The sequence below is a fragment of the Dermacentor andersoni genome, chromosome 11 (assembly GCF_023375885.2).
Source record: "Dermacentor andersoni chromosome 11, qqDerAnde1_hic_scaffold, whole genome shotgun sequence".
NCBI lineage: Eukaryota > Metazoa > Arthropoda > Arachnida > Ixodida > Ixodidae > Dermacentor > Dermacentor andersoni.
The window spans coordinates 70,102,604-70,246,782 of record NC_092824.1 but is presented as its reverse complement, the minus strand read 5'-3'; the positions used below and the strand labels follow the sequence as shown (position 1 = coordinate 70,246,782).

Genomic DNA, 144,179 nt, shown 5'->3' with positions numbered 1-144,179 from the left:
GAACCTGCGCATGCGCGGACTTCGCGACGCCGCCGCTAGATGACGTAGCGTGGGCAGTTGGAAGGGCGAGGGACGCTGCCGCATTACAGATTTCGGCGTTGGCTTACGGTGTCGTTACATTGTTCAAATGCTAATGCCATAACGTCGGCATTCATCGTGAGATGGGTTCTGCTAGAATGTTTCCATGTCAACTTGGGTAACTAGGTGCGTGCCACTGGTTATATAACGTTCTACATGAAAAACTTGCCTTTAAATTTATCCGGCGCTCAGCGGAACCGGACTCGTGCCACGCGCGGGTACTTACGGAGGCGTCACTAGATGGCGCAGCGGGTGATGAGGAAAGCGCGAGAAAGAAGCGCGGCTGCATACACGTTACGGCATTGGTGATACAGGGTATCACTAACTTGCTTCAGTGCTAAGCGCCTAAACGTCGACATTCATAATGATATGGACTCCGCCAGAGTTTTTTTTTCTTGTGCTGTACTTACTCCTTGAAAGATCTCCGTTACCATACGTTAATTGTAATAAAAGAAAGAGGACGCAAAGTCAAGGCCGCGTTCGCTCGCGGAACCCGGCGCGAGATAGAAGAAGAACATCCTGCCAGCTACGACGAGTCTTCGCAGCCTTGCACTGTTCCCAAAACTCCGCCATGGCTTCGAATGCCCCCAGTGGCAAAGGCCGCAGGAGTGCACGTAAATCGACGCGGAAGAAGAGCCGAGCGGCCAAGGCGAAGCAATCCTCAGCTTCTGCTGCTGCTCCGATGGCCGAGGCAGCTCCCACCCCCGTACATGCGTAAGCTGCACAAATTGGTGCACGGCACTTTTACATTAACTCGTTAGCGTTAAGTGCTCCGGGAAGCAGAAAACCAGCTGTCGACGTCGGCGTCCGGCGCCGGCATCGCCGTGAGCGAAAATTCCCCTATACATGTCGGTATACGTATATGCCACGCCTTGCTAGATAGCATGCGTTACATGCTGGTTATATTCCCACACCAGTCTAATACTAAAGGTGCTCATACCTTCTTACATTTTTGACGAAGTTATTCCTCAGAATTTTGAGAACGACAACCCACAAACAAGTGTCACGAAACGAAGCACCGACAGTGCATGCGTTTTACAGCTAATATGTTTAGAGCTAGTTCCCCCAAGATCGTGTCCGTATGTAGAAACAAAACTACCCATACGTGGGCCGAGCCCGAAGATAGTGCATTGCCGTGCCGACCGGCGACAAAGGCGAAGCAAGCGTTAAGCACTCCCCATACGTGGGCCGATTCCGAATAAAGTACAATGCCGGGCCCATCCGCGGCGGAGGTACAATTCGCCATAAAGGGACCCACATACAACTTCGTTAATCATCCTTCATGGGTGACTTGGGTCTTGATGACTTGGTTCTTGGTTCATCCTTCAAGTGTACCGTTAAATCATACCGTCAAGTGTATGTTAAATCTCGCATTGAAATATTAAAAGCATCAAACAATAAAAGAAACCTCAGAATGATGTAATTTTCTCGCGCGGCTGTGCTCTACCTCCGGGATCGGCCCACGCAAGAGGCCGCGTTTCTACCCGAAAGTTCGCCTTTGTGCATAGCATTCGTGGCCAGCGTTTACCAGCAAACATTACGATTACTTAAGCTTCAGTTTCCGGTAAGAATGAGAAGCAGTCAGGGATCTTCGAATACTATCGCGTTCCACTCTTAAAGGGCTTGTCCATGCGTCCGCGTGGCGATATGGATTCAATATCGGGCTTCCCTGCTGTGCTAGGGGTCCTGTGTTCCAGTATATTATTGAACATGATGAGTCTGCAAAGTCACTAAGCCGTTGTTTAATGCGAGGAGGTCGAAGTTTAGGTAAATCCGTGTACTAATCATCATTCCCAAGCTGGCTGAACCACCCTGCTTGCAGGTCCCGTAGACACTAGCGCCATAGTTCCCTTGTACGAAACTGATAGCACCTACCACGAAGTGCGTATGCGTAGTAAACCCCACGGAAGCTCAATAGCAGGCACACGTGGTAGCAGGAAGGGCAATGGTGTATGGAACGGCGACGATATTATAAAAGGCGCATGGCCACCGATGTGCACGCCACCGGATCCCAGCGGATACAAAAACACTCAAGCTGTTCTTCTTTGTCGCTCTTTCTAAGGTCTCCCATGAGCGACGCGGCGACATCGTCCCGATGTACCCCTACCCTCGCGCCAGACCCCAACGCCGATATCCTCTTACAAATGCTGTCGAGTATGGCAACGACCCCTGTGACGTGCTCGCCGATAGTGGTCAGTTCGCCCGTGTCACCTGCAGCCCATGAAGAGCGGCCCGCTCCTTTCTACGGAAAGTCCACCGAAAGCCGTTAAGTTCCGTTTCTTTCTATACGCATAAGGCGTTTTTCTTAGAGAAAAAAAATAATAGTATTATAGCCTGTTGGTATCTATCCACGCGAGCTGCGACGAACGAACACCGTAGGTTTTATCATTGTATCTTGTACCGTGTTCTTTCTTTCTCTTCATTTTTTATTCTTTGACTGCTTGGATGACATTAACAGGGGCACACGGCACAGTTATACACATGCAATGAGGCCCTTACTCGATGGATGGATGGATGAATGGATGTTATGAGCGTCCCCTTTGGAACGGGGTGGTGGGTTGCGCCACCAAGCTCTTGCTACTATGTCACGTCGGTGGCGGGCGCCCCCTGTAGGTGCCGCCGTAATGGTTGGACGTTGAATGGCCTCCGAGATAGCAGCCACGCGATCTCAGAGGCCGCGTGCGTTCTCTAACGTACACGGCCGCTTGAGCACCAAACATGGCCACGGTACGCCCTGCTGTTTGAATCGCCTGTCACAACCTTATTTTGTTTTTTTACTCGCATTATCTCCCTAAGAAGCCAGTAGGACTGAATAGGCAATCACATCGCTCGTATAAAAGGCGCTGACACCGTGCCTTGAAAACAAGTAAGGTGGACATACAAACGTCGAGCTGTTTGAGTTTACCGGAATTACGAATTATCCGATTTCTGCCTTGTCGCGAGTTCACTGCATCACATGTTCCTTCTGTCAATCGCATTAAACCAGTCAGCGTCTTTAAAGGGGTCCGAACCACCCCTCGGCGTTCGTGGAAAAAGAGTCCGAGGATAGCATACGCTGCTGTGACCACGTTTTCCGGTCGTACGTTTGCGTCGTGTTTGAGAGTCGTACCTTTCCCTCAAACGCTCTCTTTTAAACAGAAGCACGCTCCTCATTTTCTTCTGGACACCTTACTTCGTAATAAGGCGGATTCCCATACGCGGCTGCTGTTGATCAATAGCTGACGTCAGTCGACAAGGGTGTTTGGGTCGGTGTGCTTCTGCCTACAGTAACTGTGCATATTTATTGACGAAGTTCAATAAAGAAGAGGCTGAAGTAAGCGAAACTGCTGTTTCCGAGTTTAGATAACAATTACGTACTTCCGGATGAAGCCGACTGTCGTCAGCTCACGCACGCTCGGCCGCGGCTGCTGGTGCAGGAGTTAAACATTGGCCATCCTCCTTATCGGTGTCGGCGGATCTCACTAATTTTGAATAATTTCGAACGCTCAACTAGACTCGAACCACGCGAAACTTAAGGTTGGACCACACGCTCGCTTGCCAGCGGTCGCTCGCTCTCGGCCTATCCTGGTTAGACGCCTTGGCTGATAGCGTTTCAAGAAATTCGTAAGTTGGATGTTGCTAGTATCCGTCGGTCCAGCAGGTGAAAGGGAAAGCCGGTCAGCACCACGTAGCAAGGTCAGACTATGTCGCATGTGAGCACGAGCGTGCACCCAAATCCTGACGAGCACAAATCAAACGCTGTGCGTACGCACTACACTGGCATCTATTCTCGCGGACAACTTTTCTTGGCTACGAAGCGAAGGCTACGGAATCTAAGCGCGCCTCTTTCGCCGCTGCAGTATTGTTCTCGTTTTCTTGCGTGTAAATAGAAAACAATACTTTTCTTTGTCTTTTTTACAGCACCTAATTTGAAATGATAAGTAACATTCACCAGTCAGCATTGGTAATTTATTGTATTCTTATGTAGCGCTTTCGAGTTTTCGTAAACCCGAGACTGTCGCACGTTTTGCACATTCATCAAGCGCAAAATGCCGCCCGTGTCTCCTGGTGAGCGTTTGTCGCTTGCTGTCCCGCTAATCAACTCCCCTGAGAGGCTACTGGTCAACCTTACCAACAAAAGACTGTTCAAGAACACAAAAAAAGTTTGTCCAGCGTCAGCAAGAAACCAAGTGAAACCAAGTTGCGCATCCAAGACCTAATCGACGCCATACGGCTGCTACGGAGCTCCGAGGTAGGCTGCGATGCTCGCTGTTCAGAACTTGGTATGCGAATAATCATTGATTCATGCCGAGTTAATTGTATCTGCCTTGACTAAAGTCAAGAGGTTGGAGAAACCGAAACTGGTACCGAGAGCGCCCGGACCACACGGCGTACGAATACAGTCGTGTGCAGAAGCTCCGCCCCCGTACCTTTCGCTACATAGCCAGGATAATTTGCTGGGGTGTTCTACGTAGCGTAGATTCCGCGGCCGCCGCAGGGTGCCGCAACGAGTTCATTGGCTAGCTAAGTGCACATCGGCTCGCTGAGGACAAACGCGTTTGGCTTACGTTTGGCGCATCGTAGGCGCCAAAATCGGAAGAAGTTACGTCTACGTTGACATCGAAAAGCAAATTTGAACTACACGTCACGGTGACGTCTGGAAGGCCGAGCGTTGTGGGCACGCCCCCGCTCCGCTGTAGATTTCGCAGTGCGAGGCATTCATGAAGGGAACGGCAGCACAGCGAATATGGCGTCTGCCATAACTTCGCTTCTGCTGAACGCACTGAAGTACTTTTTGCGGCAATGTATTTCTGAAATAGCCCATTTTAACTTCAAATGCGTTTCTCCTCTTCGATAAAAAGTGGTTAAGGTCCATATTAACGTATCTGTGCTCTAAAATAGAGTGCGCCATTCAGGAAGCTAAGTAACGATGTCATTCGTTGCAATCATAACGAACGCTCCCCTGAATTTTGCTGTTTATTCGTATAAACAGGAAACTTCTTGACGAAGTCCCGCGGTACCGGAACCACCAGAGCCTTGGCACCGAAACAGCGGGCCGAGGAGGAGGCAGACGCACTCAGAAAACTCAACGAATTCGTGAGCAATCCTTTCTTCAAAAGTTAACGCTAATTACAAATTATTATATATTTATTCTCCGATACCATTCTTCCCCACATGAAAATAGGCCGGTATTCAAACACTTCGAAGTAAAGGTGCAAAACCGATCTGGCCAGACGAAGTCCGTCTCAAAAGCGGATACACAGATCTCGGGCGAAAATGCTGAGACTAGATGCCACCTCTTTTGAAATATCCCACCGAACTACCACAGCCGATCCCAGTTAAGACACGCTGCTCTCCATACGGGAGTTTGCCAATGAGGCAAGCATCCATCGTCGTATGTGATCCCTTTCCCTGAACCCCACACCCTCTAAGCCGATGAGCCACCCCCTATTTAATAAAGCTGCTTAATTCATTGTAAGAGTTGAGGAGGACTTTGAGATGAAAACTTGGAGGCTTATTTACGTTATTTACAGTAGGACGACCGAGAAATTAAGTCATAGAAGTCATCACGGGCCGGCAGCAACTCGGACGCTGCGGCCCGTGGCAAGAAGCTCGAAAGAGATCAATGAAGGAATGCTTTAGGAATGCTCCCTGTCTCTGGCTTTTAAGCCCTTCGGTGTCTCAAAGACACGTCACGTTCGGCCAATCGGCGAGCCCGCTCAGGTGTCGTCATTTTCGGCCGATGGTAGGCGCCCGGGCGATTGTGTCACACCCGGCGGAGGGTGTCGCTCCTTGGTACCCAATTGTCCGAGTGCTTACTTCTCTCTGCGGTCTTGCCACCCCGGTCTGCAACTACGTCACCAAGGCGGAGAGGGTCGCTCCTTGGGCCCCAATTGTCCGAGGGTTTTCTCCCTGCGGTATTGCCTTGCTGACTTGCAAGCGCCGTCACAAATTGGCGGAAGGGGGCGATGCTGCCAGGGTTTCACGGTGCATTACACCCGTCTTGCCTCCTGGACCCACGTTACCTGAACAGTGCCAGGCTCTCGCTTCACTTTCGGGAAGAGTCAAGCAGTGAATAGCTCCACCTGCGGCACACGAGGTGGGGGACGGCAACTCGTTAGCACGTGCCGCGCTTCGGGAATGTGGTATACGTACTTCTGCGCTCCTTAATTAGCTGTGGCGCGATTCGATGTGGTCTGCTGAACTCGAAGGAGGCTCAGGAAAAGGTCCCGTATCTAACATCATTCAAGTGTCTTTCATCTTCAAAGCGGCTCTCTAAAGCTAACGCTGCAAATTTCTGGCAAAAAGTGTATATACATCGGAATGCCCCACACGGCGCAGTCTTCAGCGTAATCCTAGAGTGCCGACCCCGTGGTTTGCTTCTTCAAACATTTTTTGCAGGCCCACACCTCACCTCCGCCCAATGAGAACTCGCCGTCGCCGTACGAGGAAAGACGCCGGTGGCGCAGCTGGTGTGCGGGAGTCGCCGTCGTGCTGCTAGGCGTCGCCGTCCTCGCCGTCGCCGTCGCCTTGGTGCTGCTCCTGCCGTCGCGCGCGGCGACCAGCAGCGCCGGTGCCGCCTTGTGCGTCACGAGAGGATGCGTGAACCACGCTGAGTACCTGGGCCTGCACCGCAAAGGGAGCGCCATCGGACCCTGCGAGGACTTTGGCAAGTTCGTCTGTTCCCGGTGGATCGAAGAGGACATCCACATAGCGCCGTCGGTGACCATCTATAGCATTGCAAAGTGGCTGTACAATCTGGCGCGCTCGCGATGGTACGAGGACAGCGGCAACAGAGTCGCAGCGAGGGTGACGCGTCTCGTAGACGCCTGCATGCTTCTGGAATCCCAGACCGGCAACCACAACGACGACGGCGTCGAGCAGCTTTACCACTTCATCACCGAAAAACTCTTCCCGTGGCTGCTGCCCGGCACCAACAGCAGCGACGACGGCGATCGGATACGAGAAGACGGCCACCAGATAAGAGACGACGGCGACTACGCCTTCACGCTGGCCACCATCGTCAACATGTCCGTGGTCTGGTACGTGCCGCTCTGGTTTACAGTCGACCTCGTGACATCCTCGCCAGCATATGGCACCTCGCCGGCGCACCGGTCCGTGAGCATCAGCTCGACGAACGTGGTCGGCATCGCGCAGCGAATGCAGCTGGAGGTCCAAGCGTACAAGCTCTACGATGCGTACGTGTCACTCTTGCTGGAGGTCGTCTTCCGCGGAAAGGAGTTTTCGCCGGACTTCCGTTCCTTCCTACGCGACAGAAGCGCCGAAGTCCAGCGGGACGTCTTCGGAAACCTGTCGTCGCGCTTCGTCGCCAGCCGCGTCGAGCCTCGTTTCATCCAAATGCGCCACCTGCCGGCGCTGGTGCCGCAGCTCGACGCCCGCGACTGGGTCGACGCGATGCAGTCCGCGTTCGGGGCGAACCCGCCGCTCACCGAGGAGGACACGCTGTTCGCGACCGACTCCGGACTCCTGCACGCCGTGAACGTCCTCTTCGCTTCGTACACGGCCCGGGAATTGACGTTTCACACGGCGTGGTGGTTCTTCCAGGTCATGTCGGCTGTGACCAGCGACACGATGCACGCGTTCGTCATGGGGAACAAGGTGGGCGACGAAGTCTACCCGGTGATGTGCGGAAACCACATCGCCATGGCGTACAACGTGCTGCTCGCCGGCCTCGACCACGGCACCGGCACAGCCTCCGCGAACACGAGGTCGCCGGTGACGCGGCTCTTGAGCAACGTCCACCAGACGGCAGTCGGGAAGGTTCGGGCCTGGACGAGCGCGTTGGGTTCCGAGGCGATAGGCACTGTCAGCTCGCGCCTAGGCAGCACCACCACTTTAGTGTGGCCCGAAGGGAAGCAGAACGAGAGCGACGGCGCCTGGTGGGGGGAGGCACTGTACGGTCCCGACTACGACAACGCGACGCGCGGCTTCTTCGGGCACTGGACCGAGATTCGACGGCGATTGCGGGCGTCTCTGAACACCGCTGCCTACCAATCCAGCCTCCGCGTGTTCCGATTACAGTCGGCGAACCTGGCGACGTACGACGCCGTCTCGAACGCGATTTCCGTCGGCGTCCAAGCAGCCACAAGGCCCTTCTATGTGGCTGACGGCACCAGTGCCATCAATTACGGGGGCCTGGGTTTTCTCTACGCCTTGCAGGTAAGGCGACCACGGAACTGCCGTAAGAAATCTATAAAGGAAGCTGCATCCATAATTATGGGTACATGAATACAAGTCTCGTATACTGGTGTTAATAGAATGTTTATTACAACCATGTTTGTATACATGATGAAAAAATTTGGCTCGTGAATCGGCTTAAAATGGTGTGTTTGCAACGATACACGTTGCAGGTTGCGATACACGTTCCTTACAAGAGCAAAATCAGCTCGTAGACATGGCGATATATGCAGACTAGTGATGTCGCTCATTTCAGACTAGTCATGTCCCTAAATTCGCTACTGCGCTACAATTCAACATAAATTGGATCAAGGATGTAACATAACCCCGGATAATGCAAAACCATTCCGCCATTTAGGTATATCATAGAGGGCTACTTACAGATTTGGAATAAAAAACTGATTGAACCAGTTTCACCTTATACCGACCCTGTACGACGTTCTCTCACCAAGAGCGAAATCTGGCTTCGTAGCAAAAAAAAGCGTGGGTACTGTTGTCCTTTCTATGTAACCATGCAAACTGATATATATATATATATATATATATATATCGAGAGGGAGAGAGAGAGAGAGAGAGGGGGGAGGGAGGGGCGAGGGAGGGAGGGATAGAAGTGCCTAAAAAGTCCATATCACTGTGGGTATGCTAACCGCTTAAGCCATTCTGTACTGATGGAAGGGTACTCCTGGCCCTCGTCGAATTTGCTTTCGTTCCGAAAGGTCACCGATGTTCGACAGGCACTTTGAAGAAAAATATGCACTGAAACAGTATTACAGAGGGAGGTATATAAATTGCAATTGTAGGTCACCCGAGATGAAGTCAACTAGTCGTTTTGGTGGATAGGAACGAGCATTTAAACAGTACCTAAAAGTTCTCATGAGAAAACCTCTGTCAAACGAAATCTGGTCCGTCGTATGTGCTTTAAACAACTTTCATTTTTAAAGTTTACGTTCGTTGCATTTAAAAACGTAAACAAGCCAAATACGGAAATTTTAATATACGTGGCCTCAACGAAAGCCAGAAAACCGGACGCTGAAATGTAATTTATCAGCTAAGAAAGAAAAATGTACACTCAGCCTTCGTAGCAGACTGAGAGTGCATAATGGCACAAACCGTGAGACATGTACAAATGAGGAAACAGTATTTGCTGACTGACCTACATCTTTTACGTGGCTGTGTGACTATTTCAAATGCTTAGAATAACGAATCCCATATTTTCCTATTCAATTCGGCGTTGGAATCAGTCAATGCTCGTAAATACAAATATATTTAGTAGTTCTCCAATGTTTCCGCATCGTGCACAATCGAAGATAAAATTGAGCATTGGAGCAAAAGTACGATAAATTTCAACCCCGTGGTCAGGCACAAGGCTTGATAAGCTACGCGTGGACTAGGCCATTTCGCTAAGTGAGCCAGACTTTACCGGCAAAAACAAGCTTACACGATCACTGCAGCTGACCTCTGTGTCTTCGGGCTCCATAACACACAGTTGCCCGAAGACGCCGATATTGGAAGAAGTTCATCTTCAACATGACGTCATGGCAACAAGTGAACGTAATTGTCTAGCGAATCTATACATCTGTATGTTGGACAGCGGTGTGATTCGACATCGCAGTCAGAATTGTCACAGACTACAGAAGTCATCGCTGCCTCCATAGCGTTGTAGTTAAAAAGCTCCGCATAGCTCCCCGCGCTCTAGAAGTACAGTGAGCGTAGGAGGTGTGAATAGAATACTGCGGCCCCCGTGACGCTACACGAGCATCCTCATTCAGTGCGTTTACAGGAACTGTCGGAACCGAGTTCATGTCAACGCGGTCACATCGAGATCGACAAGCCCAGTGTCTGACTCGAACCGCTCGCAGTGAGTTCTTGTTAACGTAGCCATACTTTATATCATTTTGCTCTTCCCGTGCCTGCAGGTGGCGCGAACTATCAATACGCTCACGCTCCTCCTCGACGGCGACCGTACACCGTCGGCTTGGGTTCCTCCAACCAACGCGACCGACGCCAGCGGGGCTCCAGGGCAGCCACTGTGGAAGTTGGGCCGGTGCGCTTCCCCCGACGCGTCTGCCCACGTGACGTCACTCTACCCCGTGCTTCCGGCGCTGGAAATCGCGCACGACGCCTACAGGCGGTTCCGCAACGTCGCGGAGGACGTGCCCCTCCGCGGACTGGAGGGCTACAGCGCGGAGCAGGTCTTCTTCCTAACGGCCTGCCACGTGACCTGCCGGACGAACAGCTCGGGGCAGCACATGTCGCCGGAGTGCACCGACGCCATGAGCAACTTCGCGCCGTTCGCCGATGCCTTCGGCTGTCCCGCCGGTTCGGCGATGAACCCGCGCGAGAGGTGCCGCTATTTCTGATGTGCCCGCGCAATCTCTAAGCCGCTCGAGGGGCGCTCGAAAAAAACTTCACTTCGCTTCTTCTCCCATTCTTGCTTTTTGTTAACGTCGTGCTGTGTAGTTCCCGCTTCAGCTGTATTGCTCGTTTGTCATTTTCCTTTTCCTTTTTTTTTAAATCGGGACTCAGCGAAGCAGCTGCCACGTCACCTTACAAACTGCCCACGTATTGAAGATAGTAATTTAACAAGTGACAAGTCTACGGCGTTGCTACATTTGCGTCATGACACAAGGTTGTTGTAAAGTTCCACGGCGTGATCTTCTTTACAGCAAAAGTATCGCAAGCTCAGGTGTGCATACCCCGCATGCGTACCACGCAGTTGTGCACGGGTACGAATTGTGGTCAGTTGCAATCATCGTAAAATAATTAATCATCGTAATGATAATCATTGTTATCATTATCATCATACTTATCTGAGCGCGGCTCTCAGAATAAGCACGTTTCGCCATAAGTCATCGTGTTTTGTCATGGTTTTAGACTGCACAACTTCGGGGTCAGTCTACGAGAGAGTTTAGAAACGGCTGAGTTTGGAAAGATACACCCGCACTGCTGCCGGTCCTCGGGAAATTTCCCTAGATTTAGCTATATTAGGCCTTGTTTAGTGAAAAATGTTAGGATGTGAAGAGAACAGAGACATGAGAAACCCGTGCTACCATGTCGCGATGACTCGTACGAGGAACTGCTGACGCGACGCTGTGTTTGGATTTCAGTCAGCGCAAATCACCTTCGCAATTTGCATGCGAAGTATGACTTGTGGCCGCACCGCGGTGCGGTGACCGCCTCCCGTCATGTACAGAAGGTGTCAATGTTCTAGGTTCGCTAATGGAGCAAAGCTATGCTGTTGACTTACGCGTCCCTCGAAACCGGCAAAACAAACGTACGCTGCAATACCGAACAAAGCAGCACGTGCGAATCTGGCCATAAGCAGACACATCGCCACAGTGGTCACGTGTCAGTGTGAGCTTCTGTGAGAGTGAAAACAAGAAAGTAGCACGTGGTTCGCAGTAAGTGTCTTGTAAGCGCATAAGCATGGCTGTGCCACGTCACAACGCCATGACATGCGACACAAATTTATTGGGCATACTTTACATTGGCGTCGTGAAACGGCACACGGTTTCGACACCGCTACATTCCGTAAGGGTCCATCCGGTGCCCGCTTTCTTAAAGCTCGAACGAGGTTCCGAGTCAATCTTGGCATTGCGCTGTTGTCCAAATTTGTTTTGCATGTCGAGCAAAGTATAAACGAGCTGACGTCGTCTTCTGTGAACGCAGCTTCAAGCGCGAGGCTGTGTTATTGCGCGAAGAACTCTGGTGTCATCACGACACACACGGCACCATTAGGTCTATTCGATTACGCCAAGTTTCTCTGCACCTATGCAGGGTGTGCTGCACCTAGGCCCTCGATTCTCCGAGGTACAGCAGTGCACCCTGCACCCTTGTCCTATATTGCATTGGTTGTGAGGTAAGGCACCGCCGAGGTGTAGTGCACCTCTGGACATTGCAGAGAGTTGGTGCAGCGAGATGCCCCAGAACCGGCACCGCCTGCGGCTTTTAGTTTGTCTATTTGCATACCAAAAGAAATATCTTTGGAAAAAACATATTGACAATCAGAACTCCCCCCCCCCCCCCCCACTACTGTATCTTACAAAAATCTACGAAACTTCTTTATCCGATTAAGGGGAAACCTAATGTCGCAAGTTGGCAGCACTGTAATACAGAAAACTGGCGTTAACTCGTCAACGAAGACTACGTCATCAAAAGAAAAGCACACAATAAATTGATTTAAAGAAGCCTTTCCCCAAATTATTGCATTGCAAGGAATCAATAACATTTTACCAATACTTTTCCGGCTCAAGGCATCTTGTTTCGATCCACAATCTATCGGCGCCCTCACTGGACAACATTGTGGCTTGACTACAGGAAAGGCAGACGCACAGCAAATCATAATTTATCAAATCATATTATAATCACACGAGTATTCAGCCTAACTAACCTGATTTTATGAATTCCCATAAACTATGATGTGATCAACTGTGGTCGAAAAAAATGAATGCACAGCCTGGATGCATTGTTGCCGTGATGAGAACAAGTGTTCTTGTCTTCATCACGGCATCACGCTTGCTACAGGATGGAGATTCTCTTGTCTTGCCCCCTCTTTATCAAATCGACTTTCAATCTTCCTTGTTTGGGCAAAGCAGTATTCAACTGCAAATCCACCCAACGACGAAGCTGATACCCACAGATAACAACCGCTCCCAGCCCGCAATGTCCCATGAGCCCATGTGTATTGCAGTTGCACATTTGGCGCACTAGCGCGCACCCGCTCTTTCAAGCATTGTGGTTCTGTTACACTGGCAATCGCGCACCAGCACACGAGGTAAAGCAGCGCCACAGAAACTTGTTTGCCAAGGTTTCCACGCACAACTGTAAAAGCATTTTCTGTTTATCGAAGTGTAAGTTCAAGAGAACTGTTTCTTAACCTATAGTATCAGCATCATCAGCATCGCAGCATAGCATAGCAGTATCAAAAGTCATAAAAATTTGAGTCAGAATAAGTAACCCGAAGAACCTGTCTGGCCAAATCGCCGAACTCTCGTCAAGCTAAACATTTACGTTGGTCGGTATATTGTACTAAAATCACAAGAGTGGCGCTTCACGAACAGAAGCGCGCATTCGACAGCACGACAAAAAAATAATTGTTTTTGAAGTTGTTAGTGCGTGCAAAGAAAGGATTGAGGTATTAAGGCTGTGACATCTTCTAGTTATGAAATCAGCGACAGACGTGCGTTAGGTGATCATCAGTGGATAGTCCAATAGATAAGTTAACAATGAAGTGCGGCAATTTCATGGAATCCAAACGCCGCCTAGTGCATATAAGTACACAGTCAAGAAATTCAGGGTACAGATTCATGGTATAGATACAGATTCCTTCGTACAGACTCAATCACGCCGCTTCATGGACTCCCAACGCATGAACACCACATGACATGTAATATCAAGTGAACTACGAAAAATATCATTTAAATTACCTTTTCCATTACAGGTACCTGTACATTGCCATTCTTTAGTGCAAGTAATGTTTGGATCCTCAGAGAACCCATATAAAAATTGATGTCTTCGCTAACTAAAAATAAATACATAGAACAACGTAGATTGCCAACACGTCCGAATTTACCCTTTCTGGCGGAGAAACAACTAGGAGAGCGGGCATTGAAGAGAGGACAAGACGAAAGAAATGTTATGCCTGCTTTTTCCCCATTTTCCGCGCACTTTATTTTTCTTTTCTCTATTTCCTCTTAATTTTATTTTTTTTCGTAACGAACGCTATCTACCTGTACACACCTCGCATATTCCCAACGTTCCGCGAGCCTTAGGTCGCAGCACACGTGAGCATGCGACAGGACACAATGAAAAATCGTCACTGGCACGCTTCCACAGCTGTTCGACAATATTTTCGCTATTTCGCTACGCCAACATGGGTCCCTGGTGATGCGGCGCTAGATATATGGCACTGGGTGTGTACCACTATTCAATGAACCTCATTGGCGCTGACTTGAAGTACTAGGCATGTGCCCCTCGGTCTGTACTGGCCTGCAGTGAATCTATTAGTGCGCAGTCAGAGAATACAGTTAAGCTAGTCGATGCTTGTTCCAGTCATCGGGCCTCATTAACTAGCGCAAGAAAGACATCGCACAATTATCTTCCGCTGTCTTTCCTGCTCTAGTTAATGATGGTCTAGAGTGTATTTAATGCGATCGGCAATCTTAGCATCCTTCAGGCACTGTCAGGGGGCTGACTGTCTACCTATATATCAGTCTGTGTTTCTAACCGTTCTCCTGCCAACTTGGGTCACTGGAAGGCAGCAATCCAGGATACAATGGTTAGCGCATTGGGCTGTTGTGCTTAGGGAACAGGCTTCAAAACTAACCATCAGACCAACTTGTGTTACTGGGTATGAGGCATTGGGCATGTGCTGCTCTTTAGTAAACTTCTGTGATGCTAACTTGGATAAATGTACATGCGTCAAAACACATGCGCCACTCTTCAATTTAAAAAAAAAAGATCCTTTCAATTTCTGCAGTGTTCTGCAGTTCCTGCAGTGTTCGTCAGCGACCCGTAAACATCTCCATATAAGGCTGAAAAGAAATATTTAACCAGTACGCTTTCATATCAATTTTGCTCTGATTGTGTTCCCTGCGACGGCTATATAAGTGTGTGGTTAGATATAAGTGTGTGGTTAGGTTATATAAGTGTGTTCCGATTAGAGCAGTTGTAAGTGGCGCTCTGTCCCGTCTCCTTTCTTGTTTATGTGTGTGTTCGCGCCTAGTACCCAAAATGAATGTGCCTTTTGCATATCGCTAACAGCCATGCGCGCACACTGGTTTCCCGCCACCATTCGTAAGAACAGACATGTGGGCGAGCGCGCAGAAAATGCGCGGAAAGTTTGCGGTCCGCGTGCGCTCTGCTAAACGTTTGGCTTTGCTGTCGCGTTCTGATGCACGCATGGCGTGTTCCCTGCAAGAAATGGCCCTGCGAATGCAAGCTTGGCTCCCTGCAACGGGACATATATACAGAATACCTTGGAAGACTACTGCTCTGGCACCACGAACGAGTCTTTGAGTAGTCAGCGTATACTACAAAACGAGAGCGGTGACGATGAGGGGCCCAGACAGTGGGAGCTACAACTTTTGAGTCCTAATTCCTTCCGGATTCGATCAGAGTAAACTTCACGAGTATTCTCTCTCTCTTGTGTACTGGTGTAGCTATCTCGAGCGGTCATCCAGCACTGCCTAGAGCAAGCGGCTAGACGGTCGGATCGGTTTGTTTCAACCCCAGTTGCCCAGCACTTCGGCCTTACATCAAGAAACGTGGCTTCTGCCACCTACGCGGGTTTACGCCAGTGACAACTCGCTGCGACGGTGCTGCAGTTATTCAGTGTTAAAGGCAGAACTAGCCAGTTGGGCGTTGTACACGTTCTCTTTCGAATATACTGAGCGACTGCGGCATCAAAGTTACTTCACTTGAGTGTTACAATCAGCGTGAAAAACACGCGAACGGACGGCATGGCCACGCAACGGCCAAGTTTACGGGCGAAATCAGAGTTGAACGCCGTATTCTGCACTATCAAATGGATTCTTTCTCGACAAGAGGTCAGTATTATGTGCTAGCATTAGGCGTCATACGGATATGTTGATCTTGCGCAGTGGAGTGGTCACTCAATTTCCTTACAGTGAGTACTTGGTCAATGCGACTTGGCCGGCAACGAGCTAGCTGATGCGGAAGCAAGAACCGCCGTTTCTAAAGCCGTCGACGTAAAGATTTTATACTGCCGAAGTGGTGTAAACTTTTTTTGACGGCGCTCATGCGAGATAACGCAGCAGGTTACTGGTCTTAGCCGGGCCATCGGTGCTGGTGCCTGCGGTAAATGGACTCTGGCAGGACTTTTTTCGCCTCCCGGCTGAAGTCCAGCGATGCCAAGCAAGCACAATTAACCCGATTCACTTGGGCGTCGCCTTCGCTCTACGCTATGATCATCTAATGGTCGTGCGGACAGCCAGAACTGTGACAGCTGCCAAGTATCTGGGACTCAACAACATCTGTTTTGCGACTGCCCTCTCTACGCGTCACAGCGGAAGACCCTGGCTTCTGCGCTAGGAGGCATTGGCATGCAAACATGGTCTGAAAGTACTATTTTCCGTCAGCACTGGTGACCGCACAGTAGCAACAGTGTGAGTGAGGTGCCTTGAAATTCGCTTCACCAGCAGGGTCTACGGAGAAGCGAGAGTTATGAGCTACGGTAGCTTAGTATTGCGATAGCGATCATATGGACATTCCAGGCGCATTTCTGCCGTCGCCGTGTTCTGTATGAAGTCCAAGGATAACATCGTCTCCGCGTGCCGTACACTGCATGAGCGAGTGAAACTCCGCGAGAGCGATCCGAAGATGACGGCTCAATCTCGCGCGTGCAAAAGGAAAGCGGGCAGAAAAAGCGGAGAAAGCGCGCCGTTTTCAGTTGCGCGCAAGGCATCTGGATGGATGGAGGTTCTACTCCCACGGCTACTGCGCATGGCGCGGCCCCGCAGGCCCTCTTGGGAGCGATCTGCGATGAGGACAGAGTGCATACACCGAATGCTCATAGCCTCGTGTGCGCTGTGTTTTCGTGGCTTATGTTGAATTCCAATGGTAGATCGCGAGCGCTCGGCCGGATCACGAACGGAGCGCGTCGCTCCGACTGAGATCGCTCTCATCTGCTCACACCATATCTGCGAAGGGAATGCGTGCGCTCCCGCGGGGGCACTTAGTACAGGAAAATCAAGTGAGAGGGCGCTAGAATAGAGAGTAACGAGCGCTTGGAAGCGCAACCCACCACCCCATTTCACTGTCCGTGTCAGAAGAATCATCACTCGACTTGGAAATTGTACTGTCTGAGTCGGAGCTGTCTAGGAGCGCGAACAAAATCACACGGCGCGAAGCGGCGTCCACGTTTCCTATGTCGTCCATAGCTGCCCGCGACCGGAAACAGGCGACCGTGACAGGAAGCAGAGGCGGGTGAAGGAAATACGTCACGAGGACTTCCGGTCAAATCTGCCGATTTCGGCGGAGCAAATATTTTTGCTCCACGGAGCAATCCGGGATCAGCGGCTGCTCCCAATCTGCCATTGGAACACACAGCTCACGCTCCCATTCTGCCATTGGAATAGGATTGCTCCATACAGAGCAGAAAAACTTGATCTGGATCTGCCATTGGAATTCAACATTAGTTCGCGCTCAAGTGAGAGGCAGCACAAAGGTCACTTCGCTCGCTGCTCCTGCCACGCTTCCTCACTCCAGCGTTTTGACAGCGAGCGCGCGCGGTGATCCAGTGAAATGTGTTCACGTTTGCTTGCGCGCATAATGCCCAACACGCACATTTCCCACATGCAGAGAGCTTTGGGTCGCAGCACACGTGTGCGTATGACCGAACCACATCGTTTTGCGCACGCTTCCGGAACTGTTCGAAAATACTTTCGCTATTTCGCTATGCCAACAAGGGTGATCGGGGATGCGCAACTGGATACGTGGCACTGGGTGTGTACCGTTCTTAAATCCACCTCTTCGACGCTGACTTGGAGCGCTGGGTATGTGGCCCTCGGTCTGTACTGCTCTTTAGTGACTCTATTATTGCGCAATCAGAGAATCCAGTTGAGCTAGTCGATGCTTGTTCCAAAAGTCAGGCCTCAATAAGTAGCGCAAGAAAGACATCGGATGACAGTTGTCGTCCGCTGTCTTTCTTGTTGATGTTAATGATGGTCTCAGGTATATTTAATGCGATTAGCAGTGTAGTAGTACTTCGCGCACTGTCCGGAGGCTGACTGTCTGTCTATATATCTTTGTTTCTAACCGTTCTCCCGCCAACTTGGATCGCTGGAAGGGAGCAATCCAGGATCTAATAGTTAGCGCTTCCGACTGTTCTGCTGAAGGAACAAGTTTCAAAACCAACTGCCAGACCAACTTGCGTTACTGGGTATGACGCACTGGGCGCGTGCCGCTCTTCAGTGAACTTCTTTGACGCCAGCTTGTATAAATGTACGTGTGTCACAACACATTTGCCACTCTTCAATCACGAAAAAAAAATCTTCAGTTTCTCCGGTGTTCAGCGGACTCGAACTTGCGCCCTGCGCGGACTTCGCGGCGGCGCCGCTAGATGACGTAGCGGGTGCAGTTGGAAAGGGACGCGGCCGCATTACAGGTTTTGGCGTTGGCATATGGTGTCGTTACATTGTTTATATGCTAATCCCATTAACGGCGGCATTCATCGTGGGATGGGCTCTGCTAGAATGTTTTGACGTCCACTTGGGTAACTAGGTATGTGTCATTGCGTATACGCCGCTCTACATGACAAAAACTTGCCTTTAAATTTATCCGACGCTCAGCGGAACCGGACCAGTGCCACGCGCGGGTCATTACGGATGCGTATCTAGTGGCGCAGCGACTGACGAGGAAAGCGCGAGACAGAACCCCAGCTGCATACTAGTCTCGGCATTGGCGATACAGTGTATCACTTTCTTGTTTCAGTGCTAAGCGCCTTAACGTCGACATTCATAATGACATGGGCTCCGCCGAAGTTTCTTTTTTTTTTTCTTGTGTTGTACTTATTCCTTGAAAGATCTCCGTTGCCATACCTGAATGGTAATAAAAGAAAGAGGACGCAAAGACATCGCCGCGTTCGCTCGAGGAACACGGCGCGAGATAGAAGAAGAAGAAGAAGGTCCCGTGAGCTTCGACGCGTCTTCGCAGCCTTACACTGTTCCCAAATCTCCGCCATGGCTTCGAACGCCCACGGTAGCAAAGGTCCCGTGAATTCCCGTACATCGACGCGGAAGAAGAGATCAGCGGCCAAGGCGAAGCAATCGCCAGCTTCTGCTGCTGCTCCGATGGCCGAGGCAGCTCTCACCCCCGCACATCGGTAAGCTGCGCAAATTGGTGTACGGCACTCCTTCTTTAACTCGTTAGCGTTAAGGGCTCCGTGTCGCAGAAAACCCGCTGTCGTCGTCGGCGTCCGGCACCGGCATCCCCGTGAGCGAAAATTCCCGTATGCATTTCGGTATACATATACGCCACGCCTTGCTATATAACATGCGTTATATGCGGCTTATATTGCCACACCAGTCTAACCCTAAAGGTGTTCACACCTTTTCTTGCATTTCTGACAAAGCTATTCCTCAGAATTTTCAGAACGACAACCCACAAGAAAGTGTCACGAAGCGAAGCACCGACAGCGCACGCCTTTTACAGCTAATATTTTAGGAGCTAGTTCCCCCATGATCGTGTCCGTATGTAGATGCAAAACTCCCCATACGTGGGCCGATCCTAAAGATAGTGCAATGCCGAGCTGATCGACCAGCGGCGGTGGTATAGCAGGCGTTTAGCTATCGCCATACGTGGGCCAATCACGAATATAGTGTAATACCGGGCCGACCCGCGGCAAAGGTGAAGCAGGCGTTAAGCACTCCCCATACGTGGGCCGATACTGAAGACAGTACAATGCCGTGGCGACCCGCGGCGGAGGTACAGTTCGCCATTAAGGGGGCCACATATACCTTCCCTGGTCATCCTTCTTGGGTGACTTCTGTCTTGGTGACTTTGTTCATGGATCATCCTTCAAGTGTACCAAGCTTTTCTGTTATATCTTCTCACATTGAAATATTAAATGTGCCAAATAATAAAAGAAACCTCAGAATGATGTAATTTTCTTGCGAGGCTGCGCTCTACCTCCGGGACCAGCCCACGCAAGAGGCCGCGTTTCTACCAGAAAGCTCGCCTTCCTGCATAGCGTTCGCCACCAGCGTTTCCCCGTAAACATTACAATTACATAAGCTGCAGTTGCCGGTAAGAATGAGAAGCCGTAAGGGATCTTTGAATGCTATCGCGTTCCGCTCTTAAAGGGGAAGCTTAAGCGTCCTCCAAACACATTTCCTGCGAGATGTGAAAGTCGTGTAAAAATCTACGCACTAACCATGACTCCTATGAGGTCTGAACAATTGCATCAGCGGCTAGGGGCCCTATAACGTAAAACTATTTCAATATGTTTTCATTCCAATCTCCTGACGTCAAACTTGCGTAACCGCCGACGCAAGCATCGGGCGGTCACACGCAGGGTTGTCTGAACAAACCAATCAAACGCTCCCATCGCTCATAGGATGTGACTTTTGTTTGCTTGAAAAACGTATAACATTGCCTACACTAAGCGGCTTGTCTTATCTAATTGGCTCACAAGAGGCGAGGATCACGCTCAAGTGGAGAGGGATTCGATGGGGCCGAGCCACTGCACAGAAAATCGATAACCGCGTGAGGAGGGTGGTGCCGGCATCTCGATTGGTTCGCTTTCCGTTACTTACCTTGCGGTGGCTCGTCGACAATCGCGGTATGCAACGGAAGCTTAAGAATGACGCTAAAACGGATTCTCAGCAAAGAAGGGTTGACAGAACGAGGTCCTAAACGTACCGAAAGTGCTCGAAAACGTTACACGACCACGCAAAAAGCTTTATTACACGTAAATAAACCCATGCTTTCCGACAGGGGCGAGTAGCCAGTGCCTGAGTGATCGGCGGCAGCCATCTTTTATTCCTTTCGGAACGGGGCAGCCTGCGGCTATACAGAAGAAAATTCAGTTTTGTTCGGCATATTAATGCATCTTTAACGCGTACACGTCACTTTGACGCGGTGAGTTTTTGCAGTTTTGTGACGTCGCGTGAGAGGCAGGTGAAGTGGGCGCAGCCCGAAATCTTTTTGACCAATAGCCGAGCGCTAATGGCGAGGAGGCGTCGAATCAGAAATAACTATTTTTCTTTTGTCCTGTCAAATCATGCATAATCCGTGTGTACACGTTATATCAGATGGGGAGCTTTCGCGGTTTTCGTGACGTCGCGTGAAAGACAGGTGAAGCGGTGGTGGTCCAAAAAAGTTTTTCGCCAATCGCGGAGGGCTGATTGCAGAATTGGAATAGAAAAGTGTGGAATAGTTTTACGTTATAGCGCCCTAGGTTTCCCCATAATAATCCTAGTACGAAACTCTGCGGCCGACGGGAAGATCGATGCAGTGGTGTAATTCATATTCAAGAGCAACGGAAGATATGAAAAAGCACGAGCAGGAAGCCTTTCTTTATCTCTATTCCTTGTTACTCTGCAGTACAAGAGGAAGCTAGATTTGGTTAACTTGTCATCCCATTTGTATACACACCTTGCAATTTGTAAATTCACCTTGCAAGTGCACCTCGCAAGGTGCATTTGTATGCCAGTAATACCATACCATACCATTATACCAATACCATACCAGTATACCATTTGCACCTAGCAAGGTGCATTTGTATACGCACCTTGCGCTACGATCAACGCTTTCATTTATGCCCCTGGCTTCGCCTACACAAAGCCGCGAAGGATGACAGTGTAAACATAGATGACAACAACCCATGCTCTGGTTAGAGAATACCGACCATAGCGAAGATCAAATTCAGCGACTTCTCGTTTCTTATCATTAGTGCGAAATTATTATCGTCATGCAGGGCATTACCACGGCGACATTTTTAGGTCTCTGACAATCTTGCCTCACGATAAGCGATCGGTGGTGTCAGAGGGAAATTGAAGCGCAATTTCGCTTGCATGCCTTGCTTGTTCTGTGGCTTGCTGTCAAGAGTGGAAATCTTCAGCGCGGTGTTGCTTATAGCTCAACACTTCTGGGACCAAGCAGAGCGCCGCGCCACACACACTAGAATACTTTGGCATAGCGTCACCGTTCTACCACTACGGACACCATATACAGTTACATGCAGTAATTACTAGAGACAACAATGAGACTTCGATCGTTCAGCCAGCATGGGAATTATGGTTAGTAAATGGGTTAATCTTATCTTCGTGCTTGCTGCTTCATACATTTTTGTGGGTTCGTTACCGCGCTTGATCTGATTTCATAGGTCTAAATTTCAAAGCAATCTATACTTTTCTTAAGAACACAGAGAGCAATAAGGCCCTGCCAACAAGCATAATCGCTGCCAATTGCTGTGGTTCCGTACGTCCATGCGTCCGCGTGCAACAATCGATTCAATATCGGACTTCTGCAGTGTACTGTGCTAGAGGTCCTGTGTTCCCCTACATTATTGAAAATGATGAGTTTGCAAAGTCACTAAGCCGTTTGTTTAATGCTAGAACGACAAAGTTTAGGTAAATCCGTGTACTAATCATCATTCCCAAGCTGGCTGAACCGCCCTGTTTGCAGGTCCCGTAGACACAAGCGGCACAATTCCTTTGAACGAAACTGATAGCACCTACCACGAAATGCGTATGCGCAGTAAACCCCACGGAAGCTCAACAGGAGCGGTACGCGTTAGCAGAAACTGCAATGGTGTATGGAACAGTGATGATATTCTAAAATACGCATGTCATCCGATGTGGATGCCGCCGGATCTCAGTGGATGCAAAAACGCTCAAACTGTTCTTTGTCGCTCTTTCTAAGGTCTCACATCAGCGACGCGGCGACATCGTCCCGATGTACTCTAACCCCCGCTCCAGGCCGCGACGCCGATACCCCCTTGCAAATGCCGTCGAGTATGGCCACGACCACTGTGACGTGCACGCCGCAAGTGGTCAGTTCGCCCGTGTCACCTGCAGCCCGTGAAGAGCGGCCCGCTCCTCTCTACGGAAGGTCCATCGCAAGCCGTTAAGTGTCGTTTCTGTCTATAAGCAAAAGCGTTTGTCTTCTTAGTGAAAAAAAGAAGTATAGTAATTTAGCCCGCTGGTATCTATCCACGCTTAACACTACAGCAAAGCGTCGGATAGCGCCATGGCAAGCAGCGACTTCTCGTGAAAGTCCATGTGTTTCGCGTGAACGCGATTGGAGCGTTATTGCGTAGCTTGGGCGTCCCCGCCAAAAAAGATTGAGAAAAGCTCACCGTAATAAGAGGACCATTTTCTCGAAAATTTAGGATTACTATCTGTGTTCAATTCGGACTCAGCGTCGTAGGATGGCGCCGGCCATGGATATATATATATATATATGGATATATATATATATATATATATATATATATATATATATATATATATATATATATATATATATATAAGCGGTCTTCTAATCTCTCATATCCGCTCTTTGAGAAGAGACGGTATTTTTCCCTTTGACACTCCTAGTGCAAACGCATAAGACAATGTTTTCTTGATCACGTCGCTGGCCATGCCGTGAGGCCAACAGATACCTGGAACACAGTCATCGAATTAATGGTCCTGCACGCATCACAATATGCCACATGCTCGGCTGCACACGACTTGCGTATTCCAGCACGCGTCCACGGCCGGAAGTACGCCTGCGCTGCGACTATGGGCAATGATGAAAATGACGCTTTAATGAGCCCAATTAGATGAAAATGACGCTTTACGAAACACCGGTACGCCGAATCAGCTGCGACAACGACATCTTTCGACGTGGTGTTTGACCGCGTCGTCTGTGTCTGTGTGCCTGTCATCTATTCTCTTTTGTTCAACCACGGCACAATGCACGCGTGTTACACAAGCATAGACACAGGCAACACATGTTCAGGAAATTATGTTGCCACCGGAGCCTTTGCAGAAGTGACTCAGTAAAATATGTCGCTCGTGGCAACAAAGTTCTGCACGCTTCCGCTCAGCACAACGTCGCGAGATGGCGCCACGGGTCCTGGTGTTCACATTACCGCCTCCGATATTCCGTAAACAGTAATTCGTATACGCCTAGGCTGGAACTCCATTACCGGTTGTTCACTACGTACTTAACATTTTATTTAGTTCAGGACAGGCCTTGCAATTTCTAAAGGCGCTTGTAACGCTACAGCGTTAAGGAGCTCGTGTCGCAGAAAAGCCTGTGTCGTCGGCGTCGGTGGCGTTGACCGTGAGCGATAAATCCCGGGAGGCACTTTATAAATCAAAAACAACTTGCAAGATGAGCTGCGTGGGAATTGAACCAGGGTCTCTGGTGTGTGAAACGGGGACACTACCACTCAGCCACGAGTTCGATGGTTCAAAGCGGTACAAAAGCGCCTCTAGTGAATGCGGTGTTGCCTTAGAAACGTGCCGTAGAAAGTTGAAAGTTTTCAGAAAACGAAACTATGAAGTTCACAAATCTGTAAATCTACAGTGCAAAAACACGCTATCACTATCCAGTAAACTGCACCTAATGGTACGTCTAAAGCGGGTAAAATTAATATAGTATACAGGGCTCTCAAATAAACCACTAATGTGTGAGTAAACTTTCGTAAAACTCTTGTAAACATTGAACACGTGATATACAAGTTCATAAAGGATATCAATTGACATATAAAAATTCCCCGCTTTAGATGCTTTAAAGGATGCATCTTACAGTAAGGCTCTTGCTTGGTTCATGCTTGAAGTAGTAAAGGCAAGGCACAGAAGACCAGGACTCAAGAAGAACACAAACGACAGGACCGGCACCGGTCCTGTCGTTGCCTTGCCTTTACTACTTCAAGCATTTTACAGGCTTGCGATATATTTTCATGGTGCAGAGGAACGAGTTTGTAAATTTCGTTCTTCTATTTTTTCCGAACTTAGCAAATTTTGAATATTCCTTTTAAAACATTTAGGCCGTAAATCGGGATTACACTTCAAGCAGTCACTATAATTGAACCTTCTCTCTCAAAAGCAACAAATTTCATTAAAATTGGGCAAGTGGTTATCTGAGAGAAGCGCTTCTGCGTTTTACATGTATTTGAATAGGCGACATCGGAGTTGGGGCCAAAGTGAACCGTCCACTTAAGTCTTGAAGTCCTATCTTGCCCTGTGTTTTCTTAAGCTCTTTTTCTTTTTCCTTCAACAGCTAGGCTATCTTTAGCCAAGCTGTTGTAGAAAAAAAGGGCAGAGAAACATACGGTGCAACAAACGGTTACAAGACCTTAGGGCCGATTTACGCTCGAGCCGCCCATCGCCGCAAGCCGCACCGCACGCGTGCGGTCGCGCGAAAGATTGCACGTATCAAACACTTGTGCAGAAATTTCGGTTTACAATGTGTAAGGTATACACTGTGCACACAGTGTAAATGGTAATTTGTCAACAAGTGCTGGATACGTGCAATTTTTCGCGCGACCGCAAGCGTGCGGTGCGGCTTGCGGCGATGTGCGGCTCGAGCGTAAATCGGCCCTTAAGTGTTCCGTCTTCAGAGCTGCGACGAACGAACACCGCAGGTTTTATAATTGTATCTTGTACCGTGTTTTTCATCTGTTCATATTTTTTTTATTTGGCACCTTGATAACTTTAACTGGGTCACACGGTAGGGTTATACACATCCAGTGAGGCCCTTGCTCGATAACGTCTGTGGCGCCCCCATGAAGTGAAGCCGTAATGGCTGCACTTTCACCGAGCTCTCTTTTCAACAGAAGCATGCTTCTCATTTCCTTCTGGACACTTTATTTCGTAATACAGCGGACTCCCATACGCGGCTGCTGTTGGTCAATAGCTGACGTCAGTCAACAAGGGTGTCGGGGTCGGTGGGCTGCTGCCTACTGTAACTGTGCATATCTATTGACGAAGTTCAATGAAAAAAAGACTGAAGTAAGCGAAACTGCGCTTTCAAGTTTCTGGTAACAATTACGTACTTCGGGAGGAAGCCGACTATGGGGCTCTTGCATTGCCCAGGGGGCGCTGCGAAAATGGTGCTAAAAAGCGCCCTCTGTCCTCAACTGGGTAGTATCAAGCTCGGTCGTCTGCTTCGGAAAGCACGTTTCCAATATGGACCCGCCACTTTCGGTTTTGTTGTACCGCGGCTTGCAGCGAATATCGGGCGCTGAAGATTTTTTTTCAGGGGTGGCACGCTGCGTAAAGGTCCGGTATTCGGGCAAGCGCGGGCGGTTTTCCGGTTTAGCGGGGGCGTCAACGTGAGCGGCCAGATCGGCGGCGCCAGCTGGTGGCGCAAAGCTCAACCACACAAACACAGAGCTAATTACTGTATTCTGCTTAGCTGCTGGCGTAAATTTTCGACAGTGGCGTAATCGTGTTCACATTTACGCCGCTGCCAAAAATTTGCACGAGTGGCGAAGAAGGATATGGTGAGTTACTGCAGTTTTAGCTATGCGTTTGTCTGGTTGAGCTCTACAACACCAGGCGGCTTCACCGCTCACGTTTACGCCCCGACCATCCGGTAATCCGCCCAAACCGCTCCCGTTTACCGGAATAGCGTACAAGCTAAAAGTCTCTAATAACTTATGCAACGCCGAATACGTGCACGCCGTTCAAGAAATAAGCGGCAAAGTTTAAGCACGGTGTCAATCGCAAGTGAAGTGAGTCGCGTACGAAGTTGAACTTCAGGTAAGGTTTGCACGTTGCTTAATTCAGGCGCACAAACGCGAGGAAATCCTTGCTATAAATGAATTCACAGCAGCGATAAGCCGGCATCATGTGTATGGAACTGCTCGTTAGAAGGCGGAGCGTTGTGGGAACGCCCCGCTCCGCCGTAGACTTCGCAGTGCGAGGAATGCATGAAGGGAACGGCAGCACAGCGAATAGGGTGTTTGCATATCGCTTCGCTTCTGCTGAACGCACTCGAGTACTTCTTGCGGCAAAGTATTTCTCAAATGGCCTATTTTAACTTTAAATGCGTTTCTCCTCTTCGATAAAAAGTGGTTCGGGTCCATATTAACGTATCTGTGCTCTAAAATAGAGTGCGCCATTCAGGAAGCTAAGTAACGATGTCATTCGTTGCAATCATAACGAACGCTCCCCTGAATTTTGCTGTTTATTCGTATAAACAGGAAACTTCTTGACGAAGTCCCGCGGTACCGGAACCACCAGAGCCTTGGCACCGAAACACCGAGCCGAGGAGGAGGCAGACGCACTCAGAAAACTCAACGAATTCGTGAGCAATCTTTTCTTGAAAAGTTGACGCTTATTACAAATTGTTAAATATTTATTTTCCGATAGCATTCTTTCCCACGTGAAAATAGGCCGGAATTCCAACACTTCGAAGTTAAGGTACAAGACCGGCTTCGCCAGACGCAGTCAGTCTCAAAAGCGGATACATATATCTAAGGCAAAAATGCCCGAGACCAGGTACCACCTCTTTGGAAGATGTCCGACCGAACTACGACAGTCAATCCCAGTTAAGACACGCTGCTGTCTATGCGGGAGTTTTCCTATGAGGCAAGTATCCATTATCGTATGGGGTCCCTTTCACTCAATCCCGCGCCCTTTAGGCCGGAGAGCCATCCCGCATTTAATAAGGATGCTTAATTCATTCAAGTGACCCTGATCGTCACGGCAACTGTCTAAAACTAAAGCTGCAAATTTCAGGCAAAAAGTGTATATACATCGGAGTGCCCCCGATGGCGCAGTCGTCAGCGTGATCCTCGAATGCCGACCACGTGGTTTGCTTCACCAAATCTTTTCTGCAGGCCCACGCCGCACCTCCGTCCACTGCGCATTCGCCGCCGCCGCGCGACAAAAGACGCCGGTGGCGCGGCAGGTGTGCGGGATTCGCCGTCGTTCTGCTGGGCGTCGCCGTCCTCGCCGTCGCCTTGGCGCTGCTCCTGCCGTCGCGCGCGGTGACCAGCAGCGCAGATGCCGGCGTGTGCGTCACTAAAGGGTGCGTGGACCACGCGGAGAACCTGGGCCTGCACCGCAAAGGGAGCGCCGTCGGACCCTGCGAGGACTTTGGCAACTTCGTCTGCTCCCACTGGTTCGAAAAGCACATCTACATAGCACCGTCGGTGACCATCTATCACATGGGCGATTGGTTGTACAATCTGGCGCGCACCCGATGGTACGACACCACCGGCAACAGAGTCGCGGCGAGGGTGACGCGTCTCGTAGACGCGTGCATGCATCGGGATTCCCAGACCGGCAACCACCATGACGACGGCATCGAGCAGCTTTTCCACTTCATGACCGAAAAACTCTTCCCGTGGCTGCTGCTCGACACCAACAGCAGCGGCGACGGTGACCGGATACGAAACGACAGCCACCGGATACGAGACGACGGCGACTACGCCTTCACGCTGGCCACCATCGTCAACATGTCCGTGGTTTGGTACCTGCCGCTCTGGTTTACCGTCGACCTTGTTGCATCCTCGCCGGGACATGGCGCCTCGCCAGCGCAGCGATCCGTGAGCATCAGCTCGACGAACGTGGTCGACATCGCGCAGCGAGTACACCGAGAGGTCGAAGTGTACAAGCTCTACGATGCGTACGTGTCACTTTTGCTGGACGTCGTCTTTCGCGGAGGGGAGTTCGCGCCGGAATTCCGTTCCTTCGTACGCGACAGAAGCGCCGAAGTCCAGCACGACGTCTTGGGAAATCTGTCGTCGCGCTTCGTCGCCAGCCGCGTAGAGCCTCGTTTCCTCCAAATGCGCCACCTGCCGGCGCTGGTGCCGAAGCTCGACGCTCGCGACTGGGTCGACGCGATGCAGTCCGCGTTCGGGGCGACCCCGCCGCTCACCGAGGGGGACACGCTGTTCGTGACCGACTCCGGGCTCCTGGACGCCGTGAACGTCCTCTTCGCTTCGTACACGGCCCGGGAATTGACGTTTCACACGGCGTGGTGGTTCGTCCAAGTCCTCTCCGCCGTGACCAGCGACACGATGCACGCGTTCGTCATGGGAAACAAGGTGGGCGACGAAGTCTACCCGGTGATGTGCGGAAGCCACATCGCCACGGCGTACAGCGTGCTGCTCGCCGGCCTCGACCGCGGCAGCGGCACAGCCTCCACGAACCAGAGGTCGCTGGTGACGCGGCTCTTGAGCAACGTCCACCAGACGGCAGTCGGGAAGGTTCGAACCTGGACGAGCGCGTTGGGTTCCGAGGCGATAGTAGCTGTCAGCTTGCGCCTAGGCAGCACCACCACTGTAGTGTGGCCCAAAGGGAAGAAGAACGAGAGCGACGGCGCCTGGTGGGGTGAGAGACTGTACGGTCCCGACTACGACAACGCGACGCGCGGCTTCTTCGGGCACTGGGCCGAGATTCGACGGCGATTGCGGGCGTCTCTGAACAGCGATGCCTACCAATCCAGCCTCCGCGTGTTCCGATTACAGTCGTCCAACGTGGCCACGTACGACGCCGTCTCGAACGCGATTTCTGTCGGCGTCCAAGCAGTGACTGGGCCCTTCTATGTGGCTGACGGAACGAGTGCAATCAACTACGGTGGCTTGGGTTTTCTCTACGCCTTGCAGGTAAGGCGATGACAGAAATACCTTAAAAATCTATAAAGGAAGCTGCATTCGTAATTATGCGTATCTGAATACACGTCACGTATGCTCGTGCTAACAGAATGTTTATTACAATTATGTTTGTATACATCATGAAAAAATTAGGCTCCTGAATCGGCTTAAAATGCCGCGTTTGTACACGGCACATGTCACAGGTTAGATCGCTAGGTATGCTTACAATAGCAGAATCGGCTCGTAGACAGCGCGATATATTTCACCCTTTTTTTAGCTTTACAGAGTTGCATTTATACAGCGTTCGAGTAGCTATCAGATTGTGTGTTTTGTTAGCTTTTGTTTTCGTCTATCTATCATTTTTTGCATCCTCGTGGCGCTCTGTCTTTTTCCAGAAATTTCTTGCCGTTTTCCATTGTCTAGCAATCTGGTTATGACGATTATGATTTATCGGCGTTCTCTTTGAGACGGGGTAGTCACAAATATTCACCACCTGTACCCGATGAAAGCTTTCTTTGGCAGCACAGCCAAAGTTACGTGCACGAGCGCGCACGTTTGGAGCTTCTGCTCTTGTTTTACTAAGCCAAGTAGTGCCGACTTCTTGCTGGCGTTTGTTATGGTGGCTAGAAGGGGAGGTGGGAGCATCGCCCGCCGCTGAGTGTAGCAACAGATCGTCCTGGCAGCGGCGGCGCTGTCGTCGCTTTTTAGGCGGCCCACGGGCGCTCAGGAGGCTAGAGTAGGTAGTAATGAAGGACCCTTACGGGAACAGCAGAAAAGCATCGCCGTCGATAGCAGAAAAAGGAGGAAAGCAAGAAAAATAGCGCGCCATGCAATAGGCTACATAAACATGCAGGGCGGCAGAAGAAAGCAAAAGTGGGCAGAGATTGAGGAGCAGTTACATAGAGAACAAATAGGGGTGTATGCGGTGACAGAAACGCACCTTAGAGACTCAGAAGAGCCGCCAGTGATTGAGAATAATGTTTGGGGAGGGTGCAGCAGAAATAATTCTAAGTCGGAAAGAAAGTGAGGGGGAGTTGGAATGCTCATCCATCAGGGAGCCAAATGGAAAATAGTTAATTCAAAATGTCAAGAGCATCTTTGGTTATCAGGTACAATGAGTGGGAAAAAAACTTGGCTGGGCTTTAGGTATTTGTGGACCGGGAATAATTGCACAAGGAAGAATAAAGAGTTAGGGGAGTGCATAAGCGCTGATAATAGGGGTTTGCTGAAATTATCCTATTAGGTGACATGAATGCCCATATACAGGATTTAGATGGCTATACCGACAACGAGGAAAACGGGAAGTCCCTTTTGAGCAACATAGCCTCGTTATCGTGAATACAGGGCCTAAGTGTGAATGGCAGACCACGTGGGAAGTGGGAAACCGGCAGTCAACCATTGATCACTGTCTGATGACAGGAGTAATTATGGATAAGTTGAGAAAAATGGTCATTGATGAGGAAGGGTATACAGCACAGGGAGTGACCATAAACCCATCATTTTGAAAACGGGATATGTAGTTCGGAAAGAGAGCAAGGAGTGCAAAATAGCCAGTCCAAATTTGAACGCTAAACAAATAACAAATATAGTCACTAGAGTCGAGGAAGAACTTGGGAAATGGCCAAACAAAGAGTGGGAATATAGTAAGCTTCTAAGTGCAATAACGACAGAAATACGGAAAGAGAAGCAACATGTTCGTTAGAAATGAACAAAGAAACCGAAAAGCTGGTGAACAGGGAGATACGAGAAGCGATCGCAGAACGACAGAAAGCATCTCGAGAGCACAGGCAGGCAAAGAAGGCGCAGTTGCCGCAGGATGAAGTAACCAGTAAATGGGAAATATACCGGGAGAAAAAGTACATGGTTCAAATACTTGTGCAAGCAAAATTAAAAGGTGAAAGTGAACGTTGGGTGTCAGAAATACGTGAGAAAAAGGAGCCCGCACCTAGAATATTTTGGAGCCACATGAAATTATTAGGCAGGAAATCAACAACAATACAACAACATATCCTAGACGAAGATGAAAACAGACTGGAAGTCATTCTGTACTGATGCAAGTATACTCAGTCGAATTTGCTTTCGTTCCGTAAGGTCACCGAGGTTCGAGAGGCACTCTTGAAGAAATATCTGCAGTGAAACAGTATTACAGGGGCACGTACATACATTGTAATTGTCGGTCACCCGAGATGAAGTGAACAAGTCTTTTTGGTAGACAGGAAAAAGCAGGTAAACAGTACTTCAAAGACCGCCGGAGAAAACCTCTGTCAAACAACATCGGCTCTGTCGCGTGTTCGTTGAACAACTTTCTTCTTTTTAATTCGCGTTGGTTACGTTTAAAAAGGTAAATAAGCAGAATACGGAAAGTTTAATATACGTGACCTCAACGAAAGCCAGAAAACCGGACGCTGAAATGTCATTTCTCAGCAAAGAAAGAAAAATGAAGACTCCGTAGCAGACTGAGAGTGTATAATTGCACAAACCGTGCGAAATGTACTGAATATGATCATAGCAATATCGCTTAGAAATTCATGTAATCACAAATAAGAAAACGCTAAATGCTGACAGACTTAAAATTTTTACATGGCTGTGCGACTATTCCAAATGTTTTGAATAACTAATCCCATATTTTCCTATTCAATTCGGCGTTGGAATCAGTCAATGCTCGTAAATAAAAATATTTTTTTAGTAGTTCTCCAATGTTTCCGCATCGTGCACAATCGAAGATAAAATTGAGCATTAGAGCAAAAGTACGATAAATTCCAAACAGTGGCCAGGCAAGAAGCGGAATAAGCAACGCAGTGGACTAGGCCATCTCGTTAAGTGAGCCAGACTTTACCGGCTAAAACAAGATAACACAATCACTGCAGCTGACCTCTGTGTCTCCACGCTCCATAACATATAGTTGCCCGAAGACGTCGATATTGGAAGAAGTTCGCCTTCAACACGACGTCATGGCAACAAGTGAACGTAATTGTCTAGCGAATCTATACAACTGTATGTTGAACAGCGGTGTGATTTGACACCGCACTCAGAGTTGTCGCAGACTACAGACGTCATCGCTGCCTCCATACCGTTGTTAAAAAGCTCCGCATAATTCCCCGCGCTTTAGAAGTACAGTGAGCGCCGGGGTTGTGAATAGAATAGCGTGGCCCCCGTGACCCCACACAAGCATTCGCATTCAGTGCGTTTACAGGAACTGTCGGAACCGAGTTCATGTCAACGCGGTCACATCGAGATCGACAAGCCCAGTGTCTGACTCGAACCGCTCGCATCGAGTTCTTGTTAACGGAGCCACAATTTATATCATTCTGCTGGACCACTTATCCTCCCGTGCATGCAGGTGGCGCGAACCATCAATACGCTCACGCTCCTTCTCGACGGCGACCGTACACCGTCGGCTTGGGTTCCTCCAACAAACGCGACCAACGCCAGCGGGGCTCCAGGGCAGCCACTGTGGAAGCTGGGCCGGTGCCCTTCCTCTGACGCGTCCGACCACGTGACGTCGCTCTACCCCGTGCTTCCGGCGCTGGAAATCGCGCATGACGCCTACAGGCGGTTCCGCAACGTCGCGCAGGACGTGCCCCTCCGGGGACTGCAGGCCTACAGCGCCGAGCAGGTCTTCTTCCTGACGGCCTGTCACGTGACCTGCTGGGCAAACAGCTCGGGGCATCGCATGTCGCCGGAGTGCACCGACGCCATGCGCAACTTCTCGCCGTTCGCAGATGCCTTCGGCTGTCCGGCCGGTTCCCCCATGAACCCGCACGAGAGGTGCCGGTTTTTTTGAACTGCCCGCGCGATCTCTAATACGATCGAGGGGCGCTCGAAAAAAAAACTTCACGACGCTTTCTTTTTCTCTCATTCTTGCTTTTTGCTAACGCCGTGCTTTGTAGTTCCCGCTTCAGCTTTTTTGCTCGTTTATCATTTCTTTCTGTATTTTTTTCTTATATCGGGACTCGGCGAACCAGCTGCCAAGACATCTTACAAACTGTCCGCGTATTGAAGATATCATTTTAACAAACCATACAGTGAAAGGTCTACGGCATTGCTGTATTCAGGACACAAGGCTGCTGTAAGGGTCCTCGGTGTTTTTACAGCGAAAGTACCTCTAGCCCCGGTATGCATAACCCGCGTGCGTACCACGCATTTTTGCAAGGGTGCGAATTGTGGTCAGTTACAATCATCGTAAAAATAACCATCGTAATGATAATCATTGTTATCATTACCATCATGGTTATCTGAGCGCGGCTCTCAGAATACGTAGAGTTCGTCATCAGCCATCGTGTTTTGTCAAGTTTTTAGACTGCACAACTTCGGGATCAGCCGCCAAGAGAGTTTAGAAACCGCTGAATTTGGAATGACGACCCGCACTGCTGCCTGTCCTCGGGAAATTTTTCTAGATTTAGCGATGTGAGGCCTTGTTTAGAGAAAAATGTTTCTAAATCGAGGGAAAACTTGTCCTAGGATGTGAAGGGAAGAGACATGAGAAACCAGTGCTACCACGCCGTGATGACCCATACGAGAAACTGCTGAAGCGACACTGTGTTTTGACTTCAGTCAGCGCAAATCACCTTCGCATTGGCATGCGAAGTACGACTTGTGGCCGTACCGCGGTGCAGAGGGCGCCTCCTGCCATGTAAACAACAAGGTGTCAATGTTCTAGGTATGGAGCAAAGCTATGCTGTTGACTTATGCGTCCCTTGAATGAAACATAACCGGCAAAACAAACGCACGCTGCAATACCAAACAAAGCAGCACGTGCGAATCCCGCCATAAGCAGAGACAACGCCGAGACCGAGAAGGCGGCTGGGGCCTCGTGGAGCCGCTCATGCACGCAAATTCACCCGGAATCGTCAATGGGCAGAGCAACTTTCTACAGAGTCGCACTTTATAAGCACAGTGGTCACGTGTCCGTGCGCGTTTCGGTCTGAATGAAAGCAAGGAAATGTCACGTGTATCTCCGTGGTTCGCATCAAATGTAAGCGCGTAAGCATGGCTGTGCTACGTCACTGCGCCGCGGCATGCAAGACAAATTTTTTGGACATTCTTTAAACAGGCGTCGCGAAGTGGCACACTGCTTTGACACTGTGAGGGTTGTCCTGTGCCAGCTTTCTTAAAAGATATTGGCATTTCGCTGCTGTCCAAATTTGCTTTGAATGTCGACCAAAGTATAAACGTGCTGACGTCTTCTTCTGTGAACACAGCTTCAAGCACGAGGCTGTGTTATCGCACGAACAACTCTGTCTCAGCACAACTTGGACTACACCATTAGGTCTATTCTATTCGACCAAGTTTCTCTGCACCCATGCAGGGTGCGCTGCACCTAGGCCCTCGATTCTCCGAGGTACAGCAGTGCATCTTGCACCCTTGGCTACATTGCATTCGGTGTAAGGTAAGGCGCCGTCGAGGTGTAGTGCACCACTGGACCTTGCAGAGTGTTGGTGCAGCCCGGTGCCCCAGAACCGCCACCGTCTGCGTCTTTTAGTTTTATTCTATTCACATAAAATAGATAGATAGATAGAATAAACTTTAATGTCCAACGGATTAGGTGATCTACCCACCCCCCGACACGCAGGGCAGGGGGCGAGTGCCGCCGCCTCAGATGCAGGCTGGGAGGTCTTGGGTCCCAGCAGCCTCTTCAGCCAGTTGGACGAGCCGGAGCTGGAGCTCAGAGTCCGAGCTGCGCAGCAGGGTCTCCCAGGCGTCTCTACTATCTATTTTGTGTGTTCCCCCGGGAGAGTACGGACATTCCCATATTATATATATATATATATAACCTATATTGACAATCTGAATAACTATTTTACAAAAATCTAGGAAACTGCTTTATCCAATTTAGGGGAAACCTACTTTCGGAAGTTGGTAGCATTGTAATACAGAAAACTGGCGTAAACTCGTCAAAGAAGACTGCTTCATCAAAAGAAAAGCACACAATAAATTCATTTCAAGAAGCCGTTCAACAAATTATTGCATTGCAAGGAATTAATAACATTTTACGAATACTTTTCCGGCTCGAAGCATGTTGTTTCGATCGACAGTCTATCGGGGCGCCCTCTCTCGACAACATTGTGGCTTGATTACAGGAAAGGCAGTCGCACATCAAAACATAATTTATCAAATCATATTATCGAACAATTATTCAGCATAACTAACCTGATTTTAGGAATTTCAACCAACTATGAGGTGATCAACAGCGGTCAAAAAGGTGAATGCACAGCTTCGATGCATTGCTTCCATGATGAAGACAAGTGTTCTTGTTAGAACGCTAGCTCCAGGATGAAGATTCTCTTGTTTTGCCCTGCTTTATCAGATCAACTTTCCATCTTTCTTGCTTCGGTAAATCAGTAGTCAACTGCAAATCCACCCAACGACGAAGCTGATTCCCACAGATAACAACCACTCCCAGACCGGAATGTCCCATGAACCAATGATTATTGTAGTTGCACATTTGGCGCAAAAATGTGTGCTCGCTCTTTCAAACTTTATGGTTCTGTTACACTGGAAATCACACGCCAGCACACGAGGTACAGCAGTGCCACAGAAGCTAGTTTGCCAAGGTTTCCACGCACAATTGTAAAAACATTTTCTGCTTATTGAAGTGTATTATTGAAACACTTCAGGAGAACTGTTTATTAACCTATACTATCAGCATTATCAGCATAGCAGCATAGCATAGCAGTATCAAAAGTCATGAAAATTTGAGTCAGAATAAATAGTCTGAAGAACCTGTCTGGCCAAATCGTCGAGCTTTTCTCAAGCTAAACGTGAAAACCATGTCATAAGAGACCTAAGAATTCGTATGCACAAGAAAAGCGGTTCTTTATAGGTTGTAAACATGATAGGAAAGCTCGGCTCTTGCATTTTAGATTGAGCAAAGGGCCCATAAACCGGCTTAATGTTATTCAGTGAACAAGTGTAGCACCCAGATTAAGAAAGAACGATATATATCTTCAAATATGTATGGCCTCACACTCACATGTGCAGGTCATAAATACCAGGTTCTGTAGCCGAGTGCCATCCATGCGGTATAACCGAGCTCAGATTGGTCCACCTTGACTGACCAAATAGGGCACCACTGTAGGTTAAATGAGGCGTACAACTCCTGCGGGACCCGCCGTGGTTGCTCAGTGGTTATGGTGTTAGACTGCTGAGCACGAGGTCGCGGGATCGGACCCCGACCACGGCGGCCGCATTTCGATGGGGGCGAAATGCGAAAACACCCGTGTACTTAGAATTAGGCGCACGTTAAAGAACCCCAGGTGGTCGAAATTTTCGGAGTCCTCCACTACGGCGTGCATAATCAGAAAGTGGTTTTGTCACGTACAACCCCATAAATTAATTTTTAATTTAACTCCTGCGGGGACGGTAGAGTATCCGTCTCCAGTGCAAGAGGACCGTGATTCAAATCCCGGTGCCGCGCTATTCTCCACCGGAAAATACAAAAAAAAACCGTGTGTTGAGAAAATTGCACAAACAGGCCTGGAGTGCGGCCTGATCCCGGTGACCAGAACCGGTAACGCACTCTCTCACCAGAGCAGGATTGGCCACCCTGGTGCAGTACTTGGCCACAACCTCCTATATGAATACAACAATCGAACCCCGGCCCTCAGTCCCTAGCAGCCGCGAAGCAACTGACCACGGCGGCGGTCAGATCTGTGACGCTGCAGAGGGTGCTAAGAATACCTGGCTCCGGACAGGCCGCCATTGGAATCTGAACCTGGCAACGTTTAACGTTAGAACGCTATCTAGTGAGGCGAGTCTAGCAGTGTTATTGGAGGAATTAGAGGGTAGTAAATGGGATATAATAGGGCTCAGTGAGGTTAGGAGGACAAAGAAGCATATACAGTGCTAAAAAGCGGGCATGTACTGTGTTACCGGGGCTTAGCGGAGAGACGAGAACTAGGAGTCGGATTCCTGATTAATAAGGAAATAGCTGGTAACATACAGGAATTCTATAGCATTAACGAGAGGGTGGCATGTCTTGTTGTGAAACTTAATAAGAGGTACAAAATGAAGGTTGTACAGGTCTACGCTCCTACATCTAGTCATGATGACCAGGAAGTCGAAAGCTTTTATGAAGACGTAGAATCGGCGATGAGTAAAGTCAAAACAAAATACACTATACTGATGGGCGACTTCAATGCCAGGGTAGGCAAGAAGCAGGCTGGAGACAAGTCAGTGGGGGAATATGGCATAGGCTCTAGGAATAGCAGAGGAGAATTATTAGTAGAGTTTGCAGAACAGAATAATATGCGGATAATGAATACCTTTTTCCGCAAGCGGGTTAGCCGAAAGTGGACGTGGAGGAGCCCGAATGGTGAGACTAGAAATGAAATCGACTTCATACTCTGCGCGAACCCTGGCATCATTCAAGATGTAGACGTGCTCGGCAAGGTACGCTGCAGTGACCACAGGATGGTAAGAACTCGAATTAGCCTAGACTTGAGGAGGGAACGAAAGAAACTGGTACACAAGAAGCCAATCAATGAGTTAGCGGTAAGAGGGAAACTAGAGGAATTCCGGATCAAACTACAGAACAGGTATTCGGCTTTAACTCAGGAAGAGGACCTTAGTGTTGAAGCAATGAACGACAACCTCATGGGCATCATTAAGGAGTGCGCAATAGAAGTTGGTGGTAACGCCGTTAGACAGGAAACCAGTAAGCTATCGCAGGAGACGAAAGATCTGATCAAGAAACGCCAATGTATGAAAGCCTCTAATCCTACAGCTAGAATAGAACTGGCAGAACTTTCTAAGTTAATCAACAAGCGTAAGACAGCGGACATCAGGAACTATTATATGGATAGAATTGAACAGGCTCTCAGGAACGGAGGAAGCCTAAAAACAGTGAAGAAGAAACTTGGAATAGGCAAGAATCAGATGTGTGCGTTAAAAGACAAAGCCGGCAATATCGTTACTAATGTGGATGAGATAGTTCAAGTGGCTGAGGAGTTCTATAGAGATTTATACAGTACCAGTGGCACCCACGACGATAGTGGAAGAGAGAATAGCCTAGAGGAATTCGAAATCCCACAGGTAACGCCAGAAGAAGTAAAGAAAGCCTTAGGAGCTATGCAAAGGGGGAAGGCAGCTGGGGAGGATCAGGTAACAGCAGATTTGTTGAAGGATGGTGGTCAGATTGTTCTAGAGAAACTGGCCACCCTGTATACGCAATGCCTCATAACCTCGAGCGTACCGGAATCTTGGAAGAACGCTAACATAATCCTAATCCATAAGAAAGGGGACGCCAAAGACTTGAAAAATTATAGACCGATCAGCTTACTGTCCGTTGCCTACAAAGTATTTGCTAAGGTAATCGCAAATAGAATCAGGAACACCTTAGACTTCTGTCAACCAAAGTACCAGGCAGGATTCCGTAAAGGCTACTCAACAATAGGCCATATTCACACTATCAATCAAGTGATAGAGAAATGTGCAGAATATAACCAACCCTTATATATAGCTTTCATTGATTACGAGAAAGCGTTTGATTCAGTCGAAACCTCAGCAGTCATGGAGGCATTACGGAATCAGGGTGTAGATGAGCCATATGTAAAAATACTGGAAGATATCTATAGCGGCTCCACAGCCACCGTAGTCCTCCACAAAGAAAGCAACAAAATCCCTATAAAGAAAGGCGTCAGACAGGGAGATACGATATCTCCAATGCTATTCACAGCATGTTTACAGGAGGTATTCAGAGGCCTGGAGTGGGAAGAATTGGGGATAAAAGTTGATGGAGAATACCTTAGCAACTTGCGATTCGCTGATGATATTGCCTTGCTTAGTAACTCAGGAGACCAATTGCAATGCATGCTCACTGACCTGGAGAGGCAAAGCAGAAGGGTGGGTCTGAAAATTAATCTGCAGAAAACTAAAGTACTGTTTAACAGTCTCGGAAGAGAACAGCAGTTTACGATAGGTAGCGAAACACTGGAAGTGGTAAGGGAATACATCTGCTTAGGGCAGGTAGTGACCACGGATCCGGATCATGAGACTGAAATAACCAGAAGAATAAGAATGGGTTGGGGTGCGTTTGGCAGGCATTCTCAAATCATGAACAGTAGGTTGCCACTATCCCTCAAAAGGAAAGTGTACAACAGCTGTGTGTTACCAGTACTCACATATGGGGCAGAAACCTGGAGGCTTACGAAAAGGGTTCTGCTGAAATTGAGGACGACGCAACGAGCTATGGAAAGAAGAATGATGGGTGTAACGCTAAGGGATAAGAAAAGAGCAGATTGGGTGAGGCAACAAACGCGGGTAAACGACATCTTAGTTGAAATCAAGAAAAAGAAATGGGCATGGGCCGGACATGTAATGAGGAGGGAAGATAACCGATGGTCACTAAGAGCTACGGACTGGATTCCAAGGGAAGGGAAGCGTAGCAGGGGGCGGCAGAAAGTTAGGTGGGCAGATGACATTAAGACGTTTGCAGGGACAACATGGCCACAATTAGTACATGACCGGGGTAGTTGGAGAAGTATGGGAGAGGCCTTTGCCCTGCAGTGGGCGCAACTAGGCTGATGATGATGATGATGATGATGATGATGATGATTATGATGATGATGATGATGATGATGATGATGATATCTATCACTTATGTTCATCATACACTCTTCTCATACTCTGCCAGTTTTGGTACATACCAAGGTAACGAAACGACCATGAGAGCACAAAGACGTAGGCGGCTGTTTCATGACTTACATGACACATGTCAGGATATTCATGTGATGACCTATCAATTATGTTCGTTATACACTCTTGTCATGCTACGCCTATTTTGATAGCTACCAAGTTAGCGAAACGACCATGAGAGCATCAAGACGTAGGCGGCTGTTTGAGGGCCTACATGACACGCATGTCATTACACTGACGTCATGACATATCACTTTTGTTCGTCATACATACTTGTCACACTATGCCAATTTTGGTACCTACGAAGTTAACGAAACGGCCATGACTGCACCAAAACGTAGGCGGCTAGGTAGACGCTGTCAAAAGTATCTTTTAATATTTCCCTCCCCTTTTCCCTTTCCCCAGTGTAGGGTAGCCAACCGGGCTCAGTCCCGGTTGAGCTCCCTGCTTTTCATTTATTATTTGCTCTCTCTCTCTCCATCTCTCAGTCAAAGCGGCAAATGTTCGCCAAGGAACGCTTCGCATTTAAATCTAGCCTGACTTGCGCCAAGCGATGGCACACAACATTACATTGCTTCTGTATAGCTACGTGGCATTCGCGAACGTTTAAATTATGGCTCAATTTACGTGGGACATCCTGTATAAGGCTCCAAGGCGAAAGATTCTGCATGGTTACTACTGCCGCAGGACTCACATCGAATAATATGTACATTTTTTCTTTATTTTTCCTCAGGTCTGAATACAGCCACGGGGTATAATCGCTTTTCAAACTGGTTTTGTACTGTCTGCTAGAATTTTACGCATGCAAAACGCCTTCCTTTTTAATTTGAAGTGCCACGGTTAGACGCCAAAAGCTTAATCTCCATAAACGAGGAAGAATTAACAATCTCCTCTAGTTTGCTACTGTAAAAACTGCATTGCATTGCCCAAAAGACGAGACAAAAATAGACCTGCATGTGGTACACTGCCATGTTGCTACTGCTGCATCCAGGATATTTCCGCGATCTCGACGAATTCACAAACACATCAAGGTAGCTTTTCGCCGTCTGTGGCAACGCAGAGGTATAAGATCAATTTAGTCTCAAATTTTTCAAAAGCGGACGATAAGAAAATGACTAAACCGATTTCTTACAGTTGCACGTGCACCGTTCGCGATATCCAGTATGCATATGTTGAGTAATCGGTTCTCGCTTCCCGGCTAAAGTTTTCTGCGCCCGAGAGACGCGGCGAAGAGCACCACGCACAGTGCACAGTGACGATGCCTCCACGGGCGCGGTGAAGAAGAAAGGCACACGTATGGTGACGATGACAACATACGCATGAGGAACAACTGCGTAACAAACGGCCACTATATATTCTCAACCTCGCCTTCGTGCAGCTCGGTCGGAGGGACTGGGCTCGCCGCATGGAGCCCGTCTCCCTGAAGGTGGCGCTGTTCGCCCACAACTCGGCGGCCGGAGCGGAAGCCGCGGCCGGCGACCGTCGGCTGGAGGGCCTCGAGTTCCTCTCGCAGGAACAGCTGTTCTTCGCGGCCGCGTGCTTCACCCGCTGTGCCGGCAGCGGCCGCTTGCCAGAGCGTAGGGGGGAACCGCAGTGCGACTCCGCCTTCAGACACGTCGACGAGTTCGCCGCCGCGTTCGGCTGCCCCACAGGGTCGCCGCGCAATCCTCACATTCTTCTGGCGCATTGCACTTCCAACCGCGTCGATCACTGCAATAAGGCATGAATCGATACGCGCAATGTGTAGCTCCCATTCTTTGTGCTTCCTACTCTCTAGGAATTTAACCACATTACCCCAAGTGTTGTAGCCATCACCGATAAAGAACTTTGTTTTCACATGATGTTAGCCAACATTGGGTAACCAGGTGGAACTGGATGATCGGGATACGGTCCCGTGGGTAATAATGAATATACGTTTTGCATATTGCTAACAGCGATGCGCGCGCACTGGTTTCCCACCACCATTGGTAAGAATAGACATGCGGGCGAGCGCGTAGAGCATACCTAATAAAGATTGTGGTCCCCGCCCGCTCTGCTAGAAGTCCGACTTTGCTGTCGTGTTCTGACGCACGCATAGCGTGTTCCCTGCAAGAAATGGCCCTGCAAGTGCAAGCTTGGCTGCCTGCAACGGGACATATAGATAGAATACCTTGGCAGGTTCCTGCTCTGGCACCACGAACGCGTCCTTGATTCAGTACTCAACGTATATTACAAAACAAGAGCGCTGACGATGAGGGGCCTAGACTGTGGCAGCTACAACTTTTGATTCAATTCCTTCCTGATTCAATCAAAGCAAACCACGAAAAAGAGGGAAGCGAATGAATAAGAGCCATTTTTGCGAATTTTTAATACAGAATCGACGACCAAAAATTTAAAAAAAATTCGAAACCAACAGTCACTAGAACTTTTTCATTTGAATGCAAGAAACCTCGTCAGATTTGGTGTAGTGGTTGCCGAGAAAAACGAATTATTCTGCATGTATTTTGATAGGAGCACCCGAGCTAAAGCTTCCTCAAAGCAGGAGGTCGAGCTGAAACATGACCCCCCCCCCCCCCGGAACGAAATTTCTGGCTACGCCACTGGTATGACGCACTGGGCATGTGCCGCTCTTCAGTGAACTTCTTTGACGCTAACTTCTATATATGTACATGTGTCACAACAGATTTGCCACTCTTCAATTACGAAAACAATCATTTTCTACTTCTCCGGTATTCAGTGGATTCGAACCTGCACCATGCGCAGACTTCGCGGCGGCGCCGCTAGATGGCGTAGCCTGTGCAGTTGGAATAAAGCCCCTTGAACTTCGTAAAGTACTGCCACGCTTTGAAGAATGCCGCCTCCTCCTCCAGCGCTCTGGCCGAAGCCGACGCCGCGTCGCTATTGGCCTAATGGCATCACGTGGCCCCTTGCGCCGGCTTCGTTTGTTTACAGTCGCGCTTCAGTGCCATCTTTGCTCGAGAAGCGGCGCTTGTTGGCGGCATTGCTTCCGTTCGTATTCTGTGTTGTTTTGATCTTGCGAACGCCTTGAAGGATGTTTTGTGGCAAGTGCGATGTCGCTTCACGTAATTTTCTGTTACCATGACCTGCTGCGCGTTCGGATGCCAATATAGATTTAGCAAAGGCAAGAATATGTTCGCGATACCGTCCGGTAAGCGCAACGGGTTAAGAAGAAAGACATGGCTTCACCAAATCGGGAGGGAGAACTTCCGACCAACTTCCTCCGCGCGACTATGTGATGTAAGTTGTGGCTCTCTCAGAATATTGTATGTGCCAGGCTTGCGTATTGTGCTGCGGGCAATAACGTAGTAGATATTGCACAGTTCACTGTGCATTTTGTCATTTGTACGCACGCTTTAACGTGATTTTTACGCAACGTCTGCTTTGCTTATATGCGCACTACGTGGTCGTGTTAGTCACATTTGGTGCGCTTAATCGTTTTGAACGCCAACCGGCGTGAGTTCGCGGGCACGCGAGGTTGCGTGCGATAACGTGATTACGAAATTTTTAAGATTCAGCGCAGTCCTTTTGATAAAATTTCAGTCTCGATCATGAAAGCGCCTCAGGAGAGCAACTCTCTGCCTTTTTTGGTTACTTACTAGCCTTCTTTAGATAGACTAGCTTTGTTTGCCACATTTGTTCGTGTTCCTCGTTGGCGGTCGCCCGGTGGATTTGCGATACAGAGGCACCGATGAAAAGCGTGCGTGCTCTCCCGAAACCGTGCTACGCGGTGCGTTCGTCGTCGAGCGACCGCATCATAGGTAATTGAGACGTATGTGCTAATTCGCGTGAGCTTTAAAGTGTGCGAAGCTTAAGGTGCGGCGGTGGAGCACTCGCAAAGAAAACGTGCGGTCGCCCGCCCGTTCGCTGGCTGGATTAGTCGTCGTTCGTGCTTAGTCGTTTGCTCGTTCGTTCGCGCGCTCGCTTATCGTTTGCTCGCTCGTTTAGTTCGCGCGCTCATATAGTCGTTCGCTTGCTCGTCTATGCCACTATTAGTTTCTACAGTCACTATGCCTAATTGAGACGCGCTTGCTGTAGGACTCTTAGGCTGGTGCGTTTATTTACGCAATGAGACAATAAATGGTGCACATGGACTTGTGACTGCAAAGGCAAATCTGTAATGCATCTGTGCTGAAAAAAAACTGTTAACTTGCAACTCGAATGCCGTTTCATATCATTTTAACCTATGGATAAAACATCATTTCACTTGTCGCAATTTCGGCCGCGTCATGGCGGGGGGGTTTCTTGCGCGATCGTGACTTCACTAATAAAGTCATGTCTCGCAAATGTTACTTCGAAGGGAGTGCAACCGTCCTCAATGCATGCACCTCAGTGCAACTCGGTTCGCGACACGTACATCACTTAGTAAACGGACTAACCAACGCACGATGAAGTGTTATTCGTGATAAGTCATTAACCTGAAGAAATTACTGAAGGCCACAGTGGTCTTGTTTGAGATTTAGCCAAGCATTGTTGTCGCGCTCCCGCTTCGCGCACGAATGCTAAAAGCTCATTTTATTTTCTTGTGTACGCACAGTCCCGACTCGATGATCGGCACGCGGTATTTCTGTCGGCGTTGAGAGACGAGAAACATAATAGCACCAGCGCCCACCTCTGAGGCTTTGCGCGCGCTTAGATTGGCAAGCACGCACGTTGGCGGCACTGTAGCTTGTCATACACTTTCGAACCTCCAGAGCTGTGATCTCCGTCAGCCTTTGTACGTCATAGCTGATACGCGCCGCGAATTCACATGGTAAGGGCGGCGCGGATTCTTTAGGCTGAGGGCTTGCTGGAAGCCAAGAGGTTGTCATTCGATGGTAAACGTGTTATTTACAACCATTCGCAACAAGATCTTGCGACACGCCCTTGACAAATGCTGCGTACCTAATTGTGGGGCACGCGATACATTCGCAGTCGTCAACGCACAGCGTTAACACTCCTTTAGGTACTTTTTTAAGAAATAGTTATAAAAAAATTAAACAAAAGCTGCCGTTACCGAATTTGTATAAGCATCCGACTAGATATTCTATGCTGTACACGAAGTTACGCGGAGCTGGAAAGCCAACGTGAACGCCTAAAGAGCACTGCTTTGCTATGCGTGCATTCACTTTGCGAAAGGTCGTCTGCTGCGCTCGAGCATCGTAGGCGGCGCCATGGTCGAGGAGGGACCGTGAAAGAGAGGAGAAACGAGGAGGAGTGAAGGCGGAGGAGGAGAGTGGCACTACTTTACGAAGTTTCAGGGGCTTTAAGTTGGAAGCGCGAGTGACGCGGCCGCATTACAGATTTCGTTGGCATAGGGTGTCGTTACAATAGTTAAATGCTAATCCCATTAACGTCGGCATTCATCGTGACATGGGTTCTGCTAGAATGTTCTGACGTCAACTTGGGTAACTAGGTATGTGCCAGTTGTTATATGTCGCTCTACATGATAAAAATTGCCTTTAAGTTTATCCGACGCTCAGTGGAACCGGATCCGTGCCACGCGCGGGTCCTTACGGAGGCGTCGCTAGATGGCGCAGCCGGTGACGAGGAAAGCGCGAGAGAGAACCCCGGCTGCATACACGTTTCGGCATTGGTGATACGGTTTATCTATCACTCTCTTGCTTCAGCGCTAAGCGCTTTGAGATCGATATTCATAATGAGGTGGACTCCGCCGGAGTTCTTTTTTTATTGTGCTGTACTTACTCCTTGAAAGATCTCCGTTGCCATACGTGAACTGTAATAAAAGAAAGAGGACGCAAAGTCAAGGCCGCGTTCGCTCGCGGAACCCGGCGCGAGATAGAAGAAGACGAACGTCCCGTCAGCTTCGACGCATCTTCGCAGCCTTCCGCTGTTCCCAATTCTCCGCCATGGCTTCGAACGCCCCCAGTGGCAAAGGCCCCGTGATTGCACGTACATCGACGTGGATAAAGAGCCCAGCGCCCAACGCGAAGCAATCGCCAGCTTCTACTGCTGCATCGACGGCCGAGGGAGCTCCCACCCCCATACATGGGTAAGCTGCGCAAATTGGTGTACGGCACTCCTGCTTTAAATCGATAGCGTTAAGGGCCCCGTGTCGCGGAAAACCCGCTGTCGGCGTCGGCGTCCGGCGCCGGCATCCCCATGAGCGAAAATTCCCGTATACATTTCGGCATACTTATATGCCACACCTTGCTATATAACATGCGTTATATGCGGGTTATATTGCCACACCAGTCTAATACTAACGGTGCTCATACCTTGTCTTACATTTTTGACAACGTTGTTCCTCAGAATTTTCAGAACGACATCCCACAAACTGGGCAAAACACGGGGAATGCGGGAGGTGTAAATTCAAGACGATGAGAAAAACGAGTACAAGGTGAAAGCAGGAGCCAACGTTTCGACAAGTGGACTTGTCGAAACGGCCTTGAAGAAAAGTCCACTTGTCGAAACGTTGGCTCCTGCTTTCACCTTGTTCTCGTTTTGCCCATAGCCCACAAACAAGTGTCACGAAGCGATGCACCGACAGCGCATGCCTTGTACAGCTAATATGTTAAGGGCTAGTTCACAAAAGATCGTGTCCGTATGTAGATACAAAACTTCCCATACGTGGGCCGATACCGAAGATACTGAAATGCCGTGCCCACCCTCGACAAAGGTGAAGCAAGCGCTAAGCACTCCCCATACGTGGGCCGATCCCGAAGATAGTACAACGCCGGGCCTATCAGCGGCATAGGTACACTCCGCCATTAAGGGGCCCACATACACCTTCGCTAGTCATCCTTCTTGGGTTACTTGGGTCTTGATGACTTGGTTCTTGGTTCAATTTTCAAGTGTACAGAGATTTTATGTTAAATCATGTCGCATTGAAATATTAAATGTGTCAAATAATAAAAGAAACCTCAGAATGATGTAATTTTCTTGCGCGGCTGCGCTCTACCTCCGGGATCGGCCCACGCAAGAGGCCGCGTTTCTACCAGAACGCTCGCCTTCATGCATAGCATTCGCCGCCAGCGTTTCCCAGTAAACATTACGATTACATAAGCTGCAGTTTCCGGTAAGAATGAGAAGCAGTCAGGGATCTTTGAATGCTATCACGTTCCACTCTTAAAGGGAAGCTGAAGCGTCCGCCAAACATATTTCCTGCGAGATGTGAAAGTCGTATAAAAATCTACATACTAGCCATGATTCCTATCAAGTCTGAACAATTGCATCAGCGGCTAATTTTCCCCTTAGTAATCCTAGTACGAAGCTCGGCGGCCGACGGGTAGTTTTGATGCAGTGGTGTAATTCATATGGAAGAGCAGCGCAAAATATGAAAAAGCACGAGCAGGCAGCCTTTCTTTATTTCTTTAGCTCTATTCCTTGTTACTCTGCCGTACAAGATGAAGCCAGATTTGGTTAACTTGTCATTCCATTTGTATACGCACCTTGCAATGAACAGAGGGCGCTACGATAAACGCTTTCATTTATGCCCGCGGCTTCGCCGACACAAAGCCGAGAAGGATGTCGATGGAAACAAATGACAACAACCCATGCTATCGTTAGAGAATAACGACGATAGCCAAGGTCAAATTCAGCGATTTCTCGTTTTTTATCAAGGCAACATCTTTACCGTTATGCGGAGCATGCGCATTTCGACATTTTTAGGTCTCTGCAATTTTGCCTCACGATAAGCGATCGGTGGTGTCAGAGGGAACTTGAAGCGCAATTTCGTTTGCACACTCGTATCTTTTGGTGCATGCTGTCAAGAGTGGAAATCTTCAGCGCAATGGTGCTTACAGCTCAACAGCTCTGGAATCAAGCACAGCGCCACGCCACACACACTAGAATACTTTAGCATAGCGTGGCCGCTCTACCCTTACGGATACCATATACAGTTACATACAGTAATTACTAGAGGGAACTATGGGGTTGCGATCGTTCAGCCACCATGGGAATGATGGTTAGTACATGGGTTAATCTGATCTTCATGCTTGTTGCTTCAGACATTCTTGAGGGTTCGTTTACTGCACTTGGTCTGCTTTCATCGGTCTGAATTTCAAAGCAACCTATACTTTTTTTTAGACACAAAAGGCAATAAGGCCCTGCGAACAGGCATAATCGCTGCTAAGTGCGGCGGTTCCGCTTGTCCACGCGTCCGCGTGGCGCAATGGATTCAATATCGGGCTTCCGTGCCGTGCTAGAGGTTCCGTGTCCCCGGTATTTTATTGAAAACGATGAGTTTGCAAATGTACGAAACCGTTTGTTTAAATCAAGGAGGTCGCAGTTTAGACAAATCCATGCACTAATCGTCATTGCCAAGCTGGCTGAACCGCCCTGCTTGCGGGTCCCGTAGACATTAGCGCCACATTTACTTGTAGTAATTGTATGGAACTCTACGACCGATAGCACCTACCCCTAAGTGAGCATGCGTACTAAACCCTACGCTAGTTCAACAGGAGCCATACGCACTAGCAGAAACTACAACGGTGTGTATAACGGTGTCGATATTCAAAAGCACGTATGGCCTCCGATGTGGATGCCGCCGGATCTCAGCGGATACAAAAACGCTCAAACTGTTCTTCTTCGTCGCTCTTTCTAAGGTCTCACATCAGCGACACGGCGACATCGTCCCGATGTACCCTAAGCCCCGCTCCAGACCCCGACGCCGATATCCTCTTACAAATGCTATCGAGCATGACAGCGTCCCCTGCGACGTCCACGCCGCAAGTGGTCATTTCGCTCGCGTCACCTGCAGCCCATGAAGAGCGGCCCGCTCCTTTCTACGGAAAGTCCATCGCAAGCCGTTAAGTGTCGTTTCTGTCTATAAGCAAAAGCGTTTGTTTCTTTAGTGAAAAAAAAATAAGTATAGTAATTTAGCCTGTTGGTGTCTATCCACGCTTAACACAACAACAGCATGTCGGATAGCGGCATCGCAAGCAGCGACTTCTCGCGAGGCTCCATGTGTTTAGCATGAACGCGTTCGGAACGTTATTGCGTTGCTTGGGCGTCCTCTCCAAAAAAAGATTTTAAATAAAGGTCACCGTAGTAAGGGGACCAGTTTCTCTAAATTGTAGGATTATTACCTGTGTTAAATTCGGACTCAACGCCTTAAGATGGAGCCGGCAATGGGCCTCGTCTATGGCATCTCGCAAACGGTAACAGATTGCGGACACACACACATACTAATATATATATATATATATATATATATATATATATATATATATATATCCTCTTCGAAGATATCATATCTCATCTTTGCGAAGCGACCGTATTCCCAGGCTTCAGACACACACATTTTCTTTTTTTCACTTTGACCTCCTAGTACAAACGCATTAGAAGATATTTTCTCGATGATGACGTCGCTTCCCATACCGTGAGGCCAACAGATCTCTGGAACACAGTCATCGCATTAATGCTCCTGCACGCATCACAATATGCCGCATGCTCCGCTGCACAGAACTTGCGTCTTCCAGCATGCGTCCATGGCCGGAAGTGCGTCTGCGCTGCGACTCTGGACAATGAGGCATTCGTGCAGACGTATACCAGGGACGCTATAACGCAAAATTATTCCAATATGTTTTTATTCCAATCTCCTGACGTCAAATTTGCGTAACCATCGACGTATGCATCGGGCGGTGACCCGCACGGTTGTCTGAAGAGACCAGTCAAACGCTCTCCTCATTTATAGGAGGTCACTTTTGTTTGCTTTAAAAACGAATAACGCTGCCTACACTGAGCAGCTGGTCTTATCTAATTGGCTGATAAGAGGCGAGGAGTGGAGAGGGATTCGATGGGGCCGAGCCAGTGTATTGAACATTGATAACCGGGTGAAGAAGGTGGGGCCGGCGTCTGCGATTGGTCCGTCTTCCCTTACTTAGCTTGCGGTGGCTGGTAGAAAATCACGGCGGCATGCAACAGAAGGTTAAGAATCCCGCTAAAAAGGGCCCTCAGCGAAGAAAAGTTGCCTGAGGGAGGTCGTAAACGTGCCGAAAGTGCTGGAAAACGTTACACGGCCACGCAAAAAGATTTAATGTACGCAAATAAACCCATGGTCTCCGACAGGTGCGAGTAGATAGTGCCTGAGGGATCGGCGGCAGCCATCTTTTATTCCTATCGAAACGCGGCAGCCTGCGAAACTGAAGTTTCGCAGGCTGCCTATATATATATATATATATATATATATATATATATATATATATATATATATATATATCTTTTAGAAGGCAGCCTGCGAAACTGAGCTGCGAAACTGAAGTTTGTCTAAGCATAGAGTTTCCTACAAAAATTACTTGAGGGAACTCTGGCGCTGCAGTCGTTGTCCTACCATGGGAATGATGGGAAGTACATGGATTCGTCTGATCCTTGTGCCTGTGGATTCAGACGTTTTTGTGGCTTTGTGTATTACGCTATATAAATCTTATTGTATATTTCAGCGCAATCTATATTCTTCGATGTGCAGAAGACGCCGGGAACGCGTACGCTTGTTATTAATTGCAACGATTGAGTTTGTCCAGGTAGCCAAATCGAAACACGCCAAGCGTCTGAAGGCACTGGCATGCCCGCGATAAATTCATGAGGGCGTTTCATTCGCTTGTCGATACATGCGTCCGTGGCTTCATGGTTTCAATATCAGGCTTCTGTGCTTGAGTCCCTGTGTTCGAATTCTGCCGTCGGGCAATTTTAATGATGTTTATTTATTTATTTATTTATTGCGCAATATACTGTTGAAAAGGCCGGCCGGAAAGACGAGTTTACAAAGTCACAAAGCCGTTTGAAGCCAAAAGGACTAAGTTTAGGCAAATCCAAGTACTTCCCATAATTCCCATGCTAAGACAACCGCTTTCATTGCAGCTCCCGTAGACACTATCGCCAGAGTTCCCTCTAGTAATTTTTGTAGGAAACTGTATGTGTCTAAGAACATAGAGTTTCTCACTATAACACCTAGAGGGTAATCTGGCGCCACCGTCTATGAAAGTTTCTTAAGGGGGCACCGTGCCGTCATGGGAATGACAGTATATGTGTCTGCGAGGCTCGTGTTGGCTGGTGTTGCAAGAGGCTTCGTCTAAAACGTAGATATGGCTACGCAAATAACGCGTTCTCAAAGTAAAATCTTCATAAAATGTTTCCATTCACGCATATTACATCCTTACTCACCCACGATGCATGACCAAGCGAAGAAAGGCAAGAACAGACGACCAACTGTTTCAAAGCGAGCGCGAACCTTGTCGTCTGTCCTCCAACTTTAGCGGCCCGCTGATACTTCTTACGTAACATGTAGTCGTACACACAACAACAAGTTCTCATAGTTAAACAAAACATGTTTTCGCGTTATAATACAGCTAAAACAGCTTTTCACGTGCTGTTTTAGTAGAAAATGAATCATTGTGACAGACGGAACGCTACTTGCCAAGAGCGTCTTCAAGGTGTCCTGTCTCTACGAGAACGATGCCAATCCGAATCCACAACATACCGGCATTCTCATGCATACCACAGAGCAGCAGCGCGAGATTTCCCTCTAGGTAATGTAGTGAGAAACTCTATGTCTAAGAACGTTGCGGTGGAGATCACACCAATGCCTTTGATCAAACGCGCGCGGAGTGAATCTTGGAGGCTACCTTCTACGTAGCGTAGATACCGCGGCCGCCGCGGGGTGCCGCAACGAATCCACTGGCTAAGTGCACTGCGGCTCGCTGAAGACAAACGAGTTCGGCTTACGTTTAGTGCATCGTAAGGACGCCTCGCCATACTCACTGACGGGTTGCAGAATCAAGCATCTTTCCTTTCTTTAGATCACTATCATCGCCAAAATAGGGAGTAGTGGCGTCTACGTTGACATCGAGAAGCAAACGAACTGCACGCCTCGGTGGCAATTAGAAGGCGGAGAGTTGTGGGAACGCCCCGCTTCGCCGTAGGCTTCGCAGTGCGTGACATTCGTGAAAGGAACGTCAGCACAGCGAATAGGGTGTTTGACAATAAGTTCGCTTCTGCTGAACGCACTGAAGTACTTCTTCCGGCAAAGAATTTCTGAAAAAGCCTATATTAACTTCAAGTGCGTTTCTCCTCTTCGATAAAAAGTGGTTAAGCGCCATATTAACGTATCTGTTCTCTAAAATAGAGTGCGCCATTCAGGGAGCAAAGTTACGATGTCATTCGTTGCAATCACAATGAACACCCCCCTGAATTTTGCTGTTTATTCGAATAAACAGGAAACTTCTTGGCGAAGTCCCGCGGTACCGGAACCACCAGAGCCACGGCGCCGAAACAGCGGACCGAGGAGGACACAGACGCACTCAGAAAACTCAACGAATTCGTGAGCAATCTTCAAAAATTGACGCTTATTACAAATTGTTATATATTTATTCTTCGATAGCATTCTTTCCAGCATGAAGATAGGCGGGAAGTTAGACACTTCGAAGTTAAGGTACAAAACCGCTTTGGCCAGACGAAGTCAGTCTCCAAAGCGGATACAGAGATCTCGGGCAAAAATGGCCGAGACCAGGTACCACCTCTTTTGAAGATGTCCCACCGAACTACGACAGTCAATCCCAGTTAAGACACGCTGCTGTCTATGCGGGAGTTTTCCTATGAGGCAAGCATCCATCGTCGTATGGTGTTTCCTTTCCCTGAACCCCAGGTCGTTTAGGCCGAAGAGCCATCCCGTATTGAATAAAGATGCCTGATTCATTCAAGTGACTCATGTCAAAGCCACTCACCAAAACTAAAGCTGTAAATTTCAGGTCGAAAGTGTATATAGGTCGGAATGCTCCCGACGGCGCAGTATTCAGCGTGATCCTTGAATGCCTACCCCGTGGTTTGCTTCATCAAATCTTTTCTGCAGGCTCACGCCGCACCTCCGTCCTATGCGCATTCGCCGTCGCCGTACGACGAAAGACGCCGGTGGCGTGGCAGGTGTGCGGGACTCGCCGTCGTTCTGCTGGGCGTCGCCGTCCTCACCGTCGCCTTAGCGCTGCTCCTGCCGTCGCGCGCGGCGATCGGCAGCGCCAATGCCGGAGTGTGCGTCACGACAGGGTGCGTGGACCACGCGGAGAACCTGGGCCTTTACCGCAAAGGGAGCGCCATCGGACCCTGCGATGACTTCGGCAAGTTCGTCTGTTCCCACTGGGTCGTAAACGGTATCAAGGTAGTGCCGTCGGTGACCATCTATCGCATGGGCAAGTGGCTGTACGATCTGGCGCGCTCCCGATGGTACGAGGCCACCGGCAACAGAGTCGCGGCGAGGGTGACGCGTCTCGTAGACGCCTGCATGCATCGGGAATCCCAGACCGGCAACCACCACGACGACGGCGTCCAACAGCTCTTCGCCTTCATGACCGAAAAACTCTTCCCGTGGATGCTGCACGACACCAACAGCAGCGGCGACAGCGATCGGATACGAAACGACGGCCACCGGATACGAGACGAGGGCGACTACGCCTTCACGCTTGCGACCATCGTCAATATGTCCGTGGTCTGGTATGTGCCGCTCTGGTTTACCGTCGACCTAGTGAGGCCCTCGCTGGGACACGGCGCCTCGCCGCCGCACCGTTCCGTGAGCATCAGCTCGACGGACGTGGTCGACATCGCGCAGCGAGTACACCTAGAGGTCGAAGCGTACAAGCTCTACGATGCGTACGTGTCACTCTTGCTGGACGTCGTCTTCCGCGGAGGCGAGTTCGCGCCAGACTTCCGTTCCTTCCTACGCAACAGAAGCGCCGAAGTCCAGCGCGACGTCTTGGGAAATCTGTCGTCGAGCTTCGTCGCCAGCCGCGTCGAGCCCCGCTTCCTCCAAATGCGCCACCTGCCGGCGCTGGTGCCGAAGCTCGACGCTCGCGACTGGGTCGACGCGATGCAGTCCGCGTTCGGGGCGAACCCGCTGCTCACCGAGGATGACACGCTGTTCTTGACCGACTCCGGGCTCCTGGACGCCGTGAACGTCCTCTTCGCTTCGTACACGGCCCGGGAATTGACGTTTCACACGGCGTGGTGGTTCGTCCAGGTCATCTCCGCCGTGACCAGCGACACGATGCGCACGTTCTTCATGGGGAACAAGGTGGGCGAGGAAGCCTACCCTTTAGTCTGCGGAGCCCACACCGCCATGGCGTACAGCGTGCTGCTCGCCGGCGTCGACCACGGCACCGGCACAGCCTCCGCGAACCCGAGGTTGCCGGTGACGCAGCTCTTGAGCAACGTCCACGAGACGGCAGTCGGGAAGGTTCGGACCTGGACGAGCGCGTTGGGTTCCCAGGCGATCGGCGCTGTCAGCTCGCGCCTAGGCAGCACCACAACCGTGGTGTGGCCCAAAGCGAAGCAGAACGAGAGCGAGGGCGCCTGGTGGGGGGAGGCACTGTACGGTCCCGACTACGACAACGCGACGCGGGGCTTCTTCGGGCACTGGGCCGAGATTCGACGGCGATTGCGGGCGTCTCTGAACACCGATGCCTACCAATCCAGCCTCCGCGTGTTCCGATTACAGTCGTCCAACGTGGCTACGTACGACGCCGTCTCGAACGCGATTTCCGTCGGCGTCCAAGCAGTCACTGGGCCCTTCTATGCGGCGGACGGGACGAGTGCCATGAATTACGGTGGCCTGGGCTTTCTCTATGCCTTGCAGGTAGGGCGATGACGGAACTGCCTTAAGAAATCTATGAAAGAAGCTGCATTCGTAATTATGCGTAAATGAGTACACGTCACATATACTAGTGCTAATAGTATGTTTATGACCACCACGTTTGCATACATGATCAAAAAAGTTCGCTCCTGAATCGGCTTAAAATGCCGCGCTTGCACACGATACACGTCGCAGGTTCCGATACACGTTCCGTACAAAAGCAGAATCATCGTAGACAGGGCGATATATTTCGCCCATTTTTAACTTTTCCGAGCTGCATTTAAGTAACATACCAGTACCTATGAGAATTCATGTTTTGTTAGCTTTCCGTTTCTGTGCATCTCTTATATTTAACATCCTCGTGGCGCTATATGTAATTTTTCTTCTGTTTTTAGAAATTTCTCGCTGTTTACCATTGTCTAGCTATCCGCTGATAATGATGATGATGATGGTGATTTATCGGCATCCTTTTTGAAACGGCGCGGTGACAAGTATTCACCTATAGCCTACTTGAATGGGACACTAGGGTGCTTCGATGTCTGCGCCGCCTCCCGCCGTTACGGAGAAGCATGGGATCAAGGCACCTTAGGGGCACCAGCTGTTAGCGCCATCTGTGGGTAACATTTTCGGGCCAGTCGGGTCGCTCAATTGGGAATGTCTTTAAAAATTTCCTACGGCGCAACAATCCTGATATAACATCAATGACGTAACCTGGGCCGGGATAACTCAAACCTAATCCACTGCCTAGGACCCGCACATATGGACGGTGCCCCAGCCATTTCGATCTATCATGGAAGACTGATAGCAGATTCGAAGTAAAGAAACAGATTGGAATAGTTTTACGTTATACCGACACTGTACGACATTCCCTCACCAAGCGCGAACTTTACAGCAGAAAACTCCTGCTGTAAAACATCTGTGTAACCACGGAAACTGATATACCGGGTGTATCAGGGTACTTTTTCAACATATATTTAAATTTTACCTGTGGCAGATAGCACAATTCTAATTCATGAGCTGGTCTACTCGAAGAGGCGGACATTACTTCAAGAAATTGCAATGCATAATACACAAATTAACAAAAATTCAATAATTAACGTTCTAACTAATTATCTTATTATGGCCCATATCGCTATTTGCAAATTCCAGCCGTGGAGTTCGCAAGGCGGATCCACTTGAAACGAATTCTCAGGATGACACCAGCATCGAGATATTAATTCCCGAACTGCATTGGCGTTCCAGTTACTTTCATAACAAAACGTCGTTTCATGCATCAAGCACAAAAGTAACTCGAACGCCAACGGTAGCCGTAAAAGTACAGTGAGCGTAGGAATTGTGCATAGAATAATAGCATAGCGCCTGTGACGCCACGGTAATAGCTATCACAGTGTCTGACTCGTCTGACGTCGAGATCGGCCATCCCGGTGTCTGACTCGACCCGCTCGCATCGAGTTCATGTTAACGGAGCCAGATTTTATATAATTCTGCTGGGCCACTTCCCGTACCTGCAGGTGGTGCGAACCATCAATACACTGACGCTCCTGCTCGACGGAGACCGTACGCCGTCGGCTTGGGTTCCTCCAACCAACGATACCGACGCCAGCGGGGCTCCAGGGCAGCCACTGTGGAAGCTTGGCACGTGCCCTTCCTCTGACGCGTCCGACCACGTGACGTCGCTCTACCCCGTACTTCCGGCACTGGAAATCGCGCACGACGCCTACAGGCGGTTCCGAAACGTCGCGCAGGACGTGCCCCTCCGGGGACTGGAGGCGTACAGCGCCGAACAGGTCTTCTTCCTGACGGCCTGTCACGTGACTTGCTGGACGAACAGCTCGGGGCACCGCATGTCGCCGGAGTGCACCGACGCCATGAGCAACTTCGCGCCGTTCGGCGATGCCTTCGGCTGTCCGGCCGGTTCGCCCATGAACCCGCGCGAGAGGTGCCGGTTTTTTTGAAGTGCCCGCGCGATCTCTTATACGATCGAAGCGAAGTCGAAAAATACTTCACATCGCTTTCTTTTTCTTTCATTCTTGCTTTTTGTTAACGTCCTGCTATGTTGTTCCCGCTTCAGCTTTTTTGCTCGTTTATCGTTTTTTTATATATCGGGACTCGGCGAAGCAGCTGCCACGACACAAACTATCCGCGTATTGAAGATAGTATTTTAACAAACCATACAGTGAAAACTCTACGCCATTGCTGTAGTCCCGACACAAGGCTGCTGTAAGGGTCCTCGGCAGATGTTTTTTACAGCGAAAGTACCTCTAGCACGCATAACCCTCGTGCGTATACCATGCAGTTGTGCAAGGGTGCGAATTGTCATCGGTAGCAATCATCGTAATGATAATCATTGTTATAGTTTTCATCACAGTTAATTTAGCGAGGTTCTCAGAATAAGTACGGTTCGTCATCAGTCATCGTGTTTTGTCGTGTTTTTAGACTGCACATCTTCGGGATCAGCCTGCGACAGAGGTTAGAAACAGCTGATTTTGGAAAGATACTACCGCACTGCTGCCGGTCCTTGGGAAATTTCCCTAGATCTGGCGATGTGAGGCCTTGTTTACGAAGATGTTTCCTAATCGAGGGAACACTTGTTCTAGGACGTGGAGGACACATAGACGTGCGAAAGCAGAGCTGCGATGCCGCGATGACCCATACGAGGAACTGCTGACGTCACGCTGTGTTTTAATTTCAGTCAGCGCAAATCACCTTCGCATTGGCACGCGAAGTATGACTTGTGGCCGCACCGCGGTGCAGTGAGCGCCTCCCGCCATGTAAACAAGGAGGTTCGCTAATGAAGCAACGATATGTACTGTTGACTTGTGCGTCTCTTTAAAATATTTGCCTGTAACCGGCAAAACAAACGTATGCTGCTATACCAAACGAAGCAGCACGTGCGAATCTCGCCATAAGCAGACACAACTCTAAGCCCGACAAAGCGGTCGAGGCTTTGCGCACAGCCGCCTATTCATGCACCCGGTACCGTTCATGGGCTGCAGAGCAACTTGCTACAGAGTCACATTGTATAAGCACAGTGGTCACGTGTCTACGTCAGTTTCAGCCTGGATAAAGGAACAATAGGACGTGTAGAAGGATGTTCGAATAGGACGTGTACCTCCGTGGTTCGCTCCAAATTACTTGTAAGCGCGTAAGCATGGTTGTACTACGTCACCGCATGCAAGACAAGTTTGTTCGGCATACTTTAGATTGGCGTCATGAAGTGGCAAACTTTTGATACTGCTACATTCCGTAAGGGTCATCCCGTGCCAGCTTTCTTAGAATTCGAATGAGGTTCCGAGTCAATCTTGGCATTTCGCTCTTGTCCAAACTTGATGATGATGATGCCTTTGATTAGTTTGGCGCATACCCACTCACTGGGATTGGCCATGAGCCGGGCAGACTTCGCTTATGAGTTAATGAATTCAAAAATCTATAATTTTGTCGCATAAATTGAAGCGAGGAAAGTTCAAAATGGTTGAGTAGACTGTCATTCAGTCAAGAGAAAAAAAATTATGTATAATATAAATGTGGCAGTAAAGGAGGAATGAAAATAATAAGGTCATCAATGAAATCAGTTTGATTCAATAATGAATTTTTCTAAGGCGATGCACACGTTCCTGTGTGAATGCCCAAGCACAGACGCTCCGAAAGAGCAGTAACGGAGTGCTCAATGGCAGGCCGAGCTGTCGCACTGCAATTTCTAATGTCATTTTTCTCAGAGAGGAGAAACGCCGGCAATCCAGAAAGTAGTGTTCGATCGTCTCTAATGAGTTGCAAAAATGGCACAAAGGGGATAATGCCAGTCCAGATCAGTGCACGTAAACATTTAGAGATGGGACTCGACAACGCAGTCCCGTTAATGTCCTTTCAGTTTGTCTTGTTTTGCAAAATTTTCTGCTCCAAGGGAAGTGTAAGTGGTGTAGTTCCGAGGATGATTTAAGATTTGAATTTGATGTTAAAAGGATGTGTCTTCTAAACCTGACAGATGTGATAAAACCCATCGTTGGAAGAATGATAAGCACCGGGCCGCTGATAGAAGCCTTGGCCAAGCTGTCTGCCACTTCATTCATAAATATGCCTTTCTGGCCAGGTACCCATATTAATCGTAAAATCCGCAAATGACTTGGAGCCAGTGAGTACAAAGTTTTTAATATATGCGACTCGCCGGGAGCAGTAAGTGAGGTGCACAGTGACAAAGAATCTGTGAATATTACCGGGGTTGTTCTGGAAGATTGTAGCTTAAGTAAAGCTAGGACAACAACTAGGCATTCCGCTAGGTATATTGGAGTGAAGTCGGGAAGCCGAATAGAAAAAGACCAATCCAATGATGATGAAAGAACTCCGACCTTTTCCTTACTCTGCGAAGCGTCTGTTCCTATAATTGCGTTAGTGTGGAGCTGATCAAAGTGACCCTGGAGTAAGACGTTAAAAGTTGACGTTAAAAGTAAGACGTTAAACGTAAGACGTTAAACGTAAGACGTTAAACGTAAGACGTTAAAAGTAAGACGTTAAAAGCTGCTCTGCATTATTTGGGTATAAGTCATAAGTAATAACCAATTATTTGAGATGCTGTTTACCCTGATTACATCATTTATATTTACATATAACGGATTCAATAATGATTGTGATATAATCACTTGTGGCGTGTGAAACCGAGGCCATTTGACTCGAAAATATTGGACTGGTTGCTTGATGACGATGAACTAGGACCTTCTTCTAGGGGATTCATAGAGATTTATGAATCTTTGAACTGTGAGTATTTGAAATCTCATTTCAAGCGAAGGTAATAGTGATTCCTTGTAGAGCACAGCGCTGGCTACAAACTTTGGTAGCCCCAGACATACGCGAAGCGCTTCCCGTTCCAGCAAAACTAGTGGACGTAGCTTGTAAGCAGGGGCGCCGGAGAATAACACACAGCCGAACTCTAGTATAGGTCGGATATATATGCGGTAATTCATTATGAGTGTGTGTGTGCGCATGCCCCATCAATTATTGCTTATCCTTCTTAATATCCCAATTGCACGAGAAGCTTTTGAAGTTATGATGACAGCCAATTATGATTTCCATCACAAATAATTCCAAGGCACTTGACTTTTTCTATTTGTGGGATAGTGGAATGGCGGTATGAAAGGGATATTATGACTGGCTCATATAGAGGGAAGACAAGAATGGCATTTACATTAAGGGACAAGCGAATACTATCCAGCCGTGCTTCTAGCTCGCATAAGTAGTCCCGTAAGCACTCTTATAGTGACTGAACGTCATTTGCTCAAGCAAAAAACGCTATGTCATCAGTGTAAACGTAAGTGCGTACATTCTGATGATAAGGAATGGAGCTGAGCGAAGATAAAACTGCGCCTTGAGGAACGCCGCCCGTCTGTCTGAATTTTCCCGATGAAATTCCACTTTGTGCGCAGCAAAACTCACTGCCCTGCAAGAACTGCAATCTACGTCACGAAGTATTCAGGTTATCCAATATCCTACATCCTCTTCATTAATATGGGGCATTCCACAGTATCGTATGCTTTAGAAATGTCTAATGTAACAACAGCTGCACACTGTTTTTGGTAGCGCGCCAACTGGATTGGCTCTCTGTTTTGCATGTCGACCACATTATAAACGTGCTGACGTCTTCTTCTGTGAACATAGCTTCAAGCATGAGGCTGTGTTATTGCACGTTGAACTCTGGTGTCAGCACAACTCACACTGCAACATTAGGTCTGTTCGATTCAACCACGTTTCTCTGCACCTATGCAGCGTGCGCTGCACCTAGGCCCTCGATGTACCAAGGTACAGCGATGCACCCTGCACCCTTGTCCTTCAAAGCATAGGATGTAAGCTATGGCGCCGCCGACATGTAGTATACCACTGGACCTTGCAGCGTTGGTGCAGCCCGGTGCCTCAGAACCGGCACCACCTGCATATTTAGGCTTTAGTCTGTTTGGATGACAAAAAAAAAACTTTATAAAATACATATTCACAACCTGATTTAGGAGAAACCTAGTTTGGGAAGTTCGCAACACTGTAATGGAGAAAACTGGCGTTAGCTGGTCAACGAAGACTCCGTAATCAAAAGAAAAGCACACAAAAATTGATTTCAAGAAGCTCATTGATTTTGTGAATTTGCGCAAAGTATGATGTGATCAACATAGGTCAAAAAGGTGAATGCGCAGCCTCGATGCATTGCTGCCACGATGAAGACAACTGTTCTTTTTAGAACGCTAGCTCCAGGATGACGATTCTCTTGTTTTGCCTCTATTTATCAGATCAACTTTCAATCTTGCTTGCTTGGGTAAAGCAGTAGTCAACTGCAAATCCTCCCATCGACGAAGCTGATTCCCACACATAACCACTCCAGGCCCAAAATCTCGCATGAGCCAATGAATATTGTAGTTGCACATTTGGCGCACAAATGTGTACTCGCTCTTTCAAACTTTGTGCTTCTGCTACACTGGCGATCATACACCAGCACACGAGTCACAGCTGCGATACAGAAACTTATTTGCCAAGGTTTCCACGTACAACTGTGAAAGCATTTGTCTGTTTATCGAAGTGTGGCTTCAGGAGAACTGTTTCTTAACTTGTAGTATCGACATCATCAGCATCGAAGCATAGCATAGCAGTATCAAAAGTCATGAAAATTTGAGTCAGGATAAGTAATCTGAAGAACTTGTCAAGCTAACCGTGAAAACCATGTCATAAGAGACCTAAAAATGCATAGGCACAAGAAGAAAAGCTGTTTTTTGCATAGGTTGAAAACGTGATAGGAAAGCTCGGCTTTTCCATTTCAGATTGGGCAAAGGGCCCCTACACAGGCTAAATATTATTCAGTGAAGAAGTGTAGAACCTATATACACAGTCGTAATAACAGGTTGCGATTATTGCTGCATTGCACTTTGCACGGAACCCGTAACATAAGCAACGACTCACGCTCTATTCAGGAGCAGCAACGTTTCCCTTGACAGCACAAGGCGGAGTGGGTGACCTTTCAGGTGAGGCGAGATTCCTGTGATGCCCCAGCATTTAGTGAGCAGGACTGACTGTTTGGCTAGTTCAGCTGGCATGATAATTTGAAAATAGCGCAAAATTCGGAAGAACAAAATAAAGAAGTATGTAGTTTTCCAAGCCAAAACAAAGGCATGATTGTGAGGCACGCCGTAGTGGTGCACTCCGGTTAATTTTGGCCACCTATTTTTTCTTTCTTTTTAATGTCCACCTAATGCACGGTACACGGGCGTTTTTTTTATTTTTATTTTTATTTGTATTTATTTATTTTTTTTTGCATTTAGCTCTCATTGAAATGCGGCCGTTACGGCCGGGCTTCGATCTCGCGTCCTCAGGCTCAGCGGCCGCAACGCAAAAGCCACACCACCACCAGCACTGAGGGTCTGCAGTCTCCAGGGCAAAACTGACTACTTGCAACTGCTCTTTCTCCGCGTAGACTTTGTGGGAGGCCGCGCAAAAATGGCAGCCGCCGTTCCCATGGTTTACGTAGACCGATCAGTCATGGTGCAGCGGGATCTCGGTAGCGGCGCCGACACTGTGGCCGCTCGGGTGAGCGTGTTTTCTCGTGCTACGTGCACGTGAGTCTTCTTTCCTCACTGGCTCAGGAGGCAATATGAACGAATGAATGAATGAATGAATGAATGAATGAATGAATTAAAAACTTTATTTTCACGAAGAGGTATCCCGGCGACGGTGGAACCCTCAGTCCAGGACCGCTGTGGCCTTTGCCATCTTGATAGCTCTGTCGGTGAGCTTGAGCTGTTCGTCTGGCTTCGAGCAGGACAGCGCAGCCTCCCGCAGCGGTGTTGGTGTTTTGTGCACTGGCGCTACCTTTGGTTTTTGGCAACCCCTTGTAATGTGATAAAGCGTTGCGTGTTCACACGCATAGCGGGCATTTATTCTCATATGTTGCCCGATAGATTTTGCCGAGTAGACTCAGATTGGGGTACATATTAGTCTGCAGCTGTCTCCAAGCAACCGACTGCTCTCTACTAAGGTCTTTGTGGGGAGTGGGGTAGATCCTCCTTAGGGCTTTTGGGTTTCCTAAAACTGCTCCACAGCGTCTGGTGACTGCGTCCGATTACCCGTCGTGGTGTGCGCCCCCTGGTTGGCGCATGCTCGGGCGTTGGCATCGGCACGCTGGTTCCCTGTCACAGTTTCATGGCCTGGTGTACGCGTAACGAAGCATCTCGAAAAGGTGATTTTTCTCGTCTTCAGTATGCGGATGGCCGCAGTGGATATGCGTCCATTGCTGTACCTTCTGCGCGCTTCTTGCGAGTCCGTAAGTATTGCTGTAGTGGCCTCTTCGCCCTGGTGGGTGAAGGCGAATGCGATTTCCGCTTCGTCGGCCTCGAAGATGATGTTGCCTTTGATCGAAGCACAATTTATTTCTCTAAGCTGGCGATCAATAGCGCTGGCTACCGCCCCGGAGTGTTCTTTGTATGTGGTCGCGTCGACGTCGAACACGTCTTCTCTCCCGGCGAAATTTCTTTTGTGTGCTTCTGATCTTGCCTCTCTTCTGTCCTTGTATATCTTAAGGTGCATGTTTCTCGGTGTCGGGCTGATATCAATGAGTTCTCAAATCTCGTCAAGTATGGTTTCCGCGCTGCTAATTTCTCTCCAAGCATCCCTCATACCCAGTATCTTCAGCGTGTTCTTGTCCGTTGGGGTCAGCATGAGTCATTTTCTGCGCGAGAAGGTGAGCTTCGATGTGTTCTTGCACTATGTACTATGTATATACATACATAACGACATAATATGTCATGATATACAGTACGATACAGAACAGAGGTGTGCTCACTGACACGGACTGAATTGCCATGCTATGTAAGCCAGTGACGGTGGCGCTTTTGTGCGTGCTTTTGTTGTGTGAAGCCCGAACACTGGTAATTTTAACTGCATGACCAAAGCAACAATGTTCTTTCTTTTTTTTTCGCCAAACAAACGTCGACATAGCTTGTTGTAGGTCAACAGATCTTCGCTAACATGACCTAGACACTGACTGCGTAGAGTTCTGTTTATCGTTATATTAAAAATGTGTAAATTGAACTGTGCAGATATATCTGCACAGTTTAATTTATATCTCAAGGTGTCAACAAGCTATGGTCCCAAGGAAGACTAGGCAAGGTTATACGTTACGATAGGCAACATGATGCCTGTACAGTGTAATCTAAGTACGTACAAAGAAAACGAATATAAGTAATTGTTGAATATAAGCTCTCGACAGTATGAGCATGCAATGAGTACCACATTTGCTCACATAATGCTCGACTTTCTTTTTCCACGGAAAATCGATCCGGAGTGAGGGGGTGGTGTAATTACACGGCGAAAATTTTCCGAGCAAGGGTTCTAGGTGCCAAAGAGAAAACGAAATAAAGTTGCTGTAAACTACAGTTCTCACACCAGCTATTGCAATCTCAAACAAAATGTTACTACATACAAAGCAACATTTACCTTTGTAATAAGAGCTCAGGTTCTACTCTGGCGGGAACTGCAAGGACCCTCCATTTGCGAATAGTATGGCTTAACCGGGAGCCAATAAACGAATAAATAGCATGTTTCTGGGCAGACCCACTGTAAGCGGGTTCCATCCCCCTTAGTTCCTAAGTAGGTGCTACGGGAACCAGCAAGCTTTCCAGCACACCAGGCACCTCAGTGATATCGCATTCAGAGGCACAGCTGTGCGCAGGCACACACACGCACACACACACAGAGTGAAAACAAAACAGACCCAACGGTTTGTTATGTCTTCCCAACAAGACGCGCTGGATTCCAGGACGTCCGATGAACGGGCAGGAGCAGCGGAAGAGACTACGGATTTCCGCCGTTTACTACACTATTCAAAGTCAGTGTCAACACTGTAGACACTGACATTTTTATTTATTTATTTATTTATTTATTTAGAAACAGTGCCATCTTGCATCGGCCTTCAGCTTGAAACCAGACATGTAGCTTCCATGTCACCCTATGGCGAAGCGAGACTACAGGCAAACAATGCAGGGGTTGCTGTCAACTTGCTACACAGAAACTTCACGAATTCGCAGAAACCTCCCCACTTGCAATTTAGATTTGATTAAACTGTGATTGCAGGCGTCGATTGTGTGCTCAGCTGCCATACACTATCATCATCACCGGCCAAAACAGGCAGACGACAGTCGGTGCCGCAATTTTCAAGAATGGAACGATTGACTCAGGAAAGAAAAAGAAATTATGTCTTGATGAAAAATATGTGGAGTGCAAGCGCTACGCGAGAGCGGGAATTCTGCGACTAAATACGACATAAGTTTACGACGAATATCGAATATAAGGAAGGCATTTTCGTATTGGATGCGACTTCGTTGTAACAAGGTATGACTGTACAAAGATCACAATGTTTTTTTTTTTGTTTTTTTTTGTCAATACAACCCAAACATAACTGTAGATCACTTCTAAATTCAACGACTACTGAAATGAGAAATTCGCCATGGATCTCCATAAACGAAAAAGACAAATAAATACTGCTTCGCACATATTCAGCAAACAATCTTAGATGTCACATGCAAACGTGCATGCTCATTTAATAAATATATGCGATTGTGGATAGAGTCCATTTAAATTTTACATACTAGCTAAAGAATAATATCCCCGTGAGCCAGTGGGCCTCGGTACAACATATATACCGACTCCAGAGAAGCACAAGAATTACAGCGTACTAAACGCCCCATAAACTTGCGTCAGGTTTCACTTCTATGTCACACAACAGTCTAAAGTGCCACAGGAAATCACCACAGAAATAAATTATGCAACGCCGTCCTTTACGTGATAAATTATGTAAAACCTTCTTAATTACAATTAACTTGCACTTTCACTTGCACTTACAACGCCCTCGTTTTTTTTTTTTTTTTTTTTTTCAGCGCATGCTTTCTTCGTTCGAGACGTCTTTTTTTGTCGTAGTTTAAGCAGTTCGTTTCCGACCCGCGGCCATCACTTTGGGAGATGTTATAGCGACACGCTCAGCCTGGCTCAGGTTCAGCACGACATGATAGTCATCGTGCTCTTCTTTGTTCCAGACCACGACAGTCTTTCCACGCTGTTCACATTTGTGCACCAAACTCGGGTCTATTGACAAATGACCCTCACTTTCCCCCCACACCACTCTCCCCTTCACTACCGGTGTCAATAAAGCACACAGCATTGTCGAGTGCTGTAGGTGGGGAAGCCGCGTCAGCAGTAACCGCGCTTCCATCTGTGGTCGATGGTTCCGGGCCGTCTGCAGTCGAGATGACCGAACTGCACCTCGAGTCGTCACTTTTCTCGTTAAGAAAGGCAGGCCCAGGCAATACGTCACCATCGCACAAACTTCGGCTCGCTTCATTTGAAACATTGTCCATGCCACAGACAGAAACGCCGCCTTCTGCATTCGCATCATTTTTCGTCGTGCGCATCTTCTCCAAGTAGCTCAGTTTTCGAAGCTGCGATGTAGCCATCTTGGCACATTTTTTTTTATGTTGTCTTCTTAGCCATGGCTCCCGTCACCTTGACCCTTTTTTCGGAGAGGCCGATGACTCCGTGACGGGTAACACGCGTTTCACGAAAGAATGCGATGGTGTTTGCCCGTCGCTGGTCACAGCCACTTTCCCACCGGTTCACCGATTCTTTGGTAGTCTTCAGGCGTTTCTGCGGCGCTATGGGTTGCAGTTGTGCTGGCGTTCGCTTCTTGGTCTCGTCAGCCTTCTTCGACTGTCGCACGGGGAACTTGGAGATTTCCTGACACCCACGTTCAAAGCTGTGCCGAAACTTTGTCGTTTCTCATGAGCCTGCCGTGGTGTCCTATATATACGAAGTGTCGTGCTCTGCGGGCACGAACGCGCCTGTGTTATGTACGTACCGCAAGGCAAAATGTTTGATCTTTGGCGAGGGAACGATAGTGAGGAAAGACGCACGGGCGTAGAGGCGTGTACGATGCGAACGACAGTGGTAGGGCCGACTATTCGCCCGTTTCTTTCCAGCGTCTTCGACATGATAACTGGCGGGCGACCGTGCCACGCCAAGCTAAGCACGCCCCATTTGTCCCGACGAGCTACTTGGAATTGGCAGCGGAGCAAATGAGCGTCACATAGTTGCACTAGGCGTCAGCAGCAACCACGATATAAGCGAAGTTCGGTAGGGCTCGCAGAGAAAGCATCGCTTGAAAAAAACTTAATTGTGTTTTGATAGCTCCAGAAAGACTTATTGCAGCTTACGGCCGTCAAGATGACTTGCGCTGACGTCATCCTCGCCGCCATGTCGGAGGAAAGCGCGTATACAGCCGCAAGCGCGAACCCCGACGCAGTCCTATATCGCAACTTGATAAGAGCCCGTCCAGGATGCGTGTATAACCGGCTGCAAACACTGATGCTGTGTTTCCGACAGCGCATGCATAAAGGAATATCACACAGCTTACCAGGCGCGTTGCTTCCAGGCTGAAAAGTCACGCTGCCCTTCCGGACGGGTCCATGGAAAGATACCAACGCCGCGACCGGTCAGCAGAAGACTGTCCACGCGGGCTATAACAACGGCTTACGAACTACCGAGTGCATTAAAAGCCAGGCTAACTCTCAACAGAAGGTTTGATGTGGTTCATGAGACATAGACGTCGCACCATGAACTGCGTCGGGAACGGCACGACTTGGGTTACTTTTTCAACACTGCGTCGCCGTTGCAACACCGGTATCGACTGGAAAGCGTGGCCGCTCGAAAAAGCACAATGCGAGCCTACAGAATGAAACCATCGAGAAAAAGAACGTTGCAGGACCTCGCGAACAGCGTCACAACCAGACGGCTGTGTGCGGTCTGTGTTCAGCGCACTGGCGGACCGCAAAGCCACGTTTCACGCGTTTATTTCGCGCTAGCGGGAGCCTAGGTAACGGCTTTTCGTTCGCTGGTCATCGATGGTTGATAACAGAAGACGATGCTGAGTAACATGAATAGCCGAGCGAGAAACCTTATCAGGTGAACGCTGTATGATGCCTCGCGGAGCGCGTGCCGTTCTTGGCTCACCACGACAACAGGCAGTTTTAGTTGGACGTCTGCAACAGTTCTCCGTACGCAGGAAACCCGCGGAGGGGACAGCGCGCATGCGCAGTACGGAGGAGTGCGCACGGTCTCTTGCGTGCGCCCGCAGCTTTCCTAAAGCTGCGTAGCGTTCGCTGTGGGCTCCGTGAGCTCTGCGGGACGTTCTCGCGTGTTCTCGCGCGTCCACGAGAGCGCATTTGTCTACCTTTTCGATATTTTCGATAACGGCTCTTGCCGAAGATGTGACTCCGGCTTGTGGTTTGGCTTCGTGGCGGCTGATATTGGCTACACAGTTTCAGAAGATAGCATATGGCGGTGCTGATTAGCACACTACCGGCTCCTGCACGTAGAAGTCAGCAATTCCCTTCTCAACCTTTGCGTACCGCCAACTAAAGCCGTTTCATGCGCGCGTGCTTCGCTAAGTACACACGACCTTGCGCGCTGCGTACATGGGTGGTTGCGGACAGCCGACTAAAACTGCCTAATGTCTGACAGAGTTCCATCAGCGATGTTTCTAACAGGCGGTCACCCCTCGTAACCAGAAATGGAAGCGCCGGACGCTGCCAGCAAACCACAGTGCCGGCTCACAAGCGTCCGGCTGTTGTAACGACATGTTTCATTTTCCATTATTTCCTTATAATTCGCGGTGCCCAGTGCTCGATCCCGGCGATAACGGCGACGTGGCTTTGCCTGAGGCAATGACGACGGACGCAAAATAGAGAAGTTGTATAGATGCCACACAATACGGTCATCGATGAACCGTCATCGGCATGCACTTCTGTAAATTTGCTCATGCGGGTCGTGCGAGCGTTGACAAGCGTGTTAATTCATCGCTTTCCTTTTTTTTTTTATAAGGCCAACTTGTTAGTCCAGCATCCTCCTCGTCCAATTCGTGCTTCTTTGCCGACATTTCTCCTCAGCTGGCAGCTCTCGTGGCACCACGAACCAACTAAGCCAGCTCCATGTAACGCTCTGTCATTGCCACGAGACGTGGCCTGCGGACATCAGCACTTTATCGTGAAACGACTACGTTTACAATAATTGGAGACATTCGAACTGCACCCGGCCCGCGCATAAGTCCACAGTCCAATGGAATTTTGAGCTGAATGCCCGCCACGAGTTTTAGCCACCGGTGTAGCTCAGCTGCTATACGGTGTTATTAGATATTATTTCCCAACGTGTGGGACAAAATACATAGGCGTTCCAGTTACGTTAGCGCTTTGATGCATAAAAACGCGTCTTGTTAAAAAATGGGACACCAGTGAATTTTTACGGCGAGTTTGATGGCGCATATCTCCCAACTAGTATCATGCTGGAAATTAGTTCCCAGCAGATACGCCTTACAAACTAACCCGCTACAATTCGTAAATTGCAACACGTACTGCAAAGTAATTAAGAAACTGATTAGCTTTAGCTCGTCGAATATGTTTCGATTTCTCGTGCATGCACCGCCCGCCTCTCTGAACAGTCAACCTCAAGGACTAGAATTACGTCACCTGCGACAGGCGATATTTGAAAATTCCGCAGGTCTTGCGAGTGATCACCCCGTATGTTAGGACAAGAAAGGATTGTCTAAACAAACATGACGCGAGGTCTATCCTGAGTGAGAAGCACCAGAAAAATTTTTAATGTATTTTTCATCGAAGATCCGCAATTACGCACTGGCACATAGCCATTGACCCAAATGGACATCAAAGAGGTTCATCGAATGTGTCGCCCATACCTGTTCTCGCACACCCAGTGAGGCATGTTGGGGGAAAGAGGTTCGTTCAGGATGAATTGTGGTGTTTTATGGCACAAGGACCATGTCTGGCCAAAGAGCGTCATGACAAACAGTAATGATATGGATGAACTGCGGATGACGTGGACAATGAATTCCTTATGGCAGATGTGGCATGGTTGTAAAGGGGCGTAAAACATGTCGCTGTAAATGGCGTGAAATATATGGGTACTAAGATAATGGCACTGATCAGTTAGGCACGTGGGCTACGGAGATAGGGTTTCGTTAAAAACACAATACAACAAAACATAACAGTGACACTTGAGCTTCAAGAGAGCCCTTGAATACAAGGGCTGGTAACCGCGCGCTAATATTTACCTGGCCAAATGATTTTGAGGGTGTCTCTTTCAGCTCAGAACTCACTTTTCAGATTAAAAAGCGGTTCATTGCTAAGAAAAAATGCTGGGAGGAGAGGTATATTTACGCGATATGCAGAAGGTAAATACTTTTTCTTCTCTGCTTTTAATGCACAGCATTGAATAAGAACATGGAGGACTGTGAGATTATTGCCGCACTTACTACAAGTCGGATTATCCATCCCAGTCAAGACGCAAAGTGACTGCCGCAGGTGTGTCGTATTCTTAATCGCCAAGCAAGTACACCAATCCTTAATTTGATTTTTGCGAGCTTCCTTACATTCCTCATTTCACCAGAGAATACGTCGTTTAGAGTGCGATCCATTCCTTTTAGGAACACATATTGACGAAGCATAAGTTACATACGCCATCAAATATGACACTGCATCATCAATAGGGAGAGTACAGATGTCATCCCAGGTCAAGATGTGTCAGCTCTCTGTATCGTTTCGAGTGGGCACAGTCGACATTATGTTAGATACGGGACCTTTTCCCGAGCCTCCGTCGAGTTCACTAGACCACATGAAATTGTGCAACAGCTAATTAAGGAGCGAAGAAGCACGTATACCACATTCCCGAGGCGCGGCACGTGCAAGCATGTTGGCGGCCCCCACCTCGTACGCCGCATCTGGAGCTATTCACTGCTTGACTCTTCCCGAAAGTGAAGCGAGAGCCTGGCACTGTTCCAGGTAACGTGGGTCCAAGAGGCAAGACGGGTGTAATGCACCGTGAAGCCCTGGCAGCAATCCCTCCCGTCCGCCTTTGTCACGGTAGTTGCAGACCGGGAAGGCAAGACCGCAGAGCACTCGGACAACTGGGGACCAAGGAGCGACCCTCTCCACCGGGTGTGACACAATCGCACGGGCGCCTACCATTGGCCGAAAATGGCGTCACCTGAGCGGGCTCGCCGATTGGCCGAACGTGACGTGACTTCGAGACACCGAAGGGCTTAAAAGACACAGACCGGGAGCAGCAAGAAAGCATTCCTTCATTGATCCCTTTCGAGCTTCTTGCCACGGGCCGCAGCGTCCGAGTTGCTGTCGGCCCGTAATGACTCTATGACTGTTAATTTCTTGGTCGTCTCACTGTAAATAATGTAAATAAACCTCCAAGTTTTCATCCCAAAGTCATCCTCGACTCTTACAATTTCAACGGGGCAGACGTGGAGAACACCCATTGCCGTTTGTAAATTTTAAGACGACTGGGAAAAGGTCCTTGCCGTATGGATTTTTGATCACGTTCCACTCCCGGTATCGCACGAGTGCACTTGATGCAATGCTTAACTCTATACATGAGATCGTTTTATTTGCTATGTAGTAGAACGTGGGCTCTTTCTTATTTAGTAAGCATGCACTTGAGGAGAAGAGGAAATCTTTATAATAACCGCCCTCTCGAATCACAACGAGAATCTTCTGAAAGGGTGTTATGTGCATTGAAATCACCTACTACACGATGTAAGGTTCGGGAAGTTCTGTGATAAAGCTCGGGAATATTGTTTAGGAAAGTTGATAGCTGGGAAGGATGTATAGATAACTAATAGTTACTAAGCTTATCAAACAGCACGGCTCTGATTGCAACTGCTTCAAGGGGCGTTTGCCGCTTCAAATGCTGTCAGGCGACACCCTAATATACTATTATGGTCGCACTGTACGACGAGACGAGAGCATCATTGCACTCTTTGCAGTAAATGGCATATCGCAAACGAAAGTTTGTGTGTGTACAATTGAAGTATGTTCCGTGTACACACAGTGCCCTTGGAGTAAACTTATGTAAGAGTTCATTTATAGCATCCAGATGGTGGAGTAGACCTCTCACATTCCAATGTATTATTTATGTAGCATACTGGAAGTATTTTGTGCTATGTGTCAAGAAAAATTAAGTTAGCTTACGAGACCTTTCCAGGCGCCGTGATACGGGATCTTTCTTTTTTCCTGGTGCGCCCCACGGAGCTGCGCCGTTACTTCAGTGTGTGAGACGCCGGAGAAGTGCTGGTGGCATCCGCCATGACGCCCGCTCGGCGGTCATACTCGGAGGTTTTTCGGGCCTTTCAGCACGGGCAGTGGCCCTGGAAGCGAAAGGCCCTGAAGTCCACTGGCCATTTTTGGCTGGGGGCGCAGCAGATCTTGCTGCTCTTGCGGGGGGGGGGGAGGGGGGGGGGCTGATGGCCTGACCGCCGTGACACTCCGCCCGACTTGAGCGGCCGCCGACGGATGTGGCGCTGCCCCCCTAACGCGTCACATCGGTGTAGGAAGGACTGCACTGATTATGGAGAGAAAAACGCTTACGTGCCTCTGGGAAATATAGGCTTTATTTGACTTTCAGTTCTGTGATCTCCTTCTCCTTTTTTCCACGAGGAGCACGACCGCGAGTAGACGGGGTGATCTCCATCACAGTTGGCACAGCGGGTTGCTGAAGTGCAGCAGTCAGAAGCGTGCTCAGTAGAACTACACTTAGCACAAGCAGCGGGCCCTCCGCAGCTTTGCGGCCCATGCCCAAAGCGCTCACACTTGAAGCATTGACGCGGATTTGTGGTGTACGGCCTGACACGAAGCTTACAGTAACCGGTTTCTATTGATTCAGGTAGGTTGCTGGAACCGAAAGTAATGATGATGTACTTGGTCGTTATTTGCTTGTCACCTTATCATTATCCTTTGCACCTTGACGACATTCTGCAAGTCTTGCCATCCTTCAAGTAGTTCGCATTCACTGAGTTCGAGAAGGTCATCTTCCGAGATGACACTGCGCACTAAGTTCATCGACCTGCGCGGGCCCACTGAAACAGGAGTGTCCCCAAATTCTACGAGATTTGAGAGTTTGTCGTACTGCGGTTTGTCGCGACCTCCGAGAAGAAGATCGCCGCTTTCCATCTTCGTTACTTCGTAATTTGGGCCGATTACTTCCGTGAGAGATTTAGCTACAGGAAATTCTGAGATCATTCGGACTGTCTAACTTTCATGCTGGATGTGTACAGCGTGGTACTTCGGAAAAGAATATTTCGGCTGCACAAAAGACTGAATGTTTCATCGGTGCGCCCCATCTTCATCGAGCGATCAGGTATGGGGAGAAAACTGTTTGCCATATAAAATTGGAAAATTCGACGCCGGTGGTAGCCACCCACCACCGAGCCCAACAAGGGGACGCAACAAGTTTCGAAGAATACCTGCAGACGCCAGCCATGTCGCCGCTATAACCTAATATAAAATACCCAAGGTTGGATAACTACCCCGGGTTAACCCTTGTCGCCAGAAAAATCGGAAGTGGGGACAAGTGGAAAGGAAAGACAGAAAAAACAGCGAGAGCGAAAGCAAAAAAGATTGAAGAGGAGGGCACGAAAAGGCGATTGCCGATTTCCCGCAGGAAGGTCAGCCTGGTGGCGCTGTCTATGTGAAGCAGAGGCCGAAGAGGTGTGTTGCCTCTGGCAGGGTGGCCTTGAAGGTCCGAACACCCTGCTTCGGCTCAACCCCCAGGATCCCACTTTCTCCAGCACATGAGGGCCCAACCCTCATGTGCTCGGGTACTTGGTGTCGCAACACACCGAACACCTGATTCCGCAGACGCCCCTGCGGTGGAAAGAAGACCATTGAAGAGCAACACATATACGCCAACGCACACACGGTAACACAAGTTGACATCAGACGGGTTAACTGATGAGCGACGCATACTCAGTGCCACGTGAACATGACAAAAGTCGGCGTCAAAGCGTTTCGCCGAACAACGGCACATACCCAGTCCCGCTTCGAGAGTTACCCATGTCGAGGTGAAAGAGGTTCATTGAAGTGCGGCACGTACGTACACGTTGCCACGCATTCAGTGACCCAAGGTGGCCCGATGGTTGGTTTCAAACCCTCTTCCCTTAACACAGCCCTTCGTCCTGCCATCTGCTAGCCGCCTAGTTAGCTCATATGGTAGAGCGGCTGCCCCGGAAATGCGGTGGTCCCGGGTTCGAGTCCTGGACCAGGACGAATTTTTCTTCAACTGTGAGGTTTTTCTTCCGAGGAACCCGCATGTGTTTCCTTTGTAGCAATTCCTACGAACTGGTGGATGTCTGATTTTTCCTTTATTAATTACTTCTCTCCACCTTGCGGGTTTCCGCAGAATTATTACGTCAAACTCTTGCCTTTGCTTCGTGTTGTCGACAAAATTCGACTTCGCCTTGCCATCTGCTAGCCGCCTAGTAAGCTCAGATGGTAGAGCGGGCTGCCCCGGAACGGTGGTGGTCCCGGGTTCGAGTCCCGGACCAGGACGAATTTTTCTTCAACAGTGAGGCTACAAAGGAAACCCGCATGGGTTTCCTTTGTAGAAATTGCTACGAACGGGTGGATATCTGATTTTCCCTTTCTTAATGTCTTCTCTCTACCTTGCGTGTTTCCGCAAAACTATTACCTCAGCAAATAAGTGTGTTTGAAGTTTTTAGTACGTGCAAGGAAAAGACTGAGGTTTTAAGGCTGTGACATCTAGTTATTAAATCAGCGGCAGACGTGCGTTAGGCGATCATCAGCGGATAGTCGACGAGATGAGTGAACAATGAAGTGTGGCAACTTCATGGAATCGAAATGCTGCCTAGTACATAGAATAAGTGCATAGTCAAAAAATTTCAGGGTGGACGAGGGCGAGAATTTCGAATCGTAGCGATGGCAACTGAAACTTTTCAATTACAATTCGTTTAGAAGGCTCACGATATGACGGTAAAGTTAAAGCTTACCGTCCCGACATGGGAGCCGCCTGCGTAAACCTAAGGGTTGATCTTCAGGACCTGAATGAAGTTAATCATGCCAAACCATACAGCTACCTGTACATTGCCATTTTTAGTGCAAGTAATGCGTGGATCCTCAGAGAACCCATCTTAAGATTGATGTATTCCCTACCTAAAAATAAATACATAGAACAAGGTAGATTGCCAACGTGCCCAATTTAACCTCTCTGGCAGAGAAACACCTAGGAGAAGCGGACAATGAAGAGGGGACAGGTCGAGGAAGCGTTCTGCCCGCCTTTGCCGGATTTTCCGCGCAGTTTCTTTTCTCTGTCTCCTTTTAACGTTTTTTTTTTTTTTTTTTCGTGACGAACGCTATGTACCTGTACCCAACTCGCATATTTCCAACGTGCCAGGAGCTTTGTGTCGCAGCACACGTGAGCATGTGACAGGCCAAAATCAAAAATCGTAGCTCGCATGCTTCCTGAACTGTCCGACAATATTTTCGCTATTTCGCTACGCCAACGTCGGTCGGTGGGTATGTGCCGCTCTTCAATGAACCTCACTGACGCTGACTTGGAGCACTAAGCATGTCCGCCTCGGCCTGTACTGGTCTTCAGTGACTCTATTATTGCGCAATCAGATATTACAGTTGAGCTAGTCGATGTTTGTTCCAGTCATCGGTCCTGATTAGCTAGCGCAAGAAAGGCATCGGACAATTGTCTTCCGCCATTTTTCTTGCTTTAGCTAATGCTGGTTTCAAGTCTATTTAAAGCAATCGGCAACCTTAGGGTACTTCACGCACTGTCAGGGGGGCTGACTGTCTTCCTATAAATCAGTCTGTGTTTCTAACCGTTCTCCTGCCAACTTCGGTCACTGGAAGGGTGTAATCCAGGATCCAATCGTTAGCTCATTGGGCTGTTGTGCTTAGGGAACAGGCTTCAAAACTAACCATCAGACCAACTTGTGTTACTGGGTATGAGGCACTGGGCATGGTGCTGCTCTTTAGTAAACTTCTGTGATGCTAACTTGGATAAATGTGCATGCGTCAAAACACATGCACCACTCTTCAATTTAAAAAAGATACTTTCAATTTCTGCAGTGTTCGGTGGATTCGAACATGCGCCATGCGCAGACTTCGCGGTGGCGGCGCTAGATGGCGTAGCGTGTGCATTTGGAAGCGCGAGGGACCCGGCCACATTACAAATTTCGGCGTTGGCATGCGGTGTCGTTACATTGATTCAGTGCAAATGTTAAATACGCCGACATTCATCATGAGGTGAACTCCGCCGGAGTTTCTTTTTTTGTTGTTGTTGTTGTTGTACTCACTCCTTGACATATATGCGTTACCCTGCCTGAACGGTAATAAAGAAAGAGGAGGCAAAGTCATCGCCGCGTTCGCTCGCCGATAACGGCACGAGACAGAAGAAGAACTTCCCGTCCGCTCCGTCGCGTGTCCACAGCGTAACGTTGTTCCCGAACACCGCCATGGCTTCGAAAGAGCCCGGAAGGAAAGCCCCTGTCACTACTCGCCGGTCGACGCGTAAGAAAAGCCCAGCGGCCGACGCGAAGCGCGCCCTGGCTCCAGCTACAGCTGCTGCTCCGATTACCAAGGCAGCTACTACAGCCGTACTTGGGTAAGCTGGACAAATCGGTACACTACAGTACTATTTTTTTTTTTTTTGAAAGATGTGAAAGTCGTAGAAAAATGGACGTACTAACCAGGATTCCCATGACGTCTGAAGAATTGCATCGGCGGCTAGGTTTCCCCATGGTATAATCCTAGCGCGAAACTCTGCGACCAATGGGGAGTTTCACTGCAGTGGCGTAATTCATATTGAAGAGCGACGCAAAATATGAAAAAGCACAAGCAGGCAGTGCTTCTTTAGCTCTATGTCTTGTTACTCTGTAATACAAGATGAGTCCAGATTTGGCCAACGTGTCATCCCATATGTATAAGCACCTTGCAGCGGACAGAGGACGCGACCATCGGCGCTTTCATTTATGCACCCAGCTTCGCCGACGCAAAGCCGCGAAGGATGCCAATGTAAACATAGATAACAGCAACCCACGCTCTCGCTAAAGAATACCGACCATAGCCATGGCTAAATTGAGAGATGTTCGCGGTTTCGATCTTGACCAGTACGAAATTTTACCCTCAATCTTGCCTCACGATGAGCGATTGGCGCACATGGTGTCAGATGGGAATTTGAATCGCAATTTCGCTTGCGCACCTCGTCTGCTCTGCAGTGGTGCATGGTGTCAAGAGTGGAAATCTTCAGCGCAATGTTGCTTATAGCTCAACAGCTCTGGAATCAAACACAGCGCCACGCCACACACACTAGAATACTTTAGCATAGCGTCGCCGCTCTACCCTTACGGATACCATATACAGTTAGAGTAACTACTAGAGGGAACTATGGGGCTGCGATCGTTCAGCCAGCATGGGTATGATGGTTAATATATGGATTATCCTTCGTTCTTGTTGCTTCAGACATTCTTGTGGGCTCGTTTCGTGCGCTTTATCTTTCATCGGCCTAAATTGCGAATCAATCTACACTTTTTTTAAATACATAAATCAATGAGACTTTGCGAACAGGCATAATCGCTGCTAATTGCAGTGGTTCCGCTTGTCTATGCGTCCGAGTGGCATAGTGGATTCAATATCCGGCTTCCGTGCTGTGCTACAGGTCCTGTGTCCCAGTATTTTATTGAAAATGATGAGTTTGCAAAGTCACTAAGCCGTTTGTTTAGACAAGGACGTCGAAGTTTATGTAAATCCATGTACTAATCATCATTCCCAAGCTGGATGAACCACCCTGCTTGCAGGTCCGTAGACACTAGCGCCACAGTTCCCTCGTACGAAACTGATAGCACCTACCACGAAATGCGCATGCGTAGTAAACTCCTACGGAAGCTCAACAGCAGGCACACGCGGTAGCAGGAAGGGCAATGCTGCATGGAACGGTGACGATATTCTAAAATACGCATGGACTCCGATGTGGACGCCGCGGGATCTCAGCGGATACAAAAACACTCACACTGTTCCTCTTTGTCACTCTTCCTAAGGTCTCCTGTCAGCGGCGCGTCGACAGCGTCCCGATGTACCCCAACCCCCGCGCCAGACCCCAACGCCGATATCCTGTTGCAAATGCTGTCGAACATGGCAACGTCCCCTGCCAAGTGCACGCCCAAAGTGGTCATTTCGCTCGTGTCACCTGCAGCCGACGAAAAGCGGGCCGCTCCCTCGCACAGAAAGTCAACCGCAGGCCGTTAAGTTTCGTTTCTTTCTATACGCAAGGCGTTTGTTTTCTTAGGGAAATAAAAGTTCGCCGACACACACACACACACACACACACACACACACACACACACACACACACACACACACACACACACACACACACACACACACACACACACACACACACACACACACACACACACACACACACACACAAACACACACGCACGCACGCACACGCACGCACGCACGCACGCACGCACACACACACAAACACACAAACACACACACAGACAGACAGACAGACAGACCGACAGAGACCTATATATACACAATCTCAATAAACCGGCGAGTGTCTTTGACCTTTCTGTTCTCCAAAATCGAGTGCGCCGTACAGAAAGCTAAGTTACGATATCTGTCGTTGCAATCGTAACCAAGACTTCCCTGAATTTCACTGCTTATTCGCATAAACAGGAATCTCCTTGGCGAAGTCCCGCAGCACCGGAAGCATCAGCGCCACTTCGCCGAAACAGCGAGCCGAGGACGAGGCAGACGCGTTCAAGAAACTCAACGAATTCGTGAGAAAAAAACATTTTCTCAAAAGTTCACGCATACTATAAACTGTTATAAATTCATCAACCGATAGTATTCTCTCCACGTGAAAATATGCCACAATTTAAACACTTTGAAGTTAAAGTACAAAATGCCGTGTGGCCAGGCGAAGTCAGACAGTCTGACAAGCGCATACAGAGATATCGGGCAAAAATGCCAGAGACCATATTTCACCGCCATTGAAGATCTAACCCGCGAATTACGGCAGTTCAGCCCCATACACGCTGCTCTCCTATAAGCTTGCCCATGAGGCAGGCACCCATCGTCATATCTCATCCCTTTCCCTGCACTCCACTCCGGTGAGGCCGGAGAGCTACCCCGTAAAAAAATGTGTTTCATTCATTCAAGTGGCTCTCATCGACAAAGCGACTCCCATTAAAATCCTCGTATTCTCTAAAACTAAAGCTGGAAATTTCAGGCAGAAAGTCTATATACAGCCGAATGCTCCTGACGGCGCAGTCTTCAGCGTGATCCTCGAAGACCCCGTGGTTTGCTTCATCAAACCCTTTTTGCAGGCCCACGCCGCACCTCCGTCCACTGCGCATTCGCAGTCGCCGAACGATGAAAGAGGCCGGTGGCGCGGCAGGTGTGCGGGAGTCGCCGTCGTGCTGCTGGGCGTCGCCGTCCTCGCCGTCGCCTTGGCGCTGCTCCTGCCGTCGCGCGCGGCGACCCCCGGCGCCGATGCCGGCGTGTGCGTCACTAAAGGGTGCGTGGACCACACGGAGAACCTGGGCCTGCACCGCAAAGGGAGCGCCATCGGACCCTGCGATGACTTCGGCAAGTTCGTCTGTTCCCACTGGATCCAAAACGATATCAAGGTAGTTCCGTCGGTGACCATCTATCGCATGGGCAAGTGGCTGTACAATCTGGCGCGCTCCCGATGGTACGAGGCCACCGGCAACAGAGTCGCGGCGAGGGTGACGCGTCTCGTAGACGCCTGCATGCATCGGGAATCCCACACCGGCAACCACCACGACGACGGCGTCCAGCAGCTCTTCGACTTCATGACCGAAAAACTCTTCCCGTGGATGCTGCACCACACCAAGAGCAGCGGCGACGGCGATCGGATACGAAACGACGGCCACCGGATACGAGACGACGGCGACTACGCCTTCACGCTGGCCACCATCGTCAACATGTCCGTGGTCTGGTACCTGCCGCTCTGGTTTACCGTCGACCTTGTGACATCCTCGCCGGGACATGGCGCCTCGCCAGCGCAGCGATCCGTGAGCATCAGCTCGACGAACGTGGTCGACATCGCGCAGCGAGTACACCTAGAGGTCGAAGCGTACAAGCTCTACGATGCGTACGTGTCACTCTTGCTGGACGTCGTCTTCCGCGGAGGCGAGTTCACGCCAGACTTCCGTTCCTTCCTACGCGACAGAAGCGCCGAAGTTCAGCGCGACGTCTTGGGAAATCTGTCGTCGCGCTTCGTCGCCAGCCGCGTCGAGCCTCGTTTCCTCCAAATGCGCCACCTGCCGGCGCTGGTGCCGAAGCTCGACGCTCGCGACTGGGTCGACGCGATGCAGTCCGCGTTCGGGGCGAACCCGCCGCTCACCGAGGAGGACACGCTGTTCGTGACCGATTCCGGGCTCCTGGACGCCGTGAACGTCCTCTTCGCTTCGTACACGGCCCGGGAATTGACGTTTCACACGGCTTGGTGGTTCGTCCAGGTCATCTCCGCCGTGACCAGCCACACGATGCACGCGTTCTTCATGGGGAACAAGGTGGGCGACGAAGCCTACCCTTTAGTCTGCGGAGCCCACACCGCCATGGCGTACAACGTGCTGCTCGCCGGCGTCGACCACGGCACCGGCACAGCCTCCGCGAACCCGAGGTTGCCGGTGACGCAGCTCTTGAGCAACGTCCACCAGACGGCAGTCGGGAAGGTTCGGGCCTGGACGAGCGCGTTCGGTTCCCAAGCGATCGGCGCTGTCAGCTCGCGCCTAGGCAGCACCACCACTGTAGTGTGGCCCGAAGGGAAGCAGAACGGGAGCGACGGCGCCTGGTGGGGGGAGGCACTGTACGGTCCCGACTACGACAACGCGACGCGCGGCTTCTTCGGGCACTGGGCCGAGATTCGACGGCGATTGCGGGCGTCCCTGAACACCGATGCCTATCAATCCAGCCTCCGCGTGTTCCGATTACAGTCGCCCAACGTGGCCAGGTATGACGCCATCTCGAACGCGATTTCTGTCGGCGTCCAAGCAATCACTGGGCCATTCTATGTGGCTGACGGAACGAGTGCCATCAATTACGGTGGCCTGGGCTTTCTCTACGCCTTGCAGGTAAGGCGATGACGGAACTGCCTTAAGAAATCTAGGAACGAAGCTGCATTCGTAATTATCAGTAAATGAGTACACGTCACGTATACTCGTGCTAAATAGTATGTTTATCACAAACATGTTTGTATACACGGTGAAAACATTAGGCTCCTGAAGCGGCTTAAGTGTCGTGTTTGCACACGATACACGTTTCATGTTGCGATACACGTTCCTTACAAGAGCAGAATTAGCTTGTAGACAGGGCGATGTATTATGCCCATATTTTTTTTTAATTTAAGGAGCTGCATTTAAATAACATACGCGTAGCCATGAGAATTAAATTTTTATTTCTGTTTCCGTGCATATGTTACATTTAACATCCTCGTGGCGCTGTATGTAATTTTTTGCTCTTTCTAGAAATCGCTCCCTGTTTACCATTGTCTGCTGATAATGCATGATGACGATGGTGATTTATCGGCATCCTCTGTGAAACTGGGCGGTAACAAATATTCTTCTATGGCCTACTTGAGTGGGACACTAGGGTGAATCGACGTCAGCACCGCCTCCCGCCGTTACGGAGAAGCGTGACATCAAGGCACCTTATGGGGCACCAGCTGTTAGCTCCATCTGTGGGTAACATTTGCGGGCCAGTCGGTTCGCTCAATGGAACGCCTTAAATATTGCTACGGCGCAACAATGCTAACATAACAATCAATGACTGATAGCAGATTAGGAGTAAAGAAACAGATTGGAATAGTTTTACGTTATACCGGCCCTGTACGTTATTCTCTCACCAAGCGCGAACTTTACAGCAGATGATGATGATGAAGCAACATTTACTGGGCCCGAAATAAATCGGTGGTGCACGCAGGCACCAGAACGGGTGGTTCCCTAGTTGCGGGACCGATATGTTCCCAGCAGCTCCTCGCCTCTGTCCGTCAGTGCGAGCTGAATCGGTAGGGCGGGGCTGGATAACAAGGTCTCCCATCGCTCAAGGGGTTGGGGATCGGGGGTGTTGGTGGGAAGCGGAGGAGGGGGTCTTGAGTTCTGTGCACTCTGCCAAGACGTGCGGCAGGGTGCCCTTTGCTCTTTTGCAAAAAGGACGGAGCCCATCGTGTTCCGCAGGGTACGTGCGGTTCATCAGTACGAGATGCGCAAGCGATCCCGCCTGCGCTCGACGCAGGATCGTCTGTTGTTGCCTGGTGAGTTTGGGGTACACTTCTAGAAGTCTGCACCTTTCCTCTCGGTACATCCGAATAATGTCCCGAAAGCTGGTAATCGGGTGCGGTAGCCCTTCCGGGTTGTGCTCGGCCCGGATCGACATTTCTCGGGCATGGTAGTCGGCGATGGTGTTGCCTGCTACCTGCGAGTGAGCCGGGACCCACACGAGCTCTATGGCTCTTCCAGGATGCTTGCGCTTGGATAGAATGGCTCGGGCCACGGAGGAGATTACCTCCCTGGGGAAGCTTCGGTAGGCTGTCTTTGAGTCGGTGACTACGGTGTCCACGCTCGGCTGTGCGAGTGCGAGTGCCACGGCCGCTTCTTCGGCAACTGCGATGTCTGTTGTCTTCAGGGACGCGCTGACGATCAGCCTGTCTTTTGACGTAACCACCACTGTTTTCGGAGCGAGGCGTCCGCGTAGAGGACCCTGGGGTTCTCTTCCAGCTTCCGGGCTATGGCTTTGGCCCGCGCGGTGCGCCTCTCGTCCTCCTTGGCCAGCGTCATGTTCCGGGGAAGGGGTTTGGTCTAAATGTTCGTCTTCCAGTCTTCCGGAAGGGCCGCCTTGATGGGTACTGGTTCGATCTGCCATCCTGTCTTGCGTAGGACGGCTCGTCCGTGTTCCGTGTGACTGAGCCGGATTCTCTGATTAGAGAGGTGGGCTTCGATGAGCTCCTCCACCGTGTTGTGGGCGCTAATGTCTAGCATTCTTTGCGTGGACGAGTATACGGGCATGCCCAGTGCTTGCTTCGTTGCCTTACGAAGCATCGTGTTTAGGGTGTCCCTATTCGCCTTCGTCAGCTGGAAATACGGGGCGGAGTAGGTAACCCGCGATCTTGTGATGGCAGCGTGTGCCTTCCCGTCGCTCTGAAATAGTAGGCCGAGAATGCTAATCTGCTGTGTTGGCGGCAGCTCCTTCTTGAATTTTCCCAGTTGGATCATGGGCAGCTCTGATTTCTGAGGAGCGCAGCTCAGTCCGCACGACTTTGCGTACTCGAGCACGGTGGTTGCCGCCCGCTGCAAGACTTCCTCCGTCCAGGCATCGGACCCGGCTCGGGCCGTCCACACCGTAATATCGTCGGCGTAGAACGCGTGGTCCACGCCTTCGATTTGCTATAGATCGGACAGGGGCAGGAGGGCCAGATTGAAGAGCAGGGGCGACAAGACCGATCCCTGCGGGGTGCCCCTATCGCCGAGCTCGACAGGGTCCGACTTCTTCTCCCCTAACCTGATGGTTGCCGTTCGGTTTGACAGAAAATCTTTTATGTAGCCGAATGTCTTCCGGCCACACCTGGTCTTGTTCAGATTCTGTAACACGCTCGCGTGGGACACGTTGTCAAACGCTCCCTTCAGGTCGAGGGCGAGTATCCCGCGTGGTGCGTGCCTCGTTGCCGGCTTGACGACCAGTTCGTGGAGTTGGATGATCACGTCTTGGGTGTTGAGACGTTGCCTGAAGCCGTACGTCGTCTCCGGCATCTGATGCGTTTCTTCGAGGTGCTTCTGCAGCAGGCGAATAACCATGCGCTCCACCACCTTCCCACGCAGGACGTGAGGGAGATGGGCCGCATGTTGTCTATCGTGAGGACCTTGCCGGGCTTTGGAATGAAGTGGACCTCGGCGTTCTTCCATTCCTTCGGCAACTGCGACCTCTCCCAGGCTTCGTTGATGTGCTCTAGGAGGCCGCGGGCCGCTGTACCGCTCATGTTACCGAGTAATTTGTAAGTTATGGCGTCCCTGCCGGATGCACTTCTCCTGTTACTGTCATCTATAGCTGTCCACAGTTCCGTCATGGTAAACGGCCAGTCCAGTTCTTCGTTGTCGGGTCCTTCGTACCTCTCGGGCACCAGGTACTGGCCCTTCTCTGTCTTTAGGTACTTCGCCTTTAGGTCTTCCAGGAGTCTGCGGCCATCTCCCTTGTACGTGTTCAATACTTTGGTGAGCTTGCGATTGGTCGCAGTTTTGCTACTCAGCGGGTCGATCAGATGCCTCAAGAGACACCACGTCTTCCACGTCGAAAGCTTGCCCTGCAGACCGTCGCAGGTCTTCATCCAATTTTCCTTACATAGTTTGACCGCGTGCTCGGCGATCTGTTTGTTCAAGACTGCTATGCGCTTTCTCAGCATTCTATTCTGTCTCTGACGTTTCTACCGCCGCGTTAACGAGTGTCGGGCCGCCCACATGTGGCTCAGTCTGGCGTCCACGTACGGTGTCTGCGACGTCGTTGCGATTTCTTGGGTAAATTTATCGAGGGCCTTCTTCTGGTTCCTCGCCCATTCGGTGTAGGTCCTTTGTGTTTCAGCTTGTCCCGATTCTCCCTCGGACGCCTCTTCTTGTTCTTGGGCAAACTTTCTCATGTTGTCCCAATCAGTGATCCGCGCCGTCCCCAGCACAGCCCGATATCGGTAGCCTCGGATCGTGATGCCGATCACGCTGTGGTGAGACACCAGGTCCTTCGCTTCTTCGCTTCTCCAGGAGGCTCTAGCGTGCCCGATAACCACGACAGGTCTGGCGTGGCGTCCCTCACGGCACTGTTGCCTCTTCCGGTGGTTACGTCCGGCTCGTTCAGGAAGGCCCATCTCGTGATCCTCCATTGCTTTGGCCAATGCCTTTCCTCTCTTGGACTGGAGCTTATAGCCCCACGTTGTGTGAGGAGCGTTAAAGTCGCCGAGGATACAGTAGGGAGCTTGGGTGCTATCGTCACTTCTGTGTAACCACGGAAACTAATATACCCGGCGTATCAGCGTACACTTTTAATATTTTTTTGTTAAGTCGCCTGTGGCAGTTAGCACAATTCTAGTTCATGAACTGGTCTACTCGAAGAGGCGGACACTACTCGGAACAAAAAAATGAAATGCTTAACATACAAATTTAAGAAATTTCACTAATTAACCTTCTAACTAATTATCTTATGGCCCATATTGCTATTTACAAGTTTTAGCCGTGGAGTTCACCAGGCGGATCCACTTGGAACGAATTGTCAGAGTGAAACCAGTTTCGAGATATTAATTCCCGAACTTTGCGGAGAAATGCATTGGCGTTCCAGTTACTTTCTTAAGAAAACGTCGTTTCATGCATCAATCACAAAAGTAACTGGAACCCCAACGGTAGCCGTAGGAGTTGTGCATAGAATAGCATAGCGCCTGTGACGCCACGCGAGCACTCTCGCGTGGCCATCCCGGTGTCTGACTCGTCTGACGTCGAGCTCGGCCATTCCAGTGTCATGACTCGACCCACTCGCATCGAGTTCATGTTAACGGAGCCATAATTTATATCATTCTGCTGGGCCACTTATCTCCCCGTACCTGCAGGTAGCGCGAACCATCAATACACTGACGCTCCTGCTCGACGGCGAACGTACACCGTCGGCTTGGGTTCCTCCAGCCAGCGCGACCGACGCCAGCGGGACTCCAGGGCAGCATATGTGGAAGCTGGGCCGGTGCGCCTCCTCCGACGCGTCCGCCCAGTTGACGTCACTCTACCCCGTACTTCCGGCGCTGGAAATCGCGCACGACGCCTACAGGCGGTTCCGCAACGTCGCGCAGGACGTGCCCCTCCGGGGACTAGAGGCCTACAGCGCCGAGCAGGTCTTCTTTCTGACGGCCTGTCACGTGACCTGCTGGACCAACAGCTCGGGGCACCGCATGTCGCCGGAGTGCACCGACGCCATGAGCCACTTCGCGCCGTTCGCCGATGCCTTCGATTGTCCGGCCGGTTCGCCCATGAACCCGCACGACAGGTGCCGGTTTTTTTGAAGTGCCCACCCGATCTCTGAAACGATCGATGAACGCTGGAAGAAAAAAAAAGTACTTTTGTCGCTTCGCTTCCTTTTTCTTTCCTTCTTGCATTTTTCCAAAGCCGTGCTCTGTAGTTCTCGCTTATCGTTTTCCTTTATCAAAAGTCCGCGAAGCTGCTGGCCACGTGGTGTTTCAGACTATCCGCACGTTGAAGCTTTGAAGATACTATGTTAACAAGCAGTACAGTGACAAGTATGCGGCGTTGCTCTATTTACTTCAAGACATAAGGCTGCTAGATAAGGCGGCTACATAAGGCGGGAGCCAGCCACGCTAGCCTCCTTGGAAGTTTATGCCCAAGCGTCGGTACAATATATTGGAAGCAAGATTATACAAGATGCGACGCCATAAATTACCAGTACATCTAAGAAACACTGATCCTTGGTATGTACCACATTTTCGCACTGAATACAAATTACAATCAATTAAAAACAATTTACAAGAAATCCTTAATTACGCCGACACTACTAATTTTTCTCGCAGGGAATTGCAGATGTTCAAATGTAAACATATATTTCATGTATAACGATTCTAATTGTGTGATGCCCTTTGATTTCTTATCAGAGATGTTTGAATGTTATCTGTCTCTGCATCGCAAGACAATTATCCTTTCAATAGGCTTATATTTGAAATGTTACAATTGTTTCTGTGCGGGTTGAACTGCTTTTGAACAATGTGATATTACAAAGTACTCTCTGTTATCGCCCTGCCAAGCACAACAACGTCTATTGGGCCCAGTCAAGCTGTTTATGGCAGCTTTTAGCCCAGGAAGACATTTCTAGTGTATAGTGGCAAAATACTTCAGATGTGCGTGATGATCATATTTAAGCGGAACTCTCTATGCGAGAGGCAGCACGACAGTCAATTCACTCGCTGCTGCTGCTGCGTTTGCTCACTACAGCGCTTTGACAGCCACTTTCCGCGGTCATCGAGTGACACGTGTCCATGTTTCCTTGAGCGCGCGAGACACCATGCCTGTTAATTCAGTTAGTATGCCTATGCTTACAACTTTGTACGGCCGATAAAACTACTATCCTTACTTCGTATAGCTGTGCTGCTGCTGCGTTTGCTCACTACAGCGCTTTGACAGCCACTTTCCGCGGTCATCGAGTGACACGTGTCCATGTTTCCTTGAGCGCGCGAGACACCATGCCTGTTAATTCAGTTAGTATGCCTATGCTTACAACTTTGTACGGCCGATAAAACTACTATCCTTACTTCGTATAGCTGTCCACTACTTTGCTATCGCAATCGATGCTACGCCTTTTAGACGAAATTGCAACTTTTTTTTTCGTTATTGCCTCCACGGTTCTGGTTAACTAAAGGTATGCCTAGTGCGTGTCATTGCACACATCACGTCGCAGCCATCTGGGTGACTAAAGGTGTGGCCAAGTGCGCGCGTCATTGGGCACGTGACAGCGCAGCCAATGGGGACGAGGTAGCGCATGAGCGCGTTCATGCCGTTCTGAGATGTATAAACGGTACGTTTTCGCATACCCACACGTAAGCAGTTGTGTCTGCCGAATTTTTTTAATGCGTACATATTTCGAGAAAATTCGACCGTCCGTCTGTCACGCAAGACGATCGCTTTCAAGATGGGGCCCGCGCAGCAGAGCGAATTCACCTTCGTGCTGACTCTCGCTTCAGCGCGAAGCGGCGAGAACACAGCGCACACGAAGCTATCAACACTCGGTGCACTCTGTCACCATCGTAGATTGCTTTCAAGATAGGGCCCACGCGTCTCGCTTCAACGCGAACTACGCGGCGAGAACACAGTGCACACAAAGCTATCAGCAATCGGCGCACCCTGTCCCCATCGCGGATTGCTTTCAAGACAGGGCCCGCGCGGCCGCGCCATATGCATCTGCCGCCGAAGTACGGTTGACCACTGTTGAGAAAGGTTCGACGCAGATGGATAAGGCACTGAAGAGTGATAACGGCTTATATGATCGGAACGTCATCAGCCCACCTGGCACTGCCACCTTCAGTAGTTTGCCTGCATCAATTTTCCTTGCGCTGCTGTCCGCAGCAGTTCGTGTCGCCGCAATGCTGTCGTCTGTACTGGTCGGATCAAGTTTCATAACATTGATAACGGCATCGGGATGCGTGGACATGAGCAAGTGGCACAATGCTTACGCATACTTAGACAACTCCCCGGGGAGTTTCTGCGTGAATTGTTTTTAATCATAAGAAGCTGTCTTTCAAGTTCAAGATGAGCTCAGGATGAGATTCTAAAACAGCAGGAAGTTTAAAGAGACGAGACCTGCACCAACAAGGTAGTGTCAAAATACGTCCGTCCTGGTAAAACGGTTCTTCTTTATGGCATTTTGTGTGCCAAAACCACGATCTGATTATGTTTATTGGCAGCCATCAAAGCAAAAACATTTGGAAGGTGATTCAACCTCTCGTTGAAATCGATGAAAGACAATGTGTTCCTGGGCAAGTTGGGGGTGAGAAGTGTCATCCGCTACCACCATCATAAAAATTATTAGTCATTGTTATCATTATAATCATAGCAGTCTGGGCGTGGCTCCCCGAATAAATATGGTTCACCATCAGTCACCATGTTTTGTCATATTTTTAGACAGCACTATCTTTGGCATTAGCCCAGATACAACTACACTGCTGCCAATCCTAGGGAAATTATACCAGTTCTATTGATTTTAGGCATTGTTTAGAGGAAAATGTTTCCATTTCTAAGAAAAAATTGTGCTAAGGACGTGGAGGACACAGACATGAGAAACGGTGCTGTGATGCAGCGATGACAGACATGAGGATCTGCTGACAAGACGGTGGATTTTGCTTTCTGTCAGTGCAAATTACCTTCGCGTTGACATGCAAAGTTTGGCTTGTGGCCATACCATGGTACAGTGAGCACCTCTCGCCATGTAAACAAGGTGTCAATGTTCTAGGTTCGTTAATGGAGCAAAGCTATACTGTTGACTTGTCTGTCCCTTGAGTGAAATATTTATCTGTAACCAGCAAAACGAATTTACACCGCAACACCAAACAAAGCAGCACAAGTGAATCTCACCATAAGCAGACCTAAAGGACCTCCATCCACGCGCCACCGCCGCTGGTCGGCAGAAACGTGTATGGAGGGGCTGTAAGCAGACCCACCGCCAAGTCCGACAAGGCGGTCAGGGCGCTGCAGTAGACTATGCACAGAATTCACCCGAAACCATCCATAGACAGAGCAACTTAATTTCTACAGAGACACGTTGCATAATCGTACTGGTCACATGTTGTTTGGGTGAGTTTTGGCACGGATGAAAGAAAGAGAATAGGATGCGTATCTGCGTGCTTCGCTGCGAATTGCTTGTAAGCGCATAACTGTGGCTGCACTAGGTCACTACATTATGGCATGCAAGACAAATTTATTGGACATTTTTAAATTTTTTTAACGCGTACATATTTCGAGAAAATTTGTCCGTCCGTCTGTCACGCAAGACGATCGCTTTCAAGATGGTGCCCGCGCAGCAGAGCGAATTCACCTTCGTGCTGACTCTCGCTTCAACGAAGAAGCGGCAAGACCACAGTGCACACAAAGCTATCAGCTTTATGCACTGTGCACTTGATTACTGGCGTCATCAAGTGGAACACTGTTCTGACATTGCTACATACCGTAAGCATCATCCGGTGCCAGCTTTCTTAAAATTAGAATGAGGTTCCGAGTCAATCTTGACATTTCGCTGTTGTCCGAATTTGTTTTGCCTGTATGTCGAGCAAAGTATAAACATGCCGACGTCTTCTCCTCCGAACATAGTTTCAAGCAGGAGGCTGTGTTATTGCACGAAGAACTCTGGTGTCAGCACAGTTTACAATAAAACATTCGGTCTATTCGATTCAACAAAGTTTCTCTGCACCTATGCTGGGTGCGCTGCACCTAGGCCCTCGATTTACCTAGGTGCAGCGGGGCACCCTGAACCCTTGTTCTCTATTGCATGAGATGTAAGGCAAGGCGCCGCCGAGGTGTACAGAGAGAGAGAAAGCTCTTCATTGAAAATGCAGAGTGTATAGCCAGCATATTTTTACCTACATGCAACTCTGCAGGGAATGGGACGAAGGAGAAGAAAGGCCCTAGAAGAAGGTGGACAGAAGAGAAAAGGAAAATTTAAAAAAATGCAGGTCATGTGGTGTTATCAGTAGCAGGGTCCGATGCGACGCATGTGGATGGTAAATGTAAAATAAAATAAAATCACAGTCTTGGTGACACGACGTGCGTGTCATAGTTATGACGGTGAACCGATTGACTCAATATATGAGAACAAGAAGTCCAGGGCTTTGCACTGTTCTGACGGGAAAGGCCAGGGACCCAGCATCCGTGTCAAGGGGCCAAGGTCGAGCTTTTCCATGTTCTTCTTACATTGATGTCACTCGTCTCCATAAACTGGGCACTCGAGCAAGGTGTGCTCTAGAGATTCTACTGTGCCAGAGTTGCCACATGGATTTGTGGTTTGGCCGTTGCGGAAAATAAGATTGTGTGGTGCACCACTGGACCTTGCAGAGCGTAGGTACAGCTTGGTGCCCTAGAACCGGCACTTCCTGCACCATTTAGTTTGTGGTGCCATGCACCTCCTCTGAATCGAACAAACATATTACTTCAGCTTGAGTGCACCAACTTCATTATCTGAATTTATAAAGACCTAGCTTGAAAATAAATTTAACTTATAAATTGGCAGTCTGTTTGCATAACAAAAAAAAACATACCGTTAGAAAAATCATACTGACAAGCCAAACAACTGCATCTTTAGGGAAAACTAGTTTCAGAAGTTGGCAGCACTGCGATATGAAAAAGTGGCATTACTCGTAAACAAAACATTGACTTCAAAAGAAAAGCACACAATAAATTGATTTCAAGAACCCTTTTAACAAATTGCTGCATTGCAAGGAATCAACAACATTCTACGAATAATTTGTCGTCCCGAAGCATCTTGCTTTGATCCCCAATCTATCACTGCCCTTCCTGGTCAACCTTGTGGCTTGGCTACAGGGAAGGCAGACGCACAGCAATGCACAATGTACCAAACCATAATATTATTACGCAATTATTCTGCATAACTAGCCTGGTTTTACAAAACTGGACAAACTATGATGTGATCAACATTGGTTGAAAAAGTGAATGCTCAGCCTCGATGGATTGCTGCCATAGTGAAGACAAGCCTTCTTGTTAGAACGCTAGTTCCAGGATGAGGCTTCTCTTGGTCGGCCCCTCTTTATGAAATCTCAAGAACCTGCTGGGTGAAATCATCAAACTCTTTTCAAGCTAAATGTTGAAACCATGTCTTAAAGAAGCTTAAAACTTCTAAGCACACGAAAAATGCAGTTTCTTACAGGTTATAAACGTGATAGATAGAAGAGCTTGCTCTCGTATTTTGGATTGCTTAAAGCGCCACTAAACAGACCAAATATTATTCATTGGACAAATGTAGCACGTAGATGCATGGTCTTAATTATATGCAGCGATTATTGCTCCATTGCACTACGCACGGAACTCATAACATAAGCAACAATTCATGCATTTTTCTGCAGCAGCAACATTTCCCTTCGCTGCACAAGGCCGAGAGGGTGGGCTTCAAGTCAGGCGAGATTCCCGTGATGCCCCAGTATTCAGTGAGTAGGTCTGAATGTTAGGCTGGTTGGTCTGGCATTATAATGAGAAAACAGTGGAAAATGCAGCAAAAACACTCATGGGGTTTTATGCGCCAAACCCAAGATGCGCTTATGAGGCACTCCGTAGTGGGGTACTCTGAATTATGGCCACCTGGTTTCCTTTAATGTGCACCCAATGCACGGTAGACAGGCATTTTTTTCCATTTTGGCTCCATAGAAGTGTGGCCGCGGCGGCCAGGATTCGATCCCCATGCCCTCGGGCTTAGCAGCACAACACCAAGGCCACTACACCACCAAGGTGGGTCTAGAAATCTGCAAGGCTAAACTTTGTACTTGCATTGGTCCTTCTCCATGTAGACTTAAACTGCTTGTCATTGCTTAGTGTTTCAGCAGAAACAAATATTCTACAATTTTGCACACTAAATCATTAAACCGAATAGCAAGGACTACCGATATGTATATTAGAAATGTTGAATATTTGCACACTGCTAAATTAGCAGCACTAAGCGCTTTAGAGATGCCCATGAGCTAACTATGTTATACATACAGGGTGTTCAAAATCAAGCTTCATGGTTTTCTTCAATTTAGGCACTAGGAGGCATGTGAAGACCACCTGTGCAAATAAGTTGTGTGGCTAGGGAGACACAAAGTGAGATGATAATTATTGCTGTCAGCAGCCCAATTAACTAAAATTCAATAATTAATGTTTTGTTGACTGCAGTAAGTGAACATGTTTGTACTGAAAATTTAGAGCCAGTCGCATTTCTACACAGTATCAATGGGAAGAATTCTAGCGTGTCTGTGCTCCGAGATATCCGACTCCAAGTTTTAATTGTCGTTCGCATGATTACACATGCAAGAGTTAGGATCGGTGCAAAGCTCCTCCCTGATGTGACGCAGCTGTTGTGTGCGGCGTTTGGTCTAACGAGGCAGAGGCATTCGCAAAGATGATAACTGTTCCCCTTCCCCTCTCAGCTGGCGAAATAAAAGATCGAAGGACCCGGAACAGCTCTTGTAACACGCAACCGCGCAGCCTTTAACGATGGCAGCAACTGCCATGCAGAGATAATGGCGCGAGTGAAGAAGAAGCCGGAGGGCAGTGCCTGTGTGTAATGGTGACTAGACGAGTGGGCATGGCCCTTGCCTGGGCTACGCAAATAAAGTGACTGCTGATTTCCAAGTATTGTAAGTTTTATTGAAATCAAAAGCAACAACCGCACGGCGCACTGCGCTGTCATATCTTCATCTCACCAGCTGAGAGGGGAAGGGGAACAGTTATCATCTTTGCCAATGCCTCCACCCTGTTGCCAAACTAAACGCCGTACGCAACAGCCGCGTTACATCAGGGAGGAGCTTTACGCCGATCCTAACTCTCTTGCATGCATAATCATGCGAACGACAATTAAAATTTGGAGTCGGATATCTCGGAGCACAGACACGCAGAATTCTTCCAACTGATACCGTGCAGAAACAGGACTGCCTCTAGCTTTTCAATACAAACATACCCACAGGCTGCAGTGAACAAAAAATTAATTATTCAAACTTAGCTAATTGGGCTGCTGACAGCGACAATTATCATCTCACTTTGTGTCCCTTTGGCCACATAACTTATTTGCATAGGTGGTCTTCGCGTGCCTTTCAGTACCTAATTTTAAGAAAATTATAAAGCTTAATTCTGAACACCCGGTATATACATACGCACACGTCATAATATACTGTATGATTACAAAGAACAGAAGTGCGCTCACTGGCAATATTTTGTGGACTAAAATGCAGTGTCATATAGACCGTTTTTTCGTAGGCACCGCCATATTGTGAACGCAGTGGCGCCGCCTATGAGCAGCGCCATACTGGCTTGGGTGAAAGCGGTCTTTTGCATGGCAGGTATACGCTCGGCGGTAGGTTCTAGCGTTTGTTTTCGCGGTCGTGCGGTCTGTTTAGTATGACATGCGTCATCCACGTGATAAACGGTTCTGTGAGACGTGCTGGAGTGGTTTAAGACGTCATGGCCGGAATTTCTGCTGGCGTTGAGGTGGACGGAACACGCAGCGCGATGTGTGCGCACATATTTGAGCCTGAAATCAGCCTCGGAGATCAATTGTGTATTTCCGAATGTTCCTATCACTAATGTGACCTATTGCAGTATTATCCTCTATTTCTAAGCTGCGCGGTTTAGGAGCCATGAAACATACGCGACGATCGTAACAGCGTGCACATGGGTACCGTTCTGCTACGACAGGAGCTGTGCTGTTATACTTTGACAAGCGTTGAAAATGTTCACTGCAGGTTACATTGCGTGACTACTTGGTTGGATGGATGAGGTTTCCACCCACGAATAAAACAGTTTTGGCTAGTAATAGCAGCATACCTTACAGTCTGAATTAAGCTTGTCCAGCAAAGCGACGGTTCATGAACTGCGCGAGCGTCCTAAGCAGTAGTAGGTGCTGGATTACAGATATCTTTGTTCGCTACAGCGCATGGTCCGAGCATACGGCATCAGCGGTTATATATTTATAAACGTTGTGCGGCGTTAGCCCGTTTTCTCTTGCTTTTTAGAGAAAGAGGATGATAACAGAATTTATTTTTCGGTTGTGTTCGTTCAGTTCTCTATGACACACGTATTACGTAAATTTTGCGCTCAAAAATAGCTATCGCATTCTTTTTATGCGAACCCTCTCATATATTATGGCTGTATACAGGCCAAAAAGGTAATGCCGAAGCACAGCTTATATATGTATCGTGCTGGCTCACCAAGCGCAGTGATCGCTGTGTTGAGCAGCGCCATGGGCTTCATGCAGCAAGGCTAGCGTAGACATATGGTAATTTCAAGCATACTAGACTTGAAATGCGTGAGAACGATGCCAGTGTATCACAAATATGTGATAGCGCCTGCCGCTCTGATGTTTCGTGGTTGCCTTAGGTTAGCCGTGCACGAGCATGCGCTGTTATGTTTTATGTTTTACTCCCTACGCCAATCGATCAGACAGTGAGCTGATTTACCATTTAATGCTGGTAATACAGAGACGCCGGTTTTCTTTATTGAATTAAAATCGATATAAGCAAAATAGCAAACAACACATACGCGCACCGCGACTGATAATGCGCGTACACCGCGGCTGGTTGTGCGCGTCACATTTTTCCACCCCCAAGACAACATGGCGTAAATTTCACAAAGTTAGATCTAAAACATCTCGAAATCATTCCGCAGCACGCGACAGCAATAATTTCAAGCAGCGCCGCGCCGGATCGCCCAAGCCAGAGAGGAGGAAAGGCTCTCCGCGTGCCCTATTCTCCTCGCCCGATGAAACGGTCTATAAGCCAGTGGTGGTGGCACTTTCATCCATGCTTTCGTTGTTTGAAGTGCAAACACTGGTAATTTAACTGCATGACCAAAGCAATAATGTATTTTTTTTTTTTTTTTCACCGAACAAACGTCAACAGAGCTTGCTGTATGCCAACAAAGCTAGGCCATGACCTAGACATTGAGTACTTGAGGATGCGTTTACAGTTTCATTAAAAATCTGTAAACTGTGCAGATATTTCAAGGTACAAACATGCAATAAAGGCTAGGCAACGTTACACATTATGATCGGCAACAGGATGTCTATACAGCGTAACTTCAGTACGTATAACGAATATGGATATAAAGACTTATTTATTATAGGTTCCCGCCAATATAAGCAAGTAATGACTATTGTATTTACTCGCATAATTCTCGCACAGGGAGTGTGATAATCATGTGGGGAAAAAGATTTCGAGGGAAGGTTTTGGGTGCTAAAGAGAAAATGAAAAATGAAGTGGCTGTAAATTGCAGTTCTCACACCAGCCACTGCAAGCTCAAACAAATTATTATATATTACTACTCAACAACATTTACCTTTGTAATAAGAGCTCAGGTTCTACACTTGTAGGAACTGCAAAGACCCTCTATTTGCAAATAGTAGCTGAACTGGGAGTCACTAAACGAATGAATAGCATGGTTCTTGGCAGACCAATTGAAAGCGGGTTCCATCCTGCCTATACTCGCAGACGACTTTGTGTGGCTATGAACGGAAAGCTACGGAGGCAAAGCAGGCACAAGTGAGAACGCTTCTGAAAAGAGTTTCACATTTGGACCACATTAGTCTAGGCTGGCGAAGATAAAACATAAACACCCGATTAGCAACAGTTAAATAAGACAGAAAACACTACTGAGTGTAAAGGTTTGCTTATTTTGCGGCTTTTCCGTTCCGCGTCTGGGGAAACGCGAAACCGTCACACGTGGAAGCTGCATCGATTCAACGTCTGTTCCGAGCAACTGCTGCCCGACTACTTGGCGTGGTAACACACGTGCAGCAGCCGCACACCCGTAGCATTCCTTTCATAGCCACAGAACGCTTTCCGCGAGTATAGCTCCTACGTAGGGGCTACGGGCACCATGCACCTCACTGCTACTGACCTCGGCGGCACACCTGCATGCAGATACAAGCACAACACACAAACACAGTGAAAGCAAACACAGACCCAACGGTTTATTCAATCTTCCCAAGAAGATGCGCTGGCTGCCAGGACGCTTGATGAACAAACAGGAGGTCCGGCAGCAAGAAGCGGGGATATTCATCTGTGCTTAATGCTGCAGACTTCGTCACTCGGTGCTCTTGGTCATGGTTCTCAGAAAAAGTTGATTCCAGCTGCTTCGACTCCAGTCAGTGTATCGCCGTCGCCTTCCTGCTACCTTCTTCGCGCGCTGGCGGCCCCATCCAGGACCTTTTCTCCCCAAGAATAAGGGCAGAGAGGGAGTCCGGCAACATATATTCGCGTGTCTCACAATGGGAGTGACAATGGATTTCCACAGTTTCCCACACTATTCAAAGTTAGTGTCAACACTGGCATTGCTGATCGCTTCCTTATCGCTAGTCGCATCACCACGGTTGACGCTGACATATTTATTTATTTATTTATTTATTTATTTATTTATTTATTTATTTAGAAATAGCACCATCACGCACCTGCCTTCAGCTTGAAACCAGCCATGTAGCTTCCATATCACCCTATGGCGAAGCGACACTAAAGACAAACAATACCAGGGTTGCTGTCCACGTGCTACACAACTTCACGAAAGCGCGGAAACCTTGCCACTTGCAGTTTGGATTGGATTAAATTGTGATAGACGCATCGACCGTGTCTCAGCTGCCATGCACTATCATTATCACCGGCCGAAACAACGAGATGACAATCGCTGCAGCAATTTTCAAGGGTGCAGCAATCAATTGAGGAAAGAAAAAATATTACGTTTTGATGGATAATGTTTTGGGTAGCGAGCATTATGCGAGTGTAGGAATTACGCTAGTAAATACGGCATATGATATCGAATATCGAATATAAGAAAGGCATTTTCATATCAGACACGACTTCTTGGTAACAAGGTATGACTGTACAAAAATCACAATGTTTTTGTCAATAGAATCCAAACATAATTGTAAATTACTTCTAAATTCAACAACTGGTGAAATCAGACATTCAACAAGGATCTCTATAAACAAAAAAGACAAGAAACAATACGGCTTTGCACATATTCAACAAACAATTTTAAATGCCACATGCAAATCACTGCACGTGTCACTGCAATGTCACTGCATGCTAATAAATATATGCGATTGTGGATAGAGTCCATCTAAATTCTTACATACAAGCTAAATAATAAAATCACCGTGAGCCAGTCGGCCTCTGTACAACATATACCTGGTCTTCATAAGAAAAGCATAAAAATTACAGCGTACTAAAAGATCTATGAACTTGCATTAGATTTCACTTCTATGCTAGATATCACTCTAAAGTGCCACAGAAAATCACCACAGGAATAAAGCTATACAAGGCCACCATTCATATCTTAAATTACATTTTTTTAAATGTCATAATCGCAATCACGAGAAAAAGTCTTTCAACGTCCTTGTTTTGTCAGCGCATGCTTTCTTCGTTCGAGACGCCTTCTTCGTTGTCGTTGAAGCAGTTCGTTTCCGACCGGCGGCCATCACTTTGGGTGATGCCATAGCGGCACGCTCAGCCTGATTAAGGTTCAGCGCAACATGATAGTCATCGTGCTCTTCTTTCTTCCAGACCACGACAGTCTTTCCACACTCTTCACACTTGTGCAACAAACTCGGGTCTATCGACAGATGACCCTCACTTCCTCCTACACCACTCTCCCCATGACCATTCGCATCAATAAAGCACACAGCATCGTCGAACGAGGTAGATGGCGAAATCTGGTCAGCACTATCCACGCTTCCAGCAATGGTCAAAGGTTTCTGGCCGTCTGCATTCGATACGACTGAACTGCGTGTCGAGTAGTCACTGTTCTCGTTAAGGAAGGCAGGCCCAGGCAATACATCAGCATCGCACACATTTCGGCTCTGGTCATTCGAAGCATTATCGATGCTACTGACAGAAACGCTTCTTTCTGCACCAGCAGTGTGCACCAAGCTGTCCACACAGGAAGCTGCTTCTGCATTCGCATCACTTTTGGTCGTCCACATCTTCTCAAAGTAGCTCAGTTTTGGAACCTCCGATGTAGACTTCTTGGTGCTCTTCTTCGATGTTGTTTTCTTAGCCTTGGTTGCCGTCACCTTCACACTCTTTTTCGGTGAGGCCGATGACTCCGTGATTGGCAGCACGCGTTTCACCTCTTCCACACGATGTTGCTCTGCCACTGTGGGTGGCGAACCATCACTCTGCTTCCTAGAATCTCGGGGGCTTTGGAGGATCATTGCAAGCTTTTCTGAAAATGGAAGGGTGTCGTTGAGCTCCTCCTCTTTCTTGGGCGTTACCGAGGAATGTGACGGTGTTGGCCCCTTTTTAGTCACAGGCCCTTTGCCATCGTCCTCCGATTTTTCGGTAGTTTTCTGGCCTTTCCGCGGCTTTGTGGGTGGCAGTGGTGCTAATGTTGGCTTCTTCGACTCGTCGGACTCCTTGGAGTGTCGCACAAGGAACTTTGAGATTTCCTGAGACCCATCTTCCAAGCTGTCCCGAAACTTTGTCGCTACTAATGAGACATTTGTCAACGGTGGCGTCCTATACGGAAAAAAATTGTCATTATTGCACACAGAACTGGTAAGAACATAGACGCACATTAATTTTGACATTTAATAAACTTTCATTGCTTTCCGATTTTCCTGGATTATGCAAACAGCCTCAACATAATAATGTCACCGATTCGGTTGGTAACTTCAGTATACCAGAAATTTTGTTATATCAAGGTATCTAATGAAGAAATTTGTATATCTGTATGACGGCCAATCATTAGCAGCATTTGCTTCCGATTATGACAGATGACAGTTAGCCATTATAAGTCATGAGATTTTACCATAGACGGACACAATTTTGTCCCGTCCAACAAGGTGGCCATCTCCAGGTCACTGTGGTCAGCAATGCTGTAAGGTGACTAGCACTGCATGTGACTTCATTCACTGTAAAGTGCTGCCCTAATAAATGTGGTATATAGATGTCAGAGAGAGGTTGATGAAAACAAAATTGCACAACTAGCCTGATGGAACCAAAATGTTTGTCTATGGCAATCCGAAGCTGTGTTCTCAAATACCTGACGCAACCTGTATTTCAAAAATGAGCCAAACCTGTTTGTTCCCTTTTAATATTGATGTTTGAAACACACCATAGGAGCCTTCTGTTAGTATCCGTGTGTTATTTAAATTTCTTTTCAAGGCAGTAGCCTCTAATAAGGATTTCATGTAGAGTGGTCATTATGATCTTTTGTGTTACAATGATAACCATGCAAGCTCCTCAAAGTAAAGACACAGAAGACTGCACAAAGCAAAGCTTTAAAGGGACACTAAAGGCAAATACTAAGTCGACGTAGACTGTTTAAATACCATCCCAAAAACCTCGCAAAGCTTGTTTCATGCCAAGAAAAAAATTGTTTACGAGAAAATTGCATCTAAGGGTCCGAATACCTTTCTCGAAATTCAAATTTCCCGCCACCCAACCGGGGGAGTGGTGACGTTCCATGCACCACTGCTTTGCTGCCTGCCGTCGGTGAGCAAAATGGCGCCCGACTGACGGCGATACCGAGCCAAGAGAGAGCGGTGGATTCACCACTGCAGCTGCTTTTTCGTCAAGTGGCATAGACAGTTCGGGCATCCCAAGACATCACATGGAAGTTGAATTCTCTGCTACTTGCAGTTTGTGCGAGTTTCGCAAGCCAGCAAAACCAGCGCAGCACTATGCGATAACGAACTACTGAAACGCGAAAGCATGGATAGCGCGGAATCCAGCGAAAACGAAACCTTTTGACTTCCCGTGTCGCTATCAAGGGTAATTTCAATGAGTTCTTTTTTCTAAAAATGAAATGAAACTGGGCAAGTAGCATTTTATTTCGTCTTATAATAGAATATAAGGCAGTCTTTTGCAACGAGTACTTGAGTGCTACTGTTAACCGAGGAGTACTTTTGTCATCGGGCAAGTACTTGTACGTCCCAAGGGAGTCCCTAATTATGTCCTGCATTTACCTCAATTGCTCGATTGTTAAGGCTCTGTTCGCAATAATATTGAAGCCTTAGAGTTCCTAAAGCACTAATATATCACTATAGCTTGACTTTGTAATGGCTTTGTAATGACAAGTGGCGTGAAAGTCTGGTACAAGCTTCAGGAGGAACGAGGAGGTGGCACGTTGCTGTCTGGCGCTCAGAAATCAACACTCGTGGGGAAACTTGCTTTTTAATCACTGTTTGAACGGATGCAACCACCATCTACCAAGATCTTATGCGTGCCACCTGGCTCGAGCGCAGATGACATGCGAGAAGCAGAGGCGAGGGTCTGAATATGAAGCTGCAATGACAATGCAACGACCATCACGGCATCATGAACACGAACATATAAACAGTGACCATAGTTAACAGACAACTTGGTCCACTGGGTCAGCATAAGTTCTTGTCATGGTAATGTCATGCCTTGCATGCATGCATGCCATGAATTTGTCTCATTTTTGTCATGTATGTCATGACATTCAAGATAATCGTTTTATGACACACATGCCATGGCATGTCATTAATGCCATATAGGCTAAACAGGCGTTGGAGTTCCGAAACAATTATTTGCACGGGAGCAAGATTTGCCCTTGAGTGCTAATTGAAACGGAACTGATATGGTGAAAAAAATATTATTTTTTTATTATATTAAAGGGTGGGAGGAACACGTCACAGTAAACAGACAGGCATGCAGGAACAAGGAGGAAAACATTGTCTGCATCTGTCACTGTCTCACATGCGTATTTTATTCACAGATTTATTGTCTATTGTTGAAGAAAACAAGCCTACATTACTGTCGTTGCCACAAAACCCTTGCCTCACATGTAGCGGCGAAGAGCAGTGGGAGGACATCACTAAACTTGGGTAAAAGCGGCAGCTATGCTGTCGAGCAAAAGTTTCGTTTTGCCATGCCCTAGACAAGATGGCAGATGGCACTTCGCTGCAAGTCAATAGATGGAGCTTGACATTTTGAATATTTTTAATATGGCCAAGTGGACTGTCTATAAACGTGTGAAATTTACATAACTTCATTCCAATGTATGTAACTTTCCACTGCACAAAAGGCAAGGTCGTAAGATAGTGCTCTGCACATTTTCGTAGAAGTCATTATAAATAGAGTGATTAGTTGTGTTTACTGTGCTTGTAAGTAATGCTTCTTGCAAAAAAAAACATTCAATCACAGGCCTGAAGCACATGTAAAATTCCACTATTGATTGCATACACTACAAGCAAAAAAATATTATTCTTTTTACATTGCTGCCGGAACAACATGTTGAACGTCCCGTCAAGCATGATAGTACCTTCAGCAAAGTGGTGAATGTAGCAGTACAAAGTGCACTGAAAGCGAAATGAAGGCACGTGGAACATGCAAGGGGTTCGATTCACCTGAAGCTCAATGTCTGGTGCTTTTTATTGGCCACAATTCACCAGAACCAGCAAGGATAAGTCGTGTCCACAAGTGTGGGCACAGCGCCTGAAGAGGGTGAGACTGACGGAGATCATGGGTAGTCGAAAAATGCCGGGAACTTTCACTGGCTGTCCTATCTGTGAGCCACGCAAACCTGCCTGCACTGCATACCATCCTTACTCACCAGGTGTCTCTGGATGCTCCAGCAGTCGTGTTCAGCTTCATCACAGTGGCCAATGCATCCTTTGTAACCCTGGCGGCGTCATAAGCGATCAGCTGGCAGGACCGTGAAGTGCCACCTTCCTGTCCCGCTTTCCGCACACTAATCACCAACAACTGGGCAATCCGCTGGTTCTGCATGCATTGAAAGCAGAGGTTTCTTTACCGAACAGCAGGGATCAGTACGAATGGGAACGCGTGAGGCTACTTCTACAGAGCATCGAAAAATGGTGTTGCAGCATGGCATAGACCATTTTATTTGCCATTCACGAGTGCCGCCATCTTGAGCTCTTACACAAGGAATTTCTCAGTTTTGTGTACAGTGACATCAAATTAACATGGTCGTGAAACACTGAATGCGTCCTTACAACCAGTTTCATTCATACAAATCTAATTGTAGTGCCATGCACTTAATTGTTACAGATCAAAAACGGCAGCGTTTACAGCCCAAGGTTCCAGTTTATAAGTTTTCAATTTACAGCCCAAACCTTCCGTAAAATAGTCCATGCAACGGTTGCAGCATTGAGATAAGTAGAAGGTACGAAAATACGGACCAACTTTGACAGAACTCCTGAATGTCACTTTCGTGATCTGTAAGCTCCCGACTGCTGTTATCACACTCAATGGCAGGCCAAATTACATAGTCATAAAATAATTTTTCCGTCTTTTCAATCATTGCATTAAGTCTCTTCAGCAGACCATGTTCACACAAACAGAGCACACAAGTACGTGAACCAGCCATCATTTTACATGAATCCGGCTGAGATCTCGCATCTTGACTGCAAACGAGTTTTTTTTTTTTTTACCTTGTTCTTATCAACGTAACCGAGCAATCCATTTATAATTATCTTGCAACACTTTATTGAGTCTATAAGCCCATGAGCAAGCACTGCATTTTTCGTTCAAGCACCCGTTTTTCTTATTTATATCTCGCACGGTCCTCCTGATACACCGAAGCTCCTGTAATTGAATGGCATTACGACATCCTATCGCTTGATGATTGTCTATCAACATCCTCATGAACTTCATCCCCCATCCTCCCGTCAAACGTGAGTACAATGTTATCATTTATTGAAGCTGCCTACCAACCCATTACAGCCTTTATCTACTGACACAGCTTGCTTACTTCTCTTTACTTTATAATTATGGTTCCGTGTTCTTAGCTTAAACAAAAAAAAGCCAAAAAACATGCACTGGTCATTTTTTGACGATTCGTATTTATCATAAAAACCCTGGTTTTTCAACTGCAACAGCCGGGGAAAAAAGATGACCAGCAACGGCCCAAAAAAAGTCAAAAGACAAAATTCGAGGGTGTTTTGGTTTGAAGATAAGCAACATTGTGACTATGCCTTTCGGCATCAGCATGTTTAGCACAGGCCTTTACCAGCACGAACTTCCAATTCCATGGTGCGTCAGTGCTGTACTAATGACGTCATATAAATACTACCTATATTAGGCCCTATTTTGCAAAACCAGGGCACTTTTCAGATATTTTCGAATGGAAGGAAGACCTAAAAATTGGAAGGCACCAAAAGCTTCCTAGCGACTACATCAAAGAGCTTGAACAATTGTCATCCAACGAAAGAACCCTTATTCACAAGTTTTGTCGAGTGGCCATAAATCTTAACCACGGTAAGAGCGTCACACAAATCGGAGAGCATTTTCAATCTCAATGGCACATACAACTGAAAAAAATCTTGCCTTGACACAGTTTGGTCAACTTTTAATTTTTATACAATTATTTTTTTTTTTTTGCATATGACTGCAGAGAGATATATGCGACTCAAAAGTCTTATACTCTGTTTCAGTAGTTCCTTGCAACAGAGCCAATGCTACAAGGCCTGCGAGCACAGATTGTTGTGCAGCGAGATTTAGTGCCGTGGTTCAGAACTTGTTGCCCGAGTAAATGGACTTGACGAGTGGTCTCGTCAACACATGTTTACTTGGAAGCTTCTCTGGAAGTCACAGTTGCAGTTCTCTACACAATGTTGCCTCGCATTTTGATAAACTATTTAATGAGGCGCCATGATAGTGAAAATAGAGTCCTCCATTTCTACAAGTAAAAACATGTAAAGAAGAAAAGAAATCAATGCAACGCTGCCACATATACATTAATTTACATTTAACAAGCGCAAACAATGAATTGCTTTGGCACTGACTAAATTCATGTGTAGTCAGCACAGCCACAGCACTGCGGAGAGCTTCCGTCTGGGTAGCGCTTCGTCCTTCACGGAAATGGCGCCCACAGGCTTGCCCTGTGCACTATCGTTTCAAGCTGCTCTTTTATGCAAAAAGAATAAAGCAGCTGGTGTTATACATGCTTGGCACAGTGCCGAAAGGGTGCAATAAATGTGCAAGAGTAAACTGTAATTTCGAGAGAATGGCTGCACTTACGAATCAGCTAGCACAACCTGTACAAATTAATCCTACAAGAGAGATTGAGAGATAGCGCCACCATCCCATGTAATGAGTGCGACATTACACGCTGGCCAAGTGTTTCTTTTGAATGCTCCGTCTCTGTATCTGGAATATGCACGTCTTATCAGTATCGGAGTGAAAGTCAATGCTGCTATCACAACAGCTGATCTCACTACAGTTGCAGAGTGCTCGCAGATGCTGCCACCGCTAGCAGACGACAAGGTGCAGAGGGGCACCTTTAAGATGTGTTTGCCCTTTTGATTGGTCGAGCAAGCCCGTATCTTCCACTGCGCCGCGAGAAGCTGCTGAAACTGGTCTCAGCCTTGCAATCTACACGTATTGTCGTAGTAACTGGGAAACTATACATAAGGCTTTCACTTCACTTACGATCCCTTTCATTAAGTTTATTTAACCGGCTTCACCTTGGTATTTTTGAGGAATGCATCACTCATGCATGACCTGGCAAACAAGAAGCAGACAACATTCCACACAAGTTTTTTCGTGCACTCCGCCATGCTAGCATTCCCCTGCACCAGGCTGACGGACCTATTGGCAGCCTTTTCCAGAGCAAGTGTCTGGCGGCACACACGATGCCGGACAGTGATCAACTCTACCAGAAATACTTGCATGAGATCTACAAAGGGACACTGACACAATCAATCCTCTTGTCAAATATTGCCCAATCTTCATTGCCGCTGATGAAACACCCAAACTTCGTGGTCATCTAACATTCACCACACAGGCAGTGCTCTATGACAATCAACCTTGACAATCAACCTTGACAATCAACCTATGACAATCAACCTATGACAACCTTCCTGATGATAGACTTTCAAGTAGCTTGGCAGTGCAACGTGAGCTCCATAACCATGCTGGCACAAGCAGCTCTGCAAAAAGTTGAAAAGACTTTAGCTGACGATGCTGTGCTCTGCTGCGATACTGCCTCCTTTCAGCATTCTCAATGCATTTTTGTGTGGTTGGTGTCCCTGTTTATAATGTGTAACCATTCAAAACCCCAAAAAATAAACTCCGCATTTTGGATAATTTGAGCAAAAAGTAAATGCTGATAAAGACCGCATTTCTGAAAAAAAAAAAAAAAAATTACGAACACAGAAAAGCACCTGCCAAATTTAGTCAAAAATAAGCAGCTATAATGCAGAACCCTATTTATAATGTAGTAGTTGTCTACTTCTGGAGCATCATCTATATGCCTCTCTACCAGAGCGGTTATTACTAGGAGTGTATAGCCAAGTTTACATGAATGCGACAGTGTGGCATCGCATCGCATTTCTAGCGCATCGCATTCATGTAAACAGCGGTAAAGCGCTAGGAAGGCGCATCACATTAACGCGCCAGGCGAGGGTAGATGTACGGGCGCGAGTCGACTCTCGCGGAGCATGTAAACGCAGGATCGTCGCACTAGGAATTATGGGAAGGAATTAGCTGCGGGACTGCCACACTGGTGAAGCTGCAAGACAGCAACGTTAGTCCAGGCCGACAAGAGTAGCATAAGGTGGAGACGGAACGCTGCATTCCGAAGGATTTTGAACAAGCGTCAGGCTCTCGGTAGTCGGTACAGTCGGCACTCAGCCACCAACGTGCACTCGGCCCACTACCAGAAACCAGTTGCACCGGAAGTCGCCCTTATACGACACCATGTGGTGCTACATTCTCGCGAGAGTTAATGCGCTACAAGTAAACGGAGTTGCATCGCCTTTCCCAAGTGCGCTTGGAAATGCGATTGCGCCACTGTCGCATTCATGTAAACGGGGCTTGTGAATACTGAATAGTAGATTCCAAATCAAATATTGTGTCGAATCAAGGAATGAAAAAAGCCAAATATCTAGCCAAATATATAATATCGGAATATTTTCACAAAATTTCATGCTTACAAATTTTGGGCAAGGAAATATCGTGCTGTCTCTGAAGTCTCCTAGCATTGCATAACAAGAATGCATCAAGCTCTCAGTAACGTGGGCACATGGAAATCAGGAAGTACAGTACAGTCTACTATTATTAAATGGAACACCAAATTAGTATGCCAACTTATCACAGCTCAGTTCTAGTATATGGAAGGTCTGCAAATTTCTTTCTTGTCAAATAAAATTTCTGATGAGAAAATTAAGTGTTGTTTTCTCTGAAACTAATTAATGAGTAAAGGTCTGTTGTACTGAATATGTACCAACAAGGTTCTCAGTTTAATAGTGTACCTGTGTTTGGCAACAATCTTTTATTTATCGTATGGATAGCTTCGCATTCGTTTTTCTCTAAAATGCAGAAGGGCTGTCCCAACTTTATGGCAGAACTGATGAAAGGACCACGCATCACGCAACTCAATCACCCCACCGCACATTGCTGGCACGAGCGACAGCCATTTTTGCAAGAGTAAACAGCAGGTGCCATCTGCACCGTTTCATTATCAGGTTCGGCGTGATTTGCCACCTGTCAAGTACTAATCTGAAATATGAAGGGTCACGGAAATTTCACAACCCAGACAAACCCTGTACCAACAGAGACGACCCTGACCGACACAGCGCCATTCTGAAAATTGTGGCGTTTAGGCACTGTGTGTGCTATCCCTGCATCAGGCCGACACTGGGGAGCACTAGCAAGGACAAAGGCCACTACCGCATTACCCGGAGCAGCCCTTCCACAGCACCCTTGGCGCTCCTCTTGCGCCGAAAACGAAACGAAATGCTCGGTTAGGTGGCATCACCAATGAGGGGCTCTGCGGCGCCCGCGACACGTGGCAGTGCACGGGTCTCTACAATACATCGAATATTCAAAAAACCTAATAGCAGATACTTGATTTACCAATCAAATTATCCAAAAGTTTATCCGATCATATTCGGTTATATTCGATATTTGGATACCCCTAATTATTACAGACTCCTGCCAGTAGCCCACCAGTAACTGAACTTCTGTTCAACACACAAAGTGTGTGATCAAACACTCCACTTACTATTTCTCATTGTTGGCGTCACTATCACATTGCAATCTTTGCAAGAACATGTAATGTGGACTGGTAACTAGTTTGGCTTACCAATGCTTTTGATTACACTGCTTCTGGGATTGACCTGTGTTACGAACCCGGGTAAAATGCCGATGGCCCAGTTTTCACCTGTACAACGCTACAGCATCAATATTGCCAGTGAGTTAATTGCATGAGCAAATATCACACAATAATCTGCAGATTTGTCAGAAAATTATTTGTCACAAGCAGACATAATGACCGAGCTTCCCATTTTGAATTTAGCTCCCACATAACAGGGTTGATGGCCCTACAGCATTGATGCCAAGAACAAAGGCCTGAAACTGTCGTGTACCTCCTTTACAGGTCTTTTATAGCTTCGAAGATTCAGTTGTAAGACCAGCACTAATCTCTCTCCATTCTTTTGCTTATGTTCCATCTCAGTGGGCAACAGTGTCAATAGTCACTTATTGCCAACTCCCTATGTATTCTGTCCTACTCAAAGAGCATGGTATTTGATATGTTGAATGTCACTTCAATCAGGCACCTGAAATGTCAGACTGAACTGACCTGTTCCCGATCCCTCAGGAGTCGTTCGACTAGCTCTTCAGACAGCTGCTCCAGCCAGTGCTTCACCTGGGAGAAAAAAAAGAGCCCCACAGAGGGGACAGGAACAGTACATCAAAAACGCTGAGCACATAAATGTTTCTTTTTTTGCATACTGCAGGCATTATGGCAGGAGCAGTAAACATAACAGCTACATGTAATCACACCTGGCCACAAATCTTTGAAGTATGGCAACAAATTGTTCAGATTCAGTGCCAGTAATATGTCGACGTGTCCGGAGCCAAGTCCGGAAAGGCTCCATGAGGTCTTTGCACGGCCACAGAGCTCGAGGTGTTGTCAATACAGTGCAGTCCACTTATAACAATATCGAGAAAGACGAAAAATATGATCGTTATAACCGATGATCACTATATCTGGACTGCAGTTATCAAAAAAAAATTTTTTTTTTAACGTGTTTGCGCTCTTTACCTTTGCAGCTCTGAACTCGAATTCGCTACTTGCTCTAAAGAATAGATGATGTATACAGTAGGCCGTGAAAAACAAACTTTATTTCTAGCGCCAATGACCGTGTCAAAGATTAGGCGCGCCGAAATAGTCCGAAATCTGCACTTGCTTTTGCGGCAGCTTCAGCTTCACAACCGCGGTGTGCATGGATTCCAGCTGCTGCGCGAACACTGGCGGCAATCCTTTAGCATGCATAAAATCAATTAAGGAGTCGATCGACGACAGTGCACTTTGCGTGGACATCGTGGTCGGGGTCAAGGAGCCACTGTCGATCTCGTTGTCACTGTCGCTGATGCCGTCGCCACCGTCGCACAACTTTGCGTCTGTCGAGACAGCACATCATCGGCGATCGCCTCGTCGGTGACCTCATCGTAGAACGAGGCAGCACTGTCTGCAGTCAAAAACTCCTTCGACACACCTGTGTCACCAGTAGGAATGAGCTCCCAGAGCTCGGTTATGTCAGCGACTTCCACCGGGTCGGTCTCAGCGGGTTGGGGAAGTTCGTCCTTACGCACAAAGCCCGCCTTCCTGAAGCAATTGGTGATGAATCACTGGTAAAGCGCCTCTTCAATATCGGCGTACAAAGGGTCTCTAACCCCTTTTCCGCTGATCGGAATGGCCGCTGATAGCTCCTGCCTTCACAATCGCGGTGCTCCCGGTTTTCAAGATGGTTGATATCGTTAACTGGACGAGCTCATACTTTTTCACGAGGGCGCTCACCTTGAAGCCGCATCGAGAGTCCTGCAAAATATGCATCTTCGTGTCAAGCGACACAGCTTTGCGCTTTGTCGGTGCCATCTTCGAACTGGGTTGAACCGTTGGTTGCACGCTGCTTCGGTGGCGTCAGCCTGCTATCGCGAGAGAGACGCGGGACGGGCGCCACCGCGCCGCTTTGCTGTTTTTCTTTCTCTCTCTTTCGGAGCGACTGTGGCCGACGCGCATGAAGCAGCTAGCGCCATCTTGTGGCGCGCTGCGCCAACGTTGGCTGCGCCTACTCGTGCGCGGGCGGGGCGAGACGCGCTGCGCGGTAATGGCGGCAGATACGAACTTACGGAGGTAAACATCGCCTCGTCTCGACATCGTTCGTTTCAGGGAACTAAGCAACGCAAACGTTACGATTATTTGGCACGGAAAACGCCGTCCAGACTGCAAAATTTTGATCGTTATTTCCGATATGCGGTGAATAACCTATCGTTATAAATGTTTTTTTTCCCCATAGACCTAATGCATAAAATGACACTCTCATGTCGACCCATCGTTATAACCAATATATCGTTATATGTGGTATCGTTATAAGTGGACTGCACTGTACTACGCAATACACTAGCAGCGTTTTGTCTGGAATTTACTCCTTAAGTGATTCATTTTCATGATTTCACTTATCTTGAAATTCCACTTATCTAGTAATTTCTGGCTGTTACAACGTTAAGTTAACAGGTTTTTATATATACACATGATAAGCAAAACTGCCAGCACCAGAAGAGATTTTCACCACACACCACAGAATTTTTAAAATTTAATAACTCAGTGCATTTAAAAAATACTACTAATGATAAACTAAAAACATCACTCGTAGAAGTAACTCCGCGTAGTGCACAGACAAATAATAAACACACAACTGCTAGCCGACAGATATGTTATTATGATAGCAATGCCATGAAACAACATACAAAATGTTCATTAAAAAAATAACGTCGAATGGCAAGTGACATGCGAAAAGTCTTAGTGACTGTTTCATCTTCATTATGTTTCATAATTAAATAGCCTGTTCAGCTAAGCAAGCAAGCTCTTCAGTACTACCTTCATGTATTTACAATATCTACAGTTCATATATAGTATTGGCCCCTATAATGGAGGGGCACAAAGTGACAACCTTACCTTGGTTGTTGTGTCAAGGGCGAGCTTGCCCCGGAAGTTCTTGCCACAACCGATGGACTGGGCCAGCTTGCGGGGGGTCACTGGCTCAAGGTCAATGCCACGAACAAGCTGATACAGCCATGTACTGGAAGTGTAAATGTTTCCATGATTTTTTCCTAACCATGTACTATCGGTCATAGCATCGCATGAAATTCATTTGTTGACCTTTCTCTTTAAAGAAACAAAGGAATCAGGTGGGAGTAACACGGCACAATTTGGCACCCAAAAGAAATCGAAAAGTGCCCCAGCTCTCAGAACAGGCTGGAACCTGTGGCAAACTGATAAAATGTGGTTGTTCACACAACTCAAAAATTGGATCACATGTGATTTGTACCTTCGGTCTCCTGCTTTACATTCGGTTTCAAAATAAGATGAAATTGAATCCTACAATTTCTCAAACTTTTTTTTAAGACACTCAAATTAATGAAATCTACTAAAACTGAACTGTCATGCAATCATGTACTCCCTGCCCTGGTTCGGACAAGCTGGGCTTCCTGCAGCCTTGTCTTCTGTGCTGTTATTAGAATGCATTGTAATATAACCCACATTAAGCGTGGTCACTGATATGTTTCCGCAAAGTAATCCACATATGGCCTGGTCACGTAGGAAGCAATCACATTCACTTGTGTGTGTCCTCGCTGTTACTGAACAACTACAATTAAACCTTAATAGAACAAACTTAAATATAATGAAATACTTGATATAATAAAGTGTCCAACTTTTCATAACTTCTTGTCAATAGAACACCATGTATTTTGAACTTGAATATAACGGAGTATGGTTATACGCGATTCCAATATAACGAAATTTCACTGTCCCTACATAGAAATACTCAGGCAATAAATGAAAACTGCCACATACACAGATGGTGAAATGGCAGTTGAGCACACATTTCCTCTTCTACGTAGCCCAGCCAGCACGGCTGTCAGCGCGGCTGAGCGTGTGCGCGCATCATCTTGGAGCTAATCCACGGTAGGCGCAAAGCTTTGGCGAGCCCAGATGGCTATGGTTTGCACTGTCTTCTCGTGCATTTAGCTATGGAGGTGACATTATCTTGCGTTTCAGAGGCTCGTTGAAGCGAGAAGCAGACAAAGTGTTGGCTCCCCTCTGCCTGCGTTGTTCCGATGCAGGACACTATACGGCACGCGGGCGGAATGAGCACGAAAGCTTCGCAGGCTTCACTTTGTACCGCCAATGTGAAGGTATCGTTAACACAGCATGAAACGCTATTTTTGTTTGCCAACTCTCAAATTTAGCAAAATGACATGTCTTTTTTTCCTCTTGGTTACTATTTTTATTTTTTTGACTGACCGATAATTCAGAACGTTTGCTGCCCTTTTCGTGCAAGAAAAACCCAGCGGCGACTGTACTTGATTGCTTAAAAGGACGAATTTCAATAATAACAAAATTTTGATACAACGACGTAAAGTGCCGATTTTAGTGACTTCGTTATATTGAGGTCTAACTGTACATCCAATAGCTTGTACACGGCTGCGGAGCCGGCGAGGTCGGTCAGACCATGTTTAGTTTTTTCGCATGTTTCATGGCAGGAGAAATAGGAAAGGTGGCGGTGCCTTGGCTGCAGCCGCACCAGTTTAAGAGCTGGCTTTCGTTTTCTAACACGTGCCTCGCATTCCGTCTCAGGCTGGTGGCATTGAGGCTGCCACACAGCAATTCAATGTGAGCACCACCATGTCTGTAATCGTGCACTGTGCTCCCAAAGCAGACGGCACCTAGAACCACACGCAGCCAGGCTGATGCCTATTCACCTTACGTGCAAGGAGGAGAACTAAGTCGTGCAGTTTTAAAACTAATAGCTCTCTTTGGCTTCCATGAATGAAGGAAGGGTACCTCACCAGTGGAAAGAGCAGTGCTGCAGCGAGTGCGCAACCCGAGTTGTGAAATGTCAGCTGGCTCTTTGAGATCCTCCCTCTACCATATCCAGAGGACCTTGACCCCAGAAGCCTACAAACGCTTAATAGAGAGAAAAGAAAGGCTATTCGCTGGCTTCGGTCTAACCGTTGTTCTCCCCCTGCCACAACCAAAACTTTCTCGGGGAGACAGCTCACTTTGCGGGGCTCCACAGACCAACTCCCATCTCATTTCGTCCATTATATTCAGGGCGCCGCAGGGCACCTCCAGTGCACACACTGTGGCTGTTATCCCAATAACGTGCATATCTTATGCATTTTCCCTACTTTCCAAACATCCCTTAAAGCCTCACTGTCGAAATGCCTTACCACCTTCTCCCCAGTTCCCTTTGCAGCTGGCTCAATCCCTCCGCTGCCCTGCCCTCCCTGTAATCTTCCAGGAAACCCTGGTATCACATATCAGGGCCATCCTGGAGCCATGAGGAACAGGACTAAGTGATAAACATGTTTCTCTCTCTCTCTCTTTAAGATGCACATGTTGCCCTGCAAAAACATTGTGGTGCTCGAAAGCTTAGACGCTGTGGCTCTGTGGCACGCTTCACCAATGCCTGAGCTTACGGTAGTGGGGCATGTTCATCGCAATAGTCTGCCACATGTCTCTTGCCCATGTACGACTTTTCGTTTTGGCAGCTCAGCACACTTTCATTAAAACAGACTCCCACAGTCAGGACTCACCCCGTCTTGTGGCCAAAGGAGGAGGAGAGCTGATCCTGGGAGAACCGCAACACATCGGCCACCACTTCCACCTGGAGGAGCTTCTGAATGTCTTGGCCCAACTTGCCACCAAGCTTGCGCCTTTTGTGGGAGCAGACATGAGGAAAAAAAGCACATCACTACTTTCTAACTCTTTGCAGATTGGATTGTCAACCTATGTTGAGCAGATGGTGGTCAACCAGTAAAGAGCAGATCTAAACGCTCTTAGAACATAATGAAAGCAGTTCACGTGGCAACCAAAGTTACTGCCAACCACAAAATCACACCGTGTATTATTTTCGGTGAAATCAAAGTGAAATATCAGACAGAAAGTACACTGCAAACAAGCTCAGTAAAGAAGCTAGCACTGAAAAATATCATAGCTAGTACCACATTACTTTTGTGAGTGACAGTTATGTGACATGCAAACGCAATAATAAACAGTTGGCAGTTGGCGCATTACTGTGTGTATATGCATGAATATGCAGTAAAACAGACACTTTTAATTCTTCTGCCCTTCTATTCGTCATCCCCTTAAGGAACGACCCTCTCAATATACTAGTAGCTGAACCTAACAAAGTAAAATTATATCTCCACCTAAACACACATTTCTTTAAGTTCTTGTCTGCACTTATGATCTTGTCTTTTTGCTCTTATGGTTTTTGACTTTGAATACACTTGATTCTTCATTGTTCAATTATTAACGAAGTGTTCTTATGATTTATATAATTGTATGGCTGTCTATACCTGTAAGGTTTTTGGAATAAATCAATTAAAAGCATATTTGCATCTTATTTTTCTGCTAAGTAAGAAAGAGCAACAATAATGGGTGATTAACTTACCTAATTATAGTTAGGTAACAAAAGTAGAAGACTTATTCTGCTATTTCTTTCTTTAGTTCAGTCCTCCCCAGCTATCATTTGTTTCTCAACAGTAAAGGCAAAGGTACTCCAAGAAGATTCAAGACCAATATCCATTCAGGAAGGCTTCATAGTTATTTTTTGAACTTAATTAAGACAGTAACTTATGGACATGTGTCAATTTTGCAACACACAATCATCATCAAAAGAGAAATGCTGGTTAATAAGCCTCATTCTGTCTTTGTTGCCACCAGTCTGAATGCATATTCACACTGGCAATCGACAGATGTTGGGTAACCAATTCGGACTGGTAACCAAAGGGTGACTAATGGCAGCTGCTGTTCACACCGGTAAATGTGACCTGCCTGTAAACACACTGAAATGTCTTGCGATTGATGATGTTCCCACCTAGTTGCACCACTGTCACAGCGTAAAATAAGCGTCAACATACACAGACATCCTGTTCCTGCCCCATTGATCAGTTCAGTAGGTCTGTGGCTACAGTCGCGCAACTGAAACATTAAGCAGCGAGTGACTGATCCACGACATCCGCTTTTCGACTATTTGCAACCAACTTGGTCACAAGACCTGTGCAAGTCATTGGTGCGAATGATCCCAACTGTATTAACTAACCCACAGATACATTACTGAGGCACCACAGGAAAAGATTAAAAGGGCAGTGAAGTACAAGTTAGTTTAGCTTGGTGAGGTATCTGTGGGAGACTCAGTATGCAGTTATATTTGACCAAAAACGGTTTTTCATTATCAAAGAAAATCAACAGCAAGGTTGCCCTTTTTTTAAATTTTGTGCCCAAGTCACAATGTTGGTGATACAAGAAAAGTTCCTAAAAGCTCACTGGAGTTACTATGTCGTTTCTACATAATGCAATATAATCCTTCCTCATCAATAAACTAATAACTAGCCCTGGCCAGGTGGCCAAATCTCATTAGCAAGAACTTCAAGCCCGTCTTTTGTTGCTGCATATTTTCTGGCTTCTGCTTAATGACATCTTGCGTCCTATGTATAACTGGAAAAATGTTGCGCCTCCGGTGATAAAAATAGGTAATATCAGAACAGCTATGCTGCATTTGAAGACGGAATAAAACGCAGCTTGGTTCATTGTATCAATTTCCCTGCACAGCTCCCACTGATCGCTCTCCCTTCACATTGCTCTGTCCGGACCATGTGCAGGAGTGTTGACGCCCTCTTTTTGTGACCCTCTGACTCAATGAGGGCAGCGATGGCTTCCAGAGCAAGACCTCTCATATCACCAGCACAGCTTACATCAATCTAAGAATGGCTCATCGACGTCACACACTTACGCACACTATTTCACACTTACGTCACAAAGTGAGCTAAAATGGTGCTGGAAAAAAATTTATGCAGAAATTCGGGAGGTTAAACAAGGCACGCACATGACAAGACACATGCAAGAGTTGCACAGTACAGCTCTACTGTGGTACAACCTATCGGCTGCTTCATTCACACTGACATTACACATGGGCATACAATGTAACACAGTGTAACATGAAAAACCACCACAGCAGGAGTTTAGGGAGTTCAATACAGTGCTCATCATACAAGGAAGTTCAAAAATTTAATTTGGAAAGGTAACTTGAGCTTAGGAAAGGGCAAACAATACGTCCAGGTATGTGTGACATTAGAAAATGTAAGACTCGTTCACTCTTACGATTACGGTACATTCGAAACCGATTATAAAGAACTCAATATTTCCGTGAAAAGCGGTCATTGGATGGGTAGTTCATTACATGGGAACTCACCCTTCAAAGAATTAAAAAATTGACAACACCAAAGCTGGCGTCAGCAACAATTTGACACCACTTCACTTATTTCTTTATCATTTTAACTTCAGTATCTTCATTCTTGTTCCCAACATGTTCCCACATCTGGCTGCAAGTTTGCATTAAAAAAATGTCATCTAAAGAATGAAATGCAGTTGCTTAGCTCTTTGAAAATGGCGCCTGGCCAGTTCTGATTACCAACAATTTCGTAACTACAAGCGCAGCAACGACAATTTTTCTTCAAGAGCTTGTGATACATTTGACTATCAGCGGGACACAAGTGGATTCTACATACAATCAATAGCGAACTGTTTTAGTTGGCTGGAAGCATGAACTACTGGGGCATGCCGGCATTTTGCAAAGATCTTCCTGTCATGGCCGCAACATCAGCCACATGAAGAGCCGTGAAGTAAAGTTTTCTATGTCGCTTCGGCCGAAAAAGTATGCGGTTTGTAAGGTAGAACACCATCGCAAACCATTATCAGCGACAACGTACACAAACTGTAGAGGAACCAGATTCAAAATCTGGAATATTCGTGCACCCTTAGTAATATCCAATAACACTTGTGGCAGCACTACTGATGAAACAAGAAATTATTCCCACACAAAACCTTATTTCAAGTTGAAGAGGAAGTTAAAAACAACTGAAAACCCACACAACAAAGCTCATTATCGCTGCCCGACAGTTGGGTTCAATGTTAAACACTTTCTTGGAGTGGTTGTGGCCATGAACCACACTAAATTTCCACCTGGCCCTTGCGTTACATCTGGAATCTCTCACATATGACTTGAACTACAGAATCATTGTGCAGCCTTGTTAGTTGTAATTTTCTTGGTAACTAGTCATCTTCTGACCCAAAACTAATGTTGCAAAACCCAGTAGAAGTGCCATACAGCTTCTAAATTGATTCAATTTTTGCAATTAGTGTCCCTTTAACCCTTTACAAATGAGACATAAATACTAGGAAATGTTGTTTATTTTCTATCTGAATGTGCAAAACATATTGAGAACAAGCATATTCAACAAGAAGACAAAAATATCTTGCGCAAGCTTTTCCAGCAATAGGTAGGAAACACCAGGCAGGAAACTGTAAGTAGACTTTACCTAAAGCCACATGTGGCTTTATTTAGCATTTATACAGACATCTGTCATCATATATGAACCATAGGCGCAAATTTCACTAGCTTTACATCAGGTGTGAAGCGCCGCTGCAGCCAGAGGCGTTGCATCACTTTGTTTCCTATGACTGTGCTGTCAAAATAAAGCCCGTCACATGCCAAACTTCTTCCTGGTCTTTTGTTCTTGCTGTAAACCAACAAATGGCCCTCGCTTGCAGCATTGGCCAAAGACATTTAGCCAGAAATTTCATACTCAATACCGAAACTCGGCAAAAAAAGTTTTTTATTGGTACGTTGCCTGTCTGCAACTTCAGGCGTACTCGCTACCTCTCTGGTCCGAAGGATTTTTCCAGCAACCACACTATAACCAGTATTTCGTCTCGCGCGGCGGCTCCACTATAAGCAGTATGCGTATACCAGGGTGTCTACCAAGTTGACATTTTCAATTTCCCTTAGTTTTCCAGATTTTCCCTGAGTGCCTTTGCAAAATTCCCTGAGTGATGCAGAACTATGTTTTATGTCAAGACGGGCTGAAACCATATCACCCGATGCTGTCACTCTCTAGTAAGCATATGAACAATTTTAAGAAAGACAACTTAGTCCAATTTTAATACTAAGGAGTAGTGTTTATGTCATTCAAAAAAAGAATAGAAGGCAGGAGTTAGTAAAATGCACCGCAACTAAAATGTCTTCAAAAAAAATTGCAGATCGAGTCGAACCTTCTCAAATACAAATAAAAAGGAGATGCATACAGAAGCAAATATTTTCAAATATGAGCTATTTCTATCAACTGATAGCAAGCTCAGTGGTATGAGGCCCGAACTTTGTCACAATTGAGATTTTCTCTCAACAGCTCGTAAGTCAACCTCAACTGTCCTCACATACTCTCAGCCTGCGCATGACGCCTCAGTGTTGTGTTTCACTGCTTTAAAAAGTTTATTTTGGTTTGGCTATTTCGGCATCAGCCAACACTTAGTTTTTTGAGCTCAAGCTCCTTCAAAACGGCAGCAGCACGCTTCCTTTCCTCAACAGCTCGTAAGTCAACCTCAACTGTCCTCGCATACTCTCAGCCCGCGCATGACGCCTCAGTGTTGTGTTTCACTGCTTTAAAGAGTTTATTTTGGTTTGGCTATTTCGGCATCAGCCAACACTTAGTTTTTTGAGCTCAAGCTCCTTCAAAACGGCAGCAGCACGCTTCCTTTCCCGTGACAGTGATCCCAACGTACTCTGACTTACTAAATTACCATAGAGGCACGAGGATCAGATATCCCCCGCCTCACAATACACTCACTCAAGAACAGGCAGTTTACTGGCGAAAGCTGCAGACAGGAACGTTCCCAAATTTACATAAACTATACAAAATGTTCCCAGGTCAATACAGGGACACATGCCCGTGGTGTGGCGCAATACCCACACTTTATCACGTCACGTGGGAGTGCAATACGAATAAGGCATTCCACAAAATAGAAAATCCGAGTGCGGAGCAGTGGGAGAGCGTGCTCTCCAGCGGCGACCCTAGCCTCCAGCGGAGGCTGGTGGATCATGCCCGACGAGCAGCCACGCTCAGTGGTGCCCTGGAATAGGGGCGCCAACCATGCAGGCCGGAGATCGGCATCAACCAATAGAAGATGAAGACATCCGGCCCGACCGCTGAATTACTCTTTCTAGGGCATTAAAGTTTACTTCCTCCTCCTCCTCCTTTCCCGTTCATTCCTCAATGCGTAGGTTCTTTCTGTTCTTGTCTGCCTTCCGCCACTTGTTCCCCCCACGGACCATTTGAAGCATCTTCTTGGTCAGATGCACAGTCCACGTCCGATTTTTCGAACTCCCTAGGGGCCGCAAAAACGTCCGAAAAATCAGCCGGTTTAAAAAATAAATGCATGTCATTTACTGTCCTTAAGGGCTCAATCCGCCACAGGCACATTCGAAAACACTCTGCAGGCCTGTTGGTACACGTATTAGGCATATCGGTGCTCGTACTGTGACAGGAAATACCGGGTACACGCGTGCATAATTAAGGAATATATACTGTGTCCCGTGGCAACAGCCCCTTCCATGGCTTGTTATGCTTCACTGCAATACTTTTGCGTATGCGTCACCAAGTAACATTTCTGTACAGAGGCAAAGCTGACTTTTGGCATCCGGCATTATGCAACGCACCGTGATTTCCAAACTTCTAAGCCAATCGCGAGGACCACAAAGGCGGAGTCCGTGCCATTTCTGACAGCAGCGAATCTTTCAATAAAAAACGCAGTACCCAACGGCAAGAAGCCCCACAGCGAACGTCGAAGCAGCTAGGCCTAGCGTTGCAGCAGTGGTGGCTACGGCTGCCAGCGGATCTGCGTGTGAGGGCGCCGGTTCAAGGCGGCGAGGTAAAATGGCAGCGGTGGTGGGTTTGATTAATGCCGTTTTGGACTTGCGGTCACGGCAAAACGTCCGGAAAATCGGACAGCGAAGAGTTCTTGCGTCCGAAATTTCACATGTTCTGATACGTTGACTCTATGGGGTACGTGGCGGTGCCGCGAAGCCGTCCAAATTATGGGGAATCCGGAAAGTCGGTCGTTGACTGTACAGTGGCAACTCCTCCAGCCGACGACAGGGCATCAAAGACGATTCATTACGATTCCTGTCTGTTACTTGAGCCAGCATTACCGCGACTTTCGATTTTTTCAATAAAATTACAGCTAATTCTCCCTGATAGAGGCACAAATTCCCTGAGTTTTCCCCGAGTTTTTCCAGACTACTCAAAATCCCTGAGAATTCCCGGTTTTCCTGGTTGGTAGACACTCTGGTGTATACACAAGTTCCATGGGAGGGTGAATAGGGGTTAGAAAGAAAATGCCTTATATCCAGTCCTTCCTTATAATCGAATACGTTATAATTGGTCTGAGCTGTAGTCCACCTTTACCAAAAAAAAAATGACGAGGACCAAGCAGGCACTATCAAAATCCATCACGTTACTGCAAGCTGGTGTGAGAACAAGTTGGCAAGGCCAGTTTCACTATTTTTCATTTCTGGTTTACCAAGCCTCGTGCCACAGTAAGGGTGGCTTTATTTTTTATATTGTAGAAGGGTATTTTACTAACACAGAACTCACAGCTTGTGAACAGGAAGCGTGGCAAACAGGACTGGCACCCCTGCCTCAGTCAGGACTGTTTGCTTGTTGGGCTTGTGCAGACCACAAGCCAGTTTCGCCAGCACCTGCATGCAACCAACCGCCCAACCATCTAAACACAATTTTATTCCTATTAAAAGCAAATCTGTTAACACTGCCCTGAATATTCCCAGCTACACGAATAGTGTGCCTTAAGACGATCACTCTTCATTAAAATGAGGTTCCACTGTACGACAACAAAACTCTGCACAGACAATTCGTCCCGGGTTCGAGTCCCGGACCAGGACAAATTTTTCTTCAACTGAGACACTTTTCTTTCGAGGAACCCGTATGGGTTTCCTTTGTAGCATTTGCTACGAATGGGTGGATGTCTGATTTTCCCTTTATTAACAGACAATTAAAGTACGAATTCTTTATTTTGGTTAACCATATACAAGCGTCCTTCACAGGGGCACATTTGCTGATGTCGCAGCATATCCTGATTGAAAGGGGACAAAGGTAGCTCGTTGATAAATCATCAGAAACATTCAGATTTGTGCTCAGCCATACGCCTATGTGGCGTACGTTCAGCTGGTGTGTCCACTTCATGTAACATAATGGTATCATGCCTTCAACCACTTTATATAAGAACCTTCTGAAACTCACTACAAAACTCACTACTCACTACAATCTCTCTCTCTCTTTCACAAACTTTATCATCATGATCATTTGCGCGACGACTTCTTTCAGTCACCCCCTGTCATTTTCCTTCGCCGTGATCACCCCTGCAAAGTCAAACGCCCAGCTTGCCACTCGGCCCATTACGCACAATCATTCATCCCCAAAACCATAGCTGACTGGAATAACCTACCATTTGATATTGCCACTGAAGTTAACACCGATCAATTTCATCAAATTCTGTGGTCTGATATCAGAATTTGACGTCTCTGTGCGTCTTTGGTGTTAGCTATTTTTTTTCAGGGCTAATTTAATACCTTTGCATCTTGTTTGACATCGTATTGCAGTTTTTTCTCTTTTTGTGTTATCCTTGAACCCCCGGTGTTTCAATTTTCACACTTCATTCTTATCTTTATTCGAACTTTAATCCACTTCCAATATTGGTGTATGCGTATTTTGTTGTGTTCTTACTATGTTTGCTGAATTGTTTATTCTTATTTTTTTTTCGCATATTCTTAGTGTGTTTCGTGTGCCCCCCCTATGTAATACCCTCTCCTAGAGGGCCTTTAGGGTATTTGAATAAATAAATAAATAATAAATAAAAAGAAGAAAACACTTCGCAGCTCACAAGTGGGGCCCATACACATTTATGTACAGCACATTTCTACAGGTGCTCAAATTTTCCATGATAAATCTAGGATCCCCATTTCCCAGGTTGCTAAACACTGGAGCCTGAGCACATCTTATGAAAGTCCCTCCCGTCTGCAAGTGTTTAACACCACAACAAGTTTGTTGTTCTTTTCTGTACTCAACAATGGTCTCATTTGAATTAGTTGGTAAACAATTACTGCAGTGTACAGTCTAAAATTGCATGCAGGACGTACAGGGGTAAAAATGACACACAGCTACAGTAGACTTCCGTCAATTCAGCTCTGGCTAATTCAATTCCAACCAGAAATGCCAGCCAGAACCCACGCATTTCTGTGGGCCCAAGGTTTCGTTATTTTGATCCTAAAATTGGCCTTCGCCGAATAATTTGAACTTGGCCGGTCAGCAAGCACGTGGCTGACCCCTATGGAGACCCAAATAGCAACGTGGCAGTGTCTGTCTCAGCGAATATTTGGGGACAGTGAATGCGCCAACACATGTCATCTACCATCGAAAACACCTATTTTATATAGGCCCTAGGAAGATTTTCGAGCATTAACCATAGCTCACAATGTCCAATTACGGTATTTACCCTAATCTAGCACACGACGTTCTGTATTTTTCCAAGAAAATTGGGCCGAAAATTGCCAGCACGATGCAATCGGAACCTGCAACAAACCTCGTCAAATTTGGTGCAGTGGTAGCCGAGAAAAAAGAATTCCCCTTAGACATGTATGTAGATAGGAGCACCCGAGCTAAAGCTTCCTCTTAACAACGTTCATATGCTTTACCACATGATAATGTATTGCAGCAAAGTTGACATTTGGAAACTGGCCACCATTTTGCAACAAATATATTTTTCTTGCTAAAAAATTGGGTACGTGTTAGATTTCTACACTGTTTAGGAGCTTTAGTGTATTTTCAACGTTAGTGCTTTACTTTAGACACACAGGAAGTGGGCGCGCATTTGATTCGGGGGCATGTTAGAATCGGGCAACAAGTGCCAAATGAATCAGTGGTGCGTTTGGGCATTTTCCTACATCTTATTAAATTCAACCTACCGGATAATTCAATCAATTTCATCAGTCCCGTAAGAGCCAAATTAATGGAAGCCGACTGTACGCCACACATACTGGAAACATGAAGGTGCCCAAATAATTTGTTATTCGACAAATACTTGTGTCCACAAATTGTGGTCGTAATATTATGAAGTAGCTAATCCGAAGAAAGCGATGCAGGTCAAATACAACTGCACTGCAACATGCACGAAGTGAGACTTCTGTGACCGCGCTACTTGCGTATCTTCCACAATGTTGCCTGCTATGCGTGAAATGGAGTACACAGACTGTCCAGACCAGAGGAGCGATGACACTGCTGTGAGACAATAATAGATTTTCTCTGACTTCCCTGATTTAGCTCATACTTCTGCAAGAAAAGCATACGAAAACGAAACTTTCACCACTGAAATATTACATGTGTAAGAGGCCAGATAGCGAAAAGAAGGACCAGCAGTGAGAAAATGACCTTGTTGTGCGCAATCCCAGCAGAGCAGCGAAAGCCAGTCTGAGCGAAGACAGCCGCCCGTATCTGCTCTGTGAGCGCAGCCGCTCGTGCCAGCAAGGCATCCGGACAGTCGGGGTCTTCAATATCGGACAGCCACGCCACGACCTCAGCTTCTGCACATGGCAGCAGCAGCCAGACTTCACACTCCGCCCTCCGGACATATGAAATTCACAGTGAGCAGCTTGCTTGCACCAATTACAGCTTGAATACACTTGAGAAGAACTAATCAGAGCTTTGACCTTGTTGAATGAGTGGTAAGCTACACCAAAAAAAAAGAAAGAGAAATCAGCAGACTTCAGCGATTCCTCCTGCTCTTCGCTCATTTACTGCAACAGCAACAGGTTCTCACAGTGAACAGCACCACCTCGTCAAAAATAAGTGCGTTGTTTTATAACTAATTTCTAACTAATAACTAACTTCTCTGCAAAGCACACCTCCACCTGCTGTGGCGTTTGAAACACAAACACACATGCCGCCCTACTTGGAATCTGTGTGACATGTGAAAGCTTACACAAATTACCAAACGAATGTGTTATCCAGTTAGTGCTTATTTCTTACTGGCAGCGATAGCGGGCAATGCTTTATTTTTCTTCACCACATGGCGAGGGTGAAGGCCTGACAGAAATGGCATTTGTGCCGTCCTTTCCATTCCTCTTATGTCCACATTTTGTACACCTGCGTTTTCAAACTATAAATCCCTGCCAACTCAGCTTTCCAGCGTTTTATATTGAGGGCTTCGCGTCTGTGGACCAGAGTTTAAAGGGCCCCTCACCAGGTCTGGCCATATTAAGCTGAAAAGTGCAGTGTATACAATGCACACCAACGATTGTGTCTGCTAAGTACTGTATTACATCACTACACACTGCGGAAAGAGCTGATATTTCAAGCAACACCTTTTGCCCTTCTCCTCACGGGTGGCACGCGCCCAGCTGAAGAGGTGACATATATGCACAAGTGCGCCTACGTACATGTATGTGCTGTGACGTTACTCATAGTGACACATGACTTCGAGGATTATTCAAGGCAACATCTGTTATTTGTGCAATCTGTTGCTTCAATAGACGAATTAAAGTTTAGAGAAATAATAAAACACACAAACCGAATGTCTGCGTGTTCTTGTTTTACTTCGTACCATAGCAAGAGATGTGTACTTCCGTCTCATCTGCTTGTTCCCATGTTGTTCAGAAGTGCGCGCAGACAACAAAACTATCTAATTTTCTACTGTGTTCCAGTGCACAATCATGCTCTCTGATCCCGTTGTGTCTGCCTCAGTATTCGTATGGCACTGACTTATACCACCAGTCAAGTGCTCTTGTGCACAGTGCGCAAAACTGTGTGCTGTGCGAAACGAGACAAACGCAACAGCTTGCGCGCAACAAAAGAAGGTGGGAAAAAAATAAAGGAAGGCGGGGCCTGGGATGTATGTATCACGCAGTCCTCGAGCAGGGTCTAGTGGAGGAATTTCGCTAGCGGATGTGAAGAAAAATAAAGCACTTGTACTTGCAACAACAAAAAAAGTGGAGAGGGTGCCTATGTCGGCAGTGAAGCTCGCCTCCTGAAACCGTGGGTTCACGGCACTGCAATATTTCTATCTCGGCTATTAATGAACCAAGTTGAAAAATTCTTGCAGTAGAACACTCCGTAGAGGGCACCTAACAACTTCCAGCATGTAACTTAAATTTTCTATATGGCCTGGTGAGGGGCCATCTAAGGAAGGTAGTTCTAAAGGGGCACTAAAGAGACCCGTTACATCAACTCACACTGATAAAGACTTCTTTCGAAACACTGTTTAATTAATTTCACGGTAATACCATATAGACTCACGTAAGGGCCGCACCTTTTTTTTCACACTTTTGACGAGATGCAGCCCTTACACAGGTCCAAACCTTTTGGGTCACCTCGGATGCCCGAATGTACCATTGCATCAGAGGTCAACATGCATCTCTCGCCCTCTAGTAGGGGCAGGCAGAAGTACGCAGCGTGTGCACTGGTACCCGCACGCAGCATCGAGCACCCAATGCAATTGCTTCTTCTATGGAAATTTTTCTTCCCAAATTTTGGGTTGCCAAGTTGGGGGTGAGAACCTTACATGGGTGCAGTCCTTACACGAGTCTATGCGGTATGCTCAATACTAGAAGAGAAAATGAAGGTCCAAGTTCCATGTGTTAAACTTTGCACTGGAACCCCAGAGCCGGTAAGCCGACGTGGCGTCATAGACGTCAAAGCATTTCCTTGTATTTTGGCTGTTGTGGCACAGTAAGACTTCTAGAAACATGCCAATTTCATTCCTTAGCTCACTTAGAATACAGTGCAGTCCATCTTTACCAATAAAAAGTGAACTAGGCCTGAGCAAACATTTTCAAAATCTATGTCATCATGGCAAGGTAGTGTGGAAACTTCAAGCAGACTTGTACATAACGAATTACATTTAATTAATTAATTAATTGTAATCTATTACATTCCTTGGTAGTATTGTAAATTAATGCTTACATTTTTTACTCAGTAATGCTCACTGCAATTCAATTACATTTTTCAGTAAGCAATTACAAGTAATTAGTTACTTTACTGACGAGACAAGCTGCAACAAGTGACGCAGCTTCAGTAAACTGAATTTCGCAGGAACTACTGTAGAACACCCAAGATCGTGCCACGCAGTAGCCTCGCGGACACGCATGTTCAGGCAGACAAACCTGGGAGCTCAATATTTGTTTCCTCTTGAAAACGCTCCGCAAGATGGCCGATGAATTGAACCAGTGCTGGACCACTTAGGACGTTATCGCATACAGACAACTTGCACAGCTTCTCAATGGCCCAACCAGGAGCGTTTTCTTCAAGTCCCAGCAACAATGAAACAACAAAGCACTGCACTTAAGAGGACCCAGATGCTGAGTAACAGCAATCTTGTCCGCAAGATGTCCGTATGTTACCCTAACCCCCAGCGCACATATCATGCAAGTTTTCATTGTAATAGCATGTATTCACAACAAAAATGAGGAATGATAACCAATGACATTTTTGAAAAGCATTTCTTAGCAAAGATAAGCAATGCAGAAAGTGCTGCTGATCACACACTGATTGCGTCAGGACATCTCATTCTGATTATGGCATCTGTGCAATTTTATAAAAAGTTATAAAAAGTAAAAATAATCTATTACTTTTAAGAAATTCCTCAATTATTTTCGTCTTGGAGTTATTGGTAACTAATCAATTACATTTCTGAAGGAAGAAATTGTAATTATTTACTTTTAGTTCTGTAATATGTACAAGTCTGACTTCAGGGCAACCGTCACCACTTCTGTTTCGTCGTTGCGTCTTTTCTCACTTACCACACCTCCTCTCATGCTAAGAGCAGCTTTTTCAAAGGGTAAGGTTGGTAATTTACTACTACAGATGGGATTATTTTTCTCTATAGTAGTGTCTGTTGAAAGCGATGAACCAAAAGACACCTGCACTCACTGGCATCGTCCACCCCACTCTGCGAGGCAGTTTTGGGCGTCTGGCCCAGGAATGTGTTGGGCATGGCATCCACGCTCTGAGGCAGTGGCACCGCCTTGCACGCTTCTGTGAGGTCCAGATACGCTTCGTCCACGCTGGCTCGTTCCACCACTTCGCTGAACTGGCACAGCACAGAGAGGACCTCGGCACCTGCGTCCCGATACCTGGCAAGATGTGAGCGCCAAAGCTTGTGCAGACTTACGGGCTCAAAATATTTTTTTTTTGTCCCTAAGTTTCTATTGCTTTCTCAAGTAACTGCCAACTTATAGTGGCTGGTCGATCCCAGCTGACAGATCCAGCAGCTACCCCAACCCAGGAAGGAGGGATAACATTCCAGCCAAATGCGCATCTACTTTTAAAGCTCAGAAATCCTGAGGTGGATGCAACAAAAGCTGGTTTCTTATTAAGGAACAAAACAATTAACATAATCCAGGCACCTCGCCAGAAAAATCACAGCGGTTGCCTTTTAATATATGTACATATTCTTGTTTTCAACTAATAAATAAATATCTCTCTCTCTCCACTAAATAAATATATATCTCTCTCCACTGCTGCATAACATGCCGACCGCAGTATTCTATAGCGGACTGAAGAGCAATTACAGTGAGAAGTATGCAGTTTTTGTAGCATGACAAACCCACTTAGGCCTTGAAGTCAAGATGTCACTCTTGGCAATGCTCTCGGTGACACAAGCTGTCTTCACTTTTGACATACGCAGTAAGGAACAAGTACGACTTTTGGTTAAACCTCAAGACTTCTATAGTTCAAATTTAAGCCATTCTCAGACAAGAAAGCAAAAGCATTCAGAGCCAACACTCTCATTAAGGGGATTCAAACTCACCTGGTGAGGTCAGCCTTGCCCCTGACCTCTGGCACTCGGAACAGGTGCAGATCCTTGGCCAACTTGGCGGCCTCCTCGCCCCTCATGCCACGCTTGACCCCACATGCCCTGGCCTCATAGTTGACCGCTATCAGCCTGCGAGTTACACCACTCATGGAAAGCCTGCACTCCTTCTTCGGTGCAAACATCAGCAAATCTGAATCAATTAAGAAGCTTTGAGGTAAGGGTGAGCAATGTAGCAGAGGCTGGTAAGCATGACGTCAGCCAGCCGAGCTTTAAGCACCATGTATGCGTGACCTCTTACATCACATTTTGTCTGTCTTTATAATGGTATTTGCCAAGTATTAAAAGCTTGTTCATCACCCACCTGTCAGTCGGCTCACATGCAAAAAGCGATTTTTAAAAAATGAAATCCAATACAGCAATTAAACAAACAGAGGCTTCAAATATCAAATGAAACACCAAATACTTTTCCACTTCACAAGAAATAATGTGGAAAAGAAAGGTATGAAAATCTGGTTTATATCTTTCAGCAGACGCAACACTACTTTGTGAAGACAGTTCAGCGTTTAAATGAGCAAGAAGTACTACATGGTCACCACAACTCTTGCACATTGTGGGCTTCTCACCCTGCAAGCATACCGGCCGCCGCAGTAAAGCCAGACAGTGAAGCTGAATTACAGGAGACGGGAGCTATACGAGAAAACAACATATCAGGGGTCGCGTGAGAGTCTCGCATCCCGACAACATGCAGTTGAAGCAGCTTACTGGCTGTATGCATAAAACTTTTTTCATTGCAAGAATTTTCCACTAAATCACAGGATACCTCTACACCCACAAATAACCAAATATCTGTAAACAAAATTTATAATCAAATTTTTGAAGACTGTCATATGAGATAAGTGTATATTGAATTTGCATCAAAAACTTAATGTACACACACACATACTTTCATTTCTTTGTTTCTTGCTTCTTGACCTTGTGCAGTCATGCAGGCATTGTAGTATCATGTTTGGGTTTAAGCTTTCCAGTTTTGGCTACATTGCTAAACAAACATTGCAAGCATTCTAGATATGTTTCACTTCGCAAGGCGAATAGTAAAAAAATTGGAACGAATTCACAGGATGACACCAGTTTCCAGATAATAATTCCCGAACTTTGCGAAGAAATGCATTGGCATTCCAGTTACTTTTGTGCTTCAACCGTCTTCCATCATGTGCAAGGAACCAGGGGAGGGGGGGGGGATAGTACTTCGGCAGCAACTGCGTATGGTGTGACTACGTGTCATCGTGCGGGCTTTATTTTGAAATGATCTGCTTTGGGAACAGAGTCGAGGTGGGCCGACAGCTCTTAGCTGTGCTGTGTACCCCCCACTCAGTTTGCGTTGACGCGATAGCACAAAGGTCACTTTGCTCGTTCCTGCTCCCGCGCTTCTTCACGCCACCGTTTTGACAGCGAGTGCCCGCGATCATGGAGTGTGATGTGTGCATGTCTGCCTGTGCACGCTGACACCATGCTTGTTAATTTAGTTAGTAAGCGAGTGTTTACAGGTTTATACGGCCAACAAACCTACCATCCTTACTTCTTATGGCAGTGTACTAATTTGCTGTCACAACTGATGCTTAGCCTTTCGGGCAAAACTAGATTGTATTCTAACAGAGCCGAGGACTGAACTTGGAAAGTTTGAAGAACTTAACTGCATCACAACAGCCCATACATATACAAGGACATACTTTGAAATTCGTAACGCTACATTGTCATGACAACACTGCAATTCCAGCGCCAAATACAAAACATGGAAGTTCGGCTTTCATTTCTTTCTGCTAGTAATCAAGCACTTCTCATGAAATAGATGACAATGAAGTTTTGGAAGAATACTTCGGCAGTTTGAACTGATTTAATGATTATCTTGAACGTCCCTTCGAGCAGGAGACACATGGAATGATGCAGCATTAGGTATCATATGTAAAGCATCTAAAAAATGGCTACTTTAACTGCTGGAGCATGTTTTAATTGTGAGAAAGTTGTTGGTCATGGCTGATGATTCAGCAACTAGTATGCTGCAGTGGTCGCCGAACTATACTGAGCATTTCCTACTTCATTATGCTACGATTTTTTTGGTAGCAATACGGAAGACTATGCGCCTATTCCACAAAACATTCCATACTAACCCTCCTCCTTGGAAAGTGTTGTACTGTGCCACCGCACAGGGCTTGCCGTTCCAGTCGGGAGCCAGCCGCTGCTCCACTTGCACGTAGAAGCAGTCCATGTCGACAAGCACCACCGCGCGGTGTCGAGGTGTAGGTGCAGTTGCCATGGCCTTTGCGGCTGCATTTTATCATCATCACCATCAGCCTATTTACGTCCACTGCAGGACGAAGGCCTCTCCCAGTGACATCCAATTACCCGTTTTGTCCCAGCTGACCCCATCTTATGCATGTAAATTTATTGATTTCGTACCACAAAGTACTCTGGTTGTCATTGACTGCACTTCCCTTCTCCTGGCACCCATTCTGTAACTCTGGTAGACTCCCATTAGTACTGCTTGCTTGAATGATGGAATGTAAATGATAGGTGTAATGTTCAGAGAGAGAAGAATACAGTGGTGTGGATGAAAGAGCAAGCAGGGGTGGCGATCTTCTTGTTAGCATTACAATAGGGAGAATTGTAGCTAGGCAGGCCATGTAATGCGTAAAGTGGATAACCGATGGCATTTCATGCAAACAGACAAGAAGGTAAGCAAAGGAGTGGAGATCAAAGATTCAAGCAATATCAGGTTACATAAGATTATCTGGTTAAACCACAGGTGGCAAGTGTAAGTGCTTACTTAGGTTGTCTAACTATGTTGGCACTCTCAAATTCCCCGATTTCTTTCTGATTTTCCCGAACTTCTTTCATGCAAATTCTTCGGCAGTCTATGACACTGGAGTTGAGGCACAAGAAGGAAAAAGATGCTAGTTTATAGCCTGCTAAGTTATTGTGCAAGCAAATAATTTTCAACAGCTGCTTACTACCTGCAAGCTGTAAATCAGGTGGGACCCACTGCAAGATTTGACTGAATCATGTGTTCCATGATAGACCAACCAATTGGCCAGTCATTCACTCACAACACCAGCGAATGACGCCACTGTTCGCAGACTGTGCAAGCTCAGTTGAAAATTTCGCTTCCTTCGGACATACCGCTAGCTTTGCGATCTACTGTCGGCAGCAATTTCCCTAAATCAAAGCAACGAAGGTGAAAATTCATTGTTCTTTCACTGAATTTTCCAGAATTGACACAACAAATTTCTAGAAAATTCCAGGTTTTCTCTGATGGTAGAAACCCTGTTATTTGCACAGATTATTGTGCAAAAATAATAGAGGGAAATCTCGCCCTGCTCTGTGTCATGCATGCTGCATGTATGGTGGGTTCAGCCAGCATGTGAATGACAAGTAGCATATTAATTTGCTCAAACTTGCAAATCGATCATTTGCAACAAAATACTGTAGATGCAACATTTTGCAATTATTATGCACAGAAACATATTGCCTTAACATGCTTATAAAAATAGGACTGATTAGAAATTAGAACAATAATGCATTATACTTTGTACGACACGTATGTCTGGAGCAACAAGCAGGCAGATTAGAGAGATCCATTTACTAACGATCATTACCATGGTAACTAAACAATTGCAGCTCCAGAGCTCCCTCTAGTAATTTCTGTAGGAAACAACCGTATTCATTCAAATGTAGGTCGACCTTTACTTTTTTTTTAGAAAATGTTATCTAAAGTCAACTACTGACCTATATTCATGACCAAAAAATCTTGACCTTTGCTTGGAACAAAGCTAGCAAAATTACCAAGCTAACTGAGTTCCTCTGTAGTGCTCACCGTAGATCCAATCTGGAGATTATATTCATGCTGGATTTAGAAAATGCTGCACATCCAATACACTCGACGCTTGCTAAGCATCTGACGAAGACGACTTTTCTGGCAGCACCAACAAAGATGCAGCTTGTTTTATCAACTAGCAAGATTTAGTAGCCAAGCTTATGATAAATAAAGGTGAGTCATGTTCCAATTTCATCATTTTTCTAAAAAGATATGCACCAACCTGTATTCGAACTATATTTCTTTTATTCCTCAGCATGTTCAACATATTCAACATATAGGGGTTGACCTAGATTCTCATTAAACCTGTTTTCAAGTAAATATGGCATACACCTTTTTGTATGCTGTTGCCAACTGGCTCTTCATATTTAGCTGGACGTAGAATCAGCAGCCTCGACTAGCCTTAACCAGATGATGTACCTGTTTGAGCACACCGAGTGCATGTGCTTTGCGTGTCACACGCTTGCAATTCTCAGGTGACAAAATACCTGCAAAACCTCTTTCTAAAGCACACCACATCAGTAGGAAGGAGCAAACATTTGTTCAGCACTTACCCATTCCCGTGCATGACAAAGAGCGTACGAAAAGTTTTTGTGAAAGTAAACGAAAGCCATTGCTTTAATTAATGCAACTGACACTGCCGCTTAGTTGGCCTCCAGGGCTCGTATTCACAAAAACACTCTTACGCTAGAATTGCTCATGAAAGAAATTCCAGTCAATCCTAATAACTGACATTAGAGGTACTCACTCACATACTCCCATCTAGTCCCACCCTACCTATGCTGGATATACTAACGAAGGTGACCTGACAACAGCAAACAGTACTAACGACCTAAACGTTTTGTGCATTTAGCCCCCAGTTGCCTCTGCACTGTTTAAAAGCTCAGAGGAGACGTGTTGTCCTCACAAACCAGTTACCTAGCGCCACGTATTCCATGAGCGCAACCATGATGCGGCCAGAACCCAACATTATTCTAGTTTTTTTTTTGTTTCTTTTCTTTTGGGGGGGGGGAGGGGCTATGTCCACCTGCAGCTCACTGCACCCTAATGTGATTTCTTCTCGAGCACACATTGCGCCTACCCTTTCCGAATAAATTTAATTTTGAGCTTCATCCATATTGTAGTTTACGCGTTTACATCTCTCGCAAACACAACCCGAATTATTTCGTTCTGCACTCGTACATTAAGTGTGTGTGTGTGTGTGTGTGTGTGTGTGTGTGTGTGTGTGTGTGTGTGTGTGTGTGTGTGTGTGTGTGTGTGTGTGTGTGTGTGTGTGTGTGTGTGTGTGTGTGTGTGTGTGTGTGTGTGTGTGTGTGTGTGTGTGTGTGTGTGTGTGTGTGTGTGTGTGTGTGTGTGTGTGTGTGTGTGTGTGTGTGTGTGTGTGTGTGTGTGTGTGTGTGTGTGTGTGTGTGTGTGTGTGTGTGTGTGTGTGTGTGTGTGTGTGTGTGTGTGTGTGTGTGTGTGTGTGTGTGTGTGTGTGTGTGTGTGTGTGTGTGTGTGTGTGTGTGTGTGTGTGTGTGTGTGTGTGTGTGTGTGTGTGTGTGTGTGTGTGTGTGTGTGTGTGTGTGTGTGTGTGTGTGTGTGTGTGTGTGTGTGTGTGTGTGTGTGTGTGTGTGTGTGTGTGTGTGTGTGTGTGTGTGTGTGTGTGTGTGTGTGTGTGTGTGTGTGTGTGTGTGTGTGTGTGTGTGTGTGTGTGTGTGTGTGTGTGTGTGTGTGTGTGTGTGTGTGTGTGTGTGTGTGTGTGTGTGTGTGTGTGTGTGTGTGTGTGTGTGTGTGTGTGTGTGTGTGTGTGTGTGTGTGTGTGTGTGTGTGTGTGTGTGTGTGTGTGTGTGTGTGTGTGTGTGTGTGTGTGTGTGTGTGTGTGTGTGTGTGTGTGGTTGCCCACCTTATCAAGCTGCCATAGGCAGTTCGGAAAAGCTCAAGTAAAACGTAGTGTTTTTTTTTTTTTCCTAATGATTTTCATGTCACTAAAGGGGGTGTAAGCAACTGTAATCGCACGCGAAAGTTTCGGCAAACTCACGTCCAATGCTCTCGTTCGTCAGAAAGCAAAACACCGCCGCGTTAAAGGTTTCCGCATGGCGATCAATGAACATAGCAATATTGCTAAGGAACGGCCTTTTGGATAGGCGACAGAAACTTGAGAAAGTTCCGACAAATTTTCGAAAAGTGCAACGTGGCCGAAGTTTAGATATGCAGCAGTTGCAGTTGCAATAGCACCGTTCAATACGAAAGAGAGCGGCTGATCGCGACAGCGCCAGCAGAACTACGAGATATCGTGAAACGCAAGGGAGGAGACAAGAGCGATCTGCGTACGCAAACACTCGTTTAACACACGGCACTGAAAGAACACAAGAAGTCGCGCTCGCATCGGACGAAAACAGTTGAACAGAAAGATCACTGGCACTCGCAAGTCTATCGCGGAGTTGCAATATATGGCACGGCCTACCTTGAAACAACAATGTCAGTCTTCTCATCGGTTATTTCTTGCCCGTACTAACCGCTGGCATGTTCGTCCTTGCTGTTCTATTGATTGGCAATGTAGTCGAAGCAGTTGAAGTGGCTGAAACCACGCTGAAACCATAGAGAAAGAAATTCTGAAACTGGAAGCAGCGGGCAACAGCAGACCAGCAGCAAACTGAAAACGCGGGCGAGGCGGGCTTTTTGTCAGCAGCACGTTCGAGCATGTTTGAGCATGGTTGCCAACATTCGGCTGCTGTTTCGCTAACTGCAAATATAGACGTAAGCAAAGTTGTTCGCAGAATAGGATGTGCTAATGTACTAAATCGTTAACTTTACTATATAATAATTTAACGTGAACAACACTGCATTTTCTGAAAGAGATATATTCTGTGCAGCATCGTGGAGATGCGGTAGCGCTTGTCAGTTTCGGTATTCGCCGCTCCTGCAGTTCTGCAAGCGGTTCTGCAACTTTAACGATGTAATCTCTCCAGAATTTATCCCACAGTTCGGCACAGAAATATCAACAGGAATTCTACTGTTGTGCAGGTCAATTATAGTTGCCACATCGAGGCTGGGTCCCTCAAGCGTTCATAAAACCCCTTAAAATTCGTAAAGTAGCGACACTCTTCTCCTCCGCCTTCACTCCTCCTCGTTTCTCCTCTCTTTCACGCTCCCTCCTCGACCGTGGCGCCGCCTACACCACTCGAGCGTAGCCAGTTTGTATAGGTGTTCTGTGGCAGCAACGGCGCCAATATGCGCTTCTCGCCACTCCGTAGACGCTTCTGGAGCGAAAATGGCTCTGAAGCACGGCGCGAGGGTCCACGTGGTGCTACTCGGCCAATAGCGACGCGGCGTCGGCCTCGGCCAGAGGGCGCGAGGAGGAGGTGAGTGAGTGAGTGAGTGAGTGAGTGAGGAAACTGTTGTGAACGCCTGCAGAACGGTTACCCTTCCCCTGTTAGGGAGGCGTTACCGTGACGCGGCCATGACGTCTACGCGGCGTGTGGCGCCTCTACTTCGGCCGCGGCCGCACTATTCCCTTTGGTCGACCGCGTCTGCCCCTCTGTTGGGGTGGCAGCCTCCCTCCGGTTTCGCTCGGTCGTTGCCTTTCGAGGGCCGCCGAGATCTGCTGGACGGCCTGGGTTTGGACATCTTGGTCATAGCATCTCGTTGCGGCCTCGAGCCGCGGCGGGATCGTTGTTATTGTTGCAGCTTCATGCGGATTCTTGGCACAGTCCCAAAGGATGTGAGCTGCAGTGGCTCTTTCCTTTCGGCACACACAACACAGATCACTTTCATAAACACTTGGACACACGTGCCTCATCAGCACCGGGGTGAATAATGACCCCGTTTGAAGTTGTCGATATAAAACCGCCTCCTTACGGGTCAAGCCCGGATGAGGTGGCGGCATAGTCCTTCGCTCTAGTCGGTACCATTTCACAATTTCGTTATAGGAAGTCATTTTGTCCTTGGTTTCCCACCACCACGACGGGTCGGCTGTAGTAGCAGCGGCACGGTTGGTTAGTCCTCGCGCCGCCGCGTTCACCGTCTCGTTGTGGTTAGCGTTGCCGCGATCCGACACATCACTGCCCATGTGGGCCGGAAACCACTTTATCACCACACACCGACTTTCACTCGCGAGATCGACCACGCGCAACACACGCGCGGCTTCACCACACACCCTTGCTCTGTCGTAATTTTTCACTGCCGTCCTAGAATCACAGAGCACAGTCGTGCACTCGGGGTCGGCGATGGCCAAAGCAATGGCCACCTCCTCGGCTTGATGCGCGCCTCGAGTCCGCACACTCGCAGCTGTTCTCGTTGAGGAGGTGGCATTCTTCAAAGCGTGACGCTACTTTACGAAGTTTAAGGGGTTTTAAGCGTTCAACCGTGGTTCAACCTAAGATGCGATTTCGTCATGCGTGGTTCGGTGGCAAACAAGAGAACTAAATTATTATAAATGTCAAATTCTTCACATCAATAGTTCGTGTCAGTTCAAATTGAAAATTTTAGATTGTGTATGTTCCCTGATCAGAAGGGCGATGAACTTCTTAGGCACGGGCACCATTTCATGAGTGAAGTTCCTTCGTGCGTTCGCTGAGGGCCCTCCGATTCGAAAGCACTCGCTCGTCCGTCGTTTGAATCTAGCTTTAGCGGTGTATATAGTGCGATTCACGTTAAGCTCGATGGTGAGGGTTCGACTCCAGCCGTGGCGGCCGCATTTCGAGGCTCGTGTACTTGCGTGAGCGTTCAAGAGCCCTAGGTGGACAAAATTACTTAAATGATATTGCGCGACAAAAAACGACACGGACGTGAGAGACGACACACCAAGTCTCTCACGTTCGTGTCGTTTTTTGTCGCGCAATATCATTTAAGTAATGGATTACCAACTTGCCCGGAATGCTGCTCTCATTAAGGACAAAATTAACCCGAAGTCTCCCATTACGGCATGCCCCTCGATCATAATCAGATCGTGACTTTGGCACGTAAAACCCCAGAATTTCTTTCATTAAATACCTGAGGTACTAACGCGTCTTCTCCGATTCGCAGACCTAGCCACGAAAAGCGTAGCCATACGCTTTCATTTATATATATATATAGACACACACCACACACACACGACTCATAAACATTTATATTCAGATCCCGTACCGTTATAGCTCTCGCGTTCGGATCAGTCGTCCGACTCTTACGGTTAATAACTTGATTAGCCTAATTTTACTAATTACTTTTTCATCGCTACCCGAATAAGTCGCTTAAGCATCGCACGGAACATAGGACGCATTTTCGGAAGCATCCTCTATATGGCAGTTTTTTAACTCTCATATGTTTGTGCAACCGTATCGGCGACGACGTAATAATCATCACATAAGTATTTTGTAGATTTTTTTAAAAGATACCCCGAAGGCAAGGAGGTCAATCGGTATAAAGTCGATTCGCTACTACCCTGCTTACTATCCTGCACAGGAAGAGGAGCGAATTTGGAAAGAGAGAGAGCGAAGAAGCAAACGCTCCTCGCGCGTTGTCCTTGATCGCTGCGTCACAATTAGTTATCGCAATGAGTACAGCTGCAGTTCCCGAATGCCACCGAATTTCGACGCACCGCCACGATAAAACCGTCTGTTTACGCGGTAACAATAAATGTTCGCGAGACCTATTTCTTTCCTCCATCTTTCTCTTTTACCCGCCAAAGCGAATGGTTGAACATCTGCGCCAAAATATGAGTATAAAAAATTCTGCGGATCCCACGGACTGTGGGAATCGATGTAAGCGAAGCTTTCTGTGCCGTTTGCTTTGATTGACGATAATTAGCGGTGATGTTGATGGCGAATGTGTAATTTTTTCAACATTTAGTCCAATACGAGAGTGGCGAGTTGATATTGAATGTTAACTTGTGTGCACCACTGATGTTTGTCTGCGTATAGCACACAGAACACACAGGGAGACGTGTTTGCTTGAGGCGTTGTTGTGCATCTGTTAATAATCTCTGAGAGGGTTGAGCATTGATTCACATGGCACATCGCATCGTGGCAGAAGTCGTAAACTTTAATCCAATTATGGAGCTGTACGTGCCAAAACCACCAATGGATTATGAGGCAGGCTGTAGTGGCGCGCTCCGGATTAATTTTGTCACCCTGGTGTTCTTTATCGTGCACCTAAACGCAAGTACACTAGCGTTTTTTACAGTGAAGCTGTATATGGCTAGCCGATTCGTCCGTCCGTCCGTCTGTCGGTCCCTGTACGCCGAAAACTGCTCCGGCGCAACCCCATGTGCATGCGCGAAAAAAGTAAAGAGAGTGAGAGAAGAAATGAGAAGAATGAGAAGAAGAAATGAGAAGAATGAGAAGAAGAAATGAGAGGCGCGCGGTTAGCCCACAGCACCTAATAGCACAAGGCCTGTTTACTCCGATCCATGACGTCACGCTACCTGGCCCGAAATTCCCGTCTACGAGGCTCGCGTGATGACAGTGGTGACGTCAAAATCATTGTTGTCTACTCGGGAGCATCCCCACTTGACGCCATGGATAAGTGTGAAAAGGCCTTGTGCTATCTAGGTGGTGATTAGTTGCGCCAGTAGTAACGTCGTTGCCCTCCGTCGCAGCCGAGCGCGCGCAGTTTCTCTCCGGCCCCGAAATGGGTAGGCCACGCGTCACACTTACTCCTCAGGAGCAGGCAGCTTTCGATCAACAACGCCGTGAGCAGAACCGGGGACGAGGTCGTCTACGCCGTGACGATGCTGCAGCCCGGGCACAAGAACAGGCTCGTGAAACCGAGCGCAAGCAGCAACTGCGTACCGAGGATCCGGCAACCATCTGTACGGACTGCTTGGACGGTGATTTTTTCAGAAATAGCAGAAGCGTACCGTACTGTACCTTCCGTTTGCCCGCAACCGCTGTTTCATTGCTTTTCCAAGTCATCGTTTCCCTGTCCCGCTCTCTCCCCCTGTATGGGAACTGCAAGCGTGGCAAAGCTGTGCGTTGAGCTGTCCCATTTAAAACCCCTTAAACTTCGTAAAGTAGCGACACTCTTCTCCTCCACGTTCACTCCTCCTCGTTTCTGCTCTCTTTCACGCTCCATCCTCGACCGTGGCGCCGCCTACACTGCTCGAGCATAGCAACGGCGCCAACATATGCGCTCCTCGCCACTCTGTAGACGCTTCTCGAGCAAAAATGGCGCCGATGCACGGCACGAGGGCCCACGTGATGCTATTAGGCCAATAGCCACGCGGCATCGGCCAGAGGAGGAAGCGGCATTCTTCAAAGCGTGCCGCTAATTTACGAAGCTTAAGGGGCTTTAGTCCCCATCCGCTGCCTCCTCTCCCTCTGCTCTCTACAGTTCTATCTATACTCGCTGACAACTTCCTGTGGCATGAAGGGAAATTTGCTACGGAGGCAAAGCGCGCACAAGTGACAGCGCTTCTGAAAAGAGTCCCGCGTTTTAATCCACGTCCGTTTAGGTTGGCGAAGACAGAACATACACACCTTACCAGCAACAGTTAAATAAGACAGAACACACCACTGAGTTTACTTATTCCCTTCCGCGTCTAGGGAAACGCGAAACCGTCGCACGTGGAAGCTGCATCGATCCAAGCGTCTGTTCAGAGCAACCATAAGCACTTTCAAACGCTGGCAGACTACTGGGCGCAGTAACACATATGCAGCAGGCACGCGCCCGTAGCTTTTCCTTCATTGCCTCAGAAATTTGTCCGCGAGTATACCTCCCCTCTGGACTTGCACGTTAGCGGAAGGGTAAGCGCCGCACTTTCTGCAAGGGTTTTGAGGAAGGGGGGAGGAGTCACGGATAATTACAGCTGCCAAGAAGCTAATGTGGCGACACCCAGGCAGTTTCAGAGCGTATTGTGCCCATGCCACGCGATGGAAAGGTCCAAACGAGTTTCTCGCGTCGACTTTCCTCTCTGCCACGCTCCTCCCTTGTATCACATGCTCTGAACCACCCGTGTACCATGCATTGGGGTCACGTTAAAGAACCCCAAGTGGGCAAAGTTGACCCGGAGTCCCCCCTACGGCGTGCCTCCTTATCACGTCTTTGTTTTGGCAACCCAAAACCCCAGAATTTGTTTTTTTAACTGTTCTGCAAGTTCTGAAGCGGCACTGTCTTGCTCAGAGATATGTCGGGTTGCTCTGCGTCTCATCTTGCAGCTTCTTGCGCGCGCACAGCTGACCACTGCCATCATATCGCCTATCCGATACAAGGGTTACATGGTAACGTACAAGGGTTCCATACAAAGGCCACATGGTAACAGAAGGGATATTTATTGAGGTCCGAGTGCCTGCTAAGCCCTAACAAGCTAATCTGATCTAAGCTATGAACATGCTAAGCTGGTCATTCTGAAGCCCAGGCGCTAGGAGGCGTGTCGATCAAGGGTGTTTAGTTTTGTAAAACGCTAATATGCGCTCGGGCCTATAGCCGCCCCCTGACAATAGTAGCCGGTTGTTCATAGTGATGTTGATAGTGCCCAGTGGTTAGCTCTTATGTCCACATATACTACACTGCCGTTTCAATGGTGAATCTACTGGTCAGAAGGAGACGAAGGCGAAGCAGGCGGTAGAGAGAGAGAGAAAGGAAAGGAAGGACAGGGAGGTTAACCAGAGATTATCTCCGGTTGGCTACCCTCTACTTGGCGGAGGGGCAAAGGGATGCAATAGGTGAGAAAGAAAGGATAAAAAAAGGAAAAAAACCTAAGCACACGCAAGCAGGCGGTAGCGGCACGAAGAGATTATTGACCTCTTATAAAAATTTTACCGTCTCAAACTGGTAATCTTCTTGTAATATCCGCCTAATTTAACCACCAGATTCATGGCCAATCCCCCACTGTGGGTATGCGCCACAGCCACTCAGGTTAACAACAACGACATATTACCTTTCTTCCTATGGGTAAAAAACATATCACCTAGTAAGAGACGGAATTCGCGAAAATCTTCAAGGTATTCACGATGTCCGACCCAAGGGCAAGGGGCGATTACCCTTTTATTTTGCTGAGCCGTGAACGCGAAGGGCCGGAGAAAGGCAAAAGCCAGGTGGAAGCGGACCTCCGCAAGCTAAAGTGGGACTTGATCCAGTTGCAGCCCTTCGACAAGAACATCTACCGGGAGCACCCAACCACGGCAAGTCGGTCTGCCCACGATGTGGACTACTATCGGCGCGTTAACCGCATAACGGTCAAAGGGTGCGGAGCGGCCAAGCCAATCCTGGGCTTCGAAGAGGTGTCGTTTCCCGACTACATCATTGACGCTCTCCGGGACAAGCGGAACAGCGGTTCGCCCAGCTGCATCGAGGCCCAGTGCTGGCCCATTGTTCTCGGTGGTAGAGACTTTTTGGGCGTCGTTCAGGCGGGGTCGCGCAAGACGCTCGCCTACGTCCTTCCCGCCGTCATGCACGCATTAAGCATCCAACGGCTCCGGCAATACGGCGACCAGCCCATTGTCGTCGTGCTGGCACCGACGCGGGAGCTGGTCCATCAGATCCACCGCATGCTCGGCGACTTCGGAGAGTTATCGGGATTGCGTAGCGTTTGCGTCCACAGCGGCGTACGGAAGGACACCCAGCACACCGAGCTCGCTGGGGGCTGTGACGTCTGCGTCGCGATGCCCGGCCGCCTCCTGGAGTACATTAAGGAAAGGAGGGTGAACCTGCATGGGTGCACTTTCTTGGCCATCGACGAGGCGGACCGGATGGTGACCATGGGGCTAGAGTTGCAGGTGCTCAAGATCGCCGAGCAAATCCGGCCGGACCGCCAGACGGTGATGTGGACGGGCTCCTGGCCCGAGGGCATGCGGCCATTCGTCGAGTCGCTGCTCGAGGAGTACGTCCAGGTGACCTTCGGCTCCGCGCAGCCGCGAGTCAGCCGAGACGCAAGACAGACCGTCTACGTCGTGAACGAGCCCGAGAAAGAGCGCATGCTCACGGAGCTCCTCGACGACTTGCTCAAGGACAACGGCGACAGGGCGATAGTGTTAGTAAGGACGCAGGGCGCGGTGCACGAGCTGACGTGGAAGTTGCGCCAGAACGACTGGCGGCCCGTCGGCTTTTGCCGCGGTATGACGGATCAGCAACGCCAGTGGGCGCTAAGCTCGTTTCGTTCCGGAAGCTCTCGCGTCCTGGTGTCCACCCACGGGTCCGGGCGGGACCTGGCCATCGAGGACGTGCGATCTGTGGTCAACTTCGACTTCCCGGAGAGCTTGCACGACTACACACTGTGCGTCAACCATCTGGTGAGCGTCGCCGACGGTGGCGAAGTGTACACTTTCTTCACGCCTAACGACAGACGCCACGCCGACGACCTCGTTGCCATACTGCGGGATGCCAAGCAGATGGTGAGACCCTCTCTGTTGAAGCTCTCGAAGGAGTCTGGTGCCCGCGGAATGCGCGGTCGCAGAGCCAAGCGGTGACAGCGATCTACACACTGGCAGCTTCAATTACGTTCATGCGTCGATGTGGTCCACGCCTCTTCATGCTTTCGGAGAAGCTTGTGCTGGAATATACTGCACCCGATTATCTGGCTTCGTGGTCAGTATAGAAAAAAAGACAGTTCTTGCTACTCTAGTAAAATTCACAACTTCCAAAATTAAAAGTGCACTACCAAATACACTAAGACTTAGTTGCCTTCAAACGTTCACGAAGCTGACATCAGTCACATTCTTATGTATTTCTTCGCGTTTTTGTGATCACTTCAACGGCCAGTGTTATCTTTCCTGGAACGTTATCGAATGCTTAGTCCACGCACCAGCGTGTGTAGAGGGGGCTTTAGAAATGGCAGAAAGAGAATGTGCCTACGTTAATTGGCTGTGAAGCTCGCCTCTTGGCAACATGAGAACGCGATATTTATATTTCTCCAATCTCCTCTTTACTGAAGCAATTTGAAAAATTATTGCGCTTAAAACGCTCCTAAGACGATGCTCTACAACCTCATGTTTTAGGCCGGCTAGGTAGCAGCCTCCTATTGAGGCACCCTATTCTGCGCATGACTAAATTCGCAGCGGGGCCTAGCGAGAGGCCCTTCAACGCGTTGCGCATCATTAAAAAAAAAAGGGGGGGGGGGTCGGAATCCACGGTGTAAACTATCCACGATATTTGCCCTTTCCATTACCGCCAATACACACTATAGCAGTAAGATCCTCCGGAAACGGCCTCATTGTGCACGTAACCGTCACCACAATGTTTCTCCCTTGGGGTCCTGCAGCGAATTTTGAAAGGAGCCAGCTCGTACATACGAAGCTTACAAAACTTAATCGCATGTGCTCGTGTGAGAGCCACTCAATTTACCACGTTATTCGGATGAAAAGACGGCGTGCGAAAAGAAATACACGCAATTTCGCTCCACGTACTACTCGGCGCTTGTCACGTCTGCGAATATCATACATATGAGCAGAACTTCGCTGGCGGGCCTCTGTGTTTTCTGTTCTAGAGGCTGCAGTAGCCTTGAATGACTCGGCAATAATCCGCACCAGCAGGATTTCGGGACGGCTAGGATGCGCTTGCCGTCGCACAAAACGCAACCTCACGCAAAAGGGCGCGTGGTCGAGTCGGCGCAGTCAGCGTTCCAATCTGCCCGCTAGGGGAAGAATCGGCGTTGGTGGCGCGGGCGGGACCTTGAGGTTGCATCGACTCCATGGCACGGTACGGACGCTTGCTGGCGGCGTTCGGCGTGGAGCTTCTTTTCGAGGCGTCTCACCCGACTGAGCGTGCGCCTATCGAAGCGAGCATTGTCCTGCGCTTCCTTCCGACATAACGGCGCTTCCCGCGAGGAACGATGGACGGCTGGAGCTACACGCTGACCGGGTTCGGCGACTTCCTCGAGCTGCGACGCGTCACGTTCGCCGAGCCCATGCCGGCCAGCCGAGTCTGCGGCGTCTGCGGTCTCCTGCCTTCCCTCGCGCTGGCGCTTCCCTGCGGCCACGTTCTGTGCGACCTCTGCGTGGCGCAGATCGCCGCGTCCGAAGGCTGCCCTCTCGACGGGAGGAAGTTCTCGCTCGCCGACGTTCGCTCGAACACCTTCGAGCTCTCCGAGCTCGACCAGTGCCGCGTCTTTTGCGCAGCCGGCGATGGCAGCGGCCACGAGTGCGGCTTCGCCGGCAAGCTCTCCGAACTGAAGAGTCACCTGACCCTGTGCGGCAACGGCGAGGCCAAGTGCGGCAAGTGTCATCGACCCGTCGTTCGGGGCCTAGCCGTGCACCATTGTCGGCATTGCGCGGGCGATACAGTTCAGCAGAAGGCGGCGGTAGGTGGCGCTGCCGTCGGACGACTCGGAGGCACCAGGAAAGACCTCGACGGAGGCTGCTCGCGAGTGAGGACGCCGAGCAGGAACGCTGCCGTTAACGCCGTTAACGCCGCAAATGCATTGGCCGAAAGAGTGGCCGGTCTCGAACGCGAGTTGCTCGAGGTGCAGAAAAGGTGTCGCAGCGGCGGCGGCGACGACGACAAACAAAGATCGTCGTCGCTTCGGGCTTCCGAAACCACGTCGGCAACGATAATCCCGGGACCTTACCGCGCCGCTTCGGGACCCGGTGTCTTGATCACCACTTGCAAGTTTGCCAACGTTTACGCCGGCCACGAGTCGCTGAACGAGGAGAAGAAGGAGCTGAGGATGTCGAGCGACACGTACACGCTCGGCGGTTACACGTTCCGGCTGGACTGCGAATTCTCCAGATGCGAGGGCGAGACGTGCGTGCGTTTCATTCTCTTCTTGCGCGACGGCGAGTGGGACGGTCACGTGGAGTGGCCCTTCGGCAAGAAGGTGACCTTGATCGTCATGCATCCCAGGGACGCTGGCAACGACGTCCGTCTGCCGCTGCCCATGGACGAGTACAGGATGGTGAAGAAGCCCAAGGCCGGCGCTTGGAACTGGGGCCGATGGACGGACAAGATACGCTGGGAGAACGTCGAACTGCGGGGCTTTGTCGACAAGGAGACCCTCTACGTCAACGTCGAGTTCGAATGACGCGCGTTTGGGTCCGTGAGCTCGTCTTACACGTTGGGCGCATTTCAGTCGCAAGTAGGTTTGGTAACGCCTTGCTCGAGCAGTGTAGAATGCCCTGTATAGTGGTCTTATAGTTAGTCTCAGCCTTTTTTTTTTTTTTTTTACGGTTGACAGCCGAGTAGGAAGAACAAGACCAGTGTGGTCTCCGCGATTTCGCAGCTGAGGGCATATATAATGTATAATAGCATGCGTCCTATGTTCCCATGGCATTTTATGTTCGTCTTGTAGAGTTGGCTGCTTCAAGCTCGGCTAAATGGCGGCTTTCTTTGCTGTTTTAATAAAACTTTCGAGAACAACCGTCTTCGCCAATTCATCTGCGTCGCACGTTGGCCGCTACAGCGCCTGTATAGTGTTCAGTTCCGAATGAGTGTGACTGCAGTGCATAAGCGAATTCTGAAGGATTTGGTTTGACACGTGCCAACGCGACGCAGGGGCTATGATGGCCACCACTCGGTGTACCACGAGCGTTTTTTGCACTACCCGACACTCGAAATGCGGCCGGGTACTGAAGCCACCACAATTAGCACGAGGTCGCGAACTCTCGATTGATTCTACAGCGCGGACGCTCTTTGAAAGGCAGGCCCACTTCAGTTGCTGGTTCCACCGTAACACCTCTTTTTTTCAGGTAGAATTCGAGATGCGCGATAAACGTACTTGCTTGCCAGTAGACACGAACTCGGCAAAAAAAAAAAAAAAAAAAAGGCGGCGCACACGATCCAACCATGTACGAAAACAAAAGGTATACATGATTCAAGCATATATAGCTTGGCAAATAATTGCGTCGTTACTTTGTGGCATTCGCCCGCGCTGTACCCAACCTGTATGCACGCCTGCAGCATAAAATGGAGACAGACAGTCGTAGAGTTAAAGCCGCAGTGGAACTCCTCAGTCGACAGTTGGGCTGTATGCAAGGACAGCTTGAAAGCGTTAACTACAAATAGGATATATTGGGGTCGGTACAAGTGCTGTCGATGTTGGCTGCACTATATT

The 144,179-nt window shown here is 48.0% G+C and overlaps 4 protein-coding genes and 1 pseudogene across 6 annotated transcripts; 4 read left to right on the top strand and 1 right to left on the bottom strand.

The window, feature by feature from the left end:
- Positions 1-26,926: 26,926 nt before the first annotated feature.
- LOC129381728 (uncharacterized) lies at positions 26,927-33,416 on the top strand. Its single transcript, XM_055064799.2, has 2 exons — positions 26,927-29,332; positions 32,661-33,416. The coding sequence occupies exons 1-2, from the start codon at positions 27,890-27,892 to the stop codon at positions 33,102-33,104; spliced, it is 1,887 nt and encodes a 628-aa protein (XP_054920774.2). The 5' UTR covers positions 26,927-27,889; the 3' UTR covers positions 33,105-33,416.
- An 18,703-nt stretch (positions 33,417-52,119) lies between these two features.
- On the top strand, positions 52,120-56,764 carry LOC126518249 (uncharacterized). Its single transcript, XM_072285290.1, has 2 exons — positions 52,120-54,512; positions 56,021-56,764. The coding sequence occupies exons 1-2, from the start codon at positions 53,070-53,072 to the stop codon at positions 56,462-56,464; spliced, it is 1,887 nt and encodes a 628-aa protein (XP_072141391.1). The 5' UTR covers positions 52,120-53,069; the 3' UTR covers positions 56,465-56,764.
- Positions 56,765-75,858: 19,094 nt separating this feature from the next.
- Positions 75,859-90,695, top strand: LOC129381645 (uncharacterized). The gene is made up of 4 exons (XM_072285206.1): positions 75,859-76,007; positions 78,435-80,514; positions 85,017-85,883; positions 89,553-90,695. Exons 1-3 carry the CDS (start codon positions 75,859-75,861, stop codon positions 85,458-85,460), a joined length of 2,673 nt encoding a protein of 890 aa, XP_072141307.1. The 3' UTR covers positions 85,461-85,883; positions 89,553-90,695.
- Positions 90,696-95,598: 4,903 nt separating this feature from the next.
- Positions 95,599-132,934, bottom strand: LOC126517543 (DNA polymerase eta-like). Of its 3 annotated transcripts, none has more exons than XM_050167284.3 (11): positions 132,681-132,933; positions 128,532-128,688; positions 126,361-126,495; positions 125,481-125,683; positions 121,986-122,137; positions 119,139-119,242; positions 112,242-112,361; positions 109,597-109,720; positions 107,218-107,283; positions 101,224-101,393; positions 95,599-98,162 (listed from the first exon to the last, which is right to left on the bottom strand). In XM_050167284.3, the coding sequence occupies exons 1-11, from the start codon at positions 132,706-132,708 to the stop codon at positions 97,016-97,018; spliced, it is 2,406 nt and encodes an 801-aa protein (XP_050023241.2). In that variant the 5' UTR covers positions 132,709-132,933; the 3' UTR covers positions 95,599-97,015. The 3 variants fall into 3 exon arrangements, with proteins under 3 accessions (XP_050023241.2, XP_072141546.1, XP_072141545.1); XM_072285445.1 differs by having other exon boundaries at positions 95,599-95,858; XM_072285444.1 differs by lacking the exon at positions 121,986-122,137 and having other exon boundaries at positions 125,481-125,640; positions 132,681-132,934.
- Positions 132,935-138,501: 5,567 nt separating this feature from the next.
- Positions 138,502-140,800, top strand: LOC126518248 (probable ATP-dependent RNA helicase DDX5 pseudogene; annotated as a pseudogene).
- Positions 140,801-144,179: the final 3,379 nt, after the last annotated feature.

Coding starts and splice junctions, on each gene's coding strand:
- LOC129381728 (XM_055064799.2), top strand. CDS start 27,890: ATGGGCGATTGGTTGTACAATCTGGCGCGCACCCGATGGTACGACACC. Junction 29,333..32,660: donor GTTTTCTCTACGCCTTGCAG/GTAAGGCGATGA, acceptor CCGTGCATGCAG/GTGGCGCGAACCATCAATAC.
- LOC126518249 (XM_072285290.1), top strand. CDS start 53,070: ATGGGCAAGTGGCTGTACGATCTGGCGCGCTCCCGATGGTACGAGGCC. Junction 54,513..56,020: donor GCTTTCTCTATGCCTTGCAG/GTAGGGCGATGA, acceptor CCGTACCTGCAG/GTGGTGCGAACCATCAATAC.
- LOC126517543 (XM_050167284.3), bottom strand. CDS start 132,708: ATGAGAAGACTGACATTGTTGTTTCAAG. Junction 119,243..121,985: donor CTGGGATTGCGCACAACAAG/GTCATTTTCTCA, acceptor GGTTGCATGCAG/GTGCTGGCGAAACTGGCTTG. Junction 107,284..109,596: donor CCCTTGACACAACAACCAAG/GTAAGGTTGTCA, acceptor TTTTTCTCCCAG/GTGAAGCACTGGCTGGAGCA.
- LOC129381645 (XM_072285206.1), top strand. CDS start 75,859: ATGGCTTCGAAAGAGCCCGGAAGGAAAGCCCCTGTCACTACTCGCCGG. Junction 76,008..78,434: donor GCTACTACAGCCGTACTTGG/GTAAGCTGGACA, acceptor GAATTACGGCAG/TTCAGCCCCATACACGCTGC. Junction 80,515..85,016: donor GCTTTCTCTACGCCTTGCAG/GTAAGGCGATGA, acceptor CCGTACCTGCAG/GTAGCGCGAACCATCAATAC.